This window comes from Acomys russatus, chromosome 1, assembly GCF_903995435.1.
Source record: "Acomys russatus chromosome 1, mAcoRus1.1, whole genome shotgun sequence".
NCBI classification, from domain to species: domain Eukaryota; kingdom Metazoa; phylum Chordata; class Mammalia; order Rodentia; family Muridae; genus Acomys; species Acomys russatus.
The window spans coordinates 63887494-64029413 of record NC_067137.1 but is presented as its reverse complement, the minus strand read 5'-3'; the positions used below and the strand labels follow the sequence as shown (position 1 = coordinate 64029413).

The following is a 141920-nucleotide window of genomic DNA, read 5'->3' as shown; positions in this document are numbered from 1 at the left end:
TCCGTTCCAAGCCCCATTCACTTGCGTGTAAACTCCCAGTTTTTATAACTTCTGTGTGCTGATACTACAGAATACCTGACCGGGACAACTTATGGGAATAAAGTTTGTCTTGGGTCACCATTTCAGAAGTTTTATTCTACATCATAAGAACACATGGTGGAAGTCATGGTGTCCGGAGCATGTAGCAGATATGTGTTCACATGGCTGTAGACCATGAGCACAAAAGTAGACTAGAACCAGGGGTGGGGTATGACCTATAACCTCCTAGCCTGCCACTGGACCTATTTGCACTAGACAAGCACCAACCCCTGAAAAGCTCCACAGCCTTCCAAATGACACCAGGAGCTGGAGGTCACGTGCTTTGAGACGTGAGCCTGTGGGAGGCATGTCAGGTTCAGACTGTAACGGTTCTCTGTAAGCCGCTCTTTCCTTATCTGGAAATAAAAGAGCAAACAAGCCAGCCCCAAGAATAAGTGATACACTTGGTGCATTTAGCATACAGAGAGTCCTTGATATTTATGTTTCCTTGTGACCAGAAGATCAATGACTGAGGGGAAAGGAAACAAGAAAACAGCTCCTAAAAAAAAAAAAAAGAAAAGAAAAGAAAAAAGAAAGCAAGCAAGCATCTGCTCATATGAACTGTTCCTCAGGTGTTAAAACAGAAGCGTGATGGTGCACTTACTTTAACAGATATTTTGAAGGACATTTGAGATCACAGAACTGAACCCCACAGGGAAAGAAACACACGTGGTGTCGTTAACAGAAGGCTATGACTGGAGGAAATAAAGGCACAACTTTGATATTTGTCTTCTTCCTAATTTTCCTAGGAAGTTTCCAATCCCAGCGGTTGCTAAAACACCCTGGGATTTTATGATGTAAGTGATGCTGAGATTTCATAAGCTCTTCAATACTAGAAAGGAAAAGGAAGAGTTCAGGTGATACAACTGGGTAAGACTTTGTTAGGCCGGGTGTGGTGGCCCAAGCCTTTAATCCTAGCACTCGGGAGGCAGAGGAAGGCAGATCGCTGTGAGTTCAAGGCCAGCCTGGTCTACAAATTGAGTCTAGGACAGTTAAGGCTACACAAAGAAACCTGTCTTATAAAACAAAACAAAACAAAACAAAAAAAGGCTTTGTTAACAGCCCAGTTATCTGGGCACAATAGATGGGTCTATTGTGAGAGTGTCGAGCATGGCACAGCTCTCCTGTGAAGGCCAGAGGACAACTTGTGGGAGTCGGTTCCCAGCTCCTACCATCAGATCTGGAAGATGGAACTCAGGTGGCCAGGCTTGGAGGCAAGTGCCTTTACCTGATGAGCCTTCTCCCAGCCCTTACCTGCTCACCTTTAATAAAAGAGAATTTAAATTGATTTAATTCCATCAGGTATATGGCTGGGGTGAGATGGCAGGAAAACACGTCAGTCTTTATTGAAGTTCTGGCCACAAGGCAACCCCTGAAAAGTTTTGTTTCTGTTGGAATTTTTCTACACTTTAATGCCTTTCTTTAAAATCATTACAAGGTCTAAAATATCTACCAGATGATCCAGATCTGTTGAGTTTTCAGCCAAGTTTTAAAAGTTTTATGAAATCCCGTCTTGAACATAGTTGTAACATTGTGGCCCATGTAGATAAAGCAGGGTTGTTTTTCTACCTCCCTCCTGTGGCTTTAAGGATACGAACCCTGTATGTGCTCATAAGAAGCCGGTAGTCTGAGATTATGATGATTTCCAATTGTTCAGAAGCTCTTGTTATCAATAAATAAACATACAAAAAAAAAAACCCACTTCATTCCTTGGGAACATCCATTTACAATGATCTGTTCACCAATCTGTTCTGGCTTTAGTACAAATTTATTTTCCCAGCCTCCGCCTACTCGGATCACAGCCGTCTACCCTCTTTAACTAAACGTCCTTTCTAAGTTTTAGTTCAGGATCTCTCTACTACCAAATTTCAATTCTGGTTACTCAAAGCCACCTACCAAACAAGACTCAGGGTGGCTCCACTTTTCCCCTTTTAACTGCAGAAGGTTGCTTCAAGACATTTAGGGGAAATTCATAATGACATATCTTAACAATAAAGTCAGTTTTATTAATTCAGTGGCCAGTATTTTTTTTTTCAGCTAAGCGTACATACTAGATGCTGTACTCTTGTGTGAAATTTTTCCCAAAGAACTGTGTGTTTGAGAAATTTTAATATGCAGGGGGGATTGGGCCGACACATCCTGTCCCAGTTGCTTTGAGGGCCTGGCTGCCAAAACTCTAAGTTGTCCCCCTGAGAGAACCAAACACATCCATCCAGGAAGGCCACACTGTAGCCAGAACTCCAGGGAAGGAGTGACCCAGGGGTCTGTGAAATCAGGTCATGCACTTACAACAGAACAAAACACATCTATAAAGCCATGACCCAGTTAGTGAAGGGGCGTTGGCCTCATTCCGCCACACTATTATTTTTGCGTTTCTATGTGGGTCATAGCACAGAAAATTCTATGGAGAATTTCCCAGGGAAAATATGGAAGTCACAGCTGAGGATTGCTGACCCTACTTTTTTGCACGAATTATCGCATGAAAGAAAAGGTGAGACTAACAATAGGGTTTTAAAAACCTGTGCTTGCCCAAATTTGGGGGATTTCATAAATGGGGAAACCTTTTTAAGGAGTTAGGAAACTGATTTATTGCTGCTAACATTTTATTTTGCCAAGAAAATGAACATTTTTCTTTAAACTCTTGTCACCAAAATCCCTTCCCTGAGGGAAACATAAATGTCTACCCCACAAGCACACTCCAAATCTCAATGACAGGCCAAAGTTTTGATTCCACGACATTTTACCTCAGGGAACCAAAACATTGATTGACCTTATGTACACAGCGTGAGTACATACTGACAGGAACACCTGTGAGCCCAAAGCAGCCACATTGGGAAGGCTTCCTCAACACGATGGTGTCCTCATAACTCCACAGATGGACACTCCCTGTCCCCGGTATACATGCTCCAGCCCTTCCCAAGGACACGGAGGCCACATGCAATTTGAGCAGAGCTATGTGCGCATGGCTGGGGGAGTGGCCAAATCAGCAAGTGAGGGGTCAGTGACTCTCCCACACCCTCCTTCGAGGAGACGATGTCAATAGTCCGCAGAGCCATTGTGGGGCTCTAGAAATAGGTAGAACTTATCCCGTGAAGGTGGCAGTAGTTTGGCTCAGAGGATGGTGCCTTACAGCTCTGATTTGCGTCCTTTACCAAAGAGCCATTTCAACGCTGAATTAGGGAGACTGTAATGGTTACAGAGAGAAAGGAGGTATTGCTTTCTTCAATAGGTCAATCGGCCCTCATGCTGATGTAGGCACCCAGCCTGCATTAAATATTTTGTTTTGTGTTCACTTTAGACCCATGTAAAATAAGTAGTTTAGGGCAACACCAGCCAACATACTGGATCCCTAGAGTTATGAGGCTTGAAGAAAATATGAGGCAATTTCCCAAAGTAGCCTGGGCCTGAGCTGAGAGTGAGGGACTTACTTCACCAGGTCCAGGGGAAATCCCTGTGGGATAACCAGTTTGTGAGATTAAATAGAAAACCAAACACACTTTGCTTTCCTCTGGCCAGCCTTGGGAGAGGGACAGGGGGACCCCAACTGCACCAGCTTCTACTGTGCTACTCAGCTCTCTGAGCTTGCTGATCCTTTTCCAGCAGGTGGCAGAACACACACATAGAAAATTCCAAAGCCGCCCAAAGTGTTTGATTTGCTTATTTTGCCTCTCAGATGGTTCCTGGGATTAGTCCCTTACAAGTCAGCAGGGCTGAGGGTGTGCTTTGCAAGCCCAGGACTCCGAATTCAATCCCCAACATCAAAACCATTGTTGTAAATGACCCACGTGGTAGAAGGGATTCTGCAAATTCTAAAACCTCATATTCCTCCTACAGTTCTGCTTATGTGATACTTTGGTTTTCATGGCGAAGCGAAACCTGAGGTAAGGGGTCAGGCAGGGGGTCGGGGGGTGGGGGTGGGAGTGCAACATAAGGAAACTCTGAGCAATAAACTGCAAAAACCAGGATCAATGCCCTCTACCTGTTAGAAAACCCAGGAAGTAGCTTCTGCATTTAAAAACAGCACTAGCAACCTGAGACCCACCCCATGGGAAGGAGCCCACCCCTGACACCATTGATGATGCTCCTTTCTGTTTGCAGACAGGAGCCCAGCATAACCATCCTCTGAGAGGCCCCACCCAGCAGCTGATCAGATCAGATGCTGAGACTCACAGCCAAGCATTAGGTGGAGCTTGGGGAATCCTGTGGAAGAGTGGGAGGTGAGGGGCAGACCTAGGCCCTCTACACCTGCATCCATCCCTCTTATCCTCTTCCCCCTGTTCCCTCTCCTCTTCTCTTCAGAAAAGGAAGGCCCCCTTCCCAGAACTAATCCACTCCCAGCTCATCAGGACTGAGCGCATCATCATCCACTGAGGCCAGGCAAGGCAGCACAGTTAGAGCGAAGTGATCAAAAGCAGGCGACAGAGTCCATGTCATAGACAGCACCCGCTCAACTTACTAGGGGACCCACACGAAGGCCAAACAGCCACTGGTTGCATAGAGGGGAGGAAAAGCTATGAGCACAATGTAAAGTGAATATATACAAATTAAACCGAAACAACACAGCACTAGGCCCAGTGAAAGCTTGACTGGTCTTACCTGAGCTGTGTTTGCAAAGGTCTAATTACAGTCTTTTATGAAAAAGCAGTCCATGGATTTGGAACTGCCTCTTTTTAAGGAGAAAAGTTGGGCAGTGGTCAAAGCTACACGGAAGAACAACCATGCTCCAATGAGTGTCTCTGTTTGAAGCTGAAAAGTGGTTTCCTGAAAGGCACCCTAGCTGAATGTCTCAGGTACAACACACAGTAGGTTTCTGGTGGTCAGAGTCTTACGCTGCAGTTCTCTGCCCTGAACATGAAAGCTAAAGAAAATCACCCCACATAGCAAGAAACCCTGCACCAAAGAGTTTTTCCAGCAGCCACCACAAGCTGGGAACCAGGGCTACAATTGTGAGCTTTTTTGTGAGTGATTTTGAAAAATAACTTTAACTACAAAACTAAAGTTAATTGTGCTTCCCCTAAACTTACAGCCATCCTTTTCGCCTTTACCACCCTCACGTCTAAGCATTTTCCTGTCAGAAACTGAACCTGGGAATAAATGTCCTAGAAACATTTTTAAGCTGCCTGAATTTCACTATCAGATTCATACTCCCTCTTGCTGCTCCCCTCTTGGCTTTTCAGTTTCAGCTTGGTCTTACCCTCACCCCCAAACAATGGGGTCCCCAAGATGCCCTGTGCTCTGTACCTTCTGAAATGGTATCCACCGCAAGGACCACGCAGGAACTGAGGCAGCTATTTCTATGGGCAAGTAAACCTTGCCCCCTCCCCCCACCCGGGGAAAAGAACTCCTTAAAGGCACAGGTCAGCACAGCTGAGGTCAGGATTCACCACCCCATCCTGTCACCTCAAGTGTTTTCATTTTCACCAAATTAACTGGCTCCATTATTACTTGTTTAGAAAGCAGCTCTTTAGTGGACAAGGCATTTGGGATTAACTTTTTCAGAAGAGAGAGAGACAGGGCAAACAGGACAAAAAGCCCTGAGCTACGAGTACTTTCCATCTAAGGGATCTCGCTCTGCCTGTACATGACTCAGGCTTGAAACATACAGATGCCAAGGTCTAAGCTGTCATGAACTGTCCCTTAGAGGCTGAACAAACTGTAAGCCTCATGAAAGTGGGCTCTGTTTTACTCACGCCCACAATCCCTGTTCCTTCCTTCTATAGTCCATCCCCACCGCCTCCTCCGATTCACTTCCCTGTCCTACTTGGGTCCAGCCCTTTTAATTAAAACTCTATTATTAGTAAACACCTAGGAGCCATTCACACTTGATAGCATTTAGGTTTTTATGCCTGGAGTCTCTCGAATTTCAATTTAACCACCTTAGTGGGGAAAAGACTTTGGCCCCGTCCATTCTAGGCCTCCAGTCTCAATGATCAGCTGCAACGTTTCAAACTAGCCCTAACCGATTAGCACAGTCAAGTGTTTCAGTCTTGGGAAGAATAGCAACTTGTTCCCAGGAACAGCTCCGTTCACTCCCCAATGACCTCCAGCTTCCCTCCTACTCTGCGGCTCTTCTTGGCCTATGCATTTTTTTTTTCCTAGAGTAATCTAAAACCTACCTTCCTGCTGTCATTCCTCTTTCGCAGCTGTCAGGACCTAGAAGACACAATGATATTGCATATTTAGACCTACCTATTGATAAACGTGACTGAAGCGGCAGAATGAGCCAATGCAAGACAAGTTAAAGTAGATAAATGCAGGTTTCTTGAAAGCACCTTTCAACTGCCATGCAGGGGGAGGGATGGGGGGAGGGATGGATGGAGGGAGGGAGGAAGGGAGGGAGGGAGGGGGTAATGCAGAAAGAAGGAGGGGGGAGGAAAAGAAGAGAGAGGGGAACCAACATGTTTGGATTATATAGTGAATGGGCTGGAAAGTTCAGGGTAGTGGGCAGGGTATGCCAGCCATGCCCTCCTGGGATGCTGGGAGAGCCTGAATCAGCTTGTCCTAGGTCTGAAGTACAACACCTATGTTGTTTAATAAACCCCAAGATGCCGGGTTCCCACAGCCTGCTCCGCGTCACCTCATTAGCTAGAGTCCTCTTTTCACCCCGTGACACACTAGGGGTTGCTGTTGCAATATCCAGGCCCAAGGAGCTTAGAAACAGACCAGAGAAGCAGCAGAGCGGTCCGAGTCCTGGAAAGCATTCCAGCTAGGCCTCTGTCTTCACCAGTGTGCTGCAGCACACAATCCCTGGACGAAGCTCTCAAACAGTGCAACTTAGGAAGAGGGCTGGAGCTCTCCGAGCTGAGGGTTTAGTGGAGGCTCGTTGGTGCAGCCGCCCATCATCTTGATGACCGCTGGACTTGATCATGACTCCTTACTTACCACCACAGGCCGAGTTACGCGTACCAAACATGCCCACAACAGCTAGGAAACACTTGAGTTTGTCCCTGCATTTCACAGTCATCTTTGTTGGTATGTGATAGCTAAGACCTCAGGAATGCACTCTTTATATACAAACGAGGAGCACCAACCTCTGTCAGTCCCCAGCTTGGCTACAGCAAAGTGCTTACAGACTGCAAGTCCCTGGCTCCAGCTGGCTGTTGCCTCGGTGATGGGCAAATAAGGTGGGGAAAGCTATACCTCATATCAAAGGGCTTTTCAAGTTTCTAGCCAAGTTATCATGACAAAGGAAGCATTTTGAAAAATTTGTGAATGTGTAAAGATTTTTTTAAACTGTGTGTGTGCAGGTGTGTATGTGTGGGTCTGGGGGAAGTCTGAGAACAATTTGTAGGGACCACTTTCTTTCACCATGTGGTTTTCAGGTAGTAAGCTTAGGTGGCAGCTTTGACAGCAAGCATCTTTACCAACAGAGCCACCTTGTAGACGCAAGGTTGAGGTGTTTTTGTTTTAAGTACAAAATTCTAAAAATTCATTAATTTAAAAAAAAAATCCATCAATGACAAACTTACCTAGAAGTAAGAGCAATAAACATTCCCAAATACAGAGTGGATCTGCCCCAAGAGAAGCAAGTGGCATTAGCCCAAGAAGGAACAAGACACGCCCATGACCGCTGACCTCCACAGCCTGTGTGTCCTACCCTTATGCTGTGATGCAGGTGCTCCTCACAGATGCTAACCACAACTCTCCAGCCAAGCCCCAAACCTGAGGAATCTCAAGGTGTCTCAAGGAGAACCCCGATGCAGATGCCATCCTAGGGCCAGTCTTGCGCAGAATGGTTTCCTTTTTGCCCTGAGCTTCATCCCAGGAAGAGAATTCCAGCCATGGCTACATCATACTTTCAGATGAAACAGAAGGGTTTTTGCAAGCACCGAGTTGACATTTCCACAAGAGCTTTACTCCAGACAAGGATGGCTAGGCCACACATATTAAAAGCATGCACAGAACATTAAGCAAGTGGTTCTCAATATAATTTACACTTTTACATATTCCAAAGATGTACTTCATCAGTTACCAACTGAAACCCGGGACAGAAGAGGGTAGCACCTGTGCTGGAGCTTGTACTTTGAGGAAGCCGTGTACTGACCAGTTTTATGTCAACTTGACATAAGCTAGAGCCATCTGAGAGGAGGACAGCCTCAGCTGAGAAAATACCTCCATAATAACTGGCTGTAGGCAAGCCTAAAGGGTGTTTTCTTAGCTAGTGACACGATGAGAAGGGAGCAGCCCATGGTGGGTGGTGCCATCCCTGGGCTGGTGGTCCTGGGTTCTATAAGAAAGCAGGCTGAGCAAGCCATGAGGTAAAAGCCAGTAAGCAGTGCCCCTCCATGGCCTCTGCCTCAGCTCCTGCCTCCAGGTTCCTGCCCTGCCTGAGTTCCTGTCCTGACTTCCTTTGACGAGGAGCTGTGATGTGGATGCCTATGCTGAAGAAACCGTTTTCTCTCCCAGGTTTCTTTAGTCACAGTGTTTCATCACAGCAATAGTGAGCCTAACTAAGACAGCTGTAGTCTGAGGAAGAACAAAAGTGACTAGCCCTCTAGGAGTATTGGGCTCAACCTTGGGAAAGTCGCTATGGTCACACACCAAGGAGAATACACAGAGAGTAACACCAATGTGTTCATGCCCTAAGGCCCTGGAAACAGGCCCTTGAACATTTCCAGCCCAAGGGCCCTAACACCTTGATCCTTTAAATAAAAACTCAAAGCCTTGTTATAGTTGTCACTGCCCAGAAATTTCCACATGCAAAATGCTGAATGAAAAGTAACAGCAGAAATTTTCAATTTAAAAATATTATGACTACCTTTTAAATTTTCTTTTATACTAAGTCATCAAATTTTCTAACCAAAACAGTAAAGCAACAACAACAAAATACTAACTCTTCAGTAAACTCTGCACTGACTTTGTTTGTCCCCAACCTCACCTGGAAAGATTAAAATTCCACAGCACCACTATTACCTGATGGATTGTTACTTTTAATGGAGCGGAAGTGGAATCTGGACATTTTTTTAACTCCTCCAGTATATAACCGGGATAAGTATATCCAGGTAAACCAGCAAAAAAAAAAAAAAAAAAAAATCACTTATTTATATATTTATTTTATTACTCTGAGACAAGGTGCACTCATTAAGTAGCCAAAATTGACCTTGAACTTCTGGTTCGCCTGCCTTTACTTTCCTCCTGGAGGGCTAGACTACAAAGGTGCACTGCCAGCCGGGCGTGGTGGCACACATCTTTAATCCTAGCACTCAGGGAGGCAGAGGCAGGTGGATCTCTGTGAGTTCATGTCTACAAAGTGAGTCCAGGACAGCCAAGGTCACACAGAGAAACCCCATCTGGAAAAGCAAACAAACAAACCCACAAACATGCACCGCCACCCCTAGTTGATGCTGGAGATTAATCCCAGGGCTTCTCATGCTAGGTCAGCACTCCACCAACTAACTATATGTCCAGCCTCAAGCATTGTGTGTGCGCATGCGTGTGTGCCTATACATGTGTTTTACTAAGGATTGAACCCAGAGCCTCTCACACGTTATGCATGCACTCTATCTACCACTGAACTATGTTCTCAGCCCTCAGTGTTGTTGAGGATGGCCTTAAACTCCCAATCCTCCTGCCTTTACCTCTCAAGAGCTGGGATTACAGGAGTTTCCCACTATGCCCTGCTCTTAAAAGCTTTTTTTAAACTTCCTACACCTGAATTTTGTTCTGCAAAAACCTTTGAGGCAATGAAAAAAGGAGGTAGTAGCTGCTTCCTTCTTCACATCTGAAGCATTGTTAACCCTGCAGACAGAAGAGCCAGGAGATATTGATGAGATAGTGAGATCATATAAGCAAATAGGCAACAAATCTGTGATCCCGAGGTATAAAGATATGATATCTGATCACCAAAAGAATGGGCTGCATTGCCCAACTTGGTGTTACCTTTGAACAAAAAGTGACCAAGGTACAAAGAGAAGATGAGCATGAGAAGCTTAGACTGTTAACTGTAAGTGAAGAGCCAGAGGCGGGGAGGGAGGGAGGGTGTGGGGGTGGCGGGGGCAGGGACAGGATCGGGCCCCAGTTTTACTACAGAGACATAGCAAAATCAGCTTGCGGAAGACACATCAGTCAAGGCCTGCCTGCCTCTCTTTGCTTTGTCGTCCCCATTACCTCCCTGTAGCACGGACAGACCACCCTCTCAGATATGTCTACAACAACAGTAGAAAGCAGCTGTCCCCTCACTGATGACAGAGAAGAGGGAAATCACTCCACAGCCCTAAAACATCACTCAGAGCCAAGTCAGATTTCAGAGAAAGAACCAACCGTCTGAACCCAGAAACTAGGTCTCTATGAAGGTCAGTGGGTTTTTACAGTCCTCCAGTTGAAGAGGATTAGGAAAGCGTGCCCCTCACACACACGGTCTGCCTTGGCAAGCTTCATCTCCTCTAAGAATGAGATTCCCAGAGCCACTTGGCTGAGAGGGATGGTAGATAGATCTCTACCTGATGTATCACCACGGCACTAACTCTGCTAACTACATAAGGGCAAACATGACACACGTCTTACATAATGACAGATAGGCTGAGGTGCGACGGGCATGGGCCTGTGCTGGCATTCCCCATGGGCAAAGTCTCTCTCCCCTTCCAAAGGCAACATTTTAATGACCTAATTTGGTTAAGGTGTTGATGATACAGCTTAGCAACCACACAAAGCAGCCTCAACTCCCCTGCAATTTACCCACAGCCACCCTGCCTCGACTCTTCTGTCACTCCTCCTCCTGTCAAGGTAAAAGGCAGGCCTTCCATTTCCTAAACACAGCCTGGGCTACTGCTGCAGTTCCCCGTGTGGCAACTGACAAATGCTTGGCAGGTTTTAAAGCCAACACTTACCAAATGCATGCAATGTTTTGGATCCTTATCTCAGTTTCACCCTCACAATTGATAAAAGAGTGTTGTTTGTACCTATTTGAATGCGAAGTGTAGGGCAGTGTAGAGAAATTGAATCATTTCTATTTGAGGGCACTTAAGATAAGTCATAAGACAGACTCTGAACTCAGTTTTGTTTGATCACAAGACCGTGCTCTTTAAAATAATAATAGTGGGTTCCCTCCAACCTGGGAGAAAGGTTTTATTTCTACCACACCCGTTATACAGATGAAGAAACAAAGGAACAGTGAGATTAGCAACTCCCTAAACCTGTGAAACTGCAATGGCAGCGTTAAGATTCAAACCCCGGCAAGCTGGTTTAAGCATCCATTGAGGCTGTGATTACTACACAGTGTGTTTTCTATATTCATTCATATGTGTCTAAGACTTGGCCAGCTATTGTAGGACAATAAGCTGTATTCCCTTGGAGACAAGTAATACTAGAACAATACAAGAAAGCTATCATCAGAATATAAGACCAAGTGATCCATATGAGAAATGACAAAGGACTTCCCTCAGCGCCAAAGGTAAGATCAGATGGGGCTAAGCAAAGGAGAGTAAGGGGACTGGAAATGCAGAAGGTGACCTCCCAACACCATGCTCCATATGTGTTAGCTCGCTGAACCTTCCTATGAGGCATCATCATTTAATAGGAAGACGGTGTAGTAGGCAAAGTCCAACAAATTCATCCAAAGTCACCCAACAACCTAGGTCAGAGCTGGATTAGTTATGTCTGCCTCCTTCTGATACCCTTTCTTTAAACCTGGAAGCTTTCCACAGGGGCAAGCGCCAACTATAAAGTGACCAGGGTACTGAGCGAGCACTGACAGAGCCAGGCAGAATTTAACCATCTTCTTTCTGGACTCTGTGGAAACCAGCAGCACTCTTTGTCTTCCATCCCAGAGGGATAAGCGCATTTCCAACGTAGAAGACTCTTCCCTGTTGGGCCTCTACTGCGAGCAAGATCCTTCTCCACAGACTGACAGATTATGGCTTGCCTTGTCCATGTACATATCAGCACTCATGAGCCAGTCCAGCCAGGCCATGGAAGGACCAGGCCAATGACAGACTCTATTGGAGCCAGGTTGTGAGGACATAGGCAGGGGACCCTAGAAGACCCCCTAAAGCACAGCTCTTTGTTAGAGGGAGAAAAATCCCAGAGTTGAGTGAGAGGTGGTCAAGGCTATACATTCAGCACCCCAACCCCCCAGAATTCTGAACTCCATAAAAATGCTTTGGCAAGCAGAGATCTGAAATTCCTGCAACAGCTTGAGGAGGAGGTAGCTAAGGATCTGCCTTCCCACAGAGTCTGTCTTTAGACTCCAATGCTGCTAAGACCGAAAAAGAGCAAATCTGTTTTGTTAACAAGGTTCAGGATTGAGTCAGGTTCTGTGCTGTTGGGGAAGGGGAAGGAGTGGAAGGGCATCTCAGTGTGAGTCATCAGCTCTTCACCAGCACGCGGGAGAGTGGGATGTTGGGGCAAGTGTACCTTCTTGAGACCCTGGGCTTGCTCTCTTCCCACTACAGGAGAAAAAAAAGGGGGGCCTTGATGTTACAGCGCCCACTTGTAGCCTCTTAGAGCATGCCTTTTACAGCACCCACAGCCTATAACAAAGACAAATATAGCTGCTTTGATGCTTCTGCTACGGTGCCCTTAGGTAGCCCTCTTAGTAGATTCCACAGCATAGATCTTATCACTCACACAAGAACCTGCTGCGGTTGTACACTCACACAGTAAGAGAAGCAGCCATTGCTTCATTGTCAGAATGTTTAAAAAGAGTATCAAGGTCATGACTCCTCAAGCCTCCCTTGGGGACACATTTAGCCCATTGCTCTTTGTGAGGCCAAAGAGCTGTGTTCTGCCTTCCGTTAATATTTCCTGCCACTATTCCGTTCCATTCCCACCAATCATCACATTAGGCAGTAGGCAAAAGAAACAACCTTTTTTAAAAATGTACTTACTTTGATGCTCTCGGAGTTTTCATAGGTCATTTTCCTTGTTGGACAGTATTTGTGAACTTGTAGAATTGAAAAAGAGGGCTGCTTCTCATTTTCTTTAGCCTTAAGTAAAAATCATCAGAGTTCAGAACCCAGACAGATGTTAATAAGTATACCAATGACCTTTAAGCTGTGTTATTCACACAGTGCTGGTCAGACTGGTTTTCTTACCCACTCCCCCAATATAGGGCTTTATGATCATGAGTAATCTAAAATATTTGGGAACATAGAAACTAGATGATTTAGAAATTAAGAAGCTATAGCATTGCTCTTTTCTTTACATTCTTTTTTCCAAGCTCATTCCCTGTGTGTACAGATGACCTCTCTGAGCTCATGGTTAGATTTCTTTACTTATCTGTATCTGTACCTGTGTTTCTGCTGGTGTACATGCACCCTTCCTCCCCGTCCCCATCTATAAAATGCCTTACAAGCTTCTCACAGTCAGGATGTAGAAACCAGAACTCACCACCTCCATCACCTCCCACATATTTTCTCCTCCTTTTTTTTTTATAGCACTCTCTATTACTCAAATGAACCTGAAAGTCACACTTTGCTCATCTTCACGCAGGGTTCCTGACATCCAGCCAATATCAAAGACGTCCGTCTTAAATAGATCTGTGTCTCCACTGTCGCTGCTACCATCCTAGCTCAAAACGAAATTATAATTCCCCCAAATTGTCCTAACATCTTTCCAGCTGGTCTCTCTGTTCCTATTTATATTCTTCTAGCCCAGGACTTACATTCCATCTGGTGATCTTTCTACAGCTTATTTAAGTACGTTACACCATTACACCGCTCATTAAGATCTATCCTATGGTTCCATGTTAAGACGAATCCCAAATGCCTTAGCTGAAGGGTACTTGCCATTTACCTCTGTCCAAACTCATCTGTCACCAGAATTTCTTCACATTCCGTGTAGTATCAACACCAAATGTCTCTCAGAATCCTAAACCTGCTGTTTCATCACCCACCTCATGGCCCTTCTAGCTTCAGGAAATTGCACAGGAGAAAAGGACTGGAACACCAAAACCAGGGTTTCCTACCAAGATCATTCTTATCATCAGAAAGTTCTATGCAAGTGATCAGTGAGCATTCACTAGTGGCAAAACGCTACTGTAGTAGCTACAAAGACACGTAACTCATGACCACCATGTCTCAACGTCTTCATTACATTTGAGTTCAGTCATTTAACTCCTGAGCTCTGTGTGGTGGTGCACGCAGGAGCTCAGCACCTGAGAGGCTGAGACAAAGAAACTACAAAGTTAAGGCCGGCTTGGGCTGCTAAATGAAACCATGTCTGAGGTGAGTGGGGGGGTGGAGGGGGGTTGGGAGTTCAAGATTCTAGAATAGCTCAAGACACACAAAGCAACTATCTGTTGTTGACACAGTTGGCTTGCTCCTCTATATAGGGTTACCAGGATGTTTCCTCTTTGCTAACCCAGATCCCACATGTCTCCTCCCAATCTCTGTACTTTAAGCCTTCTGCCACAGCCCGCATGACTGCTTGTGCCATTTAGAAGGCTTGTTTTTTGCTGTCGGCTTTCTCAGTCGTTGTCTATGGCACAGGAGCTAACAACCAGAAATCAGAAATTTTGAATTTAGTAGCTATGTGTGGCATGGTATTGATCAGGGCTTGATAAGATTTTTTTTAATAAATAGTTTTAAATTTTGTTTTTATTGCTTGCATTTGGCATAAATGTATGATGACATGCACATGAAGGCCAGAAGGCAACTTGCAGGAATTGGTTCTCTTCTTCTACCACATGGGTCCTAGGAACCCTCTGATCCATCTGGATCCATTTGTCATGAATTTTGTCAAAAGGGACAGATAGAAGTGTTCCACAGTAGAATTTTGGTAGCATTTCTAGATTGCTCTTGGTTATAAACAGAGAAAAGTAAAGAAGATGATAGGAAAAAAAGAAACATCAATCTGGAATCAAAAGACTATATCCCACATCTAAAGTGTTTCAGAAATATGGCTGAATTAATGGAGACACAACTTATTTTTTTTTCCGTGCTGGGGATTGAATCTGTGCAGTGAGCCCTTTAGCTCTGAGTTTCATCTCCAGGCCTGGATGCGGGTCTTGTGGGTGTTTTCCATCTGATTGTTAGGTAGATGACGAGACTCTTAGTACTATTAGAATTGCACAACAACATTCTTATGAGGCAAATTACAAGGTCTCTCCTTCCTTCTCAGGGCAGCGATACATACCACCAGGGCTAAGTAAAAGGAAATCTACTTTCAGGAAAGAGAAAATGGATATAATACATCTCTTCGATTTTTTGTATCTTTTCATAATAGCCAATTTGTATACCATCACCCCACCACCACGCCACAACAGTGAAGCAGATACTTTTATTATTATCAGTAGGAAAGGAAATTCTCACAAGCAGAGATTTTCAAGACATTGTAATGAAACATAATAATCCCTGGCTAAGCCAGTGGCTTTTAATAAAGAGACGCAACATGAAAGTGTCAGAGAGACAGACAGCAGGCTACAGCCGGGTTGGCTATTGCCTTATCAGGAATAGGACATAGAAAATCAGTGGCCATCTTCCCTTTGGATTTTTATTAAGCATGACTCATTCAAATTCAGTTCCAGATGGGGCACACACTTGCCTCAGGGAGCCAGTTAGAGAGCCAATTGAGGTTTCTAGATACTCCATACCCTGCCCTAGTTTAGCCAAGCATTGCTACCTTTAAGGTATCTTTTTTTATCCCCTACTACAAAAGGATTTGTATGTGTATCTAAGATTGCAATGGTAATAAACAAGAAAATGAGATGTTTACTGTGAAACCAATGCCATATTTTATTTGTACCCACTAGAGGACTGAAGATTTCTGCATTTAGGATAGCCTGGTTTGTTTGTTTGTTTGGATGGTTGTTTTTTGTTGTGAGTTTTGTTGTGAGTTATCTGGGGAAAGAAACATCAGCTGGGAAAAATGCCTCCATCATATTGGCCTGCAGGCAAGTCTGGAGAACATTTTCTTGATTAATGGCTGATGCAGTGCCACCCCTTGACAAGTGGTCCTGGCTTGGGTAAGGAAGCAAACCGAGGGTGCCGGGGAAGGCAGTAAACATTAGTTTTCCATGGCTCTGGCTCCAATTCCTGAGCTCAGGATCCTCCCTTGGGTTCCTGCACTGACTTCCCTTAGTAATGGCTGTGACCTGGAAGTACAAGGTAACCTTGAAGTAGCCAAATAGACCCTTCCCCCAAGGTTGCCTTCAGTGTTGGTTTTATCACAGCAATAGAAAGATAACTAAGAAATAGGATCCCAAGATCTCTCCAAGTGACTACAGATGTGGTGGTGATCTTAATATTGTCTGCATCCTCACCATGGTCTTAGTTCTCAAAAGAAATTTAAGTAGCAACATGTACGTGGTTTCATATACTCTATATAAGAAATTGTCAGTGTGCCTTTCTGCACAGAGGATGGATCAAATAATGGAGCTACTGATTTACAGGAATTTAGAGGCATTTATCAATTATTTTCTCTTTGGACAGAAATAGGTTTCACACTGGAGTGTGGAAGGGTTTAAAAGCTGCCGGACACACCAACCCTCCCCCCAGGAAACCTTACAGAGGTCATCAACAGACAGTAGGGCTAATCAATAGTGCAAAAGAGAGACAGAATCTGAGTCTGGCATTGCAACTGCTGAGAGGGGACCAAATGTGGAACTTCCCACACTAACAATACTTTTACGGTGTTTTTCATTCTTCTATGGTAAAACCTTATACTTGCCAAGGATTAAAAACTATAATAAACAGGAATATTTAACTCAGGAAAGACTATGTTCTTTTGATGCTCCCTGATAGGAATATTGAGGTCTGTTTTCTAATTCAGTTGGTTTTGATATCAATAGTGTATTGGTCAGCAGGAGACAAAAGGCTAAGAAGCCCACTGAGGTAAAATCATGACCTTCCTGCTGATCCACAAGAACGCTGTCACAGCCATGTCCTCGGGCTCTATCAGGACCTATGGCTGTGATCCTAGCACAGAGGCCTGGGAACAAATGCAGAGCTTTTGAGCACTACACTAAATAGTCATTAGAAAAAGCCATGTGTGGAAGGCTGGGAACCCTGAGCCAGACACACCTCAGCCCGATTACAATCCTTAACTCCAGTCCTAGCTCTGAAAGACATCAGATACAGAGGGGGGAGGGGAACTGAGAAAAAATAAAACTGATAGCTTATGCCGTTTTGGAGATAAAGAATAAGACATGTACAGACGGAATGGGGAAGGGCAGAGGGATTAATAAGAGTCATCCTAAGATTAGGTGTTCATTTGATTTAAAGGAGCCTGTGCAGGGCCGAGGTAGAAGGAACCCATGCTGCTCTGACGTCTCATGCTGCAGTGTACAGCACTGTCACAGGGGCGAACCAGATGGAACCTTCCATGCACATGCTATGGAAAGAAGCATCATGACAGGTGAGTGGAACTGGGAAGGCTGTGATTCCACAAATCAGGATTGTAAAAGTCAGAGCCAAAGGAAGAGCAGCTCAAAGCACTGGCAAATGTAACATAGCAAAGTAAAGAGATACTGCACCACAAAAGAGATAAAAAGAGACAGCCTATAAAATGGAGGCTGTTCTCTGCCAAATATTCATCTGACAGTGGATTCGTCTCTAAAACATATAAAGAACTCAAAAATGAACAAAAGAGGAAATAACACAGTTAATAAGCAGGCTGGAAAATGGATTTCAAACGAAGTATAAATGGCTAATAAGTATATAAAAAGTAGGTGAACATCCTTAGCCACTGGGGAAATGCAAATCAAAATTACATTGCAATTTCATTTTTTCCTTTTATTGAAAATAGGTTGTTTTTTTATATCATATATTCTGATTACAGTTTCCCTCCCTCTGCTCCTTCCATTTCCATCCTATCTCCCATCCCACCTAGGTCCACCCCTTTCTCTTCAGAGGGGTAATAATAAAATAAAAAAATAAAACAAAAACTAATGCACAAGAACAGGAGAAAACAAACAGAAGGAAAAGAGCCCAGGAAAATACACAATAAGTAGCTTAAGATGCCTATTTGTTTGCACACTCAGGAACTGGAAACCACAATATATACTCAAAAGACCTAGAGGATAAAAAAAAAAAAAGAGAAAAATACAAATAAAAATATGAATAAAAAAATTAAAGTGCCAACATAGATTCCTTTGAGTTGATTTTCTGTTGTTAGCCATCTACTGCCATTTGTTACCCCAGTGAGACTCCCTTGGAGAAAACTTAACTTTTATTAGCAAACAGTTATTGATTGGTTACAGTTTCTGGGTTAGGACTGAGGCATGTGTCCACTTCTCCTTCCAGCTCTATGACCCCATCTGATAAAGACCTGTGCAGGCCCTGTGCATGCTGCCTCAGTCTCGGTGAGTTCATTTGAGCTTTGTTCATGTTGATTTAGAGGGCCTGTTTCTATAGTGTCCTCCTCTGGCTCTTAGACTCTTTTCACCTCCTCTTCTGCAGGGTTTCCTGAACCCCAAGGGCATGGATTTGATGGGGACATCCCATTTGAGGCTGAATGCTCCAAGGTCTCTCACTCTCTGCATATTGTCTGGCTGTGGGTTCGGTAATAAGTGTAATCTGTGCCCATTATGTCCACATTTGCCTGAGGGACTCACAACTCAGAATCAGAATGAGTAAGGGCACTCTGTCCCTTGAAGAAGCATGCCAGGTTATATGGTGAGCTGTGATTTCCATAGGCATATCTATCACCAAAATGAGTGCTTTCTGCTAATCCAATTAAGATAACTCTATCTGGGGCCCTGTACTTTTCCATCAAGTTACTCCTCACTCTGAGTTGCCTTTCCTTGCTGTTCCCCTTTCCCATCCCTCTTCCCTATGCTTCCCTAATTTTTTCCACCCATTTCTGTCCCTTATGTGCCTTGTTCTGTCTCTGAGGAAAGAAATGCACATCAGCTTTCAAGTCCTGGAGAGTCTTCGAGGGATGACACTTACAGGACCACCATCCCGCCACTACCACTGTCTGATGTCTTACATAGTTTGACCTCATTTAGCACACTATTAAACTGACAGAGCACCCTTTCTTTCTTTCTTTCTTTCTTTCTTTCTTTCTTTCATTCTTTCTTTCTTTTCTTTCTCTCTTTCTTTTCTTTCTCTCAACTTAGTAAAGGACCTTCCTAAGAATGATGGAAAAGAGAAAGAAGAAATTCCCCCATCTTGCTACAAATGAATAAATAAAAAGAGGCTTGCATGAAGGTCCAAATGTAGGCAAGGAGATGGATTATTAGCTTCATGAACTTTTTCCACCTACCAGGAAAAAAAGGCTGACTTATATGCCTAGGTAAACAGACTGATTTATTCTTGAGACTTTTAGCTGTTTCTATTTATTTATCTCAGGGTTTACAACAGCAGGATTCAAGAACAGACTATTTTGCTCGTGACAAATCATCATTCACCCCAGGAAGCGCAAAGGCATCACCAAAATAAAAAGAACCAGGGAGAAAGAAGTCACTGTCAGGAAGAACAAATCCATTGCTAAGCTAGGGTTTTGGTTTAGTGTTTGGTTTGTTTTGCTTTCTGCTTTTTTTTTTTAAAATATAAAATGTTTTTAAGTTTTCTTCAAGAACAGGGGTAGGAATTTGTCTAGTTTGTTATTTAACCTTCTGGCATCATTGCTAATAAGGAAATTAATAGTAGAGCCATGATCTCTTCCTTACTAAAAGCAGGAGACTCTAGCCACATCAGATGCAGAACTGAATTAGAAACCTTAAGAAGATAATCCAACTGCACACAGTCGGACTCTGAAACCACAGGGCTGAAACCCTCCTCTGACAAACCCTCTTGGAGCCTGTTTCCTGCCTGTGGACACAGAAATTTTTTTGCTATAGCGCACCCCCTGTTGCTGTTCTCTATGTATCCATGGTCATTTGGTCAAGAAAAATTTCTTCCATCATCTTCCACCAGGAAAGATGGTCCATTCCCATCTCCTATACCCTCTATTAGCTATGGCCTTACAGTTCTATGGTGGCTAATCTTGGTTGTCAACTTGATGGAACCCAGAATCGCCATGGAAACAAACCTCTTGATGTGTCTGTGAGGGATCGTCTAGATTGGGTTAACTGACGTGGGACAACCTGCCTTAAATGGGGGTGACACTGTTGCACATCCAGAAACCCCAGAATGAATGAGAAAAGAGAAGGGGGCTAAGCACCTGCTCTGCCGACAGGCTGCTGTAAGGGTTGGTTCCCATGACTTCCACACCAAACTGGGAACCAAAATAAACCCTTCCTTCCATAAGTTGCTGTTCTCGGGTATTTTGTCCCAGCTGCTCGTAGACTAATGCACCCTGTGGTAAAAGCATCAGAGATCTTGATGCATTCTCACTGCCTCCATCTTTCCTCAGATCTGCTATGCTACATAACACAACTTATTCATGCTGATTTCTGGCAAAGGAAGACATTTTTGCTTATAGTTCATCAATATCCCTTGGCTATGAGTGCTCATCACGAAACCTCAGATCAAAGAATTCATTTTAAACTAGAAAACAGAATTTGAGTTCCAAACTTACTATAATTGGCCACCTTGTATCTACCACTGTGAAGTTAATTATCCACACTTCATGATTCTCCTGGGGCAGGATATGGATCCAACACATACTTTCAGTTCAGTGGGTTTAACCATTTCAATCCCTGTTTCTCCCTGGCAAGGAACATTACATAGTTACACTTGCCAAATTGCAACCAACATTCATTGATTCCGATCTGGCTCCAAGGCATATTTGTTCATTTAAAAGAGCCTTTAAATCAGATGTTTACTTTTCATCAGTAAGAGAAGATCTTCAGAGACCCTCAAAGCTGATCTACAAGGGGTAGTCACAGTGTGTTAGTGCTCTGTTCTTGTGAGATGGAAATCTCCTTACACGCTCAGGACCAGGAGCATTTAAGATTTCATAATAATCCCACCCTCACTGGCCAACTCGTGGGACCGCCTGCACCATGAAGTAAGATGCTACACGTGCAATATATAAAACACAGACACTATCAGAACCCTGCCCCCCCCAGTGGGGAGGAAAGATGCCACAGCGGGAAAGCAATCAGAGAAGCTTTTTTAATGCTAGCAAAGGATGATTGTGAAGAGTTGATAAAATGACAGAGATTAAGAAGAGAGGGACGCAGAGGCATGTGTGTGAGATGGACACAGTGCAGCACGGTTCTTCAGGCTTTGGATTCACCACGCTCCTGATGGCTACCTTTACAAAGCCCTTACGTTCTGGCTGACCTCAAGTTCTATTCTACCTGTAACATCAGAGTCCACCTGTAAACTGCCCCGTGCTACTCTCTAAAGGCAGCAGGCATAAGGACACACTCCCTACTTCCTAGTGCTTCTGTGTCACTCCTAGGGTACCAGTGTTGTTCATACACCTATGTTTACTGTCTCTGATCTGAGCAAAAGCAGGTGCCTCTGACTCTGTTTTACAGGCAGTTTGGTAAATTCCATAATGTCAGGGCCCCAGGCTCTCTGGGGATTTTGTTTCCACTGTTCTGCCAGTCCTCCACCAGGACTCCATTGATACTTTCTTTACAGGAATCATGAAAGGCAAATATAGACTTCCAGATGTTTTCAGGGACCGGATGAAATTAGCTTCCCTTACAAAACACCAATGCTGCTGCACCCCCATTGGCCATCTCACTCCAGACTAATACAATGCTCTGTAACAGAGAAGTTCATCAAAAGCCTCCCTGTTCTAACCCTAAAGTCTTAACAGATGAACCAATCACCCTCACTCCTCAGGTAAGAGACAAATTCCTCATGGTCTCTGAATCTTATTACCTGGTCCCCAAAAGATCAATCTGAGAACCATATTACCAGAAAAGCGCTCTACAGAAGAAAGGCTGAGAGCCAATCTAGTCAAAGGTAGTCGTCTGAGGGTGTAGCTAGAGGAAATGGCTTAATTATACCTTACCTTTAAAAAATGGGACTTACACTTTACTTGTCAGCTCCACATTGCACTAAGGAAAGAAGCCCAGGCTCTGGTGTTTCCTTTAGCAATCAACAGTATGGCACAACCTGGTTCTAGGCCCTCTCCCTCTCTTAAGCCCCACCTGCTGAGATTCCCCAGTATAGGACTCAACTGCATCCTATCTGTAAAGATGATGAAAGGATGTTAACAACCTCACCATCTTGCCCAAGGTGTGGGTAAACCTAGTAAGAGACTGTGGACTTCCCCATTTTTGGTACAGGATGGCTTTCAGACCCCATAGTAACACAAAGCCACACAGAGTTGTGGCCTTGTGTCAGAGGCTACAAATAAGCTAGTTTCAAGGCAGTCTCACCGTAAAGCAGTCCTCTCCTGGTCCTCTGCATTGGGGCATCAGTCAATCAATGCCAGGCAGGACCAGGATGTTAGGCGGAACAAGAGTGAAGAGAACCCAGTGTCCTCACCATTTACAGTGTCAACTGCAACCCTCACACAGCTATTGAGATCCAACACACCCCTACCACCAGTTTCAATCACCACCATCGATCTCTAAAGAAAACCAAGATCAACTTGGGATTGTTTGCCCTGGCTTCACTTTGAAATCCAACAATGGCATGGGCATGCCCAATATAAAATGGGCAGAGCAGGGGCTGGAGAGATGGCTCAGTAGTTAAGAGCACTGAGCTCTTATGAGCTCTTCCAGAGGACCTGGGTTCAATTCTCAGCACTCACATGGCGGCTCAAAACTGTCTGTAACTCCAAGATCTGACACCCTCACACAGACATGCAGGCAAAACACCAATACACATAAAATAAAAATAAATACAATTTTTTAAAGCCAGGCATGGTGGCACACACCTTTAATCCCAGCACTCAGGAGGCAGAGGCAGGTGAATCTCTGAGTTTGAGGCCAGCCTGATCTACAGAGTGAGTTCTGGGACAGGCAGGGTTACACAGAGAAACCATGTCGCAAAAAGAAAAAGAAAGAAAGAAAGAGAAAAGACCAAACAAAGGAGGGAGGGGCAGAGCAATATAGTCATCAATCAATATATCAAATTGAGTATGAAAAAACTATCAAATCAGAATAGATGATTCCTAAAAGAAGAGTAATAGGGTCATGTCCTGCAAACCCAGAGAAACAAGAGGAAATGCCACAGTCCTGACATCACGATCACAACAGACCCAAAGCAAGCTATCACAAATTCAAGAACTAAATATGTAACCTATCACAAAAGGTGGGGGTGCTAACACCTCTGTATCAGCCACTGAGAGAGCTGGGACTTCTGGGAATTGGGATACAGACAACCATTCTAAGTGAATGAGTGAAGAGAGAGAGAAAGGAAATGTTTCTCAAAGAAGAAAGAAGAAAGACAGAGAAAGAGATCAGTGCTTAAGAACGCTAGATGCTATTCCAAAGGCCCCAGGTTCAGTTCCGAGCCCTCCAATGGTGGCTCACAACCATCCGGAACTCTGGTTCCAAAGGATCTAACACCCTCTTCTGGCCTCTGCAGGCACTGCACACCACATAATGTACAGACACACACCAGGGCAGAGCATTCATAGACTTAGAATAAAAATGAATAAAATCTCAAAGAAATCAAAATCAGTGGAAATAATAGTCGAAAAATAATGCATGTATTTGTAGGAATCTTACAGAGATAAATGAAGGAATATGTTCTTTGGAAAGTAAAACCAAAATAGATACAAGCAGAGTTTTTTAAGATGCATAAGAAAATAGAAGAACTGGAATTCATCTCTCATCTGAGAAACTTCTAATCACAGCGGGTGATATAATGAGTCCCACAATTAGCCACGGTGCGAGAATAGGGGGATTGAGAATCTTTGGCCCCAAAGGGAGCATATCTACCCCAACCCCCTCCTGAGGGCCAGGGGTCATTGTTGAAGAGGGGGCAGAAAGTGCTTAAGAGCCTGAAATAGTGGTGACTACAAGGAAGCATACTATGATCTGGATACAACACGGCAACTGATCAAGATGACCTCACAGCAGACGCAGGAGCATGCGCAGAACCTGCACAAGCCCAAGCCCCAGCAAATTCCAGCAGGAAGAGAGGAGGCAGGCATACAATCCCACCCCCTTGCCATGGAGTTACTGATAATTAGTAGCTGCTCAGAGATGAAGATGGTTTTCTTTATGAGTATTGTCTCTAGTAAGGCAATCCCTCCCCAAAAGAGGAGCACACATCCAAGAGTATTTGGACAGCACGATTGTGTGTGTGTGTGTGTGTGTGTGTGTGTGTGTGTGTTTGTATTCTTATATTGACACAAAGTGGGGTGGGTAGAGACGTGGAGATGAGTTGGGGAAGAGCTGGGGAAGGAGTGGTCAAAACTTTAAAAGAATTAATTTTTTTAAAAAAGAGTTTACCTCCAGTCTACACATACTCAAAAAGTATTGGAAAACTGTGCTAAGAACATATTCTGGGAAGAAGAAATGAATATATAAGGAAGTTCAGAGATATGAAAAATACATTGAGAAGTTTCAGCATATACCTAATCAATTCTATAAAAAGAGTTAATGGAAAAAGAACAATATCTGAAGGAGTATGGGTAATAATTTTAAGAACCGGAGAAACGTGAGTTCAAAGTTTGAAGACACATTCTGAGATGCAAAGTGAAGAATCAATAAAATAAATCCATAAACTCAGTGTGACTAAACTACAGAGCATTGTAAAAGCTCCTAGAGAGAAGAGACACATTCGCCCAAAGAAAGGACATTTAGACTGACAATAGGTTTAGCACTCGCAACAATTGGTGTTAAGAGAAAATAGAACAATATCATCCCCATACTGACAGGAAGATTTCCTCCTACCTGCTTGGGCATAACAACTAAGAGATACACCTTGCCACAGATTCTTATCTGGGGAAAAGATATAAAGAACATGCTTCATAATGGTGTGGCCAAAGTCTAGGTCCTTGGCTTCAGCAATAAAGATTTCAGAAGAAAAAGTTAGCACAGAAACTTAAAAATACATAATGTGTATTTATTTCATTTTCATAACGATTTTATGAGTGTCTTTAAAGTTAGAATAAAGCCACATACTGCCATAAGAAGGCTATATAACACATTAGCAGTGGGGGGGGGGGGGATGAAGAGACTCTTTTCTTATCTGCAGAGAAGCGATAAGCATAGGCTTATGGAAGTTTCAAAACTTAAATGTGTTAGAACTATAAGGACAGCTTCTAAAATGAGAAGATGTGCACGCATGTTCCAAGTCAACAGAAAGAATACAAAAAGATGGGAGAGGATCACGCCTGCAGACGATGGAGTGGAGGAGATGAGAGGCAGCACAGGAGGGAAGCAGGGTTAGGAAGACAGGACACGGCAGTGGGGAGGCTGAGGCAGAGGTAGCTACATGGCTTCTGAAGATTTGTCCTACTCGGCGAGGAACTGCTGCTAGGAAGTGGCCACAGGCCTGTTTCCCAAGCTCAGCCTGCACCCAGCTAGGACAGCGTGACTAGGTCTCATCGGAGAAAGGTGAGCCAAGCCTATGTAAATGACTTATTGGCAGATGAGTTAAGAAGTGGTGTGGAGCAGAGCCACTGGACGGGACTAGTCCAGATTCCCCGGGTGACTGCAGGGGACCATCCCTCTGTGCTTACATCATGCCCAACACAGTCATGTGTACAAGGAAATCCAAAAGCACTACAACAAAAATGAAACATTTATTTTATAAGGATTGGCTATGTCTCCTGAGTTCATATGGACAAATCTAAGTTTCAAGACAGGTCAAAGTTAAGTTTTAGCTTAACTGTTATAAATAACCGTCTAACTTCATATTTCCTATGTAGCAGAGAGTGACCCTGAACTTCTGATTCCCCTGCCTCCACTTCCCCAGTACTGTGACATCAGGCAGACTGCCAGTAATTACCTACAGAGCTGCAGTTCTATCCATTCCAGTTCCAGGGAATCCAACATTCTCTTCTGACCCCTGTGGGCACCAGGCACACATGTGGTGTGTACATACATGTAGGCAACACTCATAGATACTAAATAAAATAAATACATCTTAAGGGTTTTTTTTCTATCATCAAGAATTAGGAGTCAGGGGACATTAGGAGCCAGGTGTGGTGGCACAAGCCTATAATCCCAGCACTTGGGAAGCTGAAACAGGTGGATCTGTGCGTTCCAGGACAGCCTGGTCTACAAAGCAAGTCCAGGACAGCCAAGGCTACACAGAGAAACCCTGTCTCAAAAACAAAAAATAATAATTAGGGAAAAGTTATTAATAAGGAATTGAAATTTGAAGTTCATAAAGCAAGAGCAATCTTATTTGCTCTATGAAAGCCACAAAAGTAAGTTTAACACCAGTAAACTAAAATTAAAAAACAGGAAGTCCCCCTTCAATCAGCCCATCAAGTCTCTTCATTTCTCCTCTCTGGCCCTTGCCTAAGTATTCTTTGAGAATCAAAAACAAAAATATTAGTTGAGGATAAGTATTGGGGGCAGGCAAAATTTAGAGTTGACAGAAAACACAAAATTGCAACATAAATTGCAACATAATTATACATGCTTGACACATGGGGAGAGAAAATAACAATCTCTCTTAGAAGGCTGTTTGTTTTCTAATAAGAGACTGGAATGAAGTAGGTCTGGACCGGAGAGGAGCTGGGGGCAGGCTGCGAGGAGTGGGGGAGGGCAAACCATAATCAGTAGATAATACATGAGGAGGAAAATTATTTTCAATGAAAAGGGGTTAAAGAATACTTTCAAAACCAGAACAACTTTTGAAAATTGTTATATATCTATAACTAATTATGTATCATCTTGACCTAAGCTAGAGTCATCAGAGAGGAGGGAGTTTCAATTACGAAAATGTCTCCATAAGATAGGGCTGTAGATAAGATAGGGCTTTTTCTTAGTGATTGATGGGAGAGGGCTCTCCCCATTCTTAGTGGGGACACCTCTGGGCTGGTGATCCTGGATTCTATAAGAAAGCAGGCTGAGCAAGCCATGGGGTGCAAGCCAGTGAGCAGCATCAGCTCCTGCTTCCAGGTTCCTGCCCTGCTTGAATTCCTGCCCTCGTTGCTTTTGATGATGTTTCACTCTCAGGAACTGTGAGTGAAATAAGCATTTCCTCCTCAGGTGGCTTTTAGTCATGTGGTTTCATCACAGCAGTAGTGACTCAAACTAAGACAAAGGAATTACAGCAGTATTTTACTTACATATCTCATAAACTGAGAAGGCATCTTAAACCAGGAGATTCAGCATCTAAATAATTAGGATCATCTCAAATCAATGAGAATGGCGTTCTTTTAATTCAGGATATTCCAGTCTAAATTAGCAGCACAAATTTCCCCTGAATTTGGGAAAGTATTGCACATTCACTAAGAGGCAAAGTCCCCAAATTACAATCCAAGGTGAAGAATAAACATAGACGCCCCAAACTGACCAACTCTGGTACCTGGTACTCGAGGCGCTTGCTAGTCAGCCCAGCATTGCTACCTGACTGAGTTTAAAGAGAAAGGCACAGGAAGATAAGTTTTTCTAAAGGTTTTCACCCAACAGACTATATCTCTAAAACTCCTTAGTCACGGGGTTTACTCACATATCCGAACACCACATTCCCAACTATTGCAATCAGCTGTGAGTGCTGCCTCGTCAGTCACAAGACAAAGAAACGATAAAATTCACGGAGAACATTCCAATGAGAATAAAGTCATCAAATTTCTATTGTCATTTAGAAATGAAAGATAGATATATATATTTCAATTAGAGCATAAACTGTACTTTCTCTGGTTGCAAATATACTCAGGTTTGTTAGGTGAATCCACTGGGGAACTCAGTGGAAGAACTCCAAATGTATAAAATCATGTTTTAATTAAAAACATGCCTCTTCTGTGGATTAAAAAAAATGTATCAGAGATTATATGTGCTATATTAATCAGTGAAGATACATGACAGGGGTTACAGCCAGTTCAAAGGAGAAATCTTTAAATTAGGTAGAATAAAGGAATGTTGAGATGAAGGTGCAAATGGAAGCAAAACTAGCTTCCTATAGAGAGGCCAACGGAAGGCCAGGCCCCCGGCTGCAGGTCTATGAACAAAGAGCACTTTGTACTCTCATTTACCTAGCACTTACATAGGTGCAAAATGGCTTCCAGAGACTTAGAATTCGATATTAAGCTAGACACAAGGAAGCTTTCCATCCACACACTTTCCACACATGGGTCACCTTTCCTTTGAAATAAGACAGAGGGGTAAAGAGGAGTCTATTCACTGGTTAATTTATAGCAACTACAAGAAATTTAGGGTGTTCCTCTCTGACAGCTTTCCCCAACCTTCTGGCATGTTCAATGAAACATTTGCTTAAAAATTAAGGGAACGCTTTACTGTGAGAAAACTCTATGTACAAAAAAATATCTCACACCAGTGTCAAAACAAAACCACAGGTCTCACCTCAAGGGGATTAAGAGAAATTCTAGAGCCAAATAGGACTGGCCATGGCCCAGAAGCACAGGTTCCAGTCACCCCAATTCTCATGGTCCAAAATGGTCATAGGTTTATGAAGTTCTTACACTAACAGAAGAAAAAAAATCCATAAGTCAAGGCATTTAAAAACCTTTTTACTTTTTAAAAAAATTCTTTTCTAAGTGTGGGCTCAGGTCCTCTGCAAGGACAACAGCGCTGTTCCCTGCTCAGCCATTCCTCTGGACCCTAAAAGTAGTTTTAAAAGAACAAAACATAGATCATCTGGGAGATATTCTGGATAATTCTTTGAATGACTAGAGTAGGTCAAACCTCTAGAAGCTGTCAGACACTGAGTCCGGGAATGCATCATGAGACAAGCTTGGGAAGTGGTGCTTTAGCAGGTCTCAGTTTATGGAATTGGATGCTGGAACTGAAATAGATTGGCGCATCTTTTAAAAGCCTATAGTTCTTTCCAGGAGTCCTGTAGGGCCACAGCATTCATCCTGGGTGTTGCCACAAACAGAGAGGGGGTGAGTCGGGCCAGGGGAATGGGCTTGGTAGAAAATTCAAGACAAGCTATGCCTGCCTCGTGATGTATCTGATGGGGGGAGCTGGGAAGAGAGGAGAGAAAGGAAAAAAAGGACTGCAAAACAAATCTTACAAAGGCAGAGTTCAGAGAGAAAACTACAGCTCTGCCAAAAGATCACACAGAAATCTAAGCCCCACTCAGGACCATTAAACTGGAGCCTCCATAAGAGGGCTCCTGCACGGGTGTTTTGAAAGCTCTTCCGGTGGCTGCAACCCAGAATCCAGGTTGGTCAGCTCAGTCTTCTAGCTTGACCTCATCAAATTCACAGGTGACGAAACATGTCGTAGGTATGGTGGGTTCAGGTGACTCAACTCTTCCTGCTAAAGACGACGTAAGGTTTGAGTTGAGTTTCTTCTCTTTTAAAGGAGAGAAAATTTCCTAAACAAAAAACAACTTGTGGTAGGTGTTAGATTTTTGTGTTGTTATTGCTTTTAAAGAGCGTCAAATCACAGACTGTTCCTTTCCCATGAATAAAAAGAACAGCAACAAAGTTGACTTCTTACTGATCAGTGTGTACCATCCTGCTATGGTTGAATGCCATCCCAGAAGTATGGTTGGAAAACCATTCTCACAAAAGCAAATCCTAATTCAAGATACAATTCCACGACACCTACTGCATACCTTCCCCAAACGCCTCTTAAAAGATGTACTAAAAACAGTTTTACTTAAGGGTGAAAGGACAAGATTTTTTAAATTAAAATGTTAATGTGAGATCTTAAATATATTTTGAATTTAGCAGAAGCCAAAAGCATTTTAATGTTGAAAATGTGTAGTGGAAGAAATGAACATAATATATGGTAACAAAGGCATGAGATTAACCTTGCAAGAGGAAGATAATTCGTTGGCTGAAACGTTGGAAAACCCCCAGCTAAGGAATCCAATGATACAGAGAGACAGAAACAATGCTCCCTTTTTTCATCTTTGCCTTCTCTTTCTCTTAATTCTCTGGAATGAAGCACAGACGTTGGCTACCGGAGATTACTCTTACTAACTCATTAACCAAGGGTTAAATACAAACATACCAGGACAATGTTTGCTAGAGTTGTCTAAAACCATTGGGTGGAAGATTTGTAAAAAGCTTTATAACGGAGGTGTCGAGACACTGGCCCCATCAGATATCGTTAATTCACATGTCAGCATCTCAAGCTCCTGATGAGATGTAATATCAAGTATATGCCCTATCATCACTATTGCATCCAAATTTTTTTAAGTCATCAAAATCTCAGCCTCTATGCATAACTAGGCATTTTCAAGAAACAGGGTCAATAAACAAATTAAGCAGCATAAAGGACCAAATTAAGACATACCCAAAACAAGGTATCTCGTTTACTCAATAAACAAACAGCCTGCAGAGAATCGAATACCGATCGGTGGAGAAGAACAGAAGCCCAAGCATATCGTCATCAAAAACAACGTGCGACTGAGTCCAGCCCTTTATGACAATTTCTAAGACGGCATCTTTAAAACCATCGAGTAAATATGAGCTCAAGCTGAGTATTAGGCGACATATAGAACTTCCATTAATATTTCCATATTTACTAATGGTGAGATAATTGGGAATTGTTTGCGTGTTCTCTCGTTTCTGTTTCCGAAGTACTTAGCACGGAAACTTTTAAGTGATGAAGCCACGTACTCTTGAGCTGTGCAGCTGCTGATGCGACCTTCGCCTCGCCTCCGCAGCTCGTTGATGGGGAGGGCTCCACCGCGCGCAGTCCAGGCACGTCCCGCCGGCAGAGAGCCAAGAACTTAATACCCTACCCAGACAACTGGAGGAGGTCTCTTAACCGACATGCACCGGGCGCTCATTTGCATGTGCTGACTCCCAGGTAAAGAATACGGGCTCACCAGGCAGCTAACCTCCGCTCACAGCTGATTTCTTGAGCCTAGACACCCAACTCCCGTGAGAAAATTTCTTGGGTCTGGGAGCAAGCGAAAGTGTACGTCAAAGTCACCTTAAGTGAAAGATTAAATGTATCTTAGGCCTTATATACCTTATGACGGATGGGGGTGTTCGTGCTCGCTTCGGCAGCACATATACTAAAATTGGAACGATACAGAGAAGATTAGCATGGCCCCTGCGCAAGGATGACACGCAAATTCGTGAAGCGTTCCATATTTTGCTATCTGGGTTTCGACTGTTGTCTGTAGTTATTAAAATACATTGCTTGACACTTAATGTTCAAATTCTGATTGCCAATGGTTATTACACTGCGTACTGCATTGTTTAATGGAATTTCACCATAGCTGGTAGTACTTGAAAGAAAATCCAGCAGTGAATCTTCTCATATATAATTCGGAAATTGACATAGAGTTTTGCCTTCCTTAACCCAAACCCCCCAGGGTCCCGGAAAGTTCAACATTTTTCACTTGATGAATCTTCTTCTGAATTTATATGATAAATTGATGAGCCCTCGCGGAGAAGCAACAGGAGCTTCGCCAGTTTCTCTGCCTGCATCCTGACCGTTTTCTCCTGGGTTTGTACACCTGAGTGTTTAATAGCTAAAAAGCCGTTAGGATCTTTTTTCACAAGGCCCCTCTACTTGTAGCCTCGAAAGAACAGGGCTGCTTTACACAAATTTGAGAACAGCAGGTTTAATTAATTGTGAAAATAAGCACCTGGGTCCAAATACACGAATAAATCGGGGTATTTAATGGAGACGTCGCTGTGTTGCCTTGGAGATGCAGGAGACTGCGAGGGAGGAGAAACTGCAAAATACGGTTGCAGACGACCAGTTTTGTAAACCTGCTGCAAAATATGGAACGCTTCACGAATTTGCGTGTCATCCTTGCGCAGGGGCCATGCTAATCTTCTCTGTATCGTTCCAATTTTAGTATATGTGCTGCCGAAGCGAGCACAAATTGCCGCTCGTCCGACTCCATATATAAGGCCTAGGAATCCCGTCTCTTTTAAGTTAGGGTGACTTGGAGAGGGTGGGGAGGGCGGAGTTTAGAGACGCTTGTACTCCATGAAATTGGAAGACGTGTTTTCTCACTGAAGTCTTTTTGTTAGACTCGTAACCTTGGTGCTCAGTGGGGGTTGCAGGTCGTGCTGGCAGCGTTGACCCGCGTGGTTTAACTCTGGGGATATGCAAATGAGCGCCCGGTGCACGTCGGGTAGGAGGCCTCCTCTAGCAACCTAAGTTCGGCTATGAGTTCTCCCTGCGGGCCTCTACCCTGCACCTGTGTGAGAGCCTGGGAAACGTGTGGCTGCTAAATCACCAGGGCTCTGAGTCGATCATCTACCCCACTCTCCAGATTGTGACCAATTTCCCACTGTGTCAGAAAGCTTTGAATCACCTAGCCCAGCCCGCTAAGTGATTCCTCCCTAGCATAGACTCACTCGGTTCCAGAACTATCCGCACCGTAGGTAGCAAAAGCTCCAAGGAACTTGGCTGGGCGGCCACGCCCTTCCAGTCTCTCTGGGTAGCCCTTTGCAGGTAACGCCAGCCTGTGCACATTTTGCGCAGGCGCTAACTAGGACCGGGATGGAGGCTCGGGGACCAGGGGCCGCACCCCTTTACAGGTGTCTGGCAGGCGCTAGTCTGTTGCCTGGTAACCAAACATCCGGAACACAGATGGAAGGGCGGAAGCCCACCTTCTTGGCTCGAGACGGGACTTTGAGGATTTACACTGCGCATTTTGGAATGCAACAGCAGAGTCACTCGTGTGCTTCCTTTTCTCTTCCTGCATATTAATTGGCATTTACGCTCAATATGTAGCCCTGTGAGGATACAAATGTGTAAACCATACCTACCTGCAGGAAGTATATGTTGTAATTTTAAACAACAGCAAAGGCCGCGCTGTTCAAGTCGAAGCTTTTGTGAGCTGTAAAATAAAGAGCAAAGGTCAGAAAGTTGGTGTGCTTTCAGTGTCTCTCAGAATAAAGTCGGGGCAAAGGTTGTCCTGCGTGCTTAAAAATAGCGCCATGAGTGGGTTATGGCGTGGCATCTGCCTGTAATCCCAGTACTTGGGAGGTAAACACGAAAGAATCAGAAGTCCAAGGCCTGACTCCCACACATAGCGAATACAAACCCAACCTGCGCTAGTCCCCTAAAATTCTTTCACTTGGGCAGACAAACAAGGTCTAACCGTGGGTCCCAGCAAATTTCACTCTGGGGAAGCAGTGAGTGGAGCTTCCGTCAGGGCGTAAATGAGGAGTTGCTCACAGGGCCATGGCTGCTTAGCCCCCAGAAAGCTACACCTAGATAACCTTTACCTAGCGTGGATGAAGACTCCCCCCCACCCCCCCACCGCCTTTACCCAGCATGGATGAAAACTACCCCTCCCCCGCCCCCCCTAGTACAGATTCTAGCCCCTCCCCTCAGCAAGGTCCCTTGTAAAAACGGATAGAATTTCATACAAAAGTAGGTAGGGTCTCGTGACCTTCCTACCCCTTTATAAGAGGTGTAAACAGTCAACAATACCTATACAAGCTCTGTCTCAATCAGTATGTAAATAAATAAATACATACACTGTTGAGGAACAAGGCATATTGCTTAATGTAAATAGAGTGCCACTCTTTTTCCTCCTGCTTGTCAGCCCACCTTGACACCTGAAGTAAGTTTGAGAATTGTTTAATTGGCACCCAGTTTTCTGGTGTACGATAAGCAAATATTGTGAAGTCAAATAGACATTCTGCACTGCTGAGACAAACGCAGAGAGGAACAGAAAGCTCACATGCACCACTGGGGAGCGTAGCTTCCTCTCTTTGTTTAGAGTTGTGAGTGTTTTCTTTCACAGCTTTGAAAAGTAATAAAAACCACTGTTCTTTCACCAAGAATAAAAGAGAGAGAGAAAGAGAGAGAGAAATGACATACCTAATGAATTAAATTCTCCAATTAAAAGTTTTTCTAAAAAGCTGTTAGATAATTCTTCCACTGGCCTGTCTTTTCAATAAGCTATTTCTGGTTTCAAAGCTGTTAAGAAGTAGTAAACTGGTGTTCAGTTTTATGATTTGAATAAATGTATCAAAACCCTTTTCTGCTCTCACACTTGAAAAACTTTACAAGTAAATGGTCTCTGACACAGAACTACGGAACAACTGGAAGGATGGTCAGTTACAAGGCCTTGACAGCCCTCCAAGTTGCTAGCTCATTTACAGTCAAACTACAATCCCCAAAGGTATAAACCCTTTATATGCTGAAAAGACAAGAAATGTTTACTGGGAAGAGAAAGAAAAAAAATTAGGTTAACATCAAATTTACTAAGTAGAGAATCTTTTCAAACATGTGTGAAGGAATTTTAATCCAGGGACATGACTGCTTTGGCCAGAGATCACATCAAAAGATCTTCTAGGTCTCTGTGATCCTGGTGGAATACAGACACACTCTGAATTAAGTATGATCTGGCTGGAATACTGACACGCCCTTAGTACACACCTTGAATCTCTTTTTTGTTTTGTTTTTCGAGACAGTGTTTCTCTCTGTGTAGCCTTGGCTGCCCTAGACTCACTTTGTAGACCAGGCTGGCCTTGAACTCACAGAGATCTACCTGCCTCTGCCTCTTGACTGCTGGGATTAAAGGCGTGTGTGCCACCACGCCTGGCCACACCTTGAATCTCAAACAATGAAGGTAAGGTTGGTTTATAGAAGGAAGCAGCCATATTTAAAAGTGAGGTCTAATTGAAGGCAGACAAAGTGATGATCAGAAAAAGATCTGACTGAATGAAACAGAGGTAGGGCATGCCTAACTCTCACAAGGACAAGGAAGAAAGGCACTTAAGAGCAGCACATGGAGAGAGGAGTTTTTTACCAGCAGAGAAAACAAGCTAGACACAGGTGAAGTCAGATGGAGCTAGAGAATGACAAGAGACTAGAAGATTAAAATATACTGCCGGAATTAGTGTGAAGCCAGGCAGAACAATGAAATCAGAAGCCAAGAGAAGCCAGTTTGAATCAGTCAGCTAGGAGAGGAGTTTAGGCCAGACAGCTGAGTTGAGCCAGCCAGTGAGAGTTCAGAAAGAGCTAGGAAGGCTTGGGAATGGCTCTCATCTCATCCCCTCATCTGAGGAAATAAAAACATTTACAATGTGTACAGTGTAGGGAGCAGAAACCCTGAGTAAATGTGTATTGGTTTTTTTATTTGTTTGTTTGGTTGGTTGGTTGTTTGGTTGGTTGGTTGGTTTGGTTTGGTTTTTGGTTTTTCAAGACAGGGTCTCTCTGTGTAGCCTTGGCTGTCCTGGATTTGCTTTGTAGATCAGGCTGGCCTCAGACTCACAGTAATCTACCTGCCGTAAATGTGTATTGTTAACATGGGCACAGCCCAAGCCCAAGACCCCAATACCTCAGAATGATGGGAGTGGCAAAGGCTCCCTCAGGCGAGGCTTAGAGGAGTGCCTACATTAATTTATTACAGTAGATAATGTTTTAGGCTGAGTTTCCTAGTGAAAAGACATAGCCTAAGGCAAATGGATGGAACTAAAAATGAGCATCCCAAGTGAGGTAACCCAGATGCAGAAAGACACACATGGTATATACTCACTTATAAATGGATATTAGCCCAACATGGATGTCCTCTGAGAGACTTTACTCAGTAAGGGATTGGAACAGATGCTGGGACTTGCTGCTGGACTCCAGGTAGGGTGTTGAGAGTAGTATGGAAGAATAAAGGGATGGAAGGACCCAGAGGATTCAGGAGCCCCGCAAGGAGACCATTAAGGCCAGGAGATCTGGACCTAGGGGGTCCAACACAAACTATTGCAGCAACCAAGGACAACGCATGCAGTAAACCTAGACCCCCTTGTTCAGATCTAGCCAATAGACAGTTCATCTCCACAGCTGTGGGGAGAGGAGGGACTGCCTCTGACATGAACTCTGGCACCTCAGATTTGATCACTTTCCCTTGGTGGCACACCGAGGAAGGGGAAGCAGACTATCTGGATGAGACCTGAGAGGCTGTGGTCACATGACAGGGGAGGAGGTCCCCTTCTGTCAGAGGGGAATAGGGCAGAATATGGAGGGAGGGTAGGAACAGGAAGATACAAGTGAGGGGGATGAGAATTGGGATGGAATCTGAATAAATTATAATAAAATAATTTCAAACAAACAAACAAAAAAAAAAAAAGACACAGCCTAAGGCAATAGCACACAATAACAGGATTTGAAATGTATGAAATCACTTAACAAAAATCAAGCCCCTGACTTTAATACTGCCAGTGAAGAATCCTGGCAGTAATATCAATGTGCTGCTTGACAAATCTTTAAAACTGTACCAGTTAATTCAACATGGAGTTAGCATAACAATACAGTTGAAGTAAACCAGGCATGGTGGCTCATGCCCTTAATCCCAGCACTTGGAAGGCAGAGGACAACTTGGGTCTACATAGTGAATTCCAAGCCAGCCAAAGATATGTAGTGAGAACCCCTCTCAAAAAGCCAAAATAAGTAAGTGACTATATAAAAGATAAATAGTATATATGATTGAAGTCAATGAGTGTATACATTTATAATTCAACCAAATGGTGCTGAACTTTGAAAGAGGAATAACTGCCTGAACTTAATTTCAAATTCTTACAAATATTTTAAATTATTCCATTTAGCTTCAGCCCAGATAGACTGCTGAGACAAAGAAGGAGGAAAAACTTCTTAGTTTGGCCATTCTTTCAACAGCTATTTCAAGAGAGACACAGACTACTGACCTGTATAGTTAGAAATTCCCTCTTTCCCCTCAAAACAAGACAGACAGGTCCGTACAGTGAAACCAGCTAAATGATGTTATCTCTCTCGTGTTTTGTTGGTTTGTTGTTGTTGTTGTTTTGGGAGTTTGGGGGTGTGGTTTAGTTTGGGGGTTGATTCTTTCATTTATTTTTTAAGATAGACGCAGCACCAAGCCTGCTATGGATGAAGCTTGAGAACCCAGAATGTCACCAAGGCAGTCAGTAGACACTGAAAGTCACAGAATGTCACCAAGGCAGTCAGTAGACACTGAAAGCCACTTTTACAACATCTCAAAGGTAATCACAGACTAGATCTTAGGATTATTGCTCACATTCTGTTTCGATTTGGGTTATTCAAACTAATGTTGAACTTTGATTCGTGCAGCCTGTCCTGAAAGCATTTGGCTTTTGCTTGGGGTAAAGGCATTATTTGCATTATGTTATCTGCCGGTGTTTGCTTCTCATTAACCCTCACAAAGCAGGACACGACTGAGAGACATAGCATTTTCATGATGTGGTTTACTAAATTATACAAAAATAAAAGTGCTGGTCTCCGAAGATGTTACTCATGTGTGTACTATAACTAGGAAAAAGAAGTTTTGCCTCCATAGACAAATAATTCAGTATAAGTACAGTAGCAGACGCTGGCCATGGCTTTGCCTACATTCCAGCTGAACCATAGCCAGTTGAAAACGCTGCCTCTTGAAATATGATTTATCAAGTTAATATTAAAATGAAAATCTTTGTGCACTATTTTGAAGTTCTTGGACTATGAATACATAGAACACCGTTGGATTAAAACCTACAGTCAAGATCAGTTGTTTGATTTCTAGTTTATGAAGGAAAAACTTTCAATCTCACACCAGATTATTTTAGCTTTTCAAATTGTTTTTGGGCTTCTTTATTTAGACTACTTATGTTTAGGAAAAAAAATATAATAATATGACTACCATCATATTATTATATGTCATATTATATTATATATGACTATTTAAAAAAACACAGGAGAAACCTCAAAGTTATAAAAATAAAATTACCAAAACCAGGTCATTTATCCCCATGTTATGCCCCACTACTACAAGTGATTCAGATTTGCCTTGATGTTCAAATTTTGCATAAATTAACATTTCAGTTGTTTGAATGAATGCTTAACCAAGTCAACTTTATGTTTTGGTTAATATATTTGTATTAATATAATTTTATTGCAACACCCCCATGAGGTCACGTGGAGTTTTGGTACTTCTTTTAACATTTTCGTTGCATTATTTATCTATTTATTTTGTGTGCACACGTGTGGGTGGGCTGATGGTCAGAGAACAACTTGCAGGAGTTAGATTTTGCTTTCCACCAAGTAGGTCCTAGGGATCAGACTCCGATCACCAGGCTGATAGCAAGCACCTCACCCACTGAGCCATCTCACTGCTCCTGGTTGTCAGCCCTTCTGAGAACTCCAAAGTGTACGGGTAAGAGTTAGTTATCTTTTCTTTCAAGTAAAAAATTAACTTGAAATAGAGATTATAGAAGAAAACATAGGAAAATATTTTTGCAACCTTGGGGTGAGGGAAGAATTCTAAGACAGACTACAGAAAGTAGAAGTTCTGAAAAACTTGCCAAACTGGTCTTTATTGTAATATAAAACCCCGTTCAATACGAGGTCAAAATTGTAACACAGGACAAAGACTGGAAACAATTATCAGAATCCATCATCAGAAATGTATCAAGAACAACTAAAGATGGGGCTGGAAAAGAGGCTCAGCACTGGCTGCTCTTCCAAAGGACCCAGGTTCATTCCTGGTACCCACATGATCACAACTTCTGCATCCCCAGTTCCAGGGGACTGACCTCCTCTTTTGACTTCTGAAGTCACCAGGCACAGAGCACAGACAGACAGACATGCAGGCAACACACTCATATTCGTAAAACAAAATAAATCTAAAATATCTTAAATGATAAATCTAGGGATGTTTTTACATTTCAGCATTAAAAATATGTCCAAACAAACACTTGACAAAAATAGAACAAATGAAAATCAAAATGAGACAAAACTTAGAAAATGAAAAAAGATATATAAATGGCTAAGAAGCAAATGAAAACAATTCATCAGATAATTGCTGATGCCCACTGAATACCACTTCACAGAAAAAAAAAGAAAGAAAGAGAAGAGATGGCAAAAACTAAGAATAAACAAACCAAACTCTGGTATCCTGCAGAGCAGCTAACACTCCTAGGTGACACTGTTAGGGAGAAGACGAGGAGTAAGTGATACATCTTTGAAGAGCTGTTTAGCTTTTCCTACAGGATGATTCATGCTAATTGTCAACTTGGCATAAACAGGAATCACTGGGAGATCGGCCTCTGACATTCCTGTGGGTGTTATGTTGGTGATATTAGTCGATGTGCAATCCGTTTTAATTGTGAGTGCAAGCATTCTCTGAGCTTGAGATTCTGGATTGTGTAGAATGGAGGAAGTTAAGTGAGCGATTGCGAGCTAGCACTCACCGCTCTTCCCTCGTCGTGGATGTGATGTGACCAGCTGCTTGGAGCTCCTGCTGCCCAGACTTTCTTCCAGCATGAACTGTACCTTGAACCGTGAGTCAAGATCACTCAGGTTCCTTTTGCCAGAGTATTGTATCGCAGCAGTAAAAAACTGAGAAGCCTTCCAGCGAAAACCACATTGTGACCCACCAGTTTCTAAATATTTATACAGGAGAAATACAGGTTTGTATGGGCAGGGAAAAGATGGATCAAAACATATTGATCCAATGGAATGCTCTTCAGCAGTGAGAAGCGCATTGCTGATGTGCACAGGACAGATGCGCCTCACAGATGTGGTGCACAAAAGGAGGCAATTGAAGGAGGTTCGCTGGGGAGTCAACCCACACAAGTCTAGGAACGAGGGCCAGGAGATGACTCAGCAAGCAAAGGCCTAATGACTTGAGCTCTTTCTGTGGGACCTACATGGTGGGAGGAGAGAGCCAGCATCTGATTTTCTCACAAGGTGCGTGCACTTTGCTCTTCCCACATACGTACATAAATAAATGCAGTTAAGATAATTATGCTAAAATCCATGAATAAGCAAAGCTAACCTAATAGGAGTTTAAAAAAGAAAGAAAGAAAGAAAGAAAGAAAGAAAGAAAGAAAGAAAGAAAGAGATGCCAATGGTAAGAGGAGAAATGGTATCTAAACTACAAAGTGTTATAGGGAAGGGAACTTTCTGGAATTATGTAAAGTTCATTTCAATCAGCGTGTAGTGTATTCATCTGTCACAGCATTTCAGCGACACACTCGGAATCTAAATATCACCATTGTCACAGAACTATGCGTAAATAAAGAAAAAAAATTTGAATTGCTGATATCTATGACCAAAGGATTCACTGTTCCGAAGAGTAAAACCCTGGCTTCTGGGACTTCATCTGTGTTCTCTTACTACATACATACTGACGCCACACTGTAGGTAGACATTACGACTGGAGAAGTCTCATTCAAGATGAGTTTGAAAATATGTACATAACCTCGTACTCATGTGCCGTGCAGTGTTCGTGGCCCCAGGGCACAGCGATGATTCGGCCCCTGCACCTCTCGCTTCGCCGTGTGTGGAAGAGCTAAACAATAAAAAGTTATGCAAACGGAAGAATAGATAACTTCAGGTGTCCATGAATACAGTGAAGATGAATTATTTAGAGACTGGGACATGTGACCATATTTTACCCAATGCTGAGACAAAGCACGTGAGTCACACATGTTTGCGTGTCAAATTACCCTGTTTAGCTCCCCCGTGGTCACAAAACCAGCGCTTACCTCTTTCGTCCCCATCGTAGAGTGAAAATCCTTTCTGAAACATAAAACATGAAGCCAAGTTTCACTTGTGCATATTTATTTCCTCACACAGTCTTTTAGAAAGGACAAATCGACAGTCCATCGGATCGTTAAACACGGGCACAGGAGTGTGTGTTTAAAGAAAAGCACGGGGCCTTACGCAGACCCACCACATCCATTTCACTGCAACTCCAGTTGACCTCGGGGCTTAAATAGCTAAGGAGTTGCCTAGTCAAAAACTTGGGCATTTCTGAATCTCTGAGATCAAAGTACCCAGTAAAAATATGACTACCTGCCAGCCCCATTCACCATACTGGGCATCGTACAGGAGTGAATGCTCATGTTCTGAAACTCTGGCTAACTCAACTACACCACAATGCTTTCGGTCGTTCAGTTGGTCCATATCATCACCATTTTGAAAGCATCTATTATATACTGTCATGGTAGTATTACTGCTTTTCGTCTCTTTATTTACTTTGGTCGCTCTCAGTAAAGGCACAGAGGATTTAGGTCCTTAGAGTTTTAGCTATGTTTGATACCAGTGAAAAGCCAAAAAATGTAGTAATCGCAGTTAAGTTCGCAAATCTTTTATTCAAAGCCAATAACTGTAGAAGGTTAAGCACTTGTAGTCTCCACGGTGGACTTAGCACGATCCCAAAAAAAAGGCCACTGTTCTTTCCTTCAGCAGAGAACTCCTCAGCAGCTCCGGAAGTTCAGCTAGCACCATTAGCCAATGCCTGCTCAGAAGCAGGGCCCTGCGGAGGCCAAACACGATCTGCCCGGTGACTTACATTGTAAGAATGGAATTTAAGCCAGGAAACCCGAGTTGTCCTTTCCCACGTGGGAGAGAAACCCGTGCTGTCGGCTGACTCCTCCTGGATGAAAGACTATACTTGTGTTCTTTTGCCTTAGGAAACAGTGACAACGGACATGGTAACTCTTGAGAAACGGTGAGTCAGGGATGTAGACGAAGGCAAGGCAGGAACTCGAGGCAGACAACTGCGCGTTCTTTACAAATGACCAGAACAGAAAAAAGTGGGTGTGGTAAGTTATACAGGCACAAGAGGAGGCAGAGAAGGAAGAGGAGGACTCTCTTTTTCTTCCATATTCTGATATATGATTAGTAAGCTGGGGCTCTGGGGTGAAACGCCTTCCTAGATGTGGGAGGCCTTGTTTTCAATCCTCAGTACTACAAAGGAGAAGAAAGAAAGAAAGAAAGAAAGAAAGAAAGAAAGAAAGAAAGAAAGAAAGAAAGAAAGAAAGAAAGAAAGAAAGAAAGAAAGAAAGAAAGAAAGAAAGAAAGAAAGAAAGAAAGAAAGAAAGAAAGAAAGAAAAGCAAGGCTCCGTGGATGACGTGACTCTTATCTGTAGGGCTGTTAGAAACACAGGACAGATCAGAACTGTCTTAGCTCTGCCATTAGATGGCGCTCTCTAGAGCTCTTTGTGCTTGCTCACAACTATGTGAGAGTGCACTCCCTGTGCCTGGCTCACAAAAGGCACTCAAACACTTTTGTTTCCTTTTCTGTCTTCTCTCTATATATATAGTCTTATCAGATAATGCCTTGTATAACTAGTTACCTGGGTGTGTCCTATCTTTTCTCCTCTTTAGACTTTAACCTCTGCAGTGATGGAAACAGCGCCTTATTTTTCTTCCTCTGAACATAGTTCTTACACAGGGAAGGCTCTTGAAAGACCATACATTGAATGCTACTTTTTTTTTTTTCATTAAAAAATTATTGTTATGCTTTACATTCTGATGGTAGCTCCTGTCCTTCCGGTCTCACCCTATCTTCCTCTTTCACCCATCTCCCCTCCCCTACCCCTCAGAAAAGGGGATCCCCCAACCCACCCGGGCACATCAAGTCACAGCAGGACTGAGTGCATCCTCTTCCACTGAGGCCGGGAGGCAGTCCTGCCAGAGGGTAAGTGATGGAAAAGAATGCTACAATTTGTAACCCAGCAAACACTCAACATTTTAATAAGTAAAACCATCCCCAAATTCCTAGTGATCTCCGTCTTCACTGGGTGGGACACTTTTATCTTTTAAGCTATCTTTCTGGACCATTTGATTAAGTGGTCTGCCTTTCTTCTGCAGATGGGCAATCTTCTGAGGACTGTCTGGGCTGTTCTCACCATTCACCTGAGGCTTAGTTTTGCCCTGATTAGCTTGTGCTTTGCATGTTTACCTGGTCCTAAGCACAGGGTTGGAAGAAGCTTTTGCTGACCTCAGAGCTCTTTAGAAAGTGAAAATGGGGCTGGCAAGATTGTCAGTTGGGTAAGGAAGCTTGCTGCCAATCCTGAATGCCTGAGTTTTACCCCCACGGTGGGGAAGGAAAGAACTAACTCCTACAAGTTGCCCTCTGACCTCCACATGTGAATCCATGAACACACACACAGAGTGTATGTATATATATATATATGTGTATATACACACACACACACACATATATATATATATATATATATGTAGCAAACATGGAACCAACCCTGAAACATTTTCATTTGTAGAACGCTCATGTTGCACTACCTACTTAGAAGCAAACCTAGAATGAAAAGAACTCTGGTCTGAGGAAAACTACGAAATTGTCACCTACTCACAGATGCCGCAGGCCTATCCTTCAGGGACTGCTACAGCAGAGTTTGGTATGCAGAAAACGATAGCTCTGTTTGTGCTACAGCCTGAACCTTCCAATATGACAAGAAGTGGAGGTGGGAGTCAGGAGTACAGAGGGTTCCGGCCTTAAATAACCTAGGCTAACTTGTGTGTTTGTTTCTTTAAAAGAGAACAAACAGGGTTTTAAAAATTATAATAGAAAAGCATCTATAGAGTCATTATAATGAAAGAAAACATTCTGTACCCTATACAATATATATATATGTTTTAAGATTTATTTCTTGTTTATGTGTATTTGTATGTATCTCTGTGTGTTTGTGTACACAGTGGATAGCCCCAACAATGCATATATTCTACGCTAAGCATTTTTTCAAAGAGTCCAAAGTTTTAAAAAATACAAACGTTTATAAAGCAAAAATAAAAATCGTAAAAGCAAATAGAGAAATGGCTCAGCAGTCAAGAGTGGACTACCCTTGCAGAGGATCTGAGTTTGGTTCCCACACCCACATCAGACAAGCTCATAGTCAGTAACTCAGGTGCAGGGAATGCAACACCCTCTCTGGCCTCCTCAGGCACCTGCTCTCATGTGCACGTGCGTGCGCACGCAAACACACGCGTACTAATAATTATAAATGTAATTAAGGAATCAAGAGTTATTTCAGTATTAAGGGAAAATGTAAATTAGTGTACTAATAATAAATCATAAAGGCGACATTAGCTCCAGGAATGACCTCGATCTTCACATTCCCTGTCATTTTCTCAATGAATCCTACGAGCTCCATTTAGGGTAAGCACCCTCCGCAAGTGAGCCACGCTGTATCTCTTACACTGCATTTTAACTGTGCCTTTTCTATGGATGGATATACACAGATACAGATCCCTAGCACTATGCTTTACTTACCTATGGTATTCAGAGAAAGAATGTGCAGTATAGATTGCAGCACAGGTGCAGCTGGCTATGCAATATAGCCCAGATGTTTAGTAGTCTACACCATCCAGGTTTATGTAAGTAAGTATGCTCTACAATGTTTGTGCAGACACAGAGACACAATTTTACTATTTCTCAAAAAAAAAAAAAAGTCCCTGTTTAGTTGGACAGATCTATAGGAGTCCATCTTTGATTTCGTTCTGATTGTTTGTGTAGGTTTGTGCCGTCATTTTGAAAATGGTCTGATTGAGTTTGAGCAGAACAAGCACACACCACCTGGTCCAGCAATGCCACGCCTGTGTCCTCACAAGCACATGCCACCTGGCCCAGCAATACCACGCCTGTGTCCTCACAGGCAGATACTGCAGGGCATCAGAATCGTGGAAACAGATACTACTCAAAGGAGACAAAGCAGAAACGCATTTGTTTTGTTAAATAGTCTGTTCTACTTCTGTGAATTCTGAAAACAGGAAAAGGTTCTCATCAGCATGGCCATTATCTTTGAAGAAGAAGCGGGGAAGACGACAAGGCACAGAGACACTGCGGAAGCACTCAGTTCTGTTGCCTGGGTTCTGTTTTCACTGGTATGTTCTTTTGTCAGTAAAGACACCACATACATCTCATTTGTGTACGTCCATATATGTTGTACTTGAGAAAACAATTTCTTGTAAAAAAAAAAAACAGCTATTTATTTTGTAATACATAGCATCCCGTCTTGAAGCCTTTTTCATCCACAGAAACATTTTCTGTTTTCCTGTTTGCTTCCTTCATGTTTCCGGGCACTTCTCCACTCACTTTCCTGATTGGAAGTCTGAGATTACAATGAGTATCATTTCTTCTTTGGTTTCCTGAAAATCTTCGCATACAGTAGGCACATAATAAATACTGCACTGACATGAAAAAATATAGTTTATTAATATGCTTTATAGGAAATTTTAAGCAGACATATTACTTCTGACTCACCACTTCCTACCACCCTTACCCTCTTCATCATGTATTTATTTTATATTTTTGAGATAGATATTCAAAAACTATGATAGTCCACCACTGTTGCTCTAAAAAATAACTATTTTTTATTTTAATTTTATTTTTCAACATATGGTTTCTTGGTGTGGCCCTGGATGTCCTGGAAATTGCTCTGTAGACCAGGCTGGCCTCCAACTCATAGAGATCCACTTGCCTCTGCCTCCCAAGTGCTGGGATTAAAGGTGTGCGCCACCACCACCCAGCTGAAAGTAACTATTTCTAAATAAGTTTCTCTGAATTTTAGGATTTGTTTCTGGATTCCTTCTGACAGCTGGATAATTTATGGATATGATTTGTCTGTGTAAAGAGGTCCAAGGCAGCAGCAAGTTAATATTTTAATAATCAATGTATGAACTTGACATCCAGCCGCCATACCGAGGATCAGTGTCCGCTCCCTAAGGTAAATACCCATTCTCCTTGAGTCAAGCACATGCTTCTGTCCACACGGCTCATGGGCTCACCAGCTCTAGGCTACTCCTTCCAGTAAGGGTAAAAGCGTATTGAATCCACCCGTCTCTCTCTTGCCAAGAGAGCTATGGTTGTCATCTGCTGACCTGGGTTTGCAGGGAGTCAGATCAGGGAGAAGAGCTTTTGTGACCACACACCATGGATAAGATAGGATGCTTCTACACACAGAGTTTGCTCTTAAAATTCACTTATGCTAGCCAACTGGCCACATCAGGTTTTGTTAAGCATTTTACTGGTGATAGCTTTTTGTGCATGCCAGCCTTCAGAGTGCTCCTCTTGGGCAGGAGTCTGCATCAGAGGCTCTTCTCTGAGCTTTGATAACCCCAGGCAAACCCTTTCATAGTTCTATGAGACTGAGCTGAAACCATCTCTTCTACCTCTTAAATTCTGAGGACCTTGAGAGCCAAGTCTCTTCATTTAAAAAAAAATTCTAACAGATTACCTAGAATAGAGTTAACATTGGAATAAAATTACATATTTGAATAAAGAAATTAATTATAGACTCAACCCATCATATTCCTAATTAAGCAAGGCTTTGGCCTGGAGATGAATTATGAATATACAAATCTGAATATGTGGTGTAAGTCTAACAGTGCAATTAAACTGGGCATCTCAGAAGCATAACATGAAAGTATTAACTATGACTCATAGGACTATATTCTGTTTCTGATAATATGAGGATAAGATGCCCAAAGGAATTCCATCAGTGCAAAGTACTAAAAAAGGAAGAGAGAGAGAGAGAGAGAGAGAGAGAGAAAATCACACTAAAATCTCTGTAAACAAACAGCTGAGAGATGGGAAGAAAACCAGCTCTGCAGAGATAACGAGCTCTGGGCATGAGAGCGGCTAGTAGCGCCTGCAGTGCTCAGAAATGGAGACGCATTGGTTTTAACTGACAGCATATAGGAGTTAGGCGAGAAAACCTGGACTTGATTAAGATGAGAAATCCAAGCGATATAGCAAGTTAGCCTAAGCTGGGATTCTCAAAGGTACTATTCAAATGAGGGACGGGGATGAACTCAGAAACTCCAAGCACACAGAGTTACACATTGATCTCCGTCTTATTGGGAATAAAGTCAGGAAAATTTTCTCACAAGATGGTGTGTGCAGAAAATGTGTCCACCATAGGATGTTCCCCGGGATATTTACATTCAGAAGACTTCTCTTGTACACAGACTGCGCCTATCAAGGTTAGCTAAGCCTCCGGGATCCGGCTCATATGCCGGAACTGTGTGTGCAGCTGTATGTAATAACCCCAACTTTCTGTTCAGCCGTGTATAACAAACACACTGAGGTTCCAGGGTGTAGAAGTTCTTCATCAGAGGGCCCAGTCCCCTTGACCTCAACTCTTCTTCTGTCTTTTCTTCATCCCATTGCCTCCCCAGTGAGGTCCAACCCCTGGGGCTGAGCAAGAACTCAACATGACTGTTTAAAAGACAAGAATATAGCAAGGGTACACTCAAGGAATGAAGGGGGACACTCAAAAACAACAGCCAGAAAAACAATCAAAGCTAATATAGAAACACAAAGTGTAACTAAGATTAAAAACACAAAGATCAAACCAAGTATCAGATCAGGCATAAAAGAAGAATTACTAAAATGGAAAATAAAGGAACAGAAAAGACAAATAACATAGCATAAAGTTATTAAAACCTGGATGGAGAGGCTAAGATGGAGAGGCTAAGAACAGTGAAGAGGTCCATAAGGCACTTTTCCCAAATAGAGCTACTGCTCTGCTGACTATGACCAAGAAGCACCACAGGCTTTGCATCTTTTTGGCAAATTTATTTTCTCTCAGTTCTGCAAATCGGAGGCCAAGACTAAGTTTCTGCCCAGCTAAGACTGGTTCCGGGTGAAGCTTCTCCTCCTGGCATGTAGACAGCCGCCTTCTGCGTGTGCCTTCACACAGCCTTTCCTCTGTATGCGTTAGGAGGTAGGTACAGAGACAGCGCTCTGGTCTCTCTCGTGAGGACACCACTTGTAGTGAATGATGCCCCTCCCACGTGTCCTCATCTGACCTTAAATAATTGCCGAAGGTCCTCATCACCAAATGCAGTTACTCGGCAGAGGTTAGGACTTCATAATGAGTTTTGGTGGGACACGGTAATAGGCAAAACTAATGAATAAGAGAGGGCATATGTAAGGATATTCTAACAGAGAGCTTTAAACACAGATGTTCAGTTAGCTTTAAAATCCAAGGCAGTTTAAATGAAAAGAAATACAAGCTTAGACTCATGTCACTGAAATACCAGTAATCTAAAATAAAAATAAGATTAAGGCCAGAGAAAGAGACAGATTATCTACAAAAGAACCACTATTAGATTGATAGCCAACTTCTCAAACAGACACAAAAGACAGTGGGAACTTAAATCAAAAGACTGAAGCATCAGGATTTACTAATATTAGCGTAATGAGTATTACTGGACGTTGCACCCAGGAGTCACAAATGGTACATTACTTTCAGATTCTGATGGCAACACATCTGCCACAAACTATGACCTATATTATAACAGATTTCAGAGGAGTAATGTCAGAATTAATGTGGTTGCTAAAACTTTGACTAAATTAGTAAACATAAAAAAATAAGTACTTCTTTGTGCCAAAAATATACTAGAACATTTCCCTTTTTGTTTTTTGTTTGTTTTGGTTTTTTAGACAGGGTTTCCCTGTGCAGCCTTGGTTATCCTGGATTCACTTGTAGACCAGGCTGGCCTCGAACTCAGAGATACCTGCCTCTGCCTCCCAGAATACTGGGATTACAAGTGTGCCCAAGTGAGCCCAGAGAATATTTCTTATAAGACATAAACACTAAAAAATAATAATAAAATTCAAATTGACTTAAAACACAACCAACTTTTATGAAATACAGCTAATGTGTTACTTACAGAGTGGCATCACTTCATGGGGTTTTTCCTTTGCTTTTTGTTTTTGTTTTACAGTTTCTCCTCGTTTGCCAGGCTAGCCTTGAAGTGGGCTCAAAAACCATGCTCCTGTCTTAGTTTTTCAGAGAAGCTGGAACTAAATCTGCCTCCTTACCCAGCAGGAAGTTCACCACTTTAAATGCCTCTTAAATAAACAAGAGGCAGGTGGGTGTGGCAACAGCAGCCTGTAGTCCCAGCATTGCGGCACAAAAGGGTTCAGAGTTTGCTTACATAGGAAAATTTTGTCTCGAAGTGGGGTGGGGTGGGGAAACCCCGGCATCAATGAAACTGGTCAGCATCCAGCGAAACAAAAATCAAGACCAATGAGAAGTAATAAAATAATTGAAGAACTTTGTCAATAAACATAAAGGCTTAAATGAAATAAATTACTTCATAGGAAAATATTAGCAATCATAGGAGATTACTGTGTTGTTAGTATGGGGTAAAATGGAAACTCATTAAGAATCTTCGGCCCACACCAAAGATGGTAACCCCTTCCTTACCTCAGAAACTTGTTTGAGTTACTTCCCGATGAGTCTCAGCCTGAGCTTATAAGGGTGAAAGATAAAATCACCAGCTGAGGATTGAATGAGGGGAAAGAAATTATTGACATCCTGCCTGCCTCATGGAATTCCATTGGAATCTTATGAGAGGATGCCCATTGTTTTTGTTTTCTGTTGCAGCCTTGACTCTGGAATTGGCTATGTTCCAGGTTGATCAAAACTGGGGGACTATCAGCTTTCAGGCTTGCCAGCCACTTGCCGGGTGCAGTGGGAATTCATAATTTTATGAACATTTTCACATGTCTCATGTTTCTTCCACCTCTCCACAATTGACATGTCAAGTAACAGCAGAAGTGGAAGAGATGGTACAAGAACGCGGGACTTGAAGTCAGAGAAACAAGGACCCCATCGTGTGTTTGTGTCAGATAAAGTTGCTCATGGATGTAGTAAGCTCAGCTCATCAAGTGGTTGTGTCCTCTATAATAAATATCGCGTTCCTATCTCTGCTCCTTTCCCCTGATGGTGGAGATGTGGTCAAGTGAATCCAACTCAGGCATGATAAAAAACAACTCTCCTTGGATCTGATTTAGGAAATTCAAAGCATTGCATACTTAATAATCTTTTTTTTTTTTTTTTTAAAGCAAAACTTGTTTATTTTACAACACTTGGTGGTGGCCATTTTGCCTGAGGAGATTTAGGAACACTGGCTATGGAAGATGAGAACAGAAGACATCGAGGGCACCAGCAGAGTGGCCGACTGCCTACCTCCCAAGTGTCTATCCTACTGGCAGTGTCTATTCATATATACACACAGAGAGATGCTTTTATGAGTTGACTGGCTTTATACCCACTGAGTGGAAAATGTAATTTTAGTTTAAGTGACTACCTATATCTATGTTACTGTGTGCATGGCATGAGAGGACTGGGTCATTTAGTCTGGACTTGATCATATAAGAATGAAGGCTGCTTCTTCGTGTGACTTGTATGAGCGTCCCTTCAAGTTGTTCTGTAACCTAGGTTCCTATACGACACACATTTCTCACATACATCACCCCACATAGTAAAGGCTTCTCAGTGGTCCAGTTTGTAAGCTGCTTTGAGGGGCTCAGAATATACTATGTAAGAAAAAGAAATACCTACCAAAATACCCATGGAAGCCTTCTTATCCTCTGACGTGCTCCCCAGCCACATGTGAGCCCTGTGTAAGAGTGCTCCATGGGGCAATGCAGTCATTTCCAGTGTATGAGGTGTAAGACTCCCTAATCTGGTGGTGTCTTTGGTTAAAACAGCCAAACCTCTAGAACTAGATGCCTCGTCAGTGAAATGAAGAGGATTTATAAGGGTTCTTTTCTCTCCATAATATGACTTCCACAGCTCTCAGCTCTGTGCAGGCATCTTCCACACAGTAGGACAACCAGGGAGGGTGGCGGGAAGAGCGCAGATAATTCGTTAATGACAACCTGTTTCCCAAATCCAACACCATTAGTTAGTTCTTGTCACTCCTTGCTATTCCAGAGAGACCCTTAGTTTTCTTGTGACAAGGATAAAATGAGTTTCTAAGTCAAAAGACTACTACCTAATACAGGAGATTATCAACTCATAGATACTATAGAACACCATTGCATAATGAAACTGATAAATATACTTGTTTGACTAGAATTCTGGACTGGCAAAATGAAAATGAAAGTGTCAGGTGTAAAGATTTGAAATATCTTTTTGCTAGGGATTATGAAGGTTAGAAATGATAAACACAAACAAACAAACAAAACAAAATCAAAAAACAAAGATGAAAACCTGCCAAGCCTTCCATCTGGCTCTTATTAGAAAACATATATGGTTTAAATAGATGGCATGCCTTATGGTTTCTTACAAGATGGAGAATTCATTCTGATTTGGAACAGCCTCATCGTGATTGATAGACTGGCTTTTTGAACTGTTCTTAATAAATTTGAGTGTTAGAATATAGAATTTATTACTTAAGCTAAGGGGCTCAGCTTCCCCTCACAACGCTCAGCTCTGGGTATATGCAGAGGGAGCCACAGTAGCACTTGATAATGTTAGCTAAACCTAAAGCCAGGGCTGTGGTCCTGAGCTCCCACTTCTTCGTTCCGAATGTCTAGGCAACACCAGGCTGGGAAGCATGCAGTGGCGCAGAAACAAGGCGGGACTGTAGGATCCCGGTCTGACACGGAGTGCTGGGGCTGAGGGCTCCTCTGAGGGTCTTAGTGTTACATCTTAGGCGATAGCCAATCATCCGACGATATTCAGTAAAACAGCTCGTGCACTTTATTCCAGGTGAACAAGTGCTGTATGAACCTTGGGGAGTCGGAAGGGGTTTTCAGGGTGACTGTATATCATTGGCTGGGGGCTGAGGTGCTGGGATGCTAACTTTTGGGATTTCTAGCCTCTCCTACATGTTCAGTGTTGCCCTCAACTGAAGGATGGGCAAGCTAAAGACTCACATAGTGAATGCGCAGAGGTTCCAAATCAGACAAGTTTAAGAGTCGTTCTGACCCAAATTTTCTAGTTTCTAAAAGACACATGTGTAGCTGTTGCTATCATTCCAGCCTCTCAACTGTGTGGTTTGTTTCCTTCATTTCTTGCTCTATAATTTATTCTTGGAGCCTAGCCTAGCCTCATTAATACTCTGAAGGTACTTGAATCGTCGTCGTGAATCCCAGTCCCATGGCTGTGTCCTTTGTTGTACCCTGCTTGGTCAGCACACAATGCACAACGCTCTCGACGCAGGTGTCACAAGTGTTTTCATGTTTACCGCGGGCATTGGTTTGCTCAACTCATGTCAGGTTCTGCACCTGAGGCCTACCCTTCTCTCCTCCAGTTTGGATATTTGCCTATTAGAATGACCACTGTTCTGGTTTTTCATGGATTGAAGAGCTTCTTGGGTTGCAAGACTTACAATGCTAAAACCAAAAGCCCTGTGCAAATCAAGAAAAGCTTTCTATGTTTCCTTTTAGGTTTCCATATGAATTTGTACTATCATTCCAGAACTTCTTCTTCTTGTGCCTCATTCTGATGAAAGAGATAATAGATACATATTAATGACCTATTTTTATAACCTAAACATGTGTGTAGGAAGTCATATTTCCTTGGCGGGGGAGGGGGGTGGGTGGGTGGGGGAACCTCAGGCCCAGATATACAAAATTTGGTCTTAACAGAAGATTGGAAATTCAGAGTAGGTGAATAAGTAAGTCTAACACTATAGACTAGCCTTTTAAAGTAAGAGTCACATTGTCAACATGTATATAGCTTCCAACTCTATTGTAAAAAACTTAATTTACTTATTATGCACTTTACATCCCAATCATAGCCCCTCCCTCCTTTCCTCCCAGTTTGACCGTCCCTCTCTCTTCCTCTTATCCTCCCTTCCCTACTCCCACCACCACCAACCCACCCTGGTATGTCAAGTCACATCAAGACAGAGGCTTAATAAGGCAGTCCCACCAGAGGGAAGCGATCAGAAAGCAGGCAACAGAGTCCATGCCAGAGGTAACACCTGCTCCCCTTACTAGGGGACCCATATGGAGACCAAGCTGCCCATTGGCTTCATATACGTAGAGGGCCTAGGTTCAGTCCATGCGTGGCCCTTGATTGGTGCTTCAGTCTCCATATGCCCCACTGCCCCTGGTAGTTGAATCTGTTGGTCTTTTTGTGGCTTTCTTGTCCCCTTTGGGTCCTTCTATTCTCTTCCCACCCCCACTTTTCCACAAGGCTCCCCCACATTCCGCCTTATGTTTGGCTGTGAGTCTCAGCATCTGTTTTGATATGTTACTGAGTGGAGCCTCTCAGAGGACAACTATGCTAGGCTCCTATCTGCAAGCACTGCAAAGTATTGTTGGCTCTTTCCTATGGGGTGGGTCTCAGATTTGGGCCTAGGATTGGCTGCACATTCCTTCAATCTGCTCTAACTTTATCTCTGCATATCTTGTAGGCAGGGTAAACTTTGGGTCAAAGATTCTGTGGGTGGTTTTGTGTTTCCCTCCCTCCACTAGAAGTCCTGTCTGACTACGTGGCCTTTTCTGTCTCCATGACCCACACTACTAGTAGTCTTAGTTAGTGTCATCCACTTCGGCTGTCTATTCTATTTCCCCTTCTGAGTGAGATTCAAGAATCCTCCTCCCTTAGGCACTCTTTGTTACTTAGATTGGGGTCTGTGAATTGTAGTATGGTTATCCTGTATTATATGGCTAATATCCACTTATCAGTGAGTATATACCATGTGTGTCTGGGTTACTTCGCTCACCATTTGCCTACAAATTTCAAGATTTCCTTGTTTTTAATAGCTGAGTAGTATTACATTGTGTAAATGCACCCCAGTTTCTTTATCTGTTCTTCAGTTGAGGAACATCTAGGTTGGTTCCAATTTCTGGCTATTATAAATAAAGCTGCTATAAACATAGCTGAGCAAATGTCCTTGTGTATGGTGCAGCAGACTTTGGGTATATGCCCAGGAGTGGTATAACTAGATCTTGAGATAGCACTATTCTCAACTTTCTGAGAAAGTACCACATTGGCTTCTAAAGTGTTGTAAAAGTTTGTACTCTCACCAGCAACGGAGTAGTGTTCCCCTTTTCTCCACATCCTCGTCAGCATGTGCTGTCACTTAAGTTTTTGATCTTAGCAATTATGACAAGTATAAGAAAGAATTTCAGAGTCATTTTAATGTGCATTTCCCTGATGATTAAGGATGTTGGGAACTTCTTTGTGTGCTTCTCAGCCATTCCTCTATTGAGAATTCTGTTAGCTCTGTACCTCATTTTAAAAATTGGATTATTTGGTTTCTTGGTGTTTAATTTCTTAAGGTTTTTTTTGTTTTTTATTTTTTGTTTGTTTGATTTTTGGATATTAGCTCTCTGTCAGATGTAGGGTTGGTGAAAACCTTTTCCCAATCTATAGGCTGTCATTTTGTCCTATTGACAGTGTCCTTTGCCTTACAGAAGATTTTCAGTTTCATGAGGTCCCATCTATTAATTGTTGATCTTAAAGCTTGAGCTGTTGGTGCTCTGTTCAGGAAGTTGTCTCCTGTGACAATGAGCTCAAGGCTCTTCCCCACTTTCTTTTATAATAGGTTTAATGTTTCTGCTTTTATGTTGAGGTCTTTGATCTACTTGGACTTCAGTTCTGTGCAGGGTGATAAACATGAATCTATTTGCAGTTTTCTACAGGCAGACATCCAGTCAGATCAGCACCATTTATTCAATGTGTTTCCTTTTTTTCATTGTATGTTTTTGCCTTCTTTTTCAAAAAATCAAGTGTCTGTAGGGGCATGGGTTTATTTCTGGGACTTCAATTCCATTCCATTGATCAACCTATCTGTTTTTATGCCAATACCAACCTTTTTGTTGTTTGTTTGTCTGTTTGTTTTTTACTATCACTTTGTAGTACAATTTGACATCAGGGATGATAATACCTCCAGAAGCTCTTTTGTTGTACAGGATTGTTTTCTCTATCCTGGGTTTTTTGTTTGTTTTTGTTTTTTCTATATGAAGTTGAGAATTGCTTGTCCAAGGTTGGTAAAAAATTATGTTGGAGTTCTGATTGGGAAATTGCATTGAATTTTTACGTTGCTTTTGGTGAAATGCCCATCTTTACTATGTTAATCCTACTGATCCATGAGCATAGGAGATCATTTCTTCTGCTGCCTTCTTCAATTTCTTTCTTCAGAGACTTGAAATTCGTGTCATAACAGGTCTTCTACTTGCTTGGTTAGAGTTATACCATGATATTTTATATTATTTGTTGCTATTGTGAAGGGTGTTATTCCCCTAATTTCTTTCTCAGCCCCTTTTTTTTTTTTTTTTTTTTTTTTTTTTTTTTTTTTGAGTTAATATTGTATCCAGCCACTTTACTGAAGGTATTTATGAGCTGTAAGAATTCTCTGGTAGAATTTTGGTAGTCACTTTTGTACACTATCACATCATCTGCAAATAGTGATACTTTGACTTCTTCCTTTCCAATTTGTATCCCCTTGGTCTCCTTCAGTTATTTTATTGCTCCACCTAGAAGTTCAAGTATAATATGAAATAGATACAAGACAACTTGTCTTGTCCCTAATTTTAATGGAATTGCTTTAACTTTCTCTCCATTTAATTTGGTGGTGGCAATCGTTTTGCTGTATATTGCCTTTATTATGTTTAGATGTGGGCCTTGTATCCCTGATCTCTCTAGACTTTTAGCATTAGAGGGTGCTCGATCTTATCAAAGGATCATCTAATAAGATTATCATGGGATTTTTTTTCTTCTTCAGTTTCTTTATATGGTCAATTACATTTTCATATGCTGAATGGTCCCTGCTCCCTGGGATGAAGGCTACTTGATTATGGTGGATAAAGTCTTTATATATTCTCAGATGTGGCTTGAGAGAATTTTTGCATTAATGTTCATAAAAGAACTGGTATAAAATTTTCTTTGTTTGAATCTTTGGGTGGTTTATGTATCAAAGTGACTATAGCTTCATAGAATGAGTTTGGCAATGTTCCTTCAGTTTCTATTTTGTGGAATAATTTAAGGAGTATGGTACTAGCTCTTCTTTGAAAGTCTGGTAGAATTCTGAGCTAGAACCATTTGGCCTTGGGCTTTTTTTTTTTTTTTTTTTTTTTTTTTTTTTTTTAAATTGGGAGACTTTCAATGGCTGCTTCTATTTCCTTGGGAGTTATATAGATTGTTAACCTGATCTTAGTTTAACTTTGGTAAGTAGAATCTATCTAGAAAATCATTGATTCCATTTATAGTTTCCAGTTTTGTGAGTATAAGCTTTTGAAGACCTAATGATTCTGTGTATTTCCTCAGTGTCTGTTATGTCCCCTTTTCTTCTCTGATTTTGTTAATTTGAATATTATATTTTTGCCTTTTAGTTAGTTTGGTTAAGGGTTTGTCTATCTTGTTGATTTTCTTAAAGGACCAGCTTTTAGTTTTGCCGAGTCTTTGTATTGTTCTGTTTCTAAGTTATTGATTTCAGCCCTGAGTTTGATTGTTTCCTATCATCTACTCCTCTTGGGTGTGTCTGCTTCTTTTTGTTCTAGAGCTTTCAGTTGTGCTATTAAGCTGCTGTATGGGATCTCTCCAATTTCTTTCTTTCTTTTTTTTTTTTTTTACATTTTTTATTAATTTATTCATATTACATCTCGATTGTTAGCCCTTCCCGTTTCCTCCCATTCTCCCCTCCCCTATGTCTGTGATTGAGGGAGACCTCCTCCCCCTATATATGCTCTTAGAATATCGAGTCTCTTCTTGATAACTTACTATCCTTCCTCTGAGTGCCGCCAGGCCTCCCCGTCCAAGGGACATGGTCAGAAAAGGGGCACCAGGGTTCGTGTGAGAGTCAGATCTCTCCACTCAACGGTGGAGAATATCATGTTCGTCGGCTAGGTCTTGGTAGGGGTTCGAAGTTTAATGCCTATATTCTCCTTGGCTGGTGCCTTAGTTTGAGGAGGACCCCAGGACCCAGATCTGCCTGTTGTAAAGTTCTTCTTGTAGGTTTCCAGGACCCTATGGGTCCTACTATTTCCCTATCAAAACACTAGTCCAAGGGATACGTACCATGAAAAACTTTACTTTCCAAGAAAGTGGGTCGGAGGAGAGGACATCCAATTTCTTTATGAAGGCACTTAGTGCTATAAACTTTCCTCTTAGCACTGCTTTCACTGTGTCCCATAAATTTTGGTATGTTGTGCCTTCATTTTCATTGAATTCTAGTGTTTCTTTTCTATTTCTTCCTTGACAAAGAGGTCAGTGAGTAGAGAGTTGTTCGTTTCCATGAGTTTGTAAGCCTTCTGTTGTTGATGAGTTCTAGTTTTAATCTATGGTGGTCTGATAAAATACAAGGGGTTATTTCAATTTTCTTGTATCTGTTAAGGCTTGCTTTGTGTCTGAGTATATGATTAATTTTGGAGAAGGTTCTGTGTAGTGCTGAGAAGTTAAACTTTTTTATGTTCAGTTGAAATGTTTTGTAAATATGTTAAGTCCATTTGATTCAGAACATCAGTTAGTTTCATATCTCTGTTTAGTTCCTGTCTTGATGACCTGTTCTTTGATGCGAGTGAGGTATTGAAGTCTCCCACTATTAGTGTATGATTTGTGCTTTAATGTTTCTTTTCCAAATGTGGGTGCCCTCACATTTGGGACATAGATGTTCAGAATGGAGACATTGTCTTCAAGTAGTTTTCCTTTGATGAGTATGAAGTGTCCTTCCCCATCTCTTTTGATTAATTTCAGTTGAAAGTGTATTTTATTAGATATTAGAAGTTACTCCTGCTTGTTTCTTGGGTCTGCTGGCTTTGAAAACTTTTTTCCATCCCTTTACTTTGAGGTAATGTCTATCTTTGCTGTTAAGGTATGTTTATTGTATGGAGCAGGAAGAGGAACTTGTTTTTGCATCCATTCTGTTAGCTTGTGTCGTTATATTATGGATTTGAGTCCATTGATATTTATAGGGTAGTAATGACCAGTGTTTGTTGATTCCTGTAATTCTGATATTGGTGGTGGTAGTGTGCGTGCTTCCCTTTTGCTTTTTGCTGGTGTGAAATTATTTATTTCCTGTGTTTTATTGGTGTAGTTACCCTCATTTTGTTGGAGTTTCCCTTCTAATATCCTCTGTATGGCTGGGTTGATGGAAAGATAGTTTAAATTTGGTTTTGTCATAGGATATCTTGTTTTCTCCATCTATGGTGATTGAATGTTTTGTTGGGTATAATAGTTTATTGGCATCTTTCTTTAGGTTAGGGAAAATTTCTTCTATGATTTCATTGTAGATATTTTCTGGGCCTTTGAGCTGGGAATCGTCTGCTACTTCTATTATTCTTAGGTTTCTTCTTTTCATGGTGTCCCAAATTTCCTGGATGTTTTGTGTTAGGAACATTTTGGATTTAACATTTTCTTTGACTGATGTATCAATTTCTTCTATTGTATCTTCTATGCCTGGGGTTTTCTTTTCCCTCTCTTGTAGTCTGTTGGTGATGCTTCCATCTGTGGTTCCTCTTTTTTCCTAGGTTTTTCACCTCCAGGATTGCCTCAATTTGTGTTTCCTTTATTGTTTCTCTTCTCAGGTCTCAGTTTTATTCATTTCCTTATCCCGTTTTCTTGTATTTTTCTGTATTTAAGGGATTTATTAATTTCCCATTAAAGGCCTCTTTAATGATCCTACTTAAGGTCATTTCTCCACACTTCATGTGTGTTATGGTATTGCTGTAGTGGTACAGCTGGGTTCTGGTGTTGCTGTATTATCCTGGGTTTTTATTGTGTGTGTTCTTATGTTGTCCTGTAGGTAGCTGGTTGGCCCTGGTGTTGGCAGCATTGGAGGTCCCTGGTAGTCTTTGGTGGCTATTACCTCTGTAATTGGAGATAGAACTGGGGTCCAGGAACTGGTGTGCTACACTGTTGGTAGTCCCTGCTGCCTGCCTCTGGAACTGCAGGCAGAGCTGGGGCCTGGGAAATCACGTGCAGATGTAATACATGTAAACATGTTCTTGTTTTGATCCTGTGTGGCATGTGAAACAGACTTGTGAGGGCATACAGTTTGTCCACTGGAAACATTTGTGAGAGGGCTTGTGATGTTTGTCTGCTAAAAGAGGAACTGCCTCTTGTGGGGCATGATTTCTGCCAGCTTATAACCATCCTGATATGGAATCTGAGAGGAAATATATATGAGCCCCAAACCAGAGGTTTGGCTCTTGGCCTTTGAACTACTTCACATCTCTTGGCTGTTCATCACTTTAAGATGCTCCTAGAAAGAAATGCTCCAGAGAATGCTTCGAGGTACAGTTTGCCATGCATTCCTTTCTTTTCTTTTTCTTCTTTTTTTTTTTTTTTTTTTTGGGGGGGGGGTCTAAAAACATTCCAGTAACCTTTTCAGATTATGTGGCCTTGTTCCAGAACCTTATTGCATCTTTCTATGGGATTTTTCATAATTCATTGTATCTTCCCTGCTACTTATCTCTCCAAAACAGTTGGCTATATGATATAGCTCAAGAAAGAGCTGTATGAACAAACTTGGGTTTTCAAACATTTTCCTTGACTGCTTAGGACCTGGCAGTCTCTTCTTTACTTGGAAATATAGGTCATAGCAGAATTCAAAAGTAGATATAGACTAGCTCCAAACTATAGCTAATTTTGTTCTGTAAAGAACACTAGAAAAAGTCTGGAACCATTTTTGATCTTTGCTCTTGGGGAGACCATTAGTGCTAACGGCATTAATTCTGATAAAGGCCAGGGATGTTGCTAAAGATCTTACAATGCTCATAGGGTATCAAGTCTCTTCTTGGTAGCCTGCTATCCTTCCTCTGAGTGCCACCAGGTCTCCCCATCCAGGGGACGTGGTCAAATATGAGGCACCAGAGTACGTGTGAAAGTCAGATCCCACTCTCCACTCAACTGTGGAGAATGACCTGTCCATTGGCTAGATCTGGGTAGGGGTTTGAAGTTTACGGCCTGTATTGTCCTTGGCTAGTGCCATAGTTTGAGTGGGACCCCTGGGCCCAAATCTGCCTATCATAATGTTCTTCTTGTAGGTTTCTAGGACCCTCCATATAAAGGGGGAGGAAGTGCCTCTCAGTCACAGTCATAGGGGAGGGGAGTAAGGGGAAAATGGGAGGGAGGAATGGGAGGATACAAGGGATGGGATAACCATTGAGATGTAATAAGAATAAATTAATAAAAAGATATTTAAAAAATCTTACAACGCACAAGATAGTTCTCTATACAAATAACTATCTGGTCCAAATGCCAACAATGCCAAAGCTGAGAGACGCTTGTGTACAATGCTTTGCCTTCAAAGGCTGTAAAAAGTCCACCAGATGCTGTATTGTGCTTGTCTATAGTAGAGGACAAAAGATGGAGCACAGTTAAAAAGACCTGTTCTTCCTTAGCTCATGGTAATTTAGAACTGCATTATCTTTCTGAACTGAACTTCATATGATTAAACCATAGTCAGTGATGCCTTTTGCCTTATAGTTGACAGTGTGAAAACAGTACGGCAACACCAGCTGACAGTATTTGTACACCTACATAAAATAAAATGCTTTTTACATCTATTGACATTACATATTTTCCTTTATTCTGCACTATAGTAGTTAGCTTTTCAAAATTGTCAAGTCTTAATCATAAATTTAATTAAATACAAATGTTTAAAAATTTTTCATTTATACTCATGAATGAGATTACATTGAACTATACTCTTGCTGAATTTCATCAGGAAGTTTATGCTGGCCTGATCAATCTAGTAAGATTTTATTCCTTCTTTAAAGATTTAGTCAAACTCACCTACAAAACCATATGGATGCATCCATAAAGCAGCAGTCTGCACCTCTTATAAATATATTCTAATATAGAAAACCTACATAATCCACAGGAGGTATGTATGAATTATATGTATGTGGCTGTGCACTTGATGGCATACAGGTGGAGGCCAGAGAGTACTTGTGGTAGGTAGTGTTCACCTTCCACCAAATGAGTTAGTTCTAGGTCCATTAGATTTGGCAACAACCTCCTTTACTAGTAGAGCCATCTCACTGACCATTTGTTAGACCTTAAATTTTAAGACGCCATTTCACTGTTATGTTTTAGCCCTAAGAAAGAATGTATGTTTATCCAGTTCTAGCTTAATTTCCAGTCAAGAGATGTTCTATGTTCATAGTAGACACTTGGAATCACACAGAAAAGCCGCAGAACAACAAAGCAGATGGCATGTATAATGCAAACTCCAAGACTGGAGATTATTTTAGAGACTGGTTATAAGAAGTCTGACTTATAGTTACCACTATTTTGACTCAGTATGTAACAGTTTTTCTTCACCATGGGATTCAGGTGTATAATTTCTGGGTAAAGGCTTTTTCATGGTAAACTTGTTCATTTTTTTAAGAGTGAATTAATTCTCTGATCTGTCATCAAATTTATTTTGTTATGGCCAGCAAGGACACAGCTGTGAAGACAGACGATCTGGGAACTTTTCCTTCTATATGCAACATAATTTCTCTACTGATTAGATACCGAAGAACAACTTCAGTTTTCTATAATTACGCTTATATTCTTCTTGTATTTTGAACTCTCCAGTGTCCAGTAAAAACACAACTTCTGAATGATCTGTTCAATTGTCTCTCTGATATGTCTTCCCACAGGAATCTGAGTACTGTCTGGTGAGTGAGGTAAACATGCTGGAGACAACTCATTAATCACCACATACTTTTGCAATCATGAGATGTGTTTCTCAAATCTCTGCTACAGTGTAATATTAACTGGTTTCATGGTTAGCAAACTAACACTATGGATATGTAAATATCATCCTCAAAAATCTTTGTCATTCTTCAGAACATAAGAACCTTTATACATAGCTCTCCAAATCTACTTCCTACAACTGAAATAGTCAATTTCCTTTGGAAAAAAAAAGAGGATAAGTATCATTGTCACCTGTAAAATTTTACTTTCAATCTGCATTATGAATTAATCATCAATTATTACATACAGATACAGAAACAGATTGGAGGTTTTAATTTTACTAACAATCTTTGCCAGTCATCAGCCAACTAAATTCTACTGGCCTAATAATTTAGTTAGAACACTCATATTTATGTCTATTTTGGTAATGGCTACTTAGATACTGGAGTAGAGGGGAGCTGTGCTATAGAGATGAACTGGTTTGCAGACTTTAATATATTTATCTGATTTCCTAGAGGAGAAAAATTGTTCAGAAAATAGTAATTTAAATACAACCCAATGGTTATTTTGTAACTGAAGTACTAGATGAAACTATTTGCAATTTAAAAGTATACTGCTAGAAAGTCTCACCTAAAACATTCTAATTAAAAGAATATTCCACATGTATGCATGACTGCCAACAAATGGCAGGTCTAGAAGCGGAATTTCTAAGAAAACCTGGGAGGATATACCTAGTTTTCTCTCTGTAAAATTAAATAATTTCGTCTACATACTTAATTCAGAATTCTACACAAATGATAGTAATACATAGTTTCTGATCCTAGTTACCATTTCTTGAACACTTAAATTTGTCTGGACAAAATGAAATAACAAGAATCAGGAAAGAAAGGAAACTAAAAGCTTCAAATGTAAAACTGATAAAATATTTTAGACAATACTTACCAAAGCATTCACAATTCAAGTACACAAATAATCTAATGAGGAAATACAGCTAACTAAAAACATCTGGTCAATCAGTTGGCAAATCCGTATTGCTTATGTTGAAATAAAACAATATAAAAACTTTAAAAAATGTTAAAACACTAAATTTTAAACTAAGCAAACTTTAGGAGAGGAGGGGCCATTACTAAATTATTCACAGTGACCTTACTATTTCAAGAAAATAAAACTGAACTGAAAATATGCACTACGGGATTAGCAAATCTGGTTTTTCAACCATAAATTCTTTGACAGCTACTTATAGATGGAATATAAATGTATATATATATACACACACAAATATGTATTTGAAATCCTTAACACTTCTAACAACTGGGAAACAAGAACTGTCAGTATTTTGTTAACTTCAATGATGATAATTTTAATACTTAACATATAAAAATGTTAACTCTGTCATTCATTGGCTTTCCAAAATCGTTCTATCTCTAAAACTTTTATAAAAACTAACGTTATACCATCCAACAAAGATGGGAATATCAAATTCTGTGGTTCTTCATATCTCCATCCTCCAGAAAAAGGTAATAGCATATTGTGTCTATGATATCAATGTATATAGGATGATGGTGAGAGTCAACCTAGTAGTGAAGATTTCTTCATGATCATTAAAGTTAGATTTTAACAGTTTTATAAAAACTATGGTTCCTGTATGACAGCAAATCACTGGATGTAAGACTATGTGACAAAAAACATACAGATACTATCATATAAAAATAGTTTAAGTGTACATTCTTTTTAGATCTATGTGTACGGATATGCGCATGTGAAAGCAGCTGCATGTGGAGACCTAAAGAGGATGTCAGATCCTCTGGGCTGGCGTTACACCTGATGTGAAGAGCCTCATCTGAGTGCTGAGGACAGAACTTGTGTCCTCTGGAAGCATTCTTAACCATGGAGCCCTCACACCAGCCCCAAGAAAATGGTTTTCAAGAATGGTATCTTCCATAATTAAGTATTATTTTTACAGTCAAGTATTTGGTAACTAGAAAAGGCTAAATTAAAATCTAAGCTATGCATGAAGACTTAACTCAAAGAGAACTCAGCAGATCCACAGAATCTAAAGCATATACTCATAAAGTTGGGCTTATATCATTCTCATGCCATGAAGAGAAAGCAAAAACATATTTTCCAGTATTAGCAGCTCTGCTATAACTAGGCTTAAAAATATCCCCAGTGGTTTGAAAGAATGTCTCTAAAAATCCAAATTCATATATATGTTTAATCTGTATATTTTATCTTGTTTCAATCCTTTTAAAAGGCAGGGTCTAATATGTTCCAGGCTAAGCTCAAATAGAAATTCAAATTCAATATAAATTCATATACTAATATAAAAAAATTTTAAATGTTCCTATTTTACCTAAAATTAGCTGATTTTTACCAGCAAAATGGTGAATATAGACAATTTTAACTTAAAATTGCACAGCTTCTTAATGTTTTATGCAAAGCATTCAGTACATCGGTACATTTACTGATACTTAAATTACGGCAGCAGCATCTAGATAAAGCACAAAATTATATTAATTATATAGAGACAAATAGCATTACAATTATTACTCTATATATTACTCTATAAAAAACTAAAAATAACCATGATAGCTACGGCCTATGTTTTTATTTCAAGTTCCCTTTGTTTTTATCTAAGACACAGTAGAAACTAGGTTTTAGTACCCCAAAGGGGGGAAAAATGAAAAGAAAAAGAAAGAAAAAATTAAAAAGAAAAAGGACCAAAAAGCCCTTAATATTTACATATAGTATGGAAAACAAGAGCAGTTCTGGCTAAGTTACATTGCTGTTGCCTACAGTATTTATACCAAAAATGTTAAGGGCAAAAGAGTACTAATAAAATACCACTTTAAACAAATTGTGCCTGGAATTTTGTTCTTGAGATATATGTATACCATGGCAATTGCTTATCAAATAGAATTTGACTTCATACACACACACACACACACACACACACACACACACACACACACACACACACACACACACAGTTGAGCATGACATTAGAATAATAAGCACTGAACTTTAAATGAAACAATGGCAACATGTATAGATGGAATTTTTTAATATTTGAAATGTTTTAATGAAGACCCATAATTATAAGACTATCTACTGTTCTTTTAACCCATTAAGTCTCATATACACATGTGTTTATGTGTGTGTCTCTAAATAGTAAAATGTTCCAGTAACTTAAAAGCAAAAAAAGATTTAATTGTGTCATTCTTTTCTTGTAATTACTTTTCTATATTTAAAGACATCTATACCCTTGGCCAAAACAAACACAAGTCAGTGTAGCCGACTGAGCTTTAAACCATACTTTAATTTTCAATATCTGTAACCTAGTAGTAAAGTGAACCAGATGTAGAATATTTAAGTGATGCACTATGTAGTGTGTCAAATCAATGATAGAATGCATAGAAAAGTAAGGGATCAGTTTTGGGAAAGGTGTAAGGTGGTTAATGTGGAAACTTATAAATGCTAATTTTAATAACAAAAATAGTTTTAAATGTAAACGAATGTTAAATTAACACATTATAAAAGAGTATAGCTTAAATAAACTGGGACTCACATATTACAATAGTAAAATTAGGACAGAATGAACCAAAGATATGAACAGTTTTGAAAATTCTCTTTTAAGCCTACTTCCAGTAGAAATAGTCAGGCTTTTCTTCCTGTACATAGTTGAGGCTTTGTCTATACCATTTATAGTAGAAAAATAAATTCTTTAGCAACCTAGAAACAGTTTATAAAACTCTTAAAGTTTAATATTCTTTGCCAGACATGCCAATGTTAAACTGACAGCTATAAATTAAAGCTATATAGACAATAGGTATAAGTAATATAGAACAAGTTAAGAATACTACATTTACCGGATACTTTTTCTTTTTAAAAATTACTGTACTTTCTTAATTCCTGTGTGCTTTGCAATAATAATAGAGACTTTGTTCTCTTAGAAAAGATAATAACAAATAGGATAATTTATAGTATATATGTACTTCAATAATTGCCTAATTTATGTTGTTATCTTGACTGAAATTGGAAGTACAATACCTATGATATAACAATTGAAAAAGAATATTTTAAGACAAAATGGAGCAAATCAAACTCTTAGGAGCCTTGAATCTCAAAATCATCAATTTACTATAATACAAATAAGGAAACCTTAAAATTGAAATATAAAGGTTACAACATTGACCAAAGAATTTCTTTACTACACAAAATATGATCCAGCAGTAAAAAGCAAACCATTTTTTCCTTTTCCAGTAAAACAAATGGTATGATTTGATAATAAAATAAATTTGAATATAGCCCAACTAAATTTACCTATTACCCAGCCAGAAAGCTTTATTATAATTTAGTGTTCTGTTTGAATCTTCACTAACAAAATATTTTACCCCTAAAGCAGCAGTCATTTATAGCAACTCTGGTACCAACATCAAAGGGGGAAAACTTGGTTTAAAAAATGGTTCAAAATCCATTCTGGGTTGTAGAACAACATATCACAGAAAGAACATGAATACAAGTGTGTGTGGCTTTATATATACATACTCCAAGGAGCCTGTCAGTACCCAAAGTATTTTTATTGCTGTATTAGCAATGGATTTTTTTTTGGGGGGGGGGATATATTCTCAAGGGCCACATAAAAATAGATTCAAGGAACAGATTAAATTGAAGTCCTACATTAAATGTTTGGTTTAAAGAACTTTCTACAACAAATTTCATGTTTATGTATGAAAAGTTATATAACCTTATATGAAAATGTCATGGAGTATTTTTCTACACTATACTAAATGTATTCCCTAAGAGGGAAAAATTAAAATATCTAAAATATATTAGATTAAGATTACAAGACCATCATAGATCTTTTGAACATGCATCTGTTTACAGAATTAACCGTATACAAAACGTATTTCCATTATAGATCATAAAGAAATGAGTTGGTGACAACTATCCTTACACCACATTATCAACTCACTTTAATCACAAGTTGTGTCCTTGGTATGTGAGTAAAGGAAACAGGTTCGTTCACTCCTCATCAAATCATCCACAGATTTACTTATTAGCTGAAGGTGCAGAATGTGAAATCTGTTACACGATTTTTTTTTTCCTTTCTTTCAAACAACATCCAAGGAATGGCATAGTAGCCTCAAATTAAAAAATACTTAACTGGGCTTTAGTTATCTACACAGACTGCTTATATGTAAATTAAGTCCCCAAATTAGCACATCAAATAACAAAACCAGCCATAAAGCAGGCTGAAAGCATTAAACGTTTCATATATGAGCTTTTAAATCATTTAATTTCTATAGAAAAATTTTATTCACAATATAATGTGACAGAAATTGCCACAGGAATGATATACTGATTGCAATAAGGTTGCATGCAGCAGCAGCAGCTTTGCATTTTTATAACTATTTGTTTATAAAAATTAAACCTCTCCAGTCATGCTTACCACATGTTTTAGATTTGTAACGTAAGTGAATAGGGAATACCATATAGTTCAAAGAGTAAGTCTCGCCATTTTGAATGTGGATTATCTGTATGAAACATGAAATATATACTACTAAACCCTGAAACATGCATGTCTAGTTTTGCTTTTGTCCAATTTCAAGCCATCTGCAATCACATTATATTTATATAATACCAAGTGGATCTGTCTGCAATTGTGGTTGAATTAGCTGAGGTTGCAATGGTGGTGGCAACTGAAGCGGTACCATTGATTCCACCAATTGTCCTGGATTTGAAGGTGGTGGAGGAGCCACAGTGTTCGCAGTTTCTACAATTTCTCCATTGTAAAAGAAAAACTGGCACTGCTGAATAAAGGTTTCAACAACAGATTGATGGATCTTAGTGGTAGACAGAAACTCCCGATTTTCAAAATCAGGTCTCATCAAAGTTGGCCAAAAACAGATGGATAAGTTGTCTGCTGTCATTAGGTTGATTTTATTTTGCTGACTAACCCTGAAATTATGAAATGGTAAAAAAAAAAAAAAATCAGAATGCATTGCAATTACAGAATCTCAAACCTAGTTTAACATTTATGCTAATTTTTATTTTTAAATTAAATATTTCTCTTAACATTCTATATTCAACTATATTCTAAGACAAGAGAGGAATCAATACCTATTTCTTTTGAGAATGCCAGATAGTCTAAAAGATGTTGCCTGCACCCCGAGTCTTAAAAGTTTACCTATGGAAGTCTTTTCAATTTGAAAATATCCTTTTCTTCTAGGTTAAGAAGGCCAAGTGACAAACATTAATGGCTTTCTAAATAGCAAATTCTAATTGCGTCATCCAAGACTATTGTGGGAAATTAAAAAATAAATCAGCATACGTCATCTCTTTTAAACGAGCTTTGGAAAACTTAGCTTAACCCATCCAGTCAAAAATATTTTAACAACTATGAAGGAAGTTAGCTCCGAGCAGACTATGAACAATCTTTTAAAACATTAAGCATTTTGTACACTATTAAAACTTCATCTGAAAGACAACACTCAATAAATTCTACTTTAAAATTTCTCATAATTCACCATCAGTTTACAAATGGTCATAGAATATTAAATGACTTTTACCCAGTCCTTTAAGTATGTGAGCAAGCACTTCTATCACCATTTCTAGTAGGCAAAACTTGTAAGACGCAAACTTAGATTGTAAACTATAAATTATTACATTAAGAGAGAGTGCATAGTTAGGAGTTTATTCAGTCATCTCATTTTACACAAAGAAACAATCCAAAGTGGGCATCGTAGTATATACCTGTAATCCCCACTATCAGGAGACTGAAGGAGTAGGATAGTGGATTCTAAGCCAGCCTGAGCTACAGAAAGAAAGGGGAAAACAAACTGTCCAGAAGTAAGAAAATCTTTAAGATTAAAAAAACGAACAAATAAAAAACCTCAACCATAGGAAACTCTATAAAGAAGTAATTTCTAGCTAAAAGAGACTCAACTGGAACAGTCTGAATAAAGTCAGCCATTTATTAATAAGTAGGAGGTGACTAGTTTGTACAGTGTGGTGTTTTATGCTGCAGTTTCATGCTAGGCTCAGGAGTTACCTACCGAGTTAAGGACACAGTCTGAAGTCTAACTGAAGGTACTCATCAGTTAGAAACTAGGATAATCAAGGAAAGCTTCATGGACAAGGTAAAGTTTAAGGCTAAGTCAAAAGTAATGTGGGAAGAATGGCAGGAATGGAGGGAAAGTGAGTTACAACCATGGCTATAGCTTTTGTCAGAACATTCTGGAAGGCTTGTTAAAAACATAAAATGCTGGTGACTATTGGAAGATTGTGATTTATTATGCCTGTGGTGAGGCCTAATAAAATATATTCCTCACAAATTCTCAGATGGCTGCTGTTTGAGGTACCATACTCTCAAACTACTGGCAGCATGTTATGATGTGCCACAAACTGATACTCTTGAATAACTGGTATTATAAATAGTTGTTAATTAACCGCTGTTTATGGGAAAAGGAAAGAAAGTGTTGCTACTTAGAGCAATTAATGTTAATTAGTTTAGAGTCTATCCTAAAGCGGTCCATTTTAAACACTGAAAAATCTTTAGGGCTGGAGAGATGACTCAGGAATTAAGAACACCTGTTGGTCTTGCAGAGACTCTTGAGTTCCAATCCCAGCACCCACCTTGTGGTCTACAACAATCTGAAACTCTAGTTTGATGGCAACCGATGCCGAATTATGATCACCACAGGCATCAGGAACGAATGCATGTGCAGATGTATATATAAGCATAACATATAAAATAATGTAAAAAAGCCAAAACAATCTTTATGCAAAGATGTTTTAGAAAGATCATCTTGAGGCTAGAAAGATGGCTTAGACGTTAAGAGCACTGGCTGCTCTTCCAAAGGTCATGAGTTCAATTCCCAGCAACCACAGGGTAGCTCACAACCATCTATAATGAGATCTGGTGCCCTCTTCTGCTGTGCAGGTGTATATGCAAGAACACCATATACATAATAAATAAATCTTGGGAAAAAAAAGATCATCTTGGCATTAGAATCAAGGGAGGGTAAAAATAAAAGTTGGTAGAAGAACAACTATTAATGTTAGTAATTCCTGAATAAGAAATAATAAATAAAGTTGTGATAAGGGAAAGAAAATGGAAAAATAATTAAGAAAAAATGGGCTTAATACATTTCATAAAGGAGCGGAAAAATATAATCAAAGAATCATTCCACAGGATAATACAATTTTGTCAATCTGTCAAAAACATGTATTTGTCTTCCCCTAGAATTCTAGCCCCATGAAGGCTATGACTTATTTTCTTCAGTACTGTGAGGATACGTGCGCGCGCGCACACACGGCTTTATCAAGTTACAGTCTAGCTCCTAGTTAGCTTCAGCTGTCAACTTCAGATAGTCTGGAGTTACCTAAAGGAGACTCAATTGGGGTACTGGTACTATCTCAAACAGATTGGCCTGTGGGTATGTCTGTGGGCTATTTTCTTGCCTGCAGATAGTAGGGCCTAGCTCACTGGGCCTGCTACCAAAGCATGCTAAGCAAAGAGTCCTGGGCTATATAAAAAAGCTAGCTGAGCAGGAGTTAGGGAGCAAGCCAGTAAGCAGCATTCCTCCATGCTTCAGCTCCTGTCCTGCCTTCACTTTGAATGATAGGTGGGGTAAACCTAAGCCAAATAAATCCTTTCTTCAAGATAGGAAAATGTAAGCCAAATAAATCCTTTCTTCCTCTAAGTTGCTTTTGGCCAAGGTGTTTACTACAGCAGTACAAAAGAAAACTACCAAAATTTTAATCCCAGCACCCAGGAGGCAGAGACAGGCACATCTCTGTGAGTTTGAGGCCAGCCTTGTCTACAGAGCAAGTTCCAGGACAGCCAGGGCTACACAGAGAAAATCTGTCTCAAAAAACAAACAACAAAAACAAAATAAAAACAAAACCCAAAAGAAAACTAGAACTGTGCAGTAGAGTGTTTCTTAATAGTATGTACAATGAAAAAAGATTTATATGGAGCTGGGCGTGGTGTCGCACACCTTTGATCCTAGGACTCAGGAGGCAGAGGTTGGCCTACACAGTGAGTTTAGGACAGCTAAGGCTAAACAGAGAAACCCTGTCTTGAAAAAACCAAAAATGAAAAAAAGAAAAGAAAAAAGATTTATATATTCTGAAACAAACTTATCAACATACAGACTAAAGCTAGCCAATGAAGTCATAGCACAATCTGAACAGTACTGTCTATAACCTGGAATTGCTTTTCTCTTTATTTTCCATCTCCATCTTTATTTTGGTCAGTCCAAATAAGCCTCCTCTTTGTGTTTTTGTGTATCAAACATGCTTTTGGCTGTGCTGTTTATTATTGCACATAGCCAAAGACAGTTCCAGAATACAATACAGTACTTAAGGTAACTTTGAAGGTGGGCCAGTATTGTGACTCTTTGAATATATTTTGCCCTGTCCCTTCTCACAATCTTTTAAATCAAGTCCAAGTTTTACTTCTGCCTGCTATGTTCACAAAGTGTTACCATTGTCTATATTAAGTCAGGCATAAAGCTTACGTATATACCATCAACAAAACACCAACCATTAGTTATTCTTCAAAAGGGGAAATTCTATCAGTCTGCTATAATAGTATCAAGTTGACAGTTTCTTTTTAAAAAGGGACTTGGAAAAAATAAAATGAAAAGGGACTTCTACAGCTAGTATAATTTTATATATGGCAATAATAGCATTAATAAAAACTTTAAGCATTGATTAATAGACTCCTTTAAAAAGAATAGATTAAAATGTATTTCACTTGGGTCTCATTATGATTACTGCACTTTATTTTCTTGTGGTGAGGATCAAACACGGGGTTTCCCAGATGCTAGGCAAATGCTCTATCACGGAGCCACACTACAATCCTGCAGAATTCTTTAAATTACGACTAAAATTTTTTTTTAATAAACTTTTGGTAAAAGTATATTTTTATTTATATTTGTACAAATAAAAATATACACAAATACAAAAATAAAACTCCACCTCCCCCAAAAAGAACAAAATTAAGAACAACTCCGTGAAGTGTTCTTTTTCTCATTTCTTAACTGAGAAATAGTTTGTCTAAGGTTACAATTGTGACGACATTGCAAACTGTAAACTGTTGGACTACAGTGTCTGAGCAAATCTTAATAATCAATACTACAGTGCCTCTCACTTAACATAATTTCCAACTGTAACATATTTAAAGTTATGAATACAGGAAATTATTGTCCTATATTTTGGGTAACAGGACAGTTTAGGACAAAATTTCCCCATATGGAATACATAAAATATACAACATATAGTAGACAGAGTGATGTGAACCACGTAAGGGTTCTGCTCGACTTTGATTTCTCTCTTTAAACCCAATTTCTTCAATTCCAAATAGGTTGATTTGGTTAATTTGGCTATTGTCATTTTCCAACATTCTAAGACTATACACAGGAGAACTACTACTAAAAAACAAAAACAAAATAAAAAGAAAAACAAAAACAAAAGCCCAAACACCTTAGAGAACACTGTCCTGTGGGGAAGAGTGCAGAGCTCTGTGGTAGAGGACTTGCCCAGCATGTGGAAGGCCCTGGTTTAATCCCTAGTACAATAACTAAACAGACAGACAACCACTGATCATATGTGAGAAATAGTAACCATGAAGCTTTATAGATATTGATTAGATAATATAAATAGCCATTACAAAGAACTCAAACAGAACCTTATATGTAGTCTGTATTCTCCTTAGTAGAAGTTACAACTATCCAGCTTATAAATGTTACAGGTTTGAGACACAAAGAGCATTTTATCTGTAAGTACCTGTTTAGATGCGTTATCACATATCTGAAAACATCATAGTTTACAGGGTGAAATTTCTTAACAATTTCTTTCAAGGCATGAAGGCGTTCTGTTTTATCTGGGATTTCTGTGAAAGATGAATTTTTGGATACAATTAATAAACTTTCAAATATCTGATACAAACACCCAGTTAATATTTACTACAAAAGCATCTTATTAACATTATATCTTTTTTTTTTTTTTTTGGAAACAGGGTTTCTCTGTGTAGGCTTGGCTGTCCCGGACTCATTTTGTAGACCAGGCTGGCCTCAAACTCACAGCGATCCGCCTGCCTCTGCCTCCCGAGGGCTGGGATTAAAGGCGTGCACCACCACACCCGGCCAACAACATTATATCTTATATACCATCATTGCATATAGAAGCCTCGGTGCACCCTCCCTTTGCCCCTCGTTATCTGTGAGAGTAGCTAAAGACAAATATCGCTAAGGTCATACATGGGAATCCTGATTTTATTTAAATTTGGTGGATGCGTTTAAGAAATAGTGTCTATTCTCCACAGTTATGTGGAGAGCAGGGACTGACCCCGACATGAACTCTGGTGTCCCATATTTGACCACTTCCCCGTGGTGGGGAGCCCTGGTGGCACTCAAAGAAAGAATAAGCAGGCTACCAAGATGAGACTTGATAGCCTATGACCATATAGTGGGGGAGGAGGTCCCCCTCGGTCTTAGACCTAGGGGAGGGGAATAGGGTGAAAGTGGGAGGAAGAGAGGAATGGGAGGGTACAAGTGATGGGATAACAACTGAGTTGTAATCTGAATAAATTAACAAAAAATTTAAAAACAGAAATAGTATCTTATAAAGTGAATCTTTTAACTATAAATTCCTCTGGCAAAAGATATTCAAAATCCACCATCATTAACCCTACCGCCCAAGCTTAAGCTTACTTGCTGCTTCCAATAGCTCTGGGTGGAGCGAATATGGAATCAAAGGATCCGGCAGATCAGCAAAGAAAGCTTTGAGAGCTCCAGCTACAGCATTTACTGTCACTTCCATTGATACTAGATTGATATTATGATCTATAAGACAAAATCAAAACTTAATTATATAATGAAATTTTAACTTATTGTATAGGTAAACTAAATGGACACTTTTCTGCCAAAATACATTTCTCATTAATTACTTTTCTTTAGGCCAGTAAACTATACAGATCCTTGCAAAAAGCATTTTATTAACAAACATTATATCTTATATACCAGCATTACATATAGTGCATTAAAGAATTTTAATAATACTGTTCTTCTAATTTCCTGTTTAAACAGAGACTTTAAAATTCCAAGAGAATAAATTAATAAAAAAAAGAAAGAAAGAAAAAAGAAAACCCACACTCATACACAAAAGTCCTAGACCACCCTACTAAAAAAATAAACAAACAAATAAAATAAAATAAAATCCCGAGAAGAGAAGGACAAATTAATCAAATTATGTATATCAGTTCAAATATGGAGCTGGGCTCAGTGGCACATGCCTGTAACCCCAGTTCTTGGGAGGCAGAGGCAGGCAGATCACTCTGTAGACCAGCCTGGTCTACAAAGTGAGTCCAGGACAGGCAAGGCTACATAGAGACACCCTGTCTCTAAAACCAAAAAGCAATTCTAATATGCACCTTTAAACTCTATCTTTTAATGTTTTAAATAAGCAGGTTAAAGTAATTACCTTATCAGTAAAGGGCAGATTTAAAGAACATGAAAGGAACATGCCAAAGTTATATCATAAGGTTTATTTGATATCAGCAAGTCACTTAGTGTAAAAATATAGATCAGAAAAAAATTATTCCCTGACTTAGAGACAATCATTACTTATATTTTAAAGCATGCTTCCTTTGAGCCCTTTTTATGATCACTGAAAACATGACCTATTTACACATCTTACTGGACAAGCATTATCTCATTATCCTCATGTTTGTTTTTTCATCTCCACTGTGTGATGAGAAAAAAAAATGAGATCTAGAAAGATTAACTTGCCTGAGGCAGACATAAGTGGCAAGACTAAAAAATAAAGGCACCAAATTGAATTCAAGACATCAAACTATTATTCTGCCCTCCTCACTCAAAGTGAAATTATACTAATTGAACATTATAAAAGCCATTTTCTCTACTGTTTCTTAAAAGTATGGTAGAGTGTTTTTGGCAACATGGCATACTATTTACACATGTATTACCATTCAATAAGTGATGGTTTGCCATTGTAACAAACATAATTAATTTTACCTCATTACAATATTCAATATTTACAGATACACGGGTGGCTCCTCCTCCTTTTAAAAGTATAAATATTGTAACAAATGCCTTTAACAAGTTCACACAAAGGCCGTTGGAATGCAAATTCCTTGAAGCCGAATTTCCAAACAAAGGAATCTAATTTTAAGATTCACAAACTGTCCCTCAGAATGTACTTATAACAGGTATACAAAATGTGTTTGCCTACATTACCAACAATATTTTTCACTGATAATAAATACAATCTTAAAACAAAATTGTCATTGGTTAAGGCTGAGTATATTCTCAAAAGTATACTAATAGTTTCATCTGTATAGGTAACTCTATATATTCTTGAAGATTTTGTTTTTATATTCTTCTGGAGAATTTTTACACTTTTAGGTAGCCTAGATTGTTATTCATTCATTTCTATGTTTCTTACCAAATTTAGGCCCTTTGCAGTAAAAAACTATAGCAATATTCACTTACTTCCCCCTAGTATTTTGATTTTCATTTTTTAGTTTTATCTTTGATCACACATGGAGTTCCTTACTAGTTAAGGACTCACTTTTGAATTTGCTCCTAAAGATTAGCTGTTATATTTTAAAAAAGCACTTTTACATATTACTATTTTGGATATAATAGTTGCTAATTCATCATAAGCAAATTTACTCTTTTTCTAATTTTGGCAATAGCTTTATAGCTTCTGTTATTGTTTTATTTATAGATAGCTTAATGAATTAGAATATAATTAGAATAAATTAGGGGAAGAAATAATACATAGTCCATAATGTATCATAGCTTACCTCAAAATGTTTGGTTTACATTAATCCCTGCAGTCTTAGCATATGAAGAAGATTCTTATTTCTAAACTAGACCGATACATTTCATTGCCAACAATAGACTGTTTTGAATATCTTTCTTTTCAATATATTCTTTCTTGTCTTCTAGCCTTACACATCAAAATATAGATACAAAACTATTTTCTTAACCCAACAGATTAAACTGTCTCAAATATTTTATTCTAAATGCATTAAAAAATTTGGTATTTCCCACTTCCTCTTACAATTGCCTAATATCCACCTTCCTAAAAAGACAACAATTTTATTTTGAAATTATATTACCTTGATCAAACTGCTTTTGAATGTTGTCTTGATCAGTTTTATTTCCACTAACACGGTACAGTCCTTCAGTACATAATCCTAAGAAATTAAAAACAGATGTTTTTATAAACACATACAGTCATAACAAAGAATATGCTTAACTATAATAAATCCTTAGTGACCAGTCAAAATTGATTACACTTTACAGAAATATTAGAAAATTGATCTCTAGTATCATTCCTGGAGCAGTATTTCAGGGCCTTTGCATAAGACAACATACTATTTCTCTGTCTACTTGGTTATAAATATTTCATGCTTTATAAAGTATTATACTGAGAAAAATTTAACTCTCAGAAATCTGTAAAGATAAAATGAGCAAAAATTTTCTCTCAGAAAATTTGTGAGGACAAGGTCATATCCACAAAAACTGTGAGTTATTACTGACACAGCCAATGTGGATTAGGTATTCTTGGGAGTATTCACGTATGTGAAAGAAACCAGACTATGTCTGATATGGTAGTACATGTCTATAATCATAGCCCTTGGGAAACTGAGGCAGGAAGATTCTGAGGTTAAGGTCTGTAGAGGGATTTTAATCCAGCAATGTGGCTACTCTGGTTGGAATACAGACAAGTCTTTAGCACACACCTTTAATCCCAAACAATCAGGGTAAAGTTAGTTTGTAGAAGGAAGCACCAATGTTTGAAAGTGACTGTCTAATTGAGACGAAGTGACAAATCAGAGAAAGATTTGATAAAATGAGTCAGAGAAGGGCTGGAGAGACGGCTTAGAGGTTAAGAGCACTGTCTGCTCTTCTGGAGGTCATGAGTTCAATTCCCAGCAACCACATGGTGGTTCACAACCATCTATAATGAGATCTGGTGCCTCTTTTGGCATGCAGGTGTACATGCAAGCACAGCACTGTATACTTAATAATAAATAAAAAATAAATAAATAAATGAGTGAGTGAGTGAGTAAGTAAAGGAAGCCAGAAACAAGGGATATCCTTGCCTAGAATACAGAACAAACACTTAACACTCTACAATCAGGGGCTTAGGAAATGTCTCAGTGGATAAAGTGCTTGTCATGCAATCTGGAGGAGCAGAGTACCAATCCCCAGAACTAGGCATGTGTGGCAGCCACCCATAACCCCTAGCATTCTTGGGGTAGAATTGGAATTTCTAGGCCAAGCTGGCTAGCTAGACTAGACAGAAATGGCAAAGTCTGTTTCAGTGAAAGACCCAGCAAAACAAGTAAAACAGAATGATTGAGAAAAACACTAGACAGTACGTGTACACACACACACACACACACACAGAGAGAGAGAGAGAGAGAGAGAGAGAGAGAGAGAGAGAGAGAGAGAGAGAAAGAGAGACAGACAGACACAGAGAGAGACAGACAGAGACACACAGAGAGAGAGAGGGAGGAGGGGGGAAGGTGCGCACCCTAAACAAAACACTTATCCACCAAAGGCAGAACCTAGTCATCAGTTAAAAATAATGAAGAATAGTGACCTCCAGATCCAGAGGGTCCTAGAAATCTACAAGTAGAATAATATGATAGGCAGATTTGGGCCCAGGGGTCCCGCTCAAACTAAGGCACCAGCCAAGGACAATACAGGAGGTAAACTTTAAACCCCTTCCCAGATCTAGCCAATGGTCAGAATATTCTCCACAGTTGAGTGGAGAGTGTGATACGACTTTCTCACATACTCTGGTGCCTCACATTTGACCATGTCCCCTGGAGGGGGAGACCTGGTGGCACTCAGAGGAAGGACAGCAAGTAGCCAAGAAGAGACTTGATACCCTATGAGAATATATAGGGGGACGTAATCCCCCTCAGGAACAGTCATAGTGGAGGGGAATAATGGGAAAATGGGGGGGGGGGAGGAATGGGAGGATACAAGGGATGGGATAAACATTGAGATGTAACAAGAATAAATTAATAAAAAAAAAAAAAAAAAAAAAAAAAAAAAAAAAAAAAAAAAAAAAAAAAAAAAATAATGAAGAAAAGTAGAAGTAAAGCTTCCCCACTGAAGAAGTGTCACATGTGGATGTGGTGTGAGGGCTTGCCACCAGTTTCTAGCCTGCAACTCTTGACTGTTTGCCTTCTGAATTTAACAAGTCTCACACAGCAGTTAAACTGTCTTATTAAACATACAAACAAACAGACAAAAACTCATATTAATCTCTGTTTTTTAAAAATAGAAATCTGAAACAGGTAAGTTATAAAAGAAGAAAATAAAAAGCACGGCTAATATCGTTCCCTTTTGATTCAATCATGCTAATACTACAAACAGGAACATCTCTCTCAAGAACACATTGTCACTTAATGCCAATGATTTAATGGTCAACTCTTTTTTTTGAGATTTAGTTAGTGCCAGTAGATTTTTTCAACTTATTTCATGTGCATTACAAACATAAAACACTTATCAAATGAATCCTATCACATCTTTTTTTCTAGAGCATTACACCAATTAAAACACCTCTTCCTCATTGACACTTTTCTTGCTATTTCCACTTAGAATCAACTTCTTTAGAATTCCCATAGCACTTTAAAACTGTAACTATTACCATTAAGTACTTCATAGATTATAGGGCAGTAGAACTCACTCTTGTATTCAGCTGTGCTAACATTATTAGCAATGTCCCATAATCCTCAAGGTCCTTCCCACCCTAAAGTGGTTTTTCAGGGAGACACTGCATTTCAGGGACTACTTGGCAACGCCTAAAAATATTTTTGGTTGTGATAACTGGAGTTATTAGTTCTTTTATTGCTATGACAAAATACCCAATAGAAACAACTGAATGAAAAAAAAATTTTTTTATTTGTAGTTCACTGCTTGAGGGTAAGGTCCATCAAGATAAGGAAGTCATGTGAACAGGAATAGAAGGCAACTAACTGCATTATGTCTAAAGTCAGGAAGCGGAGGAGGAGCTAATGCTTAGCTTGTCTTCTCAGGAACCCTCTCTAGCCTATAGAATGGCTTCCATCCAATTTGGAGTGGGCCTTCCTACATCTATTAATGTAATCTAGAAATTTCCTCAAACATGCTCAGACATTTATCTCCTAGGTGATTATAGATCAACCTGACAATATTAACGATCAAGGAGACCTGCTGAAATTATAACAATGATAAAACAACAACAAAAGATATATAGTTAGGTGCATAAGCCAAATAGCTTTGTTTCAGCTTTGATTTATAACTTCTCTTTTTGTTGTGATTATTATACCAGACACATAACTTGCAAAGATGTAATTTGTGGCACTAACAGTAAAGGAGTTTTTACTTACTTTTGAAACAAAGTTAAACTGAATTCAAACATATCTGTTAAAAAGTTTAAGATATACTGGGTGTAGTAATGCATGCTATTAATCTCAGCACTTGGGAGGCAGGTATATGCGAATTTCTATGAGTTTGAGGCCAGCCTGATCTATACAGTGAGTTCCAGGACAGCCAGAGCAACATAGTGAGACTCTGTCTTAAAAAACACCAAAAAAGTTAAGATGATCATTTTAACACCCTGATAAAAATTAAAAGACAATTAAATTCTCCTTTACTCTCTTAACAAATCGATTAAGAAAGAAAGAAAGGAAGGAAGGAAGAAAGAAAGAAAGACGAAAAGCAAGATGTAGCTTGTAAGATACCGTCACAGGACCACAACACAAATGTGTGAAGGTAAAGAAGTGAAAGACTAATCAAGGTATTAGCAGCCGCGCCTTTGGTATCAGTGACTTAGAAGGCTGAGGAAGGAAGAACACTTGAACCCAGGAGTTCAAGGACAGGCTAAGTAACACAGAAGACCCTGTTTCAAAAAACAAAACAAGCAAAAACAACAGAACAAAATAAACCTGAAAGGATTGAAAATGTATCAATGCAAAAGATAGCTGGGGTGGCTATCTTAATTACTAGAAAATAATGAGACTGTAAGATAAAAAAATAAGAGATAATCCATCAAGATGATGTAGTAATTGCCATACATGCCAACTGAGCATTCTATAATATATAAGAAGCAAATTTACACAAAACTAAATTCAATTATAAAAGAGATAGCACAATAGTATAGGCAATAATGATGAAAGCAGATAGATAAAGATTACCAAGGAAACACAAGACTTAAGTAACATCATAATCTAACTAGACCAAGCACAGAACATCCAAAAACAGAACATATAGGGAATGTTTCTAGGACAAATCATATCATGTAGTAAGTCACATAACAAGTCTAAACTAATTTAAAAATTCTGAATACAGAACTTGTTCTCTAAGCACAAAGGACTTAAAGTATAAATCAGCAACAAACAAAAATTTGTACATAAGTGGAAATTAAACTGCATACTAGTATGGATCAAATTACAAATGAAATTAAAACCTACTTTGAGATGAATAAAATGAAAAACCTGTATGGTGCAGCAAGAGAGTTTGCAAGGAGAACTCTGTGGCTGTACACCTACAAACAGATAAGCAATAAAAGAGAATATGCACGTGTACAGGTCTAGGTTTAATCACCAGCAACACAGAACAAAGAAAGAAATAAGCAAGCACTCCATTTTAAGGTTAACGTTATGGGCCTATAAAAGAGTAACACTCTATACTCAAAGCAAGAAAAAAAAAGTGAATTATAAATCAGAAAACAAGGTAGAAAAACAACATCAACAGCTCTCAAAGTTGGTTCCTTGAAGAGATCAATGAGCTGGGCAATCTTTTAACTAGACTCACCAAGGATTATCAGGGGAAGGAAAAGACTCCAACTACCAAAATCGGAAACAAAAATACAGTGATATTACTGAAAGAACAGAAATTTTAAAAAATACAAGACAGTACACTATGAAAATTTTACACCAACAAAACATGTAAGTGAAGCAAACTGGGTGTATTTTTAGCAATACACACTAACAAAACTCACTAAAGAACCAGGAAACCTCTGAAGACCTGAAATTTAAACTGATTAGAAACACCCAGCAGTAAGAAAAATCCAGAACCACATGACCTTATTGATTAACTACAATATCTTTTTAGAAGGATCAATAAGAATTAATCACAAATTTTTAAAGAATATTGAAAGAAAATTTTTGTAATTAATTTTTAAAAAGAGAATGTGATTATTCTAAATGTCAAAGTAAAGAAACCACCAGAAAAAAAAAGAAAAGAAAAAAAAAAAAGACTAATTTCCCCTATAAGTAAAAAATCTTCACTAAAACACTGGTAAACCAAATTCATTAGCACATTATGATTATAAATCAAGAGCAGCCAGGATTTATACAATGTCAACAACTTCAACCCACAAAAATCAATTAATGTAATAGAATGCAGGGAGAAAAATAAGTATCTTAATTCTACAGAAAAAGCATTTGATAGAATTCAACACCTTTCATGATAAAGTATCAGTAAGGGTAAAAATATGACTAAACATCTAAGAACTTTAGAACAGAATCTACAGACTAAGCCCGAGACTCCACAGCATAAACATTTAAACCCTAGAGATATAGACAAACCACTTAATGAAATTATAACAAACCCTCCAAATCTAGAGAAAGAAATGTCCAAACATAAGAGGCAACTGAAATCCTAAACAAAGAAACCTTGCCCTAACTATAGTAACAAATACTAAGCAAAGAAATGATAAAGCAAAAACATCAATTCATAAAGGCAAACACATCAGAAATAGCAGCCCTAAAAGTCAAGAAAGCCTGGAATAATTTACTTGTAGTCCTGAAAGTAAGAGCCAATCAAGGTTAATATATTCAGCAAAGCTATCTTTTAAAGTTGGTGGATGAGGACAGTTGAAGAAAAGCATAAATTTAAGCATATCAAGAACACCAAGCCAGCACTGAACAGACACTTAAAGGAAGTTAAGTCTCGATCATAAGCACATGAGAAAAATTAAATAACTATCACAAGAGGAATAAGTGGTAGGAATTCATCATATTCAACACTGGACAAGAAAACCTTTAATAGTAATGAGGAGAAATCAATGATCAATCAATAATCCAACCATGAATAAAAGCAATTCTACCCTCCAAAAATCACAGGAATTAGTAAACATCTCTCAAAGTGATTGCCTTAAGTGTAAATAGCCTCAATTACCAATAAAGGCACACTCTTTCTCCCTCTCCCTACACACACACACACACACACACACAGAGAGAGAGAGAGAGAGAGAGAGAGAGAGAGAGAGAGAGAGAGAGAGAGAGAGAGAGAATCTGACGAGATTAAAACAAAAAAACAAAAAAAAAACTAACAAGTGTCTCCAAGAAAATGATTCACTGCTAAAGACACCCATGGACAAGGAATCAAAGGATGGAAAACCAGCAAATGAACAGGAACTGAAATGGAGCGGGTGTAGCTATTCTGTATCTGATAATGTAGACTTCAAACTGATATTACTCAGAAAAGAACGGTCATACATAAAGAGAACAATTAGTCATGAAAATATAACAATTATAAATATATATACAACAAACATTGGGGCTCCCAAATTAATGATAGACATAAAAAGTCGGTGGGGAAGCTGATACAATAATATAATTTCAATATCCCACATTCATCCCTAGATAGGCCATTCAGACTAAAAGTCAAATTTTACCACTAAAACTCAATGGTAAAACTATAAACACATACAACATTCCATTTATCAGGTATAAAATATACTGTCTTTTCAATAGGCCATGGAACCTTCTCTAAATTAAGACCATATTCTAGGACACAAACAAAGTCTTACTAAATACAAAGGAATCTCAATAAAATCTTGTATCTTATACAAATATTTGGCAAGAGAATTAGTAATTGGGAGCAAGAAAAACTTCAGAAACTATACAAATAAAGACTGAACAATAACACCTATGTTAGAACCTCTGGAACATTAAGCCAAAATAGATTCTTCCATAAACCACTTTTGGTCATGGATAGTTTTATTTCAATTGATAAAAGCTAGAGTCCTTTAAGAGGAAACCCCAACTGAGAAAATGTCCCTATCAGACTGGCCTGTGGGCAACACCACCCCTGAGCAGGAGGACCAGGGGTGTATGAATGCTGGAAACTGAACTGAAAGAAAGCAGGCTGAGCAAGCAGAGGGAGCAAGTCAATAGGAGGCATCCCTCCATGGCCTCTCTCAGTTCCTGCCTCCAGGTCCCTGCTTTGTGTTCCTGCCTTGACTTTTCTTAGTGATGGACCTGAGGGTTGTAAGATGAAATAAACCTTTTCCTCCCAAGGTTTCTTTTGGTATTTTAATACATCAATAGAAATTCTAAGAGTGTTTTTATCATAGTTGCTGCAAAGTAATACTAATTTTAATTAGACAGCCAAATAATGACTCTCAAGATCTTACCAAAAAAAAAAAAAAAAAAAAAAAAAAGACAACTCAAATTCAGAGCCAGTACATGAAAAAAAAAAAAAAAAAAAAAAAAAGAACCCCCAAAAGATCAGAGCATCAAGTATCTGATTTCAAATTATGCTGCAGACTTGTAGTACTAAAATGAGCACAGCACTAGTCCCCAAAACAGATATGTTCATCAGTAGAAGAGAACAAAGGACCCAAAAATAGCTCACACAGTTATTACAAAGACCTAATTTTTCATAAAGTTCTCAGGAGGGGAGGGGAAAATGAGACAACCTACAAAACAGAAAAAAAAAAAAAACAAACAAATCTTTGCCAACTATATAAAAGAAAGAAATTAGTACCATTATGGGGAGCTAACACATGCTTGCCATGCAAACATGAGGACCTGACTTCAATTTCCCAAAGTCATGTTAATGTAAACAGACAAGGAAAGGAAGGAAGGAAGGAAGAAAAGAAGGAAGAAAGGAAGAAAAGAAGGAAGGAAGGAGGGAAGTCAGGAAGGAAGGAAGGAAGGAAGGAAGGAAGGAAGGAAGGAAGGAAGGTAGGTAGTTAAGTCAGTCTGGAGAGGAAGCTCAGTGGTTAAGAGCATGGACTACTACTCCTGTAGAGGACTCAAGTTCAGCGTCCAGCACTCCCGGGGCAGAGCCTAAAACTACCTCTAACTCCAGCTTCAGGGAATCAAACATTTTTCATACATTCACAAAACTACAACAATATACAAAATTTAAAAGATAAATGTCAAAATAAAATAAAACAAACTTTGGAACAACAGGCTATGCCTATAATTTCAGTGTTTGGGAGTGGAGACATGGGTATCCTCGGCCACTGATGACCAGCCACTACAGCTGAAATCAGCTAGCTCCAGTTTCAGTAAGAGACTGTGTCTCAAAAGACAAGGCAGAAAACTTCTACACACAGACACACAAACATGTATAAACGTTTGTAAGTACAAAAAAAATCAATTAGATAATCAATAAATTTCAAAAGAAACAGCTGTTCAAAAGTAAGTGTACAGTATCTTTACTTACTAGAGAAATACAAATTAAACTGCTTTGAGACTCCATCTTACCCTAGCTAGAATGGCTTTCATTTAGAAAAGAGATCATAGACTGAATATGTTGCTCAGTTGGTAGACTGTTTGCCTATCCTGGATAGCCAGGGCTACATAATGAAATCCTGTCTCAAAAAATAATTAAAGATTGTCACTTTTTATTTATCTATCTATTTAGTTATTTATTTTATTTTTGAGACAAGCATCTCACTGTACAGCCCTTGGCTGGTGTGGAACTTATAGAAGTCCATATGCCTCTGCCTTCGAGTGTTGGGATTAAGGTTTATACGCTACCATGCCTGGTCCTCTTTAATTTGTAGGTGAAAATAACACCAATAACTCCAATTCTAGTTTAGAAAACATTCTTTAAAAAAGATTTTTAATTTTAATTATATAGCATGTATATGTGACTGTGTACTAGGACGTGCACATATGTGAAGGTGCCTGCAGAGGCAAGAAGAAAGCTAACATGAAGGGTAGGAATTGAACTTGGATCCTCTTCAGGAACAACACTTGCTCTTAATAAGCCATCTCTACAAATCTGTGTGTAATGTCACAAGAGCAAACATTTGGCTATAAACATTAAGAATTAATTATGTACACAGTTTTAGGAATTAGAAACCACTACTTTAACAGAGAATATATCCTAGTGGATGGTGGGTAAAATAAAACCAAAAACGTTTAGCCCTTTAACCAGTTAAATGATCGCATATTTCAGTAAGACAGTGTTGTCAGTAAGATAAAAATAACATGGTCCAAAACTAGGAAACCATAAAAGTAAAATTAATATACTAGAGGACTAAAGAAATTTGTTGGTGAACATAGGATATAAAAACAGTCTGAAGAAACATTTCAAGGGCTAATTTACAATTCCTTCGTGCTAGTAAAGAAATACCCATATTGTTTTTAGTGGCTTACTCCTTTCTTTTTAAATTCAATTAATTAATTTTATTTACATTATTTCTGTGTATCACATGCATGTCTAGTACCTTCAGAGACTAAAGATAACCTTGGCTCTCTAGGGACTGGAATTACATGCAGGCAACTAACTGTGAGCTGCCACGTGGGCACTAGGATGAACTTGGTCTTCTGGAAGAGCACTCTGTGTTCTTAACGGCCAAGACATCCTTTTAGCCCCAGAACCTGCACTGATAAACTCGTGACAATAAGTACAACTTCTGACAATTATCTAATAGTAAGCTGCAGTTATTTAAAGACTAGAATTCTAAAAGCAATTGAAATACTTCTTTAATAATGTTCTACAAAACAAAACAAAAAACCAACCCCCCCAAAAAACCCTAAGAATTAAAAACAAAACAAGTCAAACAAAAGCATATGTGACATGAAAACAAAACAAAAAGCTATTTGAAACAAGCGTGAAAGAAGCATACCAAAAACTATAATGGAGGATCCCTGAATAAATTCTGGGGGAGTAATTCTTGTAATGTTTTTCAGAACTCAAAAATATAAGAAAAGACATATAAAAGGTGCCATGCCATCTCTGCCATGAGATGGTTAACAATGAACTAAAGTACAGCCTTTGCTCCTTAAGTTGTTTTTTGGTTCACAGCAACAGAAAAGCAATATAAGACTAACCCATAAACCCATCAAAAAATGATTTTAATTACTGCATATAATTAATCAAGGTACAGTCATATTGGCTATAGTTGGGTGACTCTTTAATAACCCAACATGACTGATAACCAACACAAGAAGAGGAAATGGACTGGTGAGATGTTTCAGTAGCTAAAGATGGTTCAAGCCAAACCTATTTCCACGCCAGGTACATAGCAGATGGAGAGAACTGACTCCACCAAGTCATCTTCTGACTCCATAAGAGCACATGCTCCCACACATACACAGACAAAATAAACACACACAATTATTTTTAAAATGAAAGAGAAAACAAACACCCAGTGAGAATGCCTGTAAGCTGAGGAACCATAACTGAAATCAAAAAGCAAAGGAGAATTCTATCTAGATTCTTAAACAGAGCATTAATCCTGGATGCTTTAATTTCAGAATTCTAGCCTTCAGATCTGACAAAATAACTTTGTAATTTTATTGTAGGCAGCTTCTAAAAGTCTTACGGCAGCCTCAAGAAACTAACAAAAAAGAAAAGCTTCCTCAACAGGACAAGCACTATTTATGAAAAAGCTACAGTGAAATCCCAAAGCTGTCTACCCCTTAGATAAGGAACATCACAGAGGAACTGCTTTCACACTGGAATTCACCAATGCATTAGAAATTCAATAAAAAGAAACAAAGCCATACAAATATAAAGAAGCAAAGCTATACCTACTTAGACAGATTATATACATATATTTACACACACACACGAAGTTTAAAGGAATACATACAAAAAACTTACAGAGCTAATACAGTAACTCAGTCAAATTATAGGATCAACATTCAAAACACTGTATGTATATTGCAGTATTTCACTAAAAAGTGTAATTTAAATAAATTTCAATTAAATAGTACCCAATAAAATGCCTGGGAATAGTTGTAGGAAGGATTTGGGGGTGGGGGGAGACCCAGGAGCAGTTAAATAAATGAAAAGAAAACAATACTGCTTATGGCAATACTATCAAAATAATCTAGGTTAAATGTAATCCATATTAAAAGAAAAATAAGAGAACACAGGTGTTAACAATGATATAAACAGTGTTGACCTCTCATACACTGCTTACAGTATAACTTTTCACAATAGTCAAGAGGTAGAGAGGCAACCTGAATGTGTCTACCAAATAATAAAGGAGACAAAATATGGGAGATCACAATGATACATGCTATTACACAGGTGAATCGCAAATAACATTAAGTCAGAAAAACTAGACAAAATCTTCAGATATTATATGCTTATACTTAAATGATATATTCAGAATAAGTCCATTGGAACAGAAGGGCAGATTGGTAAGCTGGAAAAAGTAGGGAACTCTTATAAGCATAAGGTTTTCTTTAGAGCCATTAAAGAATTCTGAAACAAGTCAAGGGGTGGCTTTACAATATGAAATATAATACATATCACTGGGTTGTACATTTTAATATGGCTAGTTTTAAGTTTATGAATTTTACCCTAATAAACTTTAATAAAAAAATCTTTAAATTTTTAAATTATTTAATATTGATAGCCATGATTCTTTATTTCCTCCTCTGGTTGTAGAGCCTCTCTTTTGCATAGTTTGTCAACAATTTGAACTTTTCTTCTCACTTTAAATGTTGATCCTGAAAATTCACTAACATAAAGCTTACATTAATTTTTATATACTGACAACTACCAAAATAGCATCTAAAAACCAAAACACTTTCCTGAGCTCTGTAGCCATATATGCAGCAGAAGTTTAGCCTTTTACTTGAATATTCCACAGACACATTAGATGCAACATATACAAACTATCTTGAAAGTGTTTAATGTTTTACTGTGATTCTACTTGTATTAAATATGGACATTGCTTCTACTGCATAAAAATTGTCCCCTCACAGCAAACAACTGAAAACATGAGAAAATTCAACCTTTTAAGAGAAGCACTGAATCCCCAGCTCAAAATTGTTATCCATAGGGAAAAGCAAGTGAGATAAACTATTTGAATGCCTCAATTTGGTGCCTAGAGAATCTTCAGATGACAGTGGCAGGGGGTGGAAGCCTAACAGTTGTGACAATCTAGCAGATACAGGTTAAGAGGTCAGAAAGACTGAAGCCTGTCCTGTGGGGCACAGCACACAGGGGTGGTGTGGAGGTAAGAGCCTCATTCACGTATGAAATTCTCTACAAACTGGTTGAGTACTGTACATGCAAGACAAGAAAAGTTCCTGTAGGCAGAAATTGAAAGTTATTCTGAGAATACCTTTTAACACATAGGGAGTTGAGTAAAATCTTGCTACAGTAAGTAATTATAACTAGGCATAAGTAATCTGGATCCTCGACATCTTAGCAATTTAAACTAACAATATATAAAGAGTATAAAACATGACCCAGTGGTATCTATCTCAGGAATTCAAGGTTCGCTTACTTGAAAATCAACCAATATAATTCACTATATGAAACTGAGTAAAAATGTTATGATCATCTCTGAAGATGCAGAAAAACTTTGTCATAAAATTAACATCAGCCAGATTGAAGGCTTTTCATCAAAACTAAATTCTGCAGAGATGACAGAAGATGCATAAGAATGTGATCTCCTTCATAAAGAACATCCTCATAAACATGGTCTGACACAAGTCCCTCCTTTTATCTTAAAGAAATTAGCATATAAAACCTGGGAGTCACGGGTGAATGTGGGACATGAGGAATCTTTTAGTTTCTCCTATCTACTAGTGAACCAGCCCAAAGGTCAAGACTGACTGGATAGTCATAAAAAGCCTTCTTGTTAAGAACGAGTTGAGTTGTAGTGACTGATCTTCACAGCTGAAATATACAAGGTTGTGTAAGTACAAATAAAAAAGTTTTGTGGTCATAGTGTGTCTTATGCTCATGATACTGGATACTACTACCAATGCTGATGTAATTGTAAGCGATGTTAAGTTCTACTTACAAAGTGTGAACTATAAGGGGACTATGGGAAACTGACACTGTCTCAGCAGCCATTTTTATTTACTGTTTTGTTTTTTTGCTTCTGTCCAGAGTGTTGTCAATGCAGAGTCCTTAGAGTAAGATGTTTTATGGAAGTAGGTATATAACCACAAGGACATTTATTTAAGCATGGGATAATTAGTTTCTATTACAATAAACATACTGATGAATTAAAAAAAAACCCAACACCCTTTAGGGAAATTTTCTAGGAATATTAGAATATTTTCTCAACCTAATAGAGCATTAATTTTTTTTTAAGGTAATAGGATTTGGATGTAGCTCACTGGTAGATAGCTTGCCTAGCATGCACAGTACCCCAAGTTTGACCTCCAGTACCATGGGTAAAAAATACAATAGCTAACATTATATATAATTATACAACATTAGATGCTTTTTGAGGCAATGAAATTTTTCTATATAATGGATAAAATTCTTAGAACAAAGTCGATTCATTTTAAACCCGTGGTTTTTTGGTTTGTTTTGTTTTGGTTTTGGGGGCTTTTGTTTTTGTTTTACTTTCATTTTTTTCACTAATTCATTCATATTACATCTCAATTGTTATCACATCCCTTGTATCCTCCTATTCCTCCCTCCCTCCCACTTTCCTCCTACTCCCCTCCCCTATGACTGTGACTGAGGGGGAACTCCTCTCCCTATATATGCTCATAGGGTATCAAGTCTCTACTTGGTAGCCTTTTATCCTTCCTCTGAGTACCACCAGACGTCCCCATCAAGGGGACATGGTCAAATATGGAACACCAGAGTTTATGTGAAAGTTAGTCCCTACTCTCCACTCAACTGTGAAGAATGTCCTGCCCATTGGCTAGATCTGGGTAGGGGTTTGATGTTTACTGCACGTATAGTTCTTGGCTGGTGCCATAGTTAAACCCATGTTTTTATCAAGATTCTTCAACATTTAATCCTCGAAACAAGAAAGCTGATTATAATGAATGTTCATAGCTTCTAATAGAGCTTACAATATGTAAATGGCTAAAATACAATTTTAAAATAATGGAAACCATTTATATATCCTCATTTCTTGTGAACTACAGGCTGAACTCTGTGGTGGTGATTATGCTATAGTTCACTCTGAGAGCCGTAAATAGAACACTCTTTTTGAGACAAGGTCTCACCATATAGCCTAGGTTGGTCTGCCACTCAGCCTCATGAGCTGCTTGGATAACAGGGAGAGGAACCAGAAACACTAGCACCTAAAGTGAATTCTTATGCAACTGACAATTTGTGCCAAAACTTATAATCAGTTTACATAAATCTGTAATAAGAGCAAGCAATACGCAAGAAGATTCTAGTTTGATTACTCTATTCTAGGCAGTGTATTCCCATATATTTAAGTCATTTCCATCAAAGCACTTAAACATGCACATTACCCATTATTTGACCTAGAATGACTCAAATGAAGAACTGAATTAGGTGAATATATAAATTAAAAATAAATTTTAAAAAATATTTGCGGGCCAGGCGTGGTGGCACATGCCTTTAATTCCAGCACTGAGGAGGCAGAGGCAGGTGGATCGCTGGAGTTCGAGGCCAGGCTGGTCTACACAGTGAGTCCAGGATAGCCAAGGCTATACAGAGAAACTCTGTTTCAAAAAACCAGGAAAAAAAAAAAAAGAAAGAAAGAAAGAAAGAAAAGAAAAAAGAAAGAAGAAAGAAGAAAAAGAAAAAAGAAGAAAAGAATTCAATTAAAATTGTAGTCACTTCCCTCAAGACAGGTCACTCATTTACTATGAAAATACTCAAGAAATTGGTATTTTAAAAATAATTAATTTTCATTCTATTGTAAAAAGAATGCTCATTTTGAGTTTTTTTTTTTTTTTAAATAAAACTATTATTTTAGTATTTTCTTCAGTCATATCCCTAAGGCCTGTGGGTGGGATGTAGTTCAGTTGGTAGAGACACTTCCTTAGTGTGCATGAAGCTTTGGGTTTGGTCCTTAGCACCAAATGAAACTGGGTCTACTTATGTATGCCTGTTATCATAGCACTTGGGAAGCAGAAGAGTAATATCAGTTTAAGGTCAGCCTAGGATATATGAAATTCTTTCCCCATACAAAACAACAAATATGTCATATTCACAGGCCTAAATATATTACTACAGAAAGTGAGAAATCATTAACTCCAAAGCAGAGAACTAATATTAGAAAAACCTTTGCATTTGTTTTTTTCCTGTCTTAGAGTAGAACAAGACATCTGTCTAAAACGCCAATTTTTAAGTGCTTGTTAAAGTAGAGAGTAAGTGCATAGCAAATGTAGACTCTAGAAACTAACACATATTAACTGAAAGGGGAAATATATTCTCTCAATCATGATACTAAGTGACTAGTAGTATTTTGCCATATTCTACCCCTTACTAAAACCAGAAGTTACCATTCCTCATCAAATAGACAAACCAGTATATGTATACAAAAGTAAGTTGATAATTGGACTAAAGGGTAAGGCACCCATGAACAAAATTGAACATTATTATTTAGATAAGACGTGGCTATACTAGCTTTTAAAAATGCCTACACACATAGTCTCCCAACAAAAAAAAGCCCAGGGCCAGATGGTTTCAGTGTAGAATTCTACCAGACCTTCAAGGGCGAGCTAATACCGATACGATTCAAGCTACTCCAAAAGATAGAAATGGATGGAAAATTACCAAATTCATTCTATGAGGCCATAGTCTCATTGATACCTAAACCTCACAAAGACTCAACAAAGAAAGAGAATTTCAGACCAATTTCTCTTATGAACATCGATGCAAAAATACTAAATAAAATACTTGCAAAATGAATACAAGAACACATCAAAGATATCATTCATCACGACCAAGCAGGCTTCATTCCAGGCAAGCAGGGATGGTTTAATATATGGAAATCCATCAATGTAATCCACCATATAAACAAACTGAAAATAAAAAAAAACCACATGATCATCTCTTTAGATGCAGAGAAAGCATTTGATAAAATCCAACACCCATTCATGTTTAAAATTTTGGAGAGATCGGGGATACAAGGCACTTACCTCAACATAATAAAGGCTATATACAGCAAGCCAATAGCCAAAATCAAAGTAAATGGTGACATAATCAATTCCTCTAAAATTGGGAACAAGGCAAGGCTGCCCACTCTCTCCGTATCTCTTCAATATAGTACTCGAAGTTCTAGCCAGAGCAATAAGACAACAAAAGGAGATCAAGGGTATCCAAATGGGAAAGGGGGAAGTCAAATTATCCCTATTTGCAGATGATATGAAAGCGTACATAAGTGACCCTCAAAATTCCACCAGAGAACTCCTACAGCTGATAAACACCTTCAGCAAATTAGCTGGATACAAAATTAACCCAAAAAAGTCTGTAGCCTTCCTATACACAAATGACAAGCTTGCAGAGGAAGAAATTAGGAAAACCACACCCTTCACATTAGCCACAAGCAATATAATATATCTAGGAGTTACTCTAACTAAGCAAGTGAAGGATTTGTTTGAAAAAATTTTCAAAACTCTGAAGAAAGAGATTGAAGATGACTTGAGAAGATGGGATGATCTTCCTTGTTCGTGGATCGGGAGAATTAACATAGTAAAAATGGCCATCCTGCCAAAAGCAATCTACAGATTCAATGCAATCCCTACCAAAATACCTACACAATTTTTTAAAGACATTGAAAGTTCAATTCTGAACTTCATACGGAAAAACAAAAAACCCAGAATAGCTAAAACAATCTTGTACAATAAAAGGGCTCCGGAGGAATCTCCATACCTGACCTCAAACTGTACTATAAAGCAATAGTAATTAAAACAGCATGGAACTGGCACAGCAACAGGCTGGTTGATCAGTGGAATCGAATCGAAGACCCGGATATGAATCCACACACATATGGTCACTTGATTTTTGACAAAGAAGCCAAATCCATTCAATGGAAAAGGAATAGCATCTTCAACAAATGGTGCTGGTCTAACTGGAGGTCTATGTGTAAAAAAAAATGCTACTGGACCCATATTTGTCACCTTGCACAAAACTCAAATCCAAGTGGATTAAAGACCTCAACATAAAACCAGAGACACTAAGTCACCTAGAAGAAAAAGTGGGGAAGAGCCTAAAACATATTGGCACAGGAGACAACTTCCTAAACAGAACACCAACGGCCCAGGCCTTAATGTCAACCATTAATAAATGGGACCTCATGAGGCTGAGAAGCTTCTGTAAGGCAGGAGACACTGTCAAGAGAACAAAGCAACAGCCTACAGACTGGGAAAAGATCTTCACCAACCCTACATCTGACAAAGGTCTAATATCCAAAATATATAAAGAACTCAAGAAATTAAACATCACCAAACCAAATAACCCAATTGAGAAATGGGGCTTGGAACTAAACAGAAAATTCTCAACAGAGGAATATCAAATGGCTGAGAAACAATTAAAGAAATGCTCAACCTCCTTAGTCATCAGGGAAATGCAAATCAAAACAACTCTGAGATTCCATCTTACACCCATCAGAATGGCTAAGATCAAAAATTCAAGTGACACCACATGCTGGCGAGGACGTGGGGAGGGAGGAACACTCCTTCATTGCTGGTGGGAATGCAAACTAGTACAGCCACTTTGGAAATCTATCTGGTCCTATCTCAGAAAAATGGGAATAGGGCTTCCTCAAGACCCAGCTATTCCACTCCTTGGAATATACCCAGAAGATGCTCCAGCACACAACAAGAAAATTTGCTCAACCATGTTCATAGCAGCCTTATTCATAATAGCCAGAACATGGAAACAGCCTAAGTGTCCATCAGTAGAAGAATGGATAAAGAAACTGTGGTACATACACACTATGGAATACTACTCAGCTATTAAAAACAAGGAATTCCCGAAGTTTGTGGATAAATGGATTGAGCTAGAAATGATCATAATGAGTGAGTTAACCCAGAAGCAGAAAGAATCAAATGGTATATACTCACTTATATCTGCATATTAGCCCAAGGGGCATGTCCCACCAAAGCCTTCACTTACCAGGAAACTGGGACAGAGGGGAGGACATCCTATTGGGACTCTAAATGAGAGAAGCATGGGAGAATAGCAAAGTGGAAGGATCCAGAGGGTCCTAGAAACCTACAAGTAGAACATTATGATAGGCAGATTTGGGCCCAGGGGTCCCGCTCAAACTAGCCAAGGACAATACAGGCGGTAAACTTTAAACCCCTACCCAGATCTAGCCAATGGTCAGAACATTCTCCACAGTTGAGTGGAGAGTGGGATATGTCTTTCTCACGTACTCTGGTGCCTCACATTTGACCATGTCTCCTGGAGGGGGAGACCTGGTGGCACTCAGAGGAAGGACAGCAGGTTGCCAAGAAGAGACTTGATACCCTATGAGCATATATAGGGGGAGGTAATCCCCCTCAGGAACAGTCATCGGGGAGGGGAATAATGGGAAAATGGGAGGGAGGGAAGAATGGGAGGATACAAGGGATCGGATAAACATTGAGTTGTAACAAGAATTAATAAAAAATTAAAAATAAAATAAAATAATATACTAGAAAAAAATGCCTACACACACACACACACACACACACACACACACACACACACACACAATTAAAAGAGTGTTACAAGCAAATAATGCTGAAACTTATGTAGCTTATGTTTTTAAACTTTTTTTATAAGTGTAGTTCATCCTATCACACAGGCTCATGGCTAAGGAGTTCATTTAAAACATGCTCAATAGCCAGGCATGTTGGCAAATACCTTTAAACCCAGTACTCAGGAGGTAGAAGGAGAAGGATCTCTGTGAGTTTACACAGAAAGTGCCATAGCTACAAAGTGAGACCGTGTCTCAAAAAACAATATATAAAATAAAACACACTCAAGTATAACATTTTTCAAATCTATTCCCCAACTCTTACTAGCCCACTTCTCTATATTGCAACAAAACAAACATAAATACAAACTTGTTTTTAAAACTGTGAGGTTCCTATACATTCCTTAGAAACATCAGTCAAACCATATAAAATAACATCAAGCTAGAACTGCTGAATAAATAGTAACACCACACAGAGAATGAACTGCCAATTACAAATATGTAATTATGGCCTTAACTTTTAAAGAAAATTACCCATGTGTATAATAAGTAACATAAATAGTATTAGGTTTAAAATATTAATTTTTAAAGTACTGATTCAAATCATAGTTGCAATCTCTTAGCATTATAGTAATGAAATAATTCTAAATCCCAGAATTAAGTAACTTTAACATTTTAGCTTTCAATACAGTTATTTATTATGTTCAAGAGAAGATCTTCAAAATCACTACTGATCAACAATAAAACTTCAAGTATCAGATGGCTACCTTCAGAGTGACTAAAAAGATAATAATGGGAATTCTAACACTCAAAAATAGCTCTAGCATATCACATTAACAAACTATTATTGTAGAAAAGTGAAAATATAAATCAAATCTCATGTATTGATTCTTCTAGCCTACCTGTGTCTTCAATAAATTCCACACATTTTTCAACAAATAGTGGTATAGGCTTCTCAGCTGTAACCAGATCCTGGAGGGGCATCCCAAAGTAATTACTTTCCCAATTTCTACGTGTTGGTGGGTTGAAGGTCTTAGTTTTCTTTTTCTGCTACAAGAAAACATATTCAAATTAAAACTATTAACGTTTATTTTCTCCATAATATTACCAAGCAATGTAATTAATACTTTGGATCAGAAGAAGTATTTAAAAGCCACATCTAATACAAATGCCCAGTAATATCTGCCCTGATAAATTCTAATAAACATTAACTGAACAATGGAAACAGAAAAGAGCAGGAAAAAACCAAAAGCTGACTAGAAGAAAATGGTTTCTTAGGAAAATAAGACTGGAAAAATAAGAGGTTGGAAAAATTAAATAGCAAAAGATTGGAAAAATAGTTTTTCAATGTTACTATAAAGGACTAACCCTTTCTTGTTTTGTATGTGGTCTATACACTTTATCAGCCTCTGAGGTGAACTGTGGTTCTGTATGAGCTCTCATTTATAAGAACAATCACCCTTGGTTGGTTATCAACGAGGCTATCTGACTCCATAACTGTTAATGTTACCACCACCCTTCTTCCCCATTTCCTTCCGGTCCCTTTACATTTTAACATAATTTTCTAAGGAAATGTAGAAAACATCTTCAGAAATGTTAAATGATTAAACAAGAATTTCCAAAATCTAATATGAGGAAGAAATGGATTCTTTACTCGGAAGTGAACATATCAAAAACACATTAAACACTATCTGAAATGCAACTATTCATGGGCTCTAACTCAACCTTTCTGGATTAGGTGTTATCTCTGTAGATGATTCTGTTACAAACAGCCAGCCGGGGATCTCTGAGGTATAGAAGGATAAAGTTAAAGCGAGCCTAGGACAGCCAAGGCTACACAGAGAAACTCTGTCTCGAAAAACAAAACAAAAAGGATAGTTAGAGCCCTTCTATGGACAACTCTAGATTTTTTTTCAGTTTAACTTCATCTACAAATTTTACTTTCCCTAATATAAAACAAACCAACAAAACAGACAAAAACAAATATACCAACGCCATCCCCCAAGCAAGGAATGTTTCACCAACTCTAAAAGGGTACTTTAATACAGGTATGCTCTGATTATCATTATAGGGGAAGTTAACCTATGTGACCAGTAACTGTTCTAATGATGCCACAGTTTACATGCTGAAAAGTACTTTGGGGCAGGGCAAATGGGTATACATCTGTGATCTTAGCACTAGTGAGGTTGAGGCAGGCTGCTAGTTCAAAGTCAGTGTGAGCCACAAAATGAACTCAACCTATGGTATATAGAGAAAAAGAAAGAAAAGGAAAGAGAAAAGAAGAAAGAAAAGAGAGAGAGAAGGAGAAGTTTTAGATTAGATTTCAAAATGAGTTAAAATGCATACAATTCCTTTTTGTTCTATAATTCATAGTTCTGAGCCAACAGAATCAATCCAAGCAGTGCTTCACAAATTTAAGAAATTGTAGGGTTTCATTCTGTAGCCCAGGGCTGTCATCCAATTAAAGTATGTTTCCCTCTATCTCCCAAGTACAGGGATATAAATGCCTGACAAATGTAGGATTTTAAAGCTCTTCACAAACTATTGAGATCCATCTCTTGGCTAGAGTTACTGCTCTATATAGCCATTAACTGACACTAACTCAAAGTAACGTAACTTAAAATTGATAAGCTAAAACTAGATAATCACAACTTTTATAAAATGTTACCTCGCTCTCTTAAGTAAAAGAAATGCAAGGATATCTTTTGTTAATGTAGGGTTTTTTTCCCCCAACATTTACTGAGAAGTGGAATTTCCAACTTTAAAAAAAAAAAAAAAAAAGATCTGCCTTACAATGGTCCAATTTAATTGGTACCACCTTTATACTCAAAGATTTATACTGCCATTTTAATCTACCTATCTACCTGATTTTTTGAGACAGGGTTTCTCTGTACTCAAGGATTTATACCGCCGTTTTTTATCCATTATCAATCAATCAATCAATCATCTATCTGATTTTTTTGAGGCAGGGTTTCTTTGTGTAGCCTTGGCTGCCCTGGAACTCACTCTGTAGACCAGACTGGCTACAAACTGAAATCTGCCTACCTCTGCCTCCAGAGTGCAGAGGTGATTAAAGGTGTGCACCTCTGCCACCACTGCCGCCGTCACCGCCTGCCAATTTTAAATCAATCTTATGTTTGCCAAAACATACAATAAAACAAATGTTCTATTTTCAAATAATGTAATATAGGTTATCGATTAAGTGTACAGCAGATAGTTTAAAGTCTCAGTATGAATAAATAGGGCCAGGAAGAGAAACAGTTTTCTTCCCTATCCTTACTGCAGTAACATCAGCAATATACTCACATAAACATTATATCAAATAATATCAAAATCATATAAACAAAAAACTGAACAAAACTTAAGCCCAGTAAGGCAACTGACTAGGCTTTCAAAGAACTTAACAAAGGAAGAAAATCTAGAACTTTTTAATAAATGAGATAATGAAGAAATGTAAAGACACAATCTTTTGACAGCAAAAATAAAAAAAGACTATGATGAAAACAGTAGAATAAAATATTAAGGACCATTATAGCTCTACCTTTTTAATACCCAAATACATGGGGTTTGTTACCAATTACTTTTAAAAAAATTCATGTATGTGTACTACATTTACATCCCCCCTTCATCTTTTCCCTCCAGTTTCCTCTAAAGAAACACACTCCCTACCCTCTCTGAAATTCATGGCCTTTTTTCTTTAATTATTGTTATACACACATGCATATATAGACAAATTAGTATAGAACCAACAACCTTCTATGTCTATTTGGTTTTGCTCATATGTATGTATTTTTTTAGGGCTGACCATTTGGTATTTGATAACCAATTAGGGGGTTCATCCCTGGGGAAGACTGATTTTCTCTCTGAGTCAATAGGCTTTGCTCTCATGTTTTTAAAAAAAAAAAAAAAAAAAAAGTCTCTCTTTTTGGCAGTTGCTGCTGGTAGACTTGGCAGAAAGACGCAGACATCATTTGGACTGGCTGGCTTCACCTTTCTTTCCATTCACTCTTACATGAGCACAAGTTAGTCCTCATTATTCTCAGCATGCTTCTAAATTAAATGCCAACAGATGTTTTGCAATGGCTAGTTCTCAGTTCTCATTTTCCCTGACTTCTCAAGCAATCTTTTGAGTGGACTCTATGAGACCACTCTATTGCCTGATGGCATTCGTTTCAGTGTACTCTGTAATAATGGTATGAAAACTCATGCCTCGCCCTTGATGATATTCTCTATCTAAAGTCATCCTCTTCATAATGCCACCCACACTCTGATGTACAGTCCAATTCACCCTTCTCCTGAACTCTAAAGTAATGTAAAATAACTATTTAACACATCCAAAATTCCCATTGTTTTCCATAAAACTATTATCTATACATGTCAATGGTTGGCAATTCCATCATTTCAAGTTGCTCAAGCTAAAAATAACTAAGTCATTTGTTGTGGAATCCTGTTCTCTGGGCATGGTACCCATCTGTGACTTCCTACAGAAGACTGTTCTAACATTGGGCCTTCTAACATTCTCTTGTAGGAGGATGGGCTCATGAGGTAGGCCACAAGCCAGCCCTGCAAAAGGCTTACTAATCAAACAGGCAGCTCATCCCACCCTGAGGATATATAAGTGGTTAACATTTCTGGGATTAAGGGGGATTCTGGTGGTGCAGCAGCCTTGCTTCCACATGTGACCCCCATCTATGCCCCTGTTAAGTAAGCCCAATTAAGCTCATTAGCTCACCAAGCTAGAACTGGGTGGAACCATTTCTTTGGGCTACTGTCTCCCCAGGAAATTTTTTTCAACAGAATCTTTGATCTCTCTTTTCCTCCCACACCTTCTTCCAGTTGCTAAACAAACGTATAGAAATGCATGTGATTTTTTAAAACAATATTTACTGTTAACTCCTTGAGTTTTAAAAGCTACCATCACAGCATGTATTTGGATTAGTACAATGACTGTTTCTACTGCTATTCCCTATAGGGCTAGGCCATTCTCAAGAGCAACCAGAATACTAGCTCCCCAATAATGCCCTGCAATGCTGCTTTATATTGGCCTCATTCTCTACTGTTTTCATTATTTATTCCCTACAGCTACATGGCTTCTTCGCTATTTTAACCTGTCTACAATGTTCTTGTCTTAGTACTTCTGCATTGGCTGTTCCCTTTGTATCTTCAAGGAAACCCACAGTAAAAGCCTATTAAATACTGAAATCTGGTCGCTGTCTTCCCTAGCCCCTTCCCACTACTAGTCTTGACAATATCATATAACTTATATATATTTTAACATCATGTAACTTAGCACATCTCATTTTTCTTACTTTCTTAATGAAGGATAAGGATGTGGAAGGAGATTTACTCTGCCACAATATGAAAGCTCTACCTAAGGAAAGGAGTTTCACCTCACCTATTTTGTTTGTCAACATATGCCCAAAAATCAGGAATACTGCTTGTGAAATAAACTGGCACAAATGATTATTAAAAAAAAAAAAAAAAATTGAGGTCTCTTCTAAACTAATAGACTGAATTTGTATACAACAAATACAAGTGAATACAGAGATATAGTCATATATGTTGAATTCAGTAGGCATCAAAGATTATTAAAGGCATCTAGACAGAATAATTAAACCACCAACAGTGGAGATAGGAAGGGAATATACAGCTAGCTTCAGAGTTCAAGAAAACTCTAAGTCATAAGATCAGTGACAAGAGTGTGCATGGGAAAAGTGAGTATAAAATAATTCTATAGCCAGTTTAGCATGGTGACTCAGCCTTGTAAAATTCCAGCATTTAGCAGCTAGGGTGAGAAGAATGCTCCAAGTCCAAAGGCAAGCTTCAGCTAAAGAGTAAGAACTTGATCCAATAAATCAAATTTCCTTAAAAATTATAAACATATATTTGAAATATCAATAAAACTTACCATAGGAGATTTTCCGTATAAAAATATAAGAATGAACACTGTGTATGGTTAAACATTTTTTTAAGTGACAGAAGTTATGTTATTAAATAAAATATAGGGAACGGGAGATGATTGAATGGGTACCTGAGTTAGCTGCCTGGAACCCAGGAAAAGCTGGGCGCAGAGGCCTGCATCTGTAATCCTAGTATTTATACTGTGAAACAGGTGGTAAAGACAAAAGAATGAGGCAGGGAGCTCGCAGGCCTGCTAGCACACAGTATGCAGAGTAGCAGAGACACAAGACTCTACCTCAGTAAGATAGAAGGGAGGAACCTCCACACGTGTGTGTGATGGCACTCACATACAGAAATGTTAGACAAATAAAATGTAATTGCTAATTTTCAGGTAAAACTATTTAAAATTTTGTTTTAAAAAGACTAAAGAAAAAAACCTCAACCTACTCTAGAAGGAGGACTATGGTAAGAAACAAGAAATGATCACAGGGCCTAAGGAATGGCTCAGTGGGCTCTTGTTCTTGCCACCCAACCTCATCTGAGTTCACTCCACGGGGTCCATACGGTGGAAGGAGAGAACCAGCTCCCGCAGGATGTCCTCTTCTCTACACACTCATGCCATGTACATGCCCATATGCATAAATACAAAACATTAAAATGTTATAAAATCTGTTTTTAAAAGGAGATAATGTGTGTGTGTGTGTGTGTGTGTGTGTGTGTGTGTGAGAGAGAGAGAGAGAGAGAGAGAGGGAGAGAGAGAGAGAGGGAGAGAATGTGTGTGTGTGTGTACCACATATAAGAATATATATATACCACACATATGGTAGAGTATTAGGACATACTAGTGGCTAAGTTAAAAATAAACTGAAGTGGGGCATAATAACAAAGATAAAAATAAGAAACGTATATGGCTAGCTCTTTGATCTTTCCTTTTTGCTAATGATAAACTGAAACAAAAATAAATATGAATAGAGTAAGAACAGCTATTTTAAGTCACACAAATTAGGCAAAAATAAATAAATAAACTCAACTAAAGATTTAAAGAAAATCCAACTTAGATCAATGGAGAACTAAACAAATAACATAACAAGCCCACTGCCAATGTCACTGAACAAAGATTTTTCTCTAAGATCAGGAAGAAAATAAAGGTATCCACTCTTACTCCTCATTCAATACACAATAGAAACGAGGTGGAGGCAAGCAGACAAGGGGGAAAAAAAAAGACACACAAATGAGAAAGAAAACAAAGCTATGCTTGTTTGCAGATGATATGATACACAGAAAACCTGAGACCATTAAAGAGTGTTACAATTGATGAACTGAGCAAAATCGCAGCATTAAAAAAAAAAGGACATCGTGCCAGGCGTGGTGGTGCACGCCTTTAATCGCAGCACTTGGGAGGCAGAAGCAGGCGTATCACTATGGGTTCAAGGCCAGCCTGCTCTACAAAGTGAGTTCAGGACAGCCAAGACTACACAGAGAAACCCTGTCTCGAAAAACAAAAAACAAAACAAAACAAAAAACAAACAAACAAACAAAAAGAGCATCGATGGCTTCTATAAAGACAAATAAGATTTCTGAAAACAAATCATGAAAGCAATTCCATCACAGCACCTATAATAAAACAAAATACCTAAAATTAAATGTAACCAAGAAAGTGGAAACCATCTAAAAGGAAAACTCCTGAGCACAGAAGAAAAATAAACTGAAGGTACAAAATGAAGATTTTACAGGTTTCTGGGTTGGAAAAACTATTAAAATGTCCACATTACAAAAAGGGGTCTATATATTCACTGTAGCCTTCATCAAAATCCCAATGACCTTCACAAAACTAGAAAGATCTAAAATTCCTATGGAAGCAAAAAGATCTCAAATAATTAAAAAAAAACAAAACACGTAATAAAAAGAACAAATCGAGAAGCATAGTAACAACAACAACAACAACAATAATATCCAATTTCAAGAAACAATAGAGCCACATACATACCACAGTAACATACGCAAGGCCATGACAGAAAACAGACCAGTGGGACAGAACAGAAATCCCCAAAATGAACACACATGACCAACTACTATTTTAAAAGTATAACAAATAGACACTGGGGAAGGGACAAGCTCTTCTGCTATTTTCAGAAGACTGAAACTTGACCCCTATCTCTTGACCTGAACAAAAAACCAATTCAAGAGAGATTAAAGACATAAATGTAGTTAAGTCTTGAAACCAAACACTTTAAGACATCAGTGTAGGCAATGGAGAACCACAAAAGTATAGAACAAAAAAGTGAAAGTTGACAAAGAGAATTACATTAAAATTTAAGCCTTTAGACAGAACAGGAAGCAATGAATACAAAGAAGAGACATGCATTCTCCCTATACAATACAAGCCTCAACCTACTCTAAAAGGAGGAATATGTTAAGATAAAAGAAATGTACATGAGGCCTAAGAAAAAGCTCAACAGACTATGGCTTTTGCCACCCAACCTCTTTGGGGCCATATGGTGGAAAGAGAGAACTGCCTATACATATACATGTATTATCCCTTTACAATGGGAGAATATATTTGCCAACTATTCATCTCATAAAGGGTTAATCCCCAGTATGTATAAGGAACTCAAACTTATAAAAAACAAACAAACAAACAAACAAAAAAGACAATCTGACTAATAGGGGCAAAGGATCTTAACAGGAATTTCTCAAAAGAGAAATACAAAGGCCAACAAATGTAAACTGTTAGTTAGTATTAGTATCATTGCCTATTGGGGAAATGCAAATCAAAACCAGTAAAATGCCATCTCACAAGGCTGGGGAGATGGCTCAGTGCATGAAGTGCCGGCCATACAACTTGAGGGAGTACTGATCTCTACTTCCAAAGTGAAAAGCTGACATGGCGGTATAAGCCCACAATGCAGGCACTAACAACCCAAGTTTTATCCCTGGCATCCAATTCTTTTGACCTCCATTGCTGCTGTTGTTTAGGAGTGGGAGGACTGCCAATACATTTTACAAATGAAATTTTTTTTTAAAATCTTAAGACATGACAATATATGAAGCAATTTGAGATCATTAAAAGGTATACTAGGGAAAAATAGGCTTAAAAGATTTGTCCTACTCAACAGCTATCTTTGTGTAAAAGTAATAAAAGCCTCATCATGCAAAAACAATACATAAGAATTTATTTTTTGGTCAATGGACAAAAATCAAGCAACAACAGTGTGTTCAGCTCCAATCTTCTCTTTATTTCTTAATGCTTTTTATTTCTTACTGCTGGAATTTCACTGAATGACAATTGTTAAGAGGAGGTAAAGTGGGCTGGAGAGATGGCTCAGCTGGTTAAAAGCACTGGCTGCTTTCCCAGAGGCCCTGTATTCAATTCCCAGCACCACATGGCAGCTCACAACTGTCTTGTGAGTCCAGTTCTCAGGGATCTGACACTCTCATGCAAACATTCAGGCAGAACACCAATGTACATGAAATAAAAATAATAAATTATTATTGTTTTTTTAAAAGGCCATGTGCTGTGGTGTGCACCTGTGATCAATCCCAGCATTCTGGGAGGCAGAGGCAGGCAAATATGAGTTCCAAGGTTAGCCTGATCTATAAAGTGAGCCCAGGACAGCCAAGGCTACACAGAGAAACCCTGTCTCAGGGGAAAAAGAAAAAAGAAAAAACACATAACAAAACAACAGTAACAACAACAAAAATGAGATAGTAAAATGACAATTGCCCAGCCTTATCCTGTTCAGCCTTTAGCACAGATGAATTCTCAAGTGAATGGTATGTTGATTAATTATTTTTGTTTCTTTGCCATTTGTGGTTAATAGTTTCCTGGGAAACAGTGTTGTTACCAAGTTGTTGAGTACTAACACTGACATATTTGCTGATCCTGGGGGTTTTTTATCTTGATTGTTATGACCTTCCTCAGGCAAAGGTCCAAAGAACTGTGGCTATGACGGCAGTACATTTTTCTGTTCTGTAGCTACCTTTCTGTTTTGCACTCCATCATTCCTCCCTGAACAGAACTGAGATATTACTTTCTATACACATAGTATCTTCTGCATATAGTGTTAAGAACCTTTCCCTTCATTAAGACTACTGATTGTTAGGTCTGGAGGTGTAGAGCATTTGTGCCTCCACTCTCTATTCTAATAATTCTGCTCACAATTGTATGAAAGACTCTTAGGACATGGGCAGCATTTAGAATGGTTACACTTTCAATACATATATTTAAGGTCCTGGACCAGTACTTCTTTAGGCTCTACAACATGTCCTGTCTCCATATTCTTCCTCCTTTAACATCAAACTCCAGTTTCTCCATTTCTGACACCCTAAATATATTTTCCGAGCTAGTCACACGTCACATCTTCCTTGGTATCATTCTGGTATGATACCACATCAGTCTCTTACACTGAACAATTCTACTGTTTTCCAAACCTTCCTACAGATGAAGGTTCTAGTCTTTGCCCCTACAGTACTTGCCAATGTGTTATTTCTTGTCCCTCCCCTCTGTCTACTGATGATTTTGGTGTTTGGCTTGGTGCTGGAAGCAGTGGAAGGAGTTGATAGGTTGCTGCCATTTACTAGACAAGCCATATTTCTTCCACAGTATGATTGTAACCTAGGAAGCAAATAGCCCTCAGGATTTTCTGTAGTTAAGTTTTCTGTTCCTGATTAACTCTACAGATTTCAACTCCTCTAAAACTTAACTACTAATAGCTTGCTGTTGATGAGAAGGAAGCCTCAGAGATCACAAGTAGTCAATTAACTCATGCATTATATGCGTGTACATATATATTATACTTGGTGAAGAATAAGTGAGAATTGTGCACCACCTTTTATTTAGATGTAAAACATATTAGAGACAAGTGCTTACTCAGGTGGAAAAAAGATCTCCTCAAAAGCAACAGGAAGTAGCTATGCAATTATTAGACTACTGTATGAGCTGTAATTTATGCATCAATGACTGAATAGTCTTTATATTTGCCTATCTCTCTTGATTGTAAATGGTGCCATGATCTGTTTGTGTGCTTTGTGTTAATAAATTTTAGTTTTTCATATAGATATTTTGTTTTTTGAGACAGAGTTTCTCTTTGGAACAGCCCTGACTGTCCTAGACTCAATTTGTAGGCCAGGCTGGCTTTGAACTCAGAGATCCACCTGCCCTGCCTCCCAAGTGCTGAGATTAAAGGTGTCCCTGGCTTAGATATTATATTTTATGGTATTAAACATTAAATAAACCAATTACTTACATATACTTTATGCACTCAACACATACCTTTTTAACTGTGTTCATATGCAAACCCCCCAAATTGTCACAAATCTCCAAAGATACTTCCTATTTTCTCAACTCACTTATATATGGCTTCTCTTATCCATTCTACTAAAATGCTATTACACAAAAGACATGTCACCCTTCTTAAGCTCTCATCAACATTCTTTCTTGAAGTTTAGCCCTAAGTGCTTGCTTGCTCTTTGGCTTGCATATAGGTCACCACTCTTTGCTTTCCTTTTCTGTTCCACAGCTCACAACTATTCTTTTATATTAACTCGATCTGAGCTCTTTTCTCCTCTGGCAGTTCCATATCCTTAAGTGAATAATAATGTAATCCCAGTTTTAAATCCTTCTTGGCACCAAAATTCCTAAGTCTAATCTTGAGACTGATTATGTCCATTTAAATGTTAACAGATATCGCAAATACAACATAAAAAAAAAAAAATAGAAATAAGAGTGTGTAAAACACCTAGCTGATCAAACCACAAATCCAAGAGTCAATCTTGATTTTTCCCTTTCCCTCTTAACTCTTCCTAGTGAATAGAACCATGTTAGTACCATTCTCAGAATACTCTTTTTAGTTAAGTGTACGGGGCAATAATCTAACACATAATAGATATTAAGTAAATACTAACAGAAAAAAAATTATACGCAGTAATCAATGGGCTCTTTACTAATAAGGTTTCTGTTAATAAATGAATATTGTTGATTTATTCACCAGCTATTTGAAACTTTTTTAGATTTATTTTTATTTTATATGCATATGTGTTTTCCCTGCAGGTAGGTAATGCATCATGTCCATGCATTGTGTATGGAGACCAGAGGAGGAGATAGATCCCCTGAACTAGTGACAGTCAGTTGTTAAGCTGCCATGCTGGGAACTAAATCTAGGTCCTCTCCAACACCAAGTACTTTTAACTGCTCAGCCATCTCTCCAGCACCATTCCCTACCAACAATTTTATTTGCCTAATTACACATTCTTGAATGTTACTAAATGGTTGTTACTAATTTTAAGGATCCCATCTGAATCATACTAAAGAATTATTACTTGCTAAGTTACAGGCCAACCCTATATGAATTCAACTGGATACAACAGCATATAAAAACAAGAATTTTCCTGTGTATTGTTCCAGATTACCATGATGGACAGAAAAACTGAGGAATTTAGTGTTCATCAATCATGAAGAAAAAGAAGGAAAGTCCTATATTTTACTACCAGTTACTTAACAGTACACACAAAGTAGTTCATTAACTCTGAAAATGACTGATTTAAGGCTTAAATCCAAAATCTAAAAGGCAAAATTTTATATATAAGATAGGTCACGAACAGTTCAGAAATGTAAGGATCTAATTTATAAGTCTTCTTGCCACTAAGTATCCGACTGCCTACTATTTGTAAAAATAAGGGTGAAAAATTAGAAACTGCCACTTACTGCTTATTGTGTATTAGACATTTGTTAAGATGATGTGCACAATCTTAACCTTCACAGCAACACGGACACAATTACTCTTATGTTGTACCTATTTTGATATTCTTAGAATTTAAACTGTATATAGGAATGAATGACAAGGGCAGAAAAGCAGACAGAGTCCCACTGCAAACAGCTTTAGAAACCTAACTGAGGAATCTGAATTCTGTACTGGTATCAAAATATGTTGTAGGAAAGGGATTAGGTATTTGCATTTTAGCACAACTCCTTAGAAAGTCTGAACTAATGTTGAATGGACCAGAGAAACTCAATTAAAGAATAATTACACTGTAAATACTGGTGATGATGTGGAGAAACTGGATAGACCATCATTGCCAGTGGGAACTTAATATGGTACACCCACTCAGGAAGACAGTAAGGCAGTTCCTTACAAGACTAAATATGAAATTATATGACCTAGCAATTATAGTCCTATTCTAGAAACACAAAGATTCATTATTTATTTAAGGGAAAAAAAAAAACCATACTCAACTGCTCATAGAAACTATCCATACGGAAAACACAACCCAATGCCCTTCGACAATTTAAAAACTGGACATATTCATAATATGTATTATTCAGCAATAGAAGAGAACAAATAACTGAAAATACAACAACCTGAATAATTATGAAGGGAATTATGCTGAATGAAAAAGTCAGTACTAGAAAGTTATCTACTGTTTGATCTCATTCATGTAATATCCCTGAAATGACCTAAGTATACAAACAGAACATAGGCTAGAAGCTGTAGGCAGTTAGGAAGGAGGAAAAGGTGAGGAGAGGAGGAAGAACAATACAAGTGACTGGCTGGTGGTGAAACTGCTTTTGTATCTTTACTATAATGGTGTCTATACAAACCTATGTATGTAAAAATTTCCACAACAAATACACACATAAACAATCCAGAAATTAGGAAATTAAAAAAGCAGACATTTAACTAATATCAATGAACTGGTTGTGACATGTACTACAGTCTGATAAGATGTTACACTATTGTAGCAAACCTGAGATCTCTGTTTGTCTAACACAAAAACCTACAATTATAACAAAATAAAATGTTTAATTAAAAACAGCAATAAGCCAAGTAAGAACCAATAAAAACCTCAACTAAGATTGCAACAATGGAATAGAAGCAACGCACTGGGGAGAATGAAAAGCAGCTGAGTATGATGAATAGCAATAGCATGAAGCACTGGTCCATAGCGACACTTTCCTAAAAACATTCTTGCTCAATCATGGTGAGGACAGAGAAGCAACAATCTATGACCTATTAGGAAAAACCTGCCTTTCTTACTGAACAGGTACAAACATGCCACATGCACCTGCCCTCTTAGAACCTAACAGGGACTTCCTCAAGGACTACATTCAGTCGTACCAATGTTTCTCAAACTTCAGCACTAGAGACGTTTTGGGCTGTATAATCCATAGTTGTGAGAAATCAATTTTGAAATATCAGCAGCATCGTTGACATATTTATTACATGCAACACTCAAACCTAGTGGTGACAGCCAGGCATTGTCACAATGTGCCTAAAGAGCAGAATTACACTAAGAACCACTGGTATAGTTGGTGAAATAAGAACTAAGACCTCAAGTTTGGCAATGGCTACAGATAACATTCCTAAGAAGTCTGAGAATTTTAGCTTAAAGAAGCCAGACATCATGGTAATCTAGGCACCCAGGAGGCAAAGGCAAGAAGATCACTTGAACTCAGTTTGGACAACATAAGGAGTCATCATTTTGAAAACAAGCAAACAAATAAAGGCCCTTACAAGAATCAAGATGAGAAATGCTAGTGTACTGCATACAAATATAAATGATAATCTTAACTGCCTTTAAAATGCTTACAGTGAAAAGAAAAACCAAAAAAGATTTAGTCATAATATTAAAAAAAAAAAAAAAAAACATGGGAAGAAAAATTACTTATAATGTATCAGTATGGTTTCTGTGGAGTTTGGACTCTATAAAAATTTATTTAACTCTACTCAAAAGTATATATAGAAGTTCTGGGTACTAGCTAAGAATCCAAATAGGCTTTGGAAAACAGGGATATGTCCTTTCTAAGAGAACTGGTCACTTTTCAGGCTAACCATAAATGAAATAAATGAAAAAAATAACTGTACACCGGATTCTTGTAGACACAAGTAAGAGAACTTCTGGATTTAATTCAGAAAACTTCCTTCTATAAAACAGTATCTTCGTAAAAAGATTTCAACATCTATAAAACATCTGGCAGATTATTTTATTAATGCCATTAACAAATAATTAACTCCAAATTCTGGAAGTCAATGTATTAGTTTAGAATTTTTAAAAATTTGAACAAAAATAAAAATTTAAGTGTCTTCCTTCTCTCTCGTATTTTATAACAAGACACTTTCAAACAGCTTGAAAGTTTTGTTAAATGAAAATCTACAGTAAATTCCATCCCCAGCCCTACCAAAACACCAAAGCAAAACAAAAACAAGAGATAAATCCTTCAAGACCCCAATTTCTTCAGATTTCAAGAGGTTAAATGAAGTACAATAAAAGCTGAACGTATACTTTCCCTACAATTTATATTGACACAAATTTGAAACATATATTTTCATATAGTTCATTGCCTTTATACCTAAAAAAGGAAAATTCATATTTTCATATAGTTCATTGCCTTTATACCTAAAAAAGGAAAATTCACAAATCAAGTGAAAATGGAGGCAGCCTAGCCAGGAGGTTCCAGAAATTAGCATGAAAAGCAGGTGGCACAGCAGCAGGAAGACTGGCTGCTCTCAGCCAACTTGGTATCATCCAGTCACGGGAGCATTCTCGGAAAAGCCCACATGAAATAAGGGGCAGGTACTATGTTAATCACCCATAACAGGTCACCTTGGCCTTTGTTTCCTTTTTGTCCTGTGGGTGCCAGGTCACAGGTGAAATATGCCATACTTTGTATTTTCCCTGAATAAACTATATGATTTCCCTTAACTATTAAAGCATCTCTGTAAAAATTATTGTTAAGAGGCACAAGAATCTGGAAACTCCAGCTTCTGCCTTCTAGATTGAGATTCACTCCAATAACAATAGTACTTTTTTATTAAAATTCTTTTCAGACAATATATTTGATCATGTTTTCCCCTCACCTATCTCCTCAGATCCTCCCCACATCCTTACCTACTCAATTTCATGTACTCTCTCTCAAAAACAAACAAACAAAACCCTGAGAACCAAAACAAACAAAAAGCTTGAACAAAACCAAACAAGACAAAACAGACAAAAATCACAAAATTTGTTTTGTGCTAGCTAACTACCCCTGGCACGGGAACATAGTTGACGTATCTAGTGACAATTGCAAATAGCTTCTTGGTTCGTGGTGAAACCCCGTGCCTACTTCCCTCTCTCAGTTCTAGGACCCCCAGAACTTGAGTCTGTGCAGATTCAATATTGTACTTATATTTTTAAACGCCTTTTATTTAATAAAGATCGTTGAGATTCTAATGGCACCTATTTCTAAATTTAAGGCTTATTATATTCTAAAACATGTTATTTCTCCAAGTTAAAGTTCTCAATCTATTAATAAATGATCAGTCTTTCCATGAATAAAATTCTGAGCATTTTGCCCCCTATGTACAAAATTATCATAATACTTTTTCTCCTTTAACTTTTATGGAGTAACTACAGATACAGAATTTTTAATATTAAGGCATCTTCTGCATATGCAGTATAAACCCAAATAGGCTAAGATTTTTCTATTAAACACTGTTGAATGTTTTTTGGTCACTAACAGGTCCCAAATCTCTCATCTGAAAAGCAGACAGGCAGGTGAGGCAAGCCGTTTATCTCAATACCTGGGAGATGGAGGTTGGAAGATCAAAAATTCAAGACTAGTTTTTGTATACAAGACCCTGTCTGGGGGAGGCTCCCAGGAATCTATGGGGGTGACGCTGGTGCAGACTCCTGGCATTAGGAGATATGGAGCCTGAAACAGCCACCTACTGTAGCCAGATGGGACACTAACCCATCCACAAAACCTTTAACCCAAAATTTGCCTATAAGATATGCAGGGATAAAGATGGGGCAGAGATTGGGGGAATAGTTAACCAATGAATAGCCCAACTTGAGACTTACCCCATGGGAGACAACCAATCCCTGACACTACTAATGATACTCTGCTATGCTTACAAATAGGAGCCTAGCATAACTGAGAGACTTCATCCAGCAGCAGATGGAAACAGATGTAGAGACCCACAGCCAAACAATATGCCAAGCTCAGGGAGTTTTGTGGAAGAGTGAGGGGGTAGGATTGTGGGAGCCAGAAGGGTCAAGGAGACCACAAGAACATCTACAGAGAAAACCAACCTGGGCCCATGGGGGCTCACAGAGAGTGAACCACCAACCAAAGAGCATGCATGGGCTAAACGTAGACTTCCTACACATATGTAGCAGAAGTATAGCTTGGTCTCCATGTGCATCCCCTAACAACTGGAGTGGGGGCTGCCTTGTCTCATCTTAGTGGTAGAGGAAGTGCTTAGTGCTGCTGCAACTTGAGATGCCAGAGTGGACAGTACCCATGATGGTAGTGGTGGTGGGGTGCTCCCTTTCTCTGAGAAGATGGAAATGCGGGGAGGGGTGTGGGTGTGGGACTGGGAGGAGAGGAGGGTATGGGAGGACAGAGTGTGAGGGTAGGACTGGGAGGAGAGAGGGGACGGGGCAGGGGGTGGGTGGGGGGAAGCCTGGAATCAGGCTGTAAAGTGATTTAAATAAATAAATAGAAAAACAAAACAAAAATCAAATTTACAGTAAAGGATCTGTGGGCTTGTTATTTTATTTAAGAATTTTAATAAAATACCCATTAATAAAACAGGTATATATTATTCCTTTCTTATACCTTATCTGTTTAGAAAATTAAGGACTAATATAAGAATGAATTGTAGAATGTATTCCTTCGCTTTCTATTCTCTGAAATAATTTCTGTAATGCAAGGATGACCTGTCCCATAAAATTATCTGGGCCAGGTATTTCTATGTTGGGAAAATTTAACTGCTACCTCATAATTAATTCAAAGCATTCTTATTTAGGTAAATTATCATATCATATATTTAGACATTTATTTTCTTTAAGTATTCATAGTATGCACAAAACTACTCACAGCACTCTCTAATGTCTTTTATTTTCTAATACTTTAATTATATATCCATTTTATGTGTGCGCTTTCACTTTTTAATTTTAAAATATATTTTATTAGTTCACTGAGCATTTTCTACTTGTTTTGATCATATTCACCCATCCCATCCTTTTTATTCTCAAATGTTACTTATGGCTTCTATCCCAATCTTGCCAACTTTATTTATTTTCTAGTCTTTTTGAAGAATCAACTTTTGGCTGTTGATTTTCCATGTGGCCTCTGAACCTGGATCACTTACAACTGATTGTTTCCTTATTTCTCTTCCCTAGTCTACATGATCTAAAGCTCTTAACTGCAACATGAATTATAACACATTCCAATGCCCTCAGTATTCCTTATTTGAAATACTTAGAACCAAGACTGTTTAATATCTCATTTTCCTCTCATTTTGTACTATCTGCACAGGTAAGTTATCTTGATGATGAGATGCAAAGCTAAATACCCAATTGCTTTATGTTTCACATATACCTTATAAACAGTCCAAAGGAAATTTTGTAATTTGATAACACACAGGCACTGCTTAGCTCCAAATTTTGTAGCTTAGCTACTATAAATGTAATATTAATATTTCAGCACCTAATAATCAGATAATTTCTGTATCATCTTTCCCTTTATGCAACCAATTAAGTCCTTCTGCATAATTGAAAATTTTTCTCCACCTCAAATTTTTCCTAAAACATACCTAAAATAAAGCCACTGACTCACTTTTCCTCAAGTTTTGTGAGTGGTACTCTATTGTGATCCTTTTCACTATGTTCACTTAAAAACACATGTTTATTTGGACTACAGCATCCCTCTCCCACAAATTAATGTATTCTAGATTGTATTCTAAATAAATGCTCCATTTTTCCCTCACAGCAATGCTAGGTTTGGCATTGATTTTCCTAGGTGAACATGCAGAGGTTGAATAGTAGCAGTTGAGCCTGGGTTCAAACCAGAGAAGTCTAGGTCTAACGATAACACACTGATAGCAAATATTTATCTTTTGAAAACTATAGTCTAGAACCACTTATATGACTCCAAACTTTACAAACATAAAAGCTTCAATAAAATTATTTCTTCAATGTTTTTAAGAATCCGAATACACAAACCATGGAGCTGATAATTAAAGCAATGTTATGTGAAAATAACACATTTCTGAAAAGAACTCTGAAAGATGGCTGAGAATGTGACTTTAAGCAAATGGAGTAAAAGTATAACTTAATATGTTATTATACTTATTAGTAACTAAGTAAAAAATTCACATCAACTAGAGGTAATTAGCAAATAACTAAAATTAAAGGCAAAGTACCCTATTCAATGCATCTAAGATGCTAGTGATTATAAACAGAACCATTATCTTATATACCTTAATAAAACAAAAGAGTGAAAATCCTGTATCAGTTTAATTATGACATGCTTTCAACTCGAACGCATTCAAGTATGAGATCTAAAGGGGGAAAAAAGGACTTAAAGAAATAACTGGACAGTTAAATCACTACATAGGCAAATGAAACTTAGGAATATCCAACCCAAATAGTTGTATAATTATTCAGTTGGTATGAAAGACCATGTTTAAAATTGTATATGGGATATTCTTACCCTGTGCTCAAAGGTGAGAACATAGCTACAAGAACTGGAGAAATAATATTGAATCACTAAAGTTCAGGCCTTTTGAATCTGGTGTTTACAAACGTAATTCTTAAGAATACTCCTAGAACAAACTATCATGAAAAACAACACATTCACTATGCTAACAAGAAAATAGCAAAACTAAAACCTTTGAAAACTAACCAAACAGTTTAACCAATTTGCTACATGGAAAATAAAAACAAAACACTGAAACACTACTGTTTTTAGGAAAAAAATTTTGCTTAGGGAATACAAGATGAAACACTTAACAGCAAAGATTCCAGTACCTTCAGCTTAACCTCCAAACACTTAAACAAGCAAATAAACATACTTCCACTTCATGCTCAAGCAAGAAGGGATAAATGTAAACAACCAGGAAATCTGATGAACGGTATACAGGAACTTTTTACTTTCTGCAACTACTGTTTAAGTTGAAAATATCCTGGAGGATGGAGAGTGGGACCAGTTGATAAAGTACCTGCTGCATGAGCACAGAGATTTGAATTCTTATCAACAACCACATAAAAGCTGGCCATGCTATTGAGCACCTATTATCCCAGCACTAGCAGGGCAGACAAGCAGATCCCTGAAGGTCACTAGCTAGCCAACCTAGCCAATTGCTGAGTTCCAGGTTCAGCTGAGAGATCCTGTCTCAACAAAGTGGGAGTGAGCCAGGAAACCAAATATTGACTTCTGGCTTCCACATGCATATAAGTGCTCTCTGCTCACACTTGCATGCTCCACTCACCCAGCTTCTCGATAGCAAAAGAATTAAGATCTTTGAACCAAAACAGAAAAACAATACACATAAGTAAAGGCAATCCTGAAGTGTAAAGATCAGCAGTTCTCAACCTGTGGACTGCAACTCTTTTGGGGATCGGATGATCTTTTCACAGGGGTCATGTATCAATATCCTACATATCAGACATTTACATTATGATTCATAACAGAAGCAAAATTAGTTATGAAGTAGCAACTAAATAATTTTATGTTGGGGGTCACAACATGAGACACTGTATTAAAGGGTGATAGCATTAGGAAGGCTGAGAACCACTGTTATAGATGCTTGACACTTATGAAAATTTGAAGAATAAGGTTGAGTATTCCTTATTTAAAATGCTTAGAACTCGGAATGTTCACTTTGTGATGTCTGCATATATAAAATGAGTTATCTTGATGATGAGATTCAAGGCTAAACATCTAATTCATGTATGTTTCACCTATGTCTTATAAACAGCCTAAAGGTAATTTTCTAAGCACTTCTAGTTTTCATTGTTACCTATTAGGTATGGTCAGATATAAAATTGTTCCATGTGCAGTATCCTGTTGAGACCAAAGATTTCAAGTTTTAGAGCATTTTGATTTTCAGATTAAAGATGCTCAAGTGGCCTATGCAAAATTGGCAGAAAATATGGTTTGGTAGTGATAAAGGGCATTAAGAGATAGCTAAGTGTAGGAGTGTAGTCCTATAATTTCAGGAGGCTGAGGCAGAAGCACTATGAGTTAAAATCCAGCCTTGCGTACACAGTTCAAGGTTAACCTGAGGGACATAAGACCTTATTTAAAAAACCAAACCAAACCAAACCAAAACAAACAAACAAAAAACCCCACAAAAACCACACCTCACAATTGTAGGCAGGACTAGTGATAAAATGATGTGTAAGCTGCCCAAGATACTTCCTGTTAGTATCATGGGTCATGATGTCATTAAGAGTATATGCTACATGTCTAGCTAGATGAAAGAGTTTAAATGTTTTGTCTACAGAAAAAAAGAAAATAAATACTACAGTGTAAACTTTAAAATACCTATCCAAGTTATAATCAGCAGTTTATTATACACTGAAAAACTAACCAGAGTACAATTACTCAAAATATCCTTATCTTTAATTGGGTCTGATAAACAGTAACCAGCTGTAGGAACTTCACATTAATAATTTACTAAGACCATGAATTTAACTGATGTAATGTTCAATACATTGGAATAAAAGTATTTTGAATACTATCTTAATAACCATAAAATCCTTAAACAAAGGCTTATGTGAAGTCAAGTCAAACAGTAATAGTGAAAAGGACGTACAAAGCATTAGATACAACTTAAATACACATCTGATTCACATTAAGGATCTAATGTTTAATACCATTAGATGAATTAAGTTACTGAAAATGTAAAAGACAAAATAAACATCCACCCACAATTTTCACGGTGAAGAAAAATATTAACTCAAACTTCTATTCCAAATAAAGCATAAAGAAATAAAATACACTAAAACAACGAAAGCAAATCTGCCTCTACAAAATATTTTAGAATTTTAAATGTTTGAGATACTAAATTTACTCAGTGGCCTTAAGTTATCAATATCAAACTCATTAACTTATACATTTTTCATTTTAAGGCAAAAATGAGCACTTTTATAAGTATAAATTAAAGTTACCTTTTTATCTTCCTTTACTTTGTGGGTTTTCTTCTTCATCTTCTTATCGTCTACCTCCTGGTCAGATGTGATTGCAGGATTATCAATACCACCTTTCCAAGTTTCAACAGGAGAAAGCAGTGGATCTTCTTCACTTCCACGATGTCTTCCTTTTCTTTTTGTTTTAGAAGTAGTGAAAGCCTCATCATCACTTGCATCCGAGTGTGTTCTTCTATAGTATGATTTGGCTTTACTAAACAAAGTTTTAGATTTATATTTGTATTTTGAAGGCCTACGTTCCCCATGACCTTTTGAGGTTCTATCAGAAAACCCGTTTTCTTCATCTCCTTGAGTGTTATTTACAAATGAGTTTCGAATTTTAATAATTCGATTCTGACTATCATCTGGGACAACATAAATTTCATCAGAATAGCCCTTCTGTTTGAAAATTGTGTCAAGGGGTTCCGCATAGTTATCTGAAGAATCCATATCTTCAGGATGTGCCAAAGGCACCCGGGAAGTCTGTTTTCTTGGATTTTTACCAATACCAGCTTCAATTGTTTTTAAAAGGTTTGGATCTAGTTTTTTCACATTTGTTTTAGGTACAACTGGTTTAGGTTTAATAGGTGGAGGCACTTTATGGTTACGTTCATGGTCATGACAATTTGGGGTGCTATGGACAGGATACTCATTTCCTTCCAAATCTAACCTGTATCTGGACCGGTCACTAGGTGTTGGAAGCAACTGTACATCATCCCCAATTGGACTATAAGGAGGGGGTGCTTCTGTGTCGTCATCTGAATCAGGGTAATTGCTATAGGGAAAACAGTCTCTTGGAGATGGTAGAAAAACATCTTCACTTGGATGGGTAGATTCCCTTGTATTATCAGACAAATAGGAATTTTCTATCATATTTTTTTTCTCTAGAACATCACTGAAAAACAGAGTAAAGACCTCAGTTTGCCGATGATACTGAGATAATGAATATAATGCTGTAAATTTAGCAGTTATCTCAGTTGCAATGTGTTCTCCTTCAGTCATTAACTCCTTGATAGCCTCATTTTCAAAAAAATCTGCTTGACTGTCAGTAACTGCCACCAGTTGTACAGGAATAGTATCTTGAACTTCTGACAGAAATGCACGAAGCATTCCCATTGATGCTTTCCGTTTTGCAGAATAAACTAATATATAACCATGAACCAGTTCATCTTTTCTTACTCCAATTGAGGAGTGGTATGACAATATTGTGATCTGTATTCGCCTCCTTTTTTCACCAATAATTTTGTCAAGCATTAAGGAATTATTCTGCCCAGCTTGAGCAGCACTGCAAGAATGAGAATCAAGGAAAGGTGAAAGAATGAGATCCACACTAAACGGGTCGCCACACATGGCACACATAACAATTCTCAAGTCAGCTTCTGACACATCCTTATTGATTGGAACTGGGCTCACCACATCTAAATTGTGTTTGACCGATTCCAATACTCCTCTTAGAGCTTGCTTTATTTGTGATTCATTAAATTTACGAGGATAGGTGCCAGTAGGTACATCTACAAAAGGACACTGCAATTTGTTGGCCAACTGTTGTCCTTGGTGCCTGAGAATTGGTAGATTTTTACTAATGGAATCCCTCTGATTAGCAAGAATTAATGTAAATGGAAGGTTAGCCATATATTTGTCTTTTCTGATTTGAGAAGCTTCAGTTCTTATTTTTCCAATAAATTCCCCAATAAAACTCAGTGACTCGATAGAATTAAATACACAGAAGCACCCATGTGGTTTGAAGGCGGCAGTCCATAACTGACTCAAAATGTAAGGCGATTTGGCATCAACAGGCCGAAGATCAAGTTCATAAATTTTTCCATCTAAGGCATACTCATCATCAGTGGATTGAGTCCTTATCTCATTTGCTAGTTCCTGGGCAAGGCCATCTTTCCCTAAAATGAAAAGATTAACTTTGTCTATATTGGTACTGTCATGATACAAGCGTAAGCGGCCATGATCCAACTGTAATAGACTACTGGCAAGTAAGTGCTCCACTTTAATGTCTGTACAGTATTGGCCACTGAGGCATGTCTCTTTAGTGGGATGATAAACGAATCCTATATGCTTAAGTAGAAGAGATTCCCTATCAGGTGCAAGTTTCTGTAAAGCTTTATATCTAGGTTCTTCACTTAGAACTGTATGAATTTCACTCATTTTGTCTGAACTTGGTGTTGCATTAAGATCTAAGTCATAAAAAAGTTCAGAATGCTCAAATAGCATTTCTTGAAACTCTTCTTTGGCTTTTTCAACTATCTCTCGCTGATGCCTAGCATATACTTCCCTGCTATCAGCCTCAGGGATGTACTTGAATGCTTCATCCTCCATGACAAAACACATAACCTCCTCCCACGGCTGCCCAGGGGAAATGAACTGAATTTTTTCTAAAGTCTTCTTGAATTTCTCCTTCATTTCTATTCTTCTTTTCTCTGAAATCAGATGTTGTACATGGTTCTGATAGACCTTTTCTGCTTCTAAAGTGTTCAGGAGGTCAAACGGGATCCGTCTATCGTTAACTTTGTCTATATGGTCAGTTTCATCCCAAGGTGTTTTTTCTAGCACCACAAAACATAACTGGAAATCTGTTCTCTTTTCCATTAACTTCAAAGCTTCCAACCAATTCAAATGTTCAATCTCTTCTAGATCCGGCAAGAGAGTATTAAAAGCCCTTGGTAAGGTATTTATATATTCTTCTCTCCTTTTTCTTATATGTTCCTGTTTGAGTTGCTCTATATGCTTTGAGAATGTATTTCTGGCCTTCCTTGTTCCCTCTAAGTTGATATATTCTTCATAATCAGGATGATTTTTTAATTTATTACTAACAGTTTTCCAAGTTGCATGATAATCTCTCACAGTCTGTACAAGTTTTTCAAACTTATCTGTTGCTGTGACAACAAGTTGTCTCTGTGTTTTATAAGCATCCAGATAGGGAATAATTTTAGGTTTGCCACGAGTTTTATCCAACATTTGTACCAATGCAGTAAAACATGTCTCAATGTTGACATTAAATCGTGCTGATGTTTCCACTACAAGAAGGTTCTTTTTGTTTGAAGCAAATGCTTGAACTTCTCTAAGGTAATGATCCACACATTCATCACATTTAGTTGCTGCTATTATCACGGGTTTTTTAGATTTTGATAGCTGGACAAAAAGGTTATTCACAAATTTAAGTTGATCATCAAACTTTCTATTACAACCTTGGCTCACATCAATACACAATAAAAATCCATCTACATTGAGTTTCCCTTCAGGCATTTGCTTCTGTTCAAAGTCTTGCTCCAAGCCTAGCTGATCGGTGCAAATGTACATCAGTTTCTCTGCTGACTGCAATTTAGAGGCAGCTGCACGTTTTATATATGGTTGCAAATTTGTACTTCGATGAGGCAAGAAAGTCTGGTCATCAATGAACTCTGTTTGCTCAATGACATGAATTTTGCATTCTACTCCATCTTCACCACTTTGTGTTATGTCACCCCAGTATAAAAAGTGATCATTGTTTACTACTCGGCCTCCAAAGTCAATGGTGCTAAGCACAGAAGTGTGCTCTGGATAATATTCATCTGCTTTTGAGCGTACAAACCTATTGCACAAACAAGATTTTCCAACTCCACAGTTACCTTTGTCTTTCTCAGTCCCAGAGAGTCCAACTACACTGACAGTATAGGATGGAGGACGAGGCTCTTTGTTTTTTGCCATCATAACTCTTTTCTCATGTCTCTACATTCATAAAGGTAACCATATATATTTTTCATCCTGAAAATAAAACCATCTTAAAATACAGATCTTGAATTTCAGAATTATATTTGGTTCTTTGTAGTTCCCTCATTGCTGATGAAAGGTCTTCAAAATCACATGGATCATCTTCCTAGAAAGGGAAAACAAACAAAAAAACAAACATGAAAATCTTACATGAGCCATGCATGCTGAAGTACACAAAGTAAAAATGTCTATTACAAAGTATTATGTAAACCAATAATTCTAATAATGTTGCATATATATAAAGAAACCACATAAACAATTTATATTTTACTTCTATAAATGCACAATGGCCTCAAATTTTAAGGTAACTCTAACACTAAGTGTTAAATATATAAATCTAATGGCTCACAAGATTTAAAATAATTCCCTAAAGTCTCTAGTCACCAAGCATGATTCTATTTCTAATTACTCCTTCCTATAGATTTGAGAAAATATCTAATCTTTTCATCTCCTTTAACTGTCCTGTCTTCCGTAAGACTATGTTAAAAGTAACTAAAGTGTACTGCTTTATCAACTGTCTTACAACTTTTACTCAATTTTGGTTTTTTCCTGTATCAGGGATACAGTCAAGGGCCCTAGCCCTACCATGCTCTAACCAGGTACTCTAAAACAGCTGTATCAACAGCCTCATGATGTAAAGAGTATAAAATAACTGGCTTTAGATAATAATATTCCTCAAATGTATGTTCCCAGGGTTTTCTAATTTTAGGATTTTTTTTTCAATAAGTTTCAACACTCCTGTGAACTCAATTAGCTTTTATACTCCTCTAAAACTGAGAGTGCAAAGGAAAGAAAAAGAGAAGGAAAAGGGGGAAGGAGTTAATACTGTAGAAGACTTTCAACTAAACCCTAATCTTTACCAAAATGTTTTCACGTTAAGTAATATCTCATATATGCTTATCCAAATACAATGTAACTCTTCGCAATGTAACTCTGATACTATGACTGACTTGGAATACAGCTTAGTGGTAGACAACTTATCTAATATTTACAGACTCTTGGTTTTGATGCCCAAAGAAAGCACTCACTTCTGTTCTGCTATAGCTACTCCAAATCAATGACAATATATCTTATGTATTTATAATATATATTATATATAATCATACACATTATAATGCACTCTGTGGCTTAAAAGAGTAGAAAAAAGCAGTACCATAAAAGATATTTTGAAAGTTTAATAAAAGGGCATAATATTAAATAATAATGAGTATATTTGAGTTTTTTATATGCCATTACCCTATCATGGAAAGCTTCTTAATCTAAAAGATAAATAAAATTCCTATACTGAGGCTGAATCGATTGGGGCTTAATTTTAAAGCTTCTGCACATCCTAATTAATTTGACAGTGGCAATTCTGAATCATGAATATCAAGTTTTATATTAAAAGTAAGAAAGTTTCCCATAACTTTTATGGTTTTCACACCAATTCTCTGTGAACTGCCAATTACACACAGTGAGGAATATCCAAGCCCATCCTTCTAGCAGGACTGTCAGGTAAGCTATTTTGAAGTTAGCTCTGGAGCTTATCGCATGAGTCACCATACAGTAAATTTTCAATTACGGTGGGAAACTTCACCTAGAAATGGGAAATTAGACAAATAGTTCTCTTTTCTCAACTCTCATCTGAGTCTTCCTTGTTTACTTCAAGTTTAATACAGAACTCTTAGCCTGAGAAAGGCTAATCTAGGAAATAAAATTGTATTATCAAATGAATTACATTAGTCTCTAATAACCAGAACAAAATTATCATCCCTTAATTAATTAAAAGTAATTTTGATATTTTTAAGGCAAAGAACAAAAATTTCTAATAAACTAATGATCAGAACACTGCTTTTCTACTATGTGTGGTTTAATTTGAAATTTTCTTTCAAATATGATCAGTAATAATATGTTACTGGGTCAATCATACATATACACCCTATTTCCTATGAAACTTTGCTTTTACACACAGTAACTTACTCTCATAACATTTAGTCAACATATTTTTACTCAGAGGGAAAGCCAGAAAAAAAAAGCAGTCACATGGCTTGGATCAGTTTTTACATACTCAATCATGGTACTCTTTTAAATAGTTCACAGTGAGGGCTGTCAAATTTTTTTAGCTTAGCTTAACTTAGGGTTTATGTGGAGAAAGTTATGTCAAGAATGCCAATTATGTTTACAGAAATTAATGATAATACATATATTTGCATAAAACTCTCCTATACCTCTGTTTTAAAATGAAGCTATTTCCTAGAACTAAATTTTCTAAAAATTTATCAGGCCATTCACACAGTGCATTCTCTTTTAAATAAGGTTTAATAGCATGAAGTGGCTTTCTACAAATTACGAGCTACACAAGAAATCTAGAAAGATAAAAAATAAGTTCATAGGAATTCACAAGTTAGCCTAAAAATGTTTTTAGCGACTAGAATGCTATTAGCTGGAGCCTGGGTGAAGTGTGAGGGGAAAGAACAATAAAGAGAGGATGGTTAATGGGGTTGAAGTGCTGTGGATAGTAGGAATAATTTCTAATGTTCCACACCACAGACCAATCAGAATTGAAAACAAATATTTCAAAAGAACTAGCAGAAGGGCGTGATGGATAATTTTGATTGTCTACTTGACACACCTTAATGAAAAAAGGAACCTTAATTAAGGAATTGCTTCCAGGAGACTGGGCTATGGGGTTGTCTGTGGGACACTTTATTAACTGACATAGAAGGGCCTTATCTACTTGGGCAGTGCCAGTCATGGGCAGGAGGGTATGGGCTGTATAAGACAGCTAAGCAAGCCAGGGAAATAAACCACCATGGTACTTTCCTTCATGGTTCCTGTACTAGCGTCCCTCAAATGATAGACTGGACTGTAACCTGTACACAAACTATTTCTTCCTCAATTTTTTTTTTTTTTTTTTTTTTTTTTTTTTTTTTTTTTGGTCAGTGTTTTATCATAGTAACAGAAAAGCAAACCTAAACAGAATGGTACCAAGAAAGTGGGGTACTGTAATAAACCTAATGTTGTTTTGGGGCAGGATTGTGGCGCATTTGGGAGCTTTTGGCTAGAAAACCACTGAGTGCTCAGAACTTAATGAACTGTTGTTGGAGCTTGGAAGACACGTGCATAGAATGCAGAAGGAGTGACTTGTGAAGTTTCAGAGGACTCAGTTTCAAGACTCAGACTTGAGTCTCTCTAAGACTCTATTTCTATAAGAATCTATGTAAGTAAATTCTTCACTTTACTGGGACAATCAATGTTGGTTAACTGGTACTGAAAAATCAACTATGGTTAGTAAGAGACCAGAATCATTTAGGTGAGATGGGGAGAAATAGTTGCTCAGGGCCAGCACACAGCTGGGGGTGAGGGGTGGAGGCTGCAACTCAAGCTGGAAGTAGAACTTGGCAATGTGTAAGACTCCCATATGGTAGTAGTTTTGAAGGCATGAAGAGGTCAGAGAGAACAGCTGAGCCTTGGCACTGTATGGCAAGGTCAAAGATCCCTAGAAGAGAGGCCAGGAGAAAGTATAGGTTAAGGTTCCGCCTCAGTTGCAGTAGAAACCCCAGGACTGAAAGAGTCATGGACAGAAGCTATGACCTGACACTGGATAAGGCCACAAAAGGTCACTGATGAACAAATAGCCTGTTACAGTGGAGACTCCAGCATACTGGAAATACCAGGATCATGGGATGACTACAAAGGACAGTGTTAGGTGCATAGTGGACTTGGCCTGAGGCCAGGAGACAAGATGCATGGGCGGTGAATGGTGGAACTCAAGTTGTGGGGCTATTCAAGCCCTTTGTAGCCCAGAAGATAACGAATGAGTCCCAGATGTTAAGACATTGAGTTTTTTGTTCGATCTTAGTTTTGCTTTTGATTATAACTGGGCCCAAAATTCTTTCCTCTTAAAAATAAGAAACTATATCATTTATTTTGGATTTTACAGGAACCCATAGTTAAAAGACTTTCGATTTTTAAAGAGAACCTGGATTTTTAAAGTGTGGAAAAAATTTAAAGACAGAGATATTTATATTTGGTCTGTGTTTTATATTATGGTATTATATTAGCACAAGAGCCAGGGAACAAAGAAAGGAAAGGCTACAGATTTCACAGCAATATGTTTGTGTGTCAAGCTGACAAGGGGTGAACTTGTGAAGGCCAACTTTGGCTGTTTGCCTGGCATAACTAAGAAAGAACTTCAACTGAGGGACTGCCTCCACTAGACTGTCAGTGAGCATGAGCTATGTAAGAAAGGTAGCTGAACATGCCAGGGAAAATAAGCCTAGAAGTTTTCCTTCCTAATTCTTGTCTCTGCTCCTCTTGAATTCCTGCCCCCGCTACTTCAATGATGGACTGCAATTGGGATGTATAGCTACCCTTCTCTCAAGTTGGTTTTGGTTCACATTTTTATTCATAGTATCAAAAAGGAAACTAATACAAAAGACTGACAGATCCCAATATGAAAAAAAACGCCTAACTGGTAGAGATATGCCAATTACTCTTATCCAATCATTTTCTTATATACTAAAATGTCAGTGTTCTAAATACACACAAGTACTGTCAATTATGACACATAAATTTATAAACATTAATTTTTAAATAAAACTTTTGCCTTTTTACAAAATTGTTGCATCTATTAATAAAAGTATAATTTTCAAAATATTTATGCCTTTGTGTTGTTTTGCTTTGGCCTGATGGCCCTACCTTTAAAATATACATATAACTTAGCAGTTTCTGATGCCTTTATTACTATAACCCAGATTCTATTCGCCATCATATTTGGTAAATGATTCTAATTTCATTTCCTAGCATAATTCCTGTTTCCTTCCTCTGGTTTATTGATATCAGGGCAGCCAGGTTTTTGTTAAAATACAAACTAGCCTTTGTTATTCTTCTATTCAAAACTTTCCAGTACTTTTAAAAGGAAAAACCAAGTCCTTAATGTTCTCCTACTACAGTTCAGGGTACTGTTGTCTTACTACCTGCTATGTATGTGTTCTCACACATCTCTGAGCTACTCTAATAACCCAAATTCTCATTCTATTTCAGTCACACGGTGGCACACAACATGCTTAACACATTCCTCCTGCGTTTGCACTTTCCCCAATATTACCAAAACTACTGCATAATGTAAGTATGGTGTCATTAACTCTATCCTTCTCCCATTTCATTCCAGATTTAACTTCAGAGCCAAAAAAGGAATAAATCTATGTTCACAGAACAAGCCTAAAAGTACTTCACACAACAGATTTATTAAGTCTTAATGTTAAGTTAAAAGCTTTTCCAAAAATGAAAGCATTTGAATCAAATTTATGATACCTAATAATGTATTTGGACAGATTTTATTTATAATTTTTCAAATTAATTTTTAAAACAGAGACAGACATAGAGACTAGAAAGGTGGTTCAGCAGTTAACAATATTTGCTGTCCTTATAGAGGACCTAAGTTCTACTCCAAGTACCCACATGACAGATTACAACCATCTATCACTCCTCTTCTGGCCTCCACTACACATACATGATGTACACACATACATGCAGGCAAAGTACTCATATACATAAAATGAAAAATAAATTTAAAAATCTAAAAATAATATAGTCCTTCATATAACTGACTTTAAGTATTTTTTTGCAAGTCACTGTATTTACTATAGGAAATTACATTCCTAAGACCTTATTATACAGAAATAATTTTATAATTACTTGCTCAATCTTAAGCACCTCTATGTAGTAAGTTTTGGGAGAGCCTAGTCTAAAAGTAAAAGCTTGACTTATTAAGTCTAAAAATTAAAGAAGGCAAAGGCAAGAGAATCAGAAATTCAAGGTCAGCCTTGGGTAAATACCAACTTGGGAACAGCCTGGAATACATCAGATTTGTCTTAAAAACAAACAAAACGCCCTATCACCAGTAACCCCCACCTACCCTCCTTTATAGTACCATAGCTAAGGAGATAAAAGCAACATAATATATATATCATGGAGTTGGAAAATGCAGTATGAATTCAAATAAATGAAAGATAAGTTACAAGCTATAATAGGCCAAGGTTTGGAAAACTTTTTTCTATAATGGGTTGGGCAGTAAGGTTTTACATACAGTCTAGAGTTTGTCATACTTGACTTGAGAATAAAGTGATCTTGATGTATATTACAATAAAACTTCATTTAGACACAGACATTTGAATTTCGTGTTGTTTTAATAGTTTTAAAATATTATTCTGACAATTTGACAGCTGTTTCACAATGTAAGAAGGCATTAAAGAGCAATAAGAAGTAGGCCAGACTTGATTCAAAGGCCACAGTTTACAAACCTTAGATGAGCTTTTAAAATTTTTATGTGTTGAAGTATTTTGCTTGCATGTATGTATGTATGTTCGTTCACTGGATGTGTACCTAGTGCCTGTTGAGCCAAAAGAGAGTACTGGGTTGATTGTAAGCGGCCATGTGGGTGCTGGAAATCAAACCCAGGTCCTCTGCAAGAGTAGCTAGTGCTCTTAACCACTGTGCCATTCATTCCTCCTGACATGAAGAATTTTTGTGAACAAAAATATTTGAATAAAAGATGGGGTTTGGTTTTCAAAGAGAAGTTATTCCAGACGTGTGAATAATACAGAGTGAACTGAGCACAGCAACCACATTGGAAAGTAGAGAAATATGGCTAGATAGGCTTAAAATCGACCCTTTCAAAGAGCAAACAGGAGTTAGACCATGTAAAAGAAAGCAGAAGAGTCTAAAAGGAGAATACAAGACTGATTATGATGGGACATAAAACCTGCAAAATGAGTAAGCACTGTATGCTTAAGCACCTCAACTGTCTCAGAACAGAAAAGAACAATGCTAGACAGAGAACTTAGGACTGGCACTAGGCATATGAAATAAATGAGTCAGTGTTTTTCAATGAAAACGCTAATCAGTTTCAGCAACAGATGGTGATATCACCTGAGTTTCAGGTGTTATCTCCAAAGACATGAAACTTGGTAATGAAATGAGGTAAGGTCAAGATGAGTTAACAAGTACATTAAGTTCAAAAAATTTACAATCATCTGGGTATTCCTAGAAATACCTAAACACTCCCATACACCAGTTACCTTAAACAGACAACAGCCAAAAAGAAGTGTTACTTTGGTTTTGAAAGGGTAAGCATAGAAATAAGCACAGAATTTCTAATCAGTAAAAAGACACTCAACAAGAAGAAAATGGACAAACTATACCAAACCAGAAGCCAAGAACTGAAGTCCATCTCTCCAGGGTTGTTTGATGTCAAATCGTGAGATTAGAATCTCTTTATTAATCTTGGATTTGTATTTTCTCATATTTCAACTTACTCATAAAGTACAAACTTCTCACTTGCCAATCTGGTGTACACTTTCCAAATACTTTTGGTCCATAGACATTACTACTTCAATGTCTCTTTTTCCTTCTCACTATCCTAACTTTACATTACTTTATGTATTTTTGTTTTACTTATTTAATGTGTAGGGGCATTTCGCCTGCATGTATGTCTGTGTACTTCATAAATGCAATGCCTATGGAGGCAAGAAAAAGTCATTATGTTCCCCTGGAACTGGAGTTACAGATAGTTGTTGGCTACCATATGGGTGCTTGGACTAGAACCTGGATGCCCCAGAAGAAGAATAGTCAGTACTTTTACCACTGAGCCCAATCCCCAGCCCTTTATAGCAAATTTTAAATCAGTAATGTACTATCTGGTAGCCAAATTCACCTGTTCTGTATTGGATTCACATTTAACTTTTCTCAAACACACACAAACACACACACACACACACACATTCTCTCTCTCTCTCTCTCTCTCTCTCTCTCTCTCTCTCAAAACTGTAAGCTTCGCGCTCCCCCCCCCACCCCCCCGCCCTCTCTCTCTCAAAACTGTAAGCTCTGGGGCTGGAGACATGGCTCAGCAGGTAAGATCAAGTACTGCTCTTGCAGAGGTCAGGAGTTTGGTTCCCAGAAGTGTACTACCACAATAGTTCCAGGAGAGCTGATGTCCTCTTCTGGCCTCCAAGGGCACCCACATGAACATGTACATGTACAGACACACTCCTTGGGGGGAGGAAGCTCAAAAATTAAAAACAAACAAACAAATAAACAACTATAAGCTTTGATAAGAGTTAAGGCTATCATTCAAACACACTTTCTTGTATTGCTCACAGTTCCCTGATATTCAATAAAATATTTGCTAAGGTTAATAAGATTAATCTGAAGTTAGAAAAAAATTAAAAGCAATGTTTGCCATTAACTCTGCATGATAAAAAACGAGGAAAAAAAAAATCTAAGTGACAAATCTTAGTCATATTTTAACCATGAAATAAAAGTTACACATAACTTTTCTTAAGTAATACCTCTAATCCTATAGTAAGATACACGTATTGTTTTACTGCACAGTCTTGTGGAGATCTTTAGCTACCAGAACACAGGTAGTAAAAGAACTGAAAATGTTCTCCTCTGTGAAGGATTACCACAGAGACTGGACCTCACAGAACTGTACCTAGAGTTATTTACAGTTACTGCCACTCGTACTGATGTCTTGACGCTTACTTCTAATTCATCTCTTTCTCCCCATAGCATGTTATTAAATGCTAAATAAAAAATATTTCAATTTGAACAAATTGAAATTGTTCAAATTAACAAAATACATCAGAGGTCTCAACATTTCTTAATGCAGACTAACTTTCATAGGTTAAAAACAGAAACTGCCTTGGCTTGGGGAGGGTGACTTGTCAGAGGAAGTCTCGAGGCATCTAGGGGAAGACTCCAGGGATCTAAAAACATTGACCTTGAAACTCAATGTAAAAATCTTTTTTAAATTCTTATGTTTGACTTTTTAGTTTGTTTGCAGTACCAGGGACTATACTAAGGGCCCTATAGATAAGTATTCTACACCAACCCAACACACTCTTAACATTTTCTCCTAGTTTGATAAAAATCAACAAAACCTTGCATTTAAATGGCTCATTACACAAATTGCCAAATGGATGACATATGACTTTATTAAAATTTCTTCACTATTCCTTCTTGCACTTAATATTACAAACTTAAAATAACACCACAGAATGATTCTTGAATCAATTAATTAACCATGGTGCCGTTTTGATTTGCAAGGAAAAAAAAAGTTTCCAACTAAACAACTAGAAAAGTTAAGTACAGTTTTCATGAAACATACTTTTCTTCAACAACCCAAGAATGCTGGTGGAGTAAGAGTGACTGCCTAGTATGCTCATAGGCTTAGGTTCAATTCTGCAACAGCAGTGGGTGGTGGTGGTGGGGCGCTTATGTAACTATTATTCAGAGCTGAACCATAACTTCCAATACCTGCCAAAAGGCAAATAAAACATTTTATTTCATATAAAAAATTAACTTTCAAAGCAAAAAGTATTATCTCCAAAAAAGTGTGCTAAATCTGCCTTACAAAAAAAAAAAAAAAAAAAAAAGACACGATTCCAAAATAGTCAAGGTAAATACCATGTAAGAGAATTAAGATATTAATCAATGTAGTGGATTGATTCTGAAAGGGGCTGGAGACGTAGCTTGGTGGTAGAGTTAAGTACCCTGCAACATCCTAGTTTCAATGTCCAGTACCACAAGAAGAAAAAAAATCTAATTGCCAATATAGTTTAAATGGACAAAAGTTCATTAAAAAAAACCAATAAAGCACAATTGTGTGACAGTTTTTTTTTCTATCCATGTGTAACCAAACCCACTTCCAATGCTCTTAATAATTAATGTGCAAAGAATATTAGGCATGCTGACCTGAGTTAAAGAATGTAGCCTAAAGACAACGAAATCAATAGTTATATAATTGCTTTTAATCAATCAGGTCAATAGCTCTATTTCTTTAAGTTAAAAAGCACATACATGCCTAACCTTTCAATCCACAATTTATATAAACTTCTCCAATGCCTCAGCAGGCTTTTGTGACAATTATAATGTTCTTCCTCTGCTTTACATTCTATAGATTGAAGAAATATGGGTCAATTAAAACAGATTTTTAAAAAGCACAAAATGAGAAATTTAAAATTAAAGCAAAAATGCTCTGGAAGCTGCAAGTTAGCTTATACTATTAATCCTAATATGTAAAAATACTGAAAAGGGGTAACATACAAATAAACTGGAATTGACAGTAAAACATTTCCAAAAAACGTTTTACTAAAGTCTGTATTTAAATCCAAGATTTTGTTTTGGTTTTTTTGTTTGTTTGTTTTTTGGAATAGTCACATCTGGGTGCAATAGTTGCTGGAGGAACCTTTTTTAGATGGAGCTTGAGAGAACTCTTCCAGGAAGTGAGGGGTCCCTTCAATGCAGGTAAACGTCTCCTAATATCCTGTTCAAACTGTATTTTGGTTTTGGTTTTAAGTAGAAAGGCCAATCCCCACCTCACACACCTGCAGAAGGCATTTCACTGTTTCACACTTTTAACATTTTTTTTTCAAATGTCCTTGCTTTCTTCCTTCTCAAAAACAAAAGGAAACTGATAACCTTTCTGGTTAGATGGTTGAAAAATCCACTCATCTCACAACTTTGGTTTAGATTTTGTACATTTTACTTTCCATTTACTAAGTAAGCATCGGCCCAAACTGAATTCCCATTATATGGTGAAAGTATGAACGTCTCCCCTGCAACTTTCTTGGAATTTCATTAGCCCTCCTAATAGTTCGTCCTTACTTTCTAGCACCTTCCAGCCTCGGCTTCTCACAGAGCTTGCACCTCACTTGCATTTCCAATAACGCTGGAGAAGGAGAGTGTATTTATGTGTGGAGAAGTGCACGCGCGCTCCCGAGCTGCTCCCCACCCCCACCCCGATACTTTTCTTTGCTGGGAACCCAGGGAAATTTTAGAGGTTACTCCAGCAAAAACGCTCGGGATCAAAGCCCCAGCCTAGTGGTAACAGTCCAACGACAGGAAGGAGTCTGTGTTTGGGTTGCGCAGTGCAACTTCTCACTCCCTGCCCTAAGCTTTCGCAGATGGGAATGTGGTGGAGAGCCTAGGGAGGAGTCGAGGAGATAAGAGAAAAGTGAAAGGGCCGATCCCCGGGAAAGGCGGTTAAGTTTGCAGCCCAGATCGCGTTTCTGCGGATCTGCGCCCACCGCGCTCCCCCCCTTCCAGGTGGAACTCGTTAACAGCAGCAGCCCCAGCCAGCAGACCCCGCCACCTTCCTTCCCCGCGCACCCCTCCGAGACCCGGACAAGTGAAGGTGGCGCGGGGAGAGGACGCCTGGCGGGGCCGGCACGAGCTGGGCGAGCAGCAGGCCTCCGCCGACCCCGGCCCGGTCACCTGTGGAGAAAGCGGCCCCTCTCCGGCCTCTCTGCCCTTCAGCCGACCGGAGCCCGGCGGCCCGGCCTGCCGAGGACCCGGCCGCCCGGCCCCAGCCCCTTGAACTGGTTACAACCGGCGGCGGCGGCGGCGGCGACCGAGGGTCCCCGGGCGGGAGGGGAGAGGCAGGCCCCGCGCGGCCGGCTCTCGAGGTCCTACCTAACAACGCCGGTCTCCTCCGTCGCCTCCTCAACGGCAGCGGCCCCGGCGGTGGCGGCGGCAGCGACATTCCTGGGGAGCGCTCCCGCCGCCGCCGCCTCCTCCACTCTCGGCTCGCCTCTCGCTGCCGGCGCGCTCACCGCCCCCCCCCCCGCCCTCGCCGACACACACGCCCCGAAAGCCCGAGCCCCGCGGCTCGCGCTGCCTGGTAACCCGCCCGCCCGCCGGCAGCGGCCGCCCCGACCCTCCCCCCTTTCCCCCGCGCCCGCCGTCGCTCTAGGCTCAGTAATGGCGGCCACTCGGGTTCCTCGCGCTGACGGATCTCTCCCTCTCTCCCCGAACTTTACCTCAGCATCTCTCGCCGGCGCGTACCGCCGGAACGCACGCACGCGCCAGCGAGCGCGCGTGCGCGCGCGCGGAGCCACACACCCGGCCGGGGGCGGCGCGGGCAGCACGGGGGCGCGCGTGTGTGTGTGCGTGCCCGCGCCGCCCGCCCCACAATCCCTCCCACCCCACACTCCTCCTTCTCCCCCCGCCCCCGCCCCGCGGCACTCACCTCCAGACGCCTCCCGAGCGACGCTCCCGGTTCGGCCCCGCCCCTGCCCTGCTCTCCCGGGAGCTGGGGAGGCGCGAGCGACCGCGCCGCAGGAGGGGGGGCGCGCGAGCGCGCGGGCCGCGTCCCCGCTCGGGCCCCGCTCCCCATTGGCTTCTGCCCCTCCCCCCCACCACTGTCCCCGCCTCTCCCGCCCATTGGTTCCCGCTCCTACTCCCGTCCTTCTCACCTTTTCCCTGTTACCCATTGGCGTGAGTGTTTCTCCTCAGCTCTCTCTCCCCCTTTCTCCGCGCTCCGCTCCTCCTCCGTCCCATCCTCCACGCTCTGGGCGCCGCACGCTGTGCACAGTCGCCGAGCCGCCCCTGCCCTCTCCCTCGCCTTCGTTCTGGTGTTTGGCGGTAACTCAGAGTCGCCTTGCTGAGGAACTTAGTGTTGTGTTAGCCGCGAGGCAGGGCATGGGCGCCGAACGCCCCTCCATAAATCCCTCTAAGCCTTAGAATCCGAGGTCTCTGAGCACTGAAGAATGCAGGGGAGGAAAGAATGTGCCGGAGCTCCGTTGCAGGGACTTGCCTCTGTGTGTGTGTGTGTGTGTGTGTGTGTGTGTGTGTGTGTGTGTGTGTGTGTGCACATGCACCGCCAGTCCTGTGTGTGTGTGTGTGTGTGTGTGTGTGTGTGTGTGTGTGTGTGTGTGCGTGCACATGCACCGCCAGTCCTGCCTGGCAATCGCTTACCAACCACAGACATCACCCTCCCGGAACCTGGAGCCACTCAGTCAAAAGCCTGAGCTAGACCGGGGCAAGAGGAATCCTTTCCCGATGGGCGCGACACAGAGACGCAGGCCCTTCCTTGATCCTGGCCGATAGGGAAGTTGTGGGAGATGCCAAGACCTGAATGGTTTAGAGTGAACCCAAGGGCCCCAGCTCAAGTTCAGCAACTAGCAACTATCTGCCTCCCAGCTTTCATGATATTGCCTTAAAATATACTCAGTCTTTTTTGAGAATGTTCACAAGTTGGGGATTACATTGAGCTTTCCTTGTATTTTTCATCTGTGCATATTGACATGAGAAGGTTGAGGGAATGAACGGTAGAAACCATGGCCTCTAAGCTCTGAAGAAACTATTTGTGACTTTCCCAAGGTCACCCTAATTGTATAAGGAGATGTTTAAGTAAAAACACCAATCTGCTCCAATTCATTAGTTCATGTAATTTGGAGGAGAAGTTCTCTTTGGGGAAAGATTTACTTCCTGCACTGAAATAGTTTGTCATCAGCAAACATATAAAGAGGCTTTAAAATTCAAGTTATTCTTAGGCTACACAAGGTATCGAAGCTAGCCAAGGTTGCTTTTTAGTGTTATAATGGCGTAGCTGCTGCCATCCGGAAGTAAACTTACGCTGTCGGAAATGAAAACAAAAGCTGCCGGTTGGTACAAATTGGTTAGAAAATGTTTGTCAGTAAATCTGTCACAGCATTCAAACAGAAGATCTCTTCGTTCCTTCCCCGTGTTCATCCACTGCCCATGTTCCTCAAAGGTAAACTTAAAATCTTTACAAGCAGAAAAGAAATTTCTGGCTTCTCTGTGTAAGTAGCTCCTTGTCTTTACATCCTTGAGCGCATCCCTTGCAGCATCTTGAGTGTTGGAAGAGTAGGCTGTGGGCTGTGGAGGCTTACAAACTAAGGCAAGGAAAGAAAGCTGAAGAGCATTTGCGAGAAAACTAACAGCAGTTAGAGGGGAAAGGTGATGGAGCAGCACGAATCCCTTACGTCGGCTTGAATTTAATGTGTTTTGTGTATTTTGTATCTTTGTACTAAAAATCCTTAAACAATTAAAAACATCACCTGAATAAAATGTTAAGTACTATACGGTACCCACACTAAGATAATTTTGGAATTATTTTCTAACCAAGCAGAAAATCTTTAACAGTGGGCATTTATCAACATACCTGAAGTCAAATAAATCAGGAAATATTAGGGTAAGAAGGTGTAATTTGCAGCTATACAACAGGATACCAGATGCTAAAAAGGACTTGAAATCTCATTGCTTTTAATAAAGGAACCCCCTACCCTAAATCTGATGTTATTCAAGCAATCATTTTCATAGCTAACATTATGGTTAGTCCTACATCGTCCATCTTGACTTTAGAAAATCTGGAAATATAAAACTTTGCTTATTATTAATAATAATCTTACTAGTATATATCACCACTGCTGTTGTCTTTCTGTTACTTATTTCTCTCTAAGAAATAAAGCATGGTTTCCTGTAGCCACAGAAATCTGAAAATGGGGATTAGAGGCTAAAATTCTGTGATTGATGTCTGTGGATTTATAGGTGAGAGACACTAAAGAGTGAGGGTGAGGGTGTCATCTCTTAAACCTGATTGGGAGCAGTGCTTTCAGAGAAAAAGCTTTGCAACACTCACCCTCCCCACCCAAAAGGGACTATTTGAGAAAAATGAGGAAATTGTTCTTTAGGTTCATGCATTGTACTATTGTGGAGTTGAAATAAATATTACCCAGCCTTCTCATGTCTATTACTCTCCTTGTCTGGAATTAAAAAAAATTTTTTTAAGCATTTCTGCTGTACTAGATAATTAAAACCACCTGGAGCCTTGGTCTTCCTTTACTTTGTGGGGGGAAAAAAGTAGAATAAAGTTTCAGTCAGGCATTTTAGGGTTTTAATTTAAATATTTGTCTCTGCAAATTTCTAGTTCTCAAACATAGCCTAACAAAGCATTAATTTGCATGGTCGTTTTTGGACCAGAAGATAAGACAGTCATAAAAATGTTGGAAATGCATGAGCTAGGATGCCCTCACAGGAACTTACCCTATAGAAGCAGTTACACCCCCTGCTGGAAATCCTTCATCATAACAACATTGTCTAAGGTAGCCTCAACCAAGAACCGGCAAAAGGTCAAACATAAGACATTTCCAAGTGACAAAAGAAACCAGTTTTTTCCCCACTTGACACAGAAGGGTTTTTTGGAGAAGAGTCTATCTCAGAACATCATCTTAATTACAGACGCAAAGAAGATGAATAGTGATACAAACGACTATACTCAAAAGCGCATAAGAGACCACTGCCTATTTTCCTACTGTGGTTCTCAACTTGTTTCCAAACCCCCATCCTACTCCCATCTCCCACTAGAATTCTCTGTCTGGGAAGTAAAGACATGACAAGATGGGGCTTTCCTCCTGCAGGTGAGCAAACGGTGGTTCATAAACAGTCCCTGGAGCCATCTGCTGAGTTAAGATGCTTAGAGCTTTCCTTGTATTTGTTTTATAGCTACCAGTGATAGTTTCAGCACGAAGAAAGAGTGCTAATTACATCTTGGCTGTTATGGTAGAAAATGTTTTGACAAGAGTTAAGGTAATCGTGAGTGTGGGAATGGTAGAGAAGGAAAGCGACACATTGGCCTTCCTGGCTTTTTGTTCCACCGAGCCTTGTTCTGTTAGCTCTCTGGAACTGTATTTTCAGAGAGAAATCCCAAAGATGGTATCAAGAGCCTAGCTCAGAATGTCATGTTCCTGACCCTCTGGTCTAGGACACAACTGCAATTGTCAAAGTAGCACTCAACTATAAAGCAATCACTGTTTTTTTTGTTTTGTTTTGTTTTGTTTTTTAAGTTTATTTGTACTGCCGACATCTCTTAAAGTAATGACAATTCACTCAGGTCCCACCAGCACAAATACTTTAATTAGACAAAATAAAAAGGTCTTCAAGTTATTTCCTCTCACAAAAGGGGGTATTGTTAGGCCATCTGGACCCTCCATTGGGTTTTTATGAAAGATCGCAGCTTGAATTTAATCAACCCCAATAAGGTTAGCCTTCTAAAGCTGAAAAATAATTGCAAGACTGGCTAAATGCAGGATTGAGGTTCTCTCCTTTAGATTGTTGCTTCTGTCAGTCCCAAGCCCTTCATGTGAGAAGCAGACACCTGCATTGCCTGACTCTCAGATCACACGCGCATTATTTAAATTTTGGTGAATTCTCTCATTCTTAGTATAGACCAAATTTAGATTGTGAATTCTTCTGGGTGCTCCATACAATGAAAGAACACATTATTAATGGTCAAAATTTAATAAATGTTTGGTAATATGAAACACTCTCGGTTTCATGGCTTTCCGGATCTGGATTTTGGTTATGTTTTGATGTACCAGCTGAGATAATCACTTTAAGGAAAAGAAGCCTATAGAAGTTGAGTTAGTTGTCCTTCCTCATGTGTAACCCACACTTCTCCACATAACATCTCTCTGGTAGGTGAACATGAGTCACTAGCAACAAAGAATTATGGATCTGAAACACCAAGGAACATTCCAAAGACCTGGTGCAGTGGAAGCGTTCTCTGCAGTCAACAATGAGGTAGCTAATCACTCTGCAATTAAGGCCCTGTCTGTTTTCCTTTTTATAAACTACAGTAGATGGTAAATATTTGCATTGCAGTCCATGCTTGTGCATTTTCTTGAGGGGAAAAAGGGAACCAAAAATATTATGGTTCTTCTAGCTTGGCTATTACATATTTATAAATGCTTTTTTTTTTTTGGAAAGTTTCATTATGTATCATCTTAAGTTAGCCCTAAACATTTCACCCTCCTGAGTACTGTTGACAGTAAGGAATAGTAACCAAATTATTTCTGTAATTTGGCTTTCCATACCATGTAGCATAGTCCAGAACAGGCCTAGATCACATTCTTTGTTTCTAACTCTTTTTCCTATATGAATGGCTATTAATAATTACTTTTTTCCATAAAAGTATTTACATTATTAATTCTGAGATTTTACTTATTTAATTTTGGGGTTTTTTTTTTTTTTCCTTGTAGTCTTGGCTGTCCTAGACTCACTTTGTAGACCTGGCTGGCCTTGAACTCACAGTGATCTGACTGCCTCTTCTTCCCTAAGTGCTGAGATTATAGGCATGTACCATCGTGCCCAGCCTGAAACTTTAACATGACAAAATAAAAGTAATAGTGTGAAAAATGTATAAAGCATTTCATGTGTTCAAATTTTTATAAGATTAAATTCAAATGGAGTCCATTATTATTGTTGTTGTTGTTGTTTAGTGCTGAGGATGGAACCCAAGGACACACAATGCCAGGCAAGCACACGATTACTAATCTATATGCCTAGCCCTGTAAGCAAATATTCTGCAGAGTAAAGTCTCACTAAAAAGCAGTCATGCCATAATGGTTTGTGTAAAGACAATGTTCGCAAACAAGATGGCAACAGTATTGACCAGTATGTTAATGTTTAATCTAGACTGTGGAATTGAAGCTAATATTAACCTCCTTCTTTCCCCCATTTGTCTTTTCTTTTTATCCATTTCCTCATCCTCCAGGCACTCCTTCCATTTTTCTGTCTTTCAGCTTTTTTCTTTTCAGTCTTTCTGTCTCTTTGTCTCTTACAGGCTGGCCATCTGGGGCATTGCCTGGTCCTGTTTCTGGTAACATCTGACGAAATGAAACAGCCTTAGTTAGCAGATTATTGCCACATGTTGAGTCTAGATAATATTGCTTTGATGGCTTTTTAACGTTCTTACAGCCCAGGAGGCCCTGCACAAACTGATGTGCCAACAAGGACATTACAAGCAGAGAACCTGGACGCCCTGCTCAGATGTAGCAACTGGACAGCTCATTCTCCACATGGAGAAAGGGAGGGGAGAGCAGGGCACTGCCCCTGACAGGAACTCTGGTGCCCATGATCTGATCACTGCCTCTTAGCGGAGAGGCCCTCTGGGAACACAGAGGAAGGGGATGCAGGCTATCTGGATGAGACCTAATAGGCTGTGGTCAGACGGTGGGGAGAGATGAACCCCCCTTTGGAGGATCTAAGGGAGGGGGAGGGGGAGGGGGGAGGGGGAGAGGGTGGGAAGGAGAGGATAAGAGCAAAAGGACTACAGTTGAGATGTAATGTGAATAAATCATAATAAAAAATAAATTTAAAAATCTTTAAAAATATGAGATGTAATATGAATAAATCAATAAAAAAATTTTTAAATCTTTAAAAATAATGAAGTTCTTACAGACCAAATTATAACAACCAAATAACATCCATGTTATTATATTTAGTGACCCTATTTTTAAATTTTTAAATCTACCAATCAAGGTGGAAGATACGGTCTAGTTGTAGAATGCTTGTGTAGTATGCATGAGGTTCCATCCCTAAACCCACAAAAACCAGGTATGGCAGTCCATGTGGGATTCCAGCACCTGGGAGGCGCAGACAAGAGGGTCAGGCGCTCAAGGTTATCTTCAGCTACACTGTGAGTTCAAGGATAGTCTGGGTTTCATGAGACCTTGTTGCAAAAATGGCATTACTCATATCAAAGACAGTCTCTTGGAACATCTACTAGATAGTCTACTGGGTGGTTTTCACAAATGCTGATAAAGCAAGTGGATCCTTCCATGGGTTCCTGCCTTTCCCTTTGGGAATGAGAGACTTAGGATAGAATATATTTATTTAATTGAACTGGTCTCCCATTAGGATTTGTTACGTTTATTTTTGCATTCCGCTGTCACATGTCAGAGAGGGTTCCTTTTCTAAGTTGAGGCAACTCTGAAGCTCTTCTGTATCATTGTATCCTCTTTAACACAAAACCGCCGGTCGTGGTGGCGCACGCCTTTAATCCCAGCACTTGGGAGGCAGAGGCAGGTGGATCGCTGTGAGTTCGAGGCCAGCCTGGTCTACAAAGTGAGTCTAGGACAGCCAAAGCTATCACAGAGAAACCTTGTCTTGAAAAAAACAAAAACAAAAACAAAAAAAACAAAACAAAAACTACAACAACAAAAAAACCACACAAAACCAGTTTAAGGGGGAAAAAACAATCCTCACTACAGCGCAAAGGAGTTGGTCACAAAAGACCACCAAACTAGGAAAGCAGGGAAGCTGGATCTTATCTCAGTTTCTGTTTACTGTTAAGATCTTCAAAGGTCTCTGGACAGATCTGTGTGTATCCAGAGAACAGTCCTTCCTCCACTCCACTTTGCAGGGAGCCCACAGAGCAGACTTCACTGGTTCCTGCTTCACTACTAATGGAACTATCACCCTCCTCCCCCACCGCACCCAGGCTAAAGCTGTTGCTCCTGCCTTCAGCTTCCACTTTAGTTTTGTTCTTACTGCATCCCTCTCCATGAAGATTAAAAGCTAGCTGGAAGGGAGGAAGAAAGGAAGGAAGGAAGGAAGGAAGGGAAAAAGCTGACCTTTATTCCAAATAACCTTATGTGACTCTAATTCCAGCACTTGGGAGAGTAAGGGGATGATTGTTCCAAATTCAAAGCCAGTCTAGGCTACATAGTGTGTTCCAGGCCACCCTGGACCACAGGACAAAACTCTATCTCAGAAGCAACCCAAACAAAGCAAAACAACCCCCATTCCTAAACACTGCAGTGTCTTTAGGTTTGGATTGCTAGGCCTTTCTGAATGAACTGTTACGTTCGTGTTGGAAGATCTACTGGTTTGTACCTTCTTCCCACAATAACTACCATGTGTTTTATGAGATCACAGGCCTTTAAACTCCCCAAATTCATTCCTGACCCCACCTTCCAGCAGTGTAGCTGAGAGGCCCATTCTGGGTCACAGTAACCACGTTCAGTAATCTATCCAGGCTACATAGTTTCCATTTTTGCCCGCTTACGATAAATTTTGTTTCCAACCTTAGCTCCAGATAACCACTAACGTACTTTTCTCCAGATGTCTGTCTATTAATGCAAATGGAATGATACCGTATGTAATCTTAAGGACTTCTACTTAGCTGAAACTGTTGGGTTCACACATGTTTTTAGCGTGCTTCGGTAGTTCCACTGTGTTCCTGAGGAGAAATCTATTGTACGACAAAACTCCAGTTTTGTCTGTCCATTCTCCAGCTAACTAACATTTAATTAGTTCCATCGTTTGCCCCTTGTGGGCAATGCTACTGTGAATAATAATACAAGTATTTGTATGGTTATATGCTTTAATCTCTCTTACATGGGCAGAAGTAATGGGCTTTAAGGTAAGCCTTTATGTTTGACCTTACATGAAAATCCCAAACACTTTCCAAAGTATTATTTTATATTTCTACCAACGATGTATAAATGTTAGCAATTGTTCCACGCCCTGGTCAACAATTGTTATTGTCTGGCTTTCACCATGGACATTACAATCGGTATAAAGTGGTATTTCATTCTTGTTTGAACCTGCATGTCTCAATGAGAAATGATCGTGTGCTTGTTAGTCACTGGCATCTCTTTAACGTGTTTCTTCAGTGTTTTGCCCATGTTAAACCGGGACGTTGTCCTCTCATTGAGACAAACTTCTTTAGAGCTTAAAGTCTTATGCTGAATTTTCATAACAAATCCTTCAACGTTTTCTTAACGCGGTGGCAATATGTCTACTTTTCCTGTAGTGCTTCCTGCACTTCATTCACATGTGGATGTTTGCGGTGCTACTGTTCTGCCCAACATTCAAGACTTGTGGACAATGTCACATCACTGAGTGAAGCCTCTGTCTCCCGGGCGTGTTTGGAAGCCAGTCTTCTTTGGTAGAACTTGGTTAGCTAGACTTTCGTTTGCTACTCTTCCTTGATCAAATAGGTTAGCCGCGCATGCTGGTCATTCTTTTTTTTTTTTTTTTTTTTTCTTCTACTTTTTATTCATCTGTTTGTAGATAAATGATAAATAATTTACACTTCGGATAAGTGATTGCACAATCATTCTATCAGAAGATCTAGGTGAGGACTAAGGTGTGTGAGATATGCTTACTCTTGGGATCCTGGCCTCAGTAGCATAAGCCTTGAGCAGGACTTTTGAGGCAAAGTGATCAAGAGCAAGTGAGTACAACCAGTCTCCTTGGCAGCTGATTCATTATTAGAGCCTTTGAAAAGTGCTTAACTCTTTTAAGCCAAGTGCAATTTTACAGTGGTTCGCAGTGATCTTTTCAGTTGCTGTTGCCATACCTTTGCTTTTTTTTTTTTTTTTTTTTAAACGGGACAAAACAACTTCTTGGCTCCAAAGAACTCACATGCCACAGCGATTTAGAGATGAGAAAGAAAAGAGGTTACTGCAGTTTGGCTGTTCACTTTTGATTTACTGTGTGTACATCTTCAGCATGGCCTGCGGGTTTGTGTTATCTTGGTACACATCCCAGTGTCATCCTGATTCTAATAGAAGAGTTCTGCTTTTGACAGTGTTCTGTGTATATGCCTTGCAACGGGATGGCCTGCTGACCAGGCTTGTAATTTACGTAAGGGTAAGCCTCCTAACTCTCCTAATCACTCAACTCATGATGCAGCTCTGGATGCCGCCACAACCGCCCTTCAGATAAACATTTTAAGCAATCATCACAATAAAAGGTATTTTGCAAATATTTTCTCGCCAGATGCCTGTAGCTTAGAACCCACCTTCCTAAACTATAGGTCCCAACGACCAACGAAGTTGGGAAATTTAACATTAGGGTCATGAAAATTTGGCAGTAGTATAGAGTTTTCTGAATATACAATGACTAAAAGAATTAATTCAAAATCAAACATCTACCCCACCGAAGCTGTTTGTGACAGTGCTTTCCCATGTTGCCCCGTGCCAAGGTGCTAAGCCACAACTTGCACACTTCACAGAGTGCGGGTTCCCATGCTTCATAGTGTTGTCTGAAACACCTCCACTCAAACTCCACAAGACTCATGTCATGAATCGCAGTGTTTGCACAAGACTCATGTCATGAATCGCAGTGTTTGCACTATATGCGATGAAGTTTTCTGCTTTTATAGAAACATAGTAATTTCATTACAGAAAACAAAGACTTAATGTTTTCAGACTACCATCCCTCAGCAGGTGAGGATCAAATTAGTGGATCTTTGGATTATCCTGTGTTATGTTTAATTTTAAAATTGCTGTTTGACTTCCACGAAAAGATCATTAAATTAATTTTTGGCTTGAGAGTAGGGCAGAGTCTCCAACCATTTCTGGAGTGACCCTACGAGTTTTACACTATGCAATTATGTGAAGCTGGGATTCTCAGCACTGACTATGATAAAATCAAAATAGCGATCAACTTTAAAAAGCATTGATGATGCTCTGTATCCTGAAGTACGCCCCGATCATTACCATGCACATTTGTTTTACCCTTAATAGGTTATAAAATCATATGTACATAAATATAAAATAATTGTTCATGATTTACTATCAATAAATGTTTGATTCACATACTGGCTTTATAAACCTATATACTCTAGCTGTGCAAAGCTCTCTCTGGCAAAAGGGGTTGTAAGTGAAATAAGGTCATGAAGCCTCAGCTGAGAATATCGGACTGTCACAGGGGATACGCTGCAACTTATAAAAGTGAAATGTTCTCACTTGGAAAAGAACATACAACATACAAACATAACAACATACACATTATGAATGTTGACAGTTTAGACCAGTGGTTCTCAGCCTCCCCAATGCTACGACCCTTTAATGCAGTTTCTCATGTTGTGGTGACCCCCCCCCCCCAACCATGAAGTTACTTTCGTTGCTACTTCATAACTAAAATTTGAGTTTGACCTCTGTAAGAGCGACAGCTGCCTTAAACTCTGAGCCCTCTCTCCAGCCCCATGGTGGTGGTGGTGGTGGTGGTGGTGGTAGGCAGGTGTTGTTTTAGTTTTGTTTCATTTT

The 141920-nt window shown here is 39.1% G+C and overlaps 1 protein-coding gene and 2 non-coding genes across 5 annotated transcripts; 1 reads left to right on the top strand and 2 right to left on the bottom strand.

Annotated features, from left to right (window-relative positions):
• The first annotated feature begins 30917 nt into the window (after positions 1 to 30917).
• On the top strand, positions 30918 to 31024 carry LOC127197676 (U6 spliceosomal RNA). The gene has a single exon (XR_007831720.1). It is a non-coding gene; the product is annotated as a U6 spliceosomal RNA (small nuclear RNA).
• A 629-nt stretch (positions 31025 to 31653) lies between these two features.
• LOC127197684 (U6 spliceosomal RNA) lies at positions 31654 to 31760 on the bottom strand. The gene has a single exon (XR_007831721.1). It is a non-coding gene; the product is annotated as a U6 spliceosomal RNA (small nuclear RNA).
• A 33855-nt stretch (positions 31761 to 65615) lies between these two features.
• Arhgap5 (Rho GTPase activating protein 5) lies at positions 65616 to 131140 on the bottom strand. 3 transcript variants are annotated; one of them, XM_051145916.1, is made up of 7 exons: positions 131097 to 131140; positions 115513 to 119398; positions 94575 to 94722; positions 75158 to 75235; positions 72723 to 72854; positions 71797 to 71902; positions 65616 to 66960 (listed from the first exon to the last, which is right to left on the bottom strand). In XM_051145916.1, exons 2-7 carry the CDS (start codon positions 119230 to 119232, stop codon positions 66633 to 66635), a joined length of 4512 nt encoding a protein of 1503 aa, XP_051001873.1. In that variant the 5' UTR covers positions 119233 to 119398; positions 131097 to 131140; the 3' UTR covers positions 65616 to 66632. The 3 variants fall into 3 exon arrangements, with proteins under 3 accessions (XP_051001873.1, XP_051001864.1, XP_051001883.1); XM_051145907.1 differs by lacking the exon at positions 131097 to 131140 and adding an exon at positions 130750 to 130883; XM_051145926.1 differs by lacking the exon at positions 131097 to 131140 and adding an exon at positions 130750 to 130883 and having other exon boundaries at positions 94575 to 94719.
• Between the last annotated feature and the right edge of the window lie 10780 nt (positions 131141 to 141920).

Bases quoted from the DNA above. Each gene is read 5' to 3' on its own strand.
- Arhgap5 (XM_051145916.1), bottom strand. From the start codon at position 119,232: ATGATGGCAAAAAACAAAGAGCCTCGTCCTCCATCCTATACTGTCAGT. The intron at 72,855-75,157 runs GTAATATAATTT...TTTGTCTTATAG, and splicing joins TCAAAAGCAGTTTGATCAAG to ATCATAATATCAATCTAGTA. The intron at 71,903-72,722 runs GTAAGCTTAAGC...CATCTTTCACAG, and splicing joins AGAGCTATTGGAAGCAGCAA to AAATCCCAGATAAAACAGAA.